This window comes from Malaclemys terrapin, chromosome 7, assembly GCF_027887155.1.
Source record: "Malaclemys terrapin pileata isolate rMalTer1 chromosome 7, rMalTer1.hap1, whole genome shotgun sequence".
NCBI classification, from domain to species: Eukaryota; Metazoa; Chordata; order Testudines; family Emydidae; genus Malaclemys; species Malaclemys terrapin.
This window is the reverse complement of record NC_071511.1, coordinates 88540189-88684367: the sequence shown is the minus strand read 5'-3', so window position 1 is coordinate 88684367 and position 144179 is coordinate 88540189. Positions and strand designations below refer to the sequence as shown.

Below are 144179 nucleotides of genomic sequence, written 5' to 3'. Positions count from 1 at the left end.
GTCTGTCTTGTCTGGTGTGCTGTGCAGTGAGTGCTGCACTTCAGGATAGCTATACTGCATGGTGATGGGGGTTGAGTGCAGAGGGTAAAGGTCGTGGTCTTCAGGATTGGGTGGTGAAGATACTGGTGTTGGAGGCAGCAGGTGGCGTGAAGAACACGGAAGTTGGGGAAAGTGGGCTGGAGGTGACAGTGGGGCACAATGGAAAGAGTTTTGGGACAAGGGCTGTAGGGGGGATGGCATTTGCGTTACTGCTCCTCTTTCTGCATGGCTACGAGCTTCTGGATAGCATCTGCTTGGCGCTCCAGGATGCTTATGAGCCGATCAGTGCTTTGCCGCCGGTGCGCTGCGCTTTCCTGGCGGATCCTGCTTTCTCTCTCCCTCCAGTTCTGTGCTTTCTCATTCTCTTTAATAAATTACCGCATCACTTCTTGCAGCATATCTTCTTTGCTTTTTCGTGATCTCCTCCTGAGTCTTTGCAGTCTCTGAGCAGGCGATAAGAGGGATAGCTGAGGTCTCAAGGTTGATGCAGTTGTATAGGCAAAATGCAACATTTAACAGAGGCAGCATTGTTTATACCACACAGAGTAATGATTCCCCCGCACTTAAGGAGTAGAAAACACACAGGGTCTACACAATAGCATAATTTTCCCATCCGAAACAGAGCGCACATGTCCCACGGGAGCCTCAAAATGGTGAGTAAGGGGGACTGATTGTTTCAGGGCTGCACTGTCCTTTGGGTTTCTGTGCCTTGGGGAGAGCCAACAGCTTCAGGGGGCAGCTACACTGAACACTGTCCCAACATTTTCCACAGGAGTTTGTCCTGGATATCTCGCTGCTGAGGGTGACCTGGGAAACAAGGGAGGGTCTTCTACTGCAATGTAGCTTCCACCCTGGCCCATATGCAGCTTGCCTGTGTGCAGCAATGGTCCCCTCGCCCCTTGTGGCACAGTGGTGCGGACAAGTTAGCCTGGCTGGGACAAGGACCATGGTGGCTCTCCTGATAAACCTGCGCAAGCGCATTGTGCACATTCTGGATGAGACATTCTAGGAGATTACCGAGGCCGATTACTGCGATGTGATAAACCACATCAATGCACTATTCCACATCTAGGCATGCATGCCTAACACTCCTCTCCCAAAGAGCCCGCACCGAAAAAATTCCTTCCTGAAAAAAGAAAAAAAAAAACTGTTTACCGAGAACCTGCTCTTCTGTTTGTCCTCCACCAAGTACCAGCAGCTGTGACTGGCTACCTTCCACCTGGCTCGAGAAGAGCTCCTGGCTGCATGGCTGCAGGGATTCCAGGGTGTCTCCATCCGGCCCACCACCATCACTCCCATTTTCCTCCTCCGCCTCCTCCTCCCCCCACCACCGGCTCTGAAGTGTCCATGGTGGTGCTCGGAGTGGAGGTGGGGTTAACCCCAAGTATCGCAGCCAGCTCTTTGTAGAACCAGCAGGTCTCGGGGAGAGCACCTGAGCGGCCGTTTGCGTCGCAGGCTTTGCGGTAGGCACTCCGCAGCTCCTTCACTTTAATCCTGCACTGCAGGACGTCCCAGTCATGGCCCCTTTCCATCATGTCCTTTGATACCTTCCCGAAGGTATCTTAATTCCTACGGCGGGAGCACAGCTGGGACTGTACAGCTTCCTCCCCCCAAAACACTGAGGAGGTCCAGCAACTCGCCATTGCTCCATGCTGGGGCTCGCTTGGCACGTGGAGGCATGGTCACCTGGAAAGATTCGCTGGTAGCACTCCACACCACGCCGGGCTGAGCAAACAGGAAGGGGATTTTTAAAATTCCCGGGGAATGTAAAGGGTCTGTCACATGGTTGGTTACCTGAGGCCGGGGCAGTAGAGTTTGAACTGATGACCAGAGTGGCTAGAACAGGCATTGTGGGATACTGCCGAATAATTCTGGAGGCCATTCACAGCGCATTGGGCGGCCATACTGGCGCCGCAGTGCTGCAGCAGCAGCACAATACTTGCTATTCCTCTCGGAGAGGTGGAGTACATGCAGCGCTGCAACCACGGAGATACAGTGCTGCAAATGCTTTGCCAGTGTGGATGGGGAGTGAGTTACAGGGTTGGGGGCGGCTTTACAGCGCTGTAACTCGCAAGTGTAGCCAAGGCCTCAGTGTGTCAGCTAAATACAAGGTGGAACAGATTGTTAACATAAGTAGTTACCACATATTTCAAGGGACCATTCAAGGTGAAGTGGACCATTAACACCCCTCCAATCATAAGGTGGAAAGGAAGGGAGCTGGGGAAAGCTGCTGGGGTGGGGGGAGAGCAGAGTGGCTCGTTAGTGGGTTACAGATTGTTATAATAAGCCATATATCCAGTGTCTCTATTCAGTCCAGGCTTTTTAGTGTCTAGTAAAGATATGTATTTAAGCTCCCAGGCTCGTCTTTTAAAGGTGTTGTACAAGTTTCCTTTGAGGATGACGACTGAGAGGTCAGATACAGAGTATCACTTTGTGAAAAGTGTTCACCCAGTTGATGAGGTGTTTTTATCTTTTATCACCTTCCTGTGTGAGTTCATTTGAACACACAGTGATTGTCTAGTTTCACCCACATCATTGTTATTGCGGCATTTAGTGCACAGGATGAGGTACATCACATGTTGTGATAGGCATGTGTGGGATCCAGGGATCTTGAAAGGTGTGTTGGTGGGGGGGAGAGGGGTTGTTCATTGTAGCAGAGGAGATACATGTGCAAGTTTTGCATTTGTTGTTCTGGCAGGGTCTGGTGCCATTTTGAGTTGGTGTGCCCTGGTCTGTGGGGAGCTTGCTTCTGATGATGAACTTAGAGAGGTTGGGGGATTGTTTGAAGTCCAGAAGAAGGAGTTTAGGAAAGATTTCTTTCAAGATGGGGTCCCCATCAAGTATGGGTTGTAGTTGCTTGATGATACTTTGTTTGGGTTCCAAATAGGGGTGCGCTGTTGGAAGGGGCGTGATTTCTGTATTGAAGCACCTGCATTTTTCTGGCCCCCCCCCCCACCCCTTTCTGCCCTATGACTGGAGACGTGTTAATGGGCCACTTCACCTTGAATGATCCCTAGAAATATGATTAACTACTTCTGATAAACAATCTGTTCCACTTTGTGCTTAGCAGTGAAACTCTGAAGCCAGGTCCACACTACACACTTCAGCTATGTCTACACTACGGACCTTACAGCGACACAGCTGTACCGCTGCAGCTGCGTCACTGTACGGTTTCCTGTGTAGTTGCTCTATGGTGGTGGGAGGGAGCTCTCCCGCTGGCATAATTAAACCACCCCCAGCAAGTGGCGGTAGCTATGTTGGCAGAACACACTCTCCCACCGACATAGCACTGTCCGCACAGGCACTTTTGTCAGTGAAACTTATGGTCAATCAGACTGGGTTTTTTTCCACACCACTGACCAACAAAAGTTTTGCTGACAAAAATGCTAGTGTAGACAAAGCCTTACTTCAGTGTAACTACATTGCTCAGGAATGTGAAAAAATCCACACCCCTGATCGATGCAATTACACAGATTTTAACCCCCTATGTATACAGCACTATATCAGTGGGAGATCTTCTATTGATGACATAGCTAATGCCTCTCATGGACGTGGAGTTATTAAGCCAACAGGACAGCTCTCTCCCATCGGCTTAAAGCATCTTCACCAGAAGTGCTTACAGTGGTGCAGTTTGTATCATAGACCTGCCCAGATCTAGTTTCCCAGACCTGAAGAAGAGCTCTGTCTAAGCTCAAAAGCCTGTCTCTCTCCCCAACAGAAGTTGGTGCAATAGAAGATATTAGACCCGCAAGGTGGGTAAGGGTAATATTTTGGAATCAACATGACTACAGCAACACTGCATACAACAATGGAAGATAATAAATTTTGCTATCTGAAATTGAAGCTCCACAACACGAAGAAAAAGGAACCAAAATTTAACAGCGACGTCTACTTCCTGAGCAAATGAAAGAAACAAACCACCATCCCCAGAGGTAACACCATCTATAACCCTCTGACCACTGCATACAACTCCAAATATGCTGACCAGCTCTACAGACGGACTTCAGAAAAACTGAGGAACCACTTGCTGTACCTTACGTGCTCCCACACATTGGAAGAAAATAATCAGGAAAGTTACTTGAAAATCATGCAAGAAATCCAAAACAACTATTAAAAAAACCTGACAATGACCATCCAACACAAAAACAAAAAGTGGAATCAACTACACCACCACCTTCAGGAGAAACCCTGGCACCAGTACCCACCACATGGACACTACACAACACCCAAACATCATCAATTTATCAAGACTATCCTTAACTGTAGCTGAATGATCTGTATTTTCTAAAGGACTGAACTTCTGTCCCACCGCAGAACCTGACACCATACTAATATGTGGAAAACTAGAAGAATTCTTTCGCCAACTTCATCTCAAAGAATTCTTGCAGAACAATTAGACTCCCCTCACAATTAGCATGTCTCCACTGAAAAACATAAAAAAACCAATCATCTGACTGGACACCACAGAACGGATGAAGCCAAATTCTTGATCATTACATTGATTGCTTCAGGAACAAAATTGACTGTGAAATCCTTAATAAATATCACATCCACCACAATCTCTCCACTGTTGAAAGGACAGCTATGCAATTTCTAAATTCAGTCACCACATAATGTTCTAACCAGGAGACAAAGGCGGTGCATTGCAGTCCTCAATCATGACGACTACGCTAACGAGGCCAACGGACAACTCTTTGACACCACCTGCTATAAAGAATTGAAAGAAGACCCCACACCACAATGTAGCCTGGGATTTAAGGATATCCTCAAATCCTTACCCAAACAACTCCAAGAGAAAAATCTACAAACTCATCCCCCACAAACCCAGCCCAGAGACCTTCTACATGCTTCCAAAGATACGCAAACAAGGAAACCCAGGCAGATCTATCCTATCTGCCCATTGCACTCTTATTGAAGGAGTATTGCGACACAAAAACCATCCTTAAACCACTCACCACACAAAGGGCCAGCTTCCTGTAAGACACAACCAACTTCCTCCACAAACTCCGCAACATTAACAACCTCCTTCAGAACACCATCCTTGCCGCCACCATGGATGTCACCTCCCTATACACTAACATCTCTCATAATGATGGTATAGCTGCCTACCTGAAATATTTACAAGACAATGGACAACCATCAGATATCCACCCCAAACATCTCCAAAGCATCCATATCAGCCTCACTCATAATAGTTTTACATTCAACAGCAAATGCTTTGTCCAAACCATGGGTACACTAGGATGGCTCCCAATATGCCAACCTCTTTATGGGCCACCTTGAAGAAGAATTTCTGGACAAATGCATCACGAAACCAATGATATACCAGAGTGTGACAGGGTGTACTGGACCATTTGAGGCTACCTGTTGGAGGCCTTATGGTCCTACCACACCCCAGAAAAGGAGCAATGAAGGTGGGTCCTCCAGACCTGCCTAGAAAGGCTTCAGGGAAGCCGATAATCACAGCGCAGCAGGCTCAGTTAAAAGGAGCTGCAGGGCCAGGTGGATCAGTTTCTGACTGGAACCAGAAGGATGAGGAAGTTCTGGAAGATGGAGAAGCTTTCCAGGCAATGAGGCTTGGGAGAGGCACTGTGCAAATAGGGAACAAGACATATGGAACCCAAGGACCATAATGTAAGGTAACAGGTGAAAGTGACAGGACCAAGTGTGAAGTGTCCCAGGGAATAGTAGCAGCAACCAAGTAAAAGAAAGCAATACATGCGTTGGGACCTGGAATAGTGGGTGGGCCCAGCTCCCCCCACCAGCCACTGGTGAAGTGGTGTAAGCCCCAAGGAGGGTTAAGACTCTGGATTAAAAGTCCAAGAAAGGGGCTGGGAGTTTAAACAGGACAAGGGATGGGCCAACCATTCACCAGGGTAACTGTGATACCCAAGAAGGGGACTGAAGTAAGAAGTACCCTGCCCTGGGACACCATAGAACCACTAAAGGCAAAAAGTCTCCAGCTGTCGCAGGCTTTCAGGGCTCAGGTTCCAACGCTGTTTAATTGCTCTATAGGCTTGAAGAAGAGCTCTGTGTAAGCTTGAAAGCTTGTCTCTCTCACCAACAGAAGCTTATCCAATAAAAGATACTGTCTCACCCACCTTGTCTCTCTAATATCTTGGGACTAACACTGCTATAACAACGGTACTCAATGTCAGTATTAATTACATTTCAGTTTTAGATCACTGAAGTCAAAATTAAATACAAGTTAACACAGGAAAACAATTTCTTCCAACCAAGTGTAACCCTTCTGCCCATCTAAGTTGGCAGCAACAAGGGCCGGGTTCTGTATCTAGGGGTTCCGTTTCAATAACACAATGCAAAACCGGCTCGAGCCCCACCCAGTGACCTAGGACAATTACATACCACCCCCTGGGTGCCTCTAAGAGGCAATACTTCCCCTCTCGCAAGCACGGAGTCTGAGTGTAGCAGAAAATGTTTAATAACATGAGGTAAATTACATCAGCATTAAATTGAAAAAACACCACAAACAGGATTCATAACACAAACCATGAGCAAAAAACCTACCTCAGCAAATTGGGCTGTGTCCTTTCCCTTTGGTTCTTGAATCCAGCAACCCAAAAATCACCCAAAGTCTCTTGGGTCCAGCAACCACCCAAAGTCCCAAAAGTCCAACAAACCCCAAAGTCTCTGTCCCTGGTCAGTGCAGCCCCAGAGTAAAGGGGGGGGCCACGCAGGGTGTTAAGGGGCACCTTACATGATCCGAAGCCGGCCGGCCGTCTCTCCGTGGGGTTCCGCCGCAGCCTTCACCACGAGCCAGTCCACTTCCTGCCGTCCCACAAACTGCTCCACTCTACAAGCTGCTCCGCTCCGCTCACCGACCTGTGAGCCACTCCAGCTGTCCCCGCAAACAGCTCCGCTCGCTGTTCCTTGGGCCGCTCCAACCGGCCCCACAAGGCTCCACGCCGCTCACTGCTCCTCCAGTCGTCCCCACAAATTGCTCCACCAGCTGCTTAGCAATATAGCTTCAGGCTCCCTCACTAGTTAACACAGCACTCAGTGATCTCAGCTCTTAATAACTTTAGCTCTTTTGTGATTTCAGCTCTTAGCAATTTCAGCTCACAATAGGGGAGCCCCAGTGCTAGTGCACCATTGGCCCAAAGTGAATTCAGCTCAGCAGCCTGTAACTAGACTCCTAATGGAATCAAAGTTAGCTCTGACATTCAACAGTGGAGAGAGGAGATAGTGCAATTGGTGTTTCAAACCCTCAGAGGGGGCCCATACCATCAGGTACAAATACCTGTCCCCCATCCTCTCTCAATTCACTGGGTTTTGTAACCCATGCCCCTTGTCAAGCAAGTGCTACTTAGGTAATGGTGAAGGACTCACTCAGTCCTTCTGTCATACAACAGTTCCACTGGCCTTGATTCACAGAATCAGGGTAACAAAACTTTATTCTTCCTGCCCCAATAACAGAGAAAACTGGGGATCCCACACCAGCCAAAGTAACCACTTTGAGTTGCTGTTGTTTCATGCCAGACGGGTGGGTGTGCCTATGCAAACAAGATCAGCCCCTGGAGTTCTTTTCCACACTCGCCATAATTCACCACCAGATGTCAGGGTAGAGCTCATCTTGACTCTGCTTACACAAGCTTTGTATAACATATTAGGCCCAGAACACATTAAAAAAACCACCGCTAGCACACTTCTCTTTTTTTGTCTCAGCCATGGATTCTAAACTGCATCCACAGTCACAGACTAGTAGTTCTGGGCTGTTTATTGTCCCAGATTGAAATTTAGAGGTTTTGGTTTCTGTTCAATCATAAATGATGTCTTGTTATTGAAACAGCACAGCCCATTAACACTAGAAATGAAACCTTTAGATCCATTGTGGTCAATGGCAAAACTCCTATTGGACATCCGTGAAGCCAGAATTTTACCCAAGGACTTTGCAGTAGATCCAGAATTGGAAGGAAGACAGCACAAATAATGGGATACTGGTGTGATGTGCTCTTGCTACTCTGGTATGACGCTTACATTTTCATAAATCAAAAAACAAATGAAATCTTTGCCCACAAAAAATGCAATGGAAATTATTTTTCCAAGAATGGAAAGCAAAGTAGTTTTTCATCTCCTTCTCCCTTGTTTGTCTTGTTATGGACCCTCTCTTGCTTTCTGTCTAGAGGTCAAACAATTAGTGGCTTATAAACAGCAGCAGATTGCCAAATCATAGCCTTCCACTTCTAAGGGTATGTCTACACTATGGGATTAATCCGAATTTACAGAATTCGAATTTTGGAAACAGATTGTATAAAATCGAATGTATGCGGACACACTAAGCACATTAATTCGGCAGTGTGCGTCCATGTACCAGGGTTAGTGTTGATTTCCGAAGCGTTGCACTGTGGGTAGCTTCCCATAGTTCCCACAGTCTCGTCGGCCCATTGGAATTCTGGGTTGAGATCCCAATGCCTGATGGGGCCAAAAACATTGTCGCAGATAGTTCTGGGTACATCCTCCCACTCTCTCCAGGAAAGCAACGTCAGACAACCGTTTCACGCCTTTTTCCTGGGTGAACAGTGCAGACGCCATACCATGGCAAGCATGGAGCACGTTCAGCTCAAGACAGCAGTCATGAACATGGTTAACACCTTGCGCGTTATCGTGCAGTTTATGCTGAACCAGAACCTGCAAAACGAGGCAGCGAGGAGCAGGCTACGGCAGCGTGGCGGCGAGAGCGATGAGGACATGGACATGGAATTCTATCAAAATGCGGGCCCCAGCGCTTTGGATATCAATTTGTTAATGGGGCAGGTTATAGCCGTGGAACGCCGATTCTGGGCCCGGGAAAAAAGCACAGACTGGTGGGACCGCATAGTGTTGCGGGTGTGGGACGATTCCCAGTGGCTGCAAAACTTTCGCATGCGTAAGGGCACTTTCATGGAACTTTGTGACTTGCTTTCCCCTGCCTTGAAGCGCCAGAATACCAAGATGAGAGCAGCCCTCACAGTTGAAAAGCGAGTGGCGATAGCCCTGTGGAAACTTGCAACGCCAGACAGCTACCGGTCAGTCGGAAATCCATTTGGAGTGGGCAAATCTACTGTGGGGGCTGCTGTGATGCAAGTAGCCAAAGCAATCACTGAGCTGCTGCTACGAAAGGTGGTGACTCTGGGAAATGTGCAGGTCATAGTGGATGGCTTTGCTGCAATGGGATTCCCTAACTGTGGTGGGGCAATAGATGGAACCCATATCCCTATCTTGGCACCGGAGCACCAGGGTACCGAGTACATAAACCGCAAGAGGTACTTTTCAATGGTGCTGCAAGCACTGGTGGATCACAAGGGATATTTCACCAACATCAATGTGGGCTGGCCGGGAAGGGTTCATGACGCTCGCATCTTCAGGAACACTACTCTATTTAAACAGCTGCAGCATGGGACTTACTTCCCGGACCAGAAAATAACCGTTGGGGATGTTGAAATGCCTATAGTTATTCTTGGAGACCCAGCCTGCTCCTTAATGCCATGGCTCATGAAGCCATGCACAGGCAGCCTGGACAGTAGTCAGGAACTGTTCAACTACAGGCTGAGCAAGTGCAGAATGGTGGTAGAATGTGCATTTGGATGTTTAAAAGGTCGCTGGCGCTCGCTACTGACTCAGTCAGACCTCAGCCAAACCAATATCCCCATTGTTATTGCTGCTTGCTATGTGCTCCACAATCTCTGTGAGAGTAAGGGGGAGACCTTTATGGCAGGGTGGGAGGCTGAGGCAAATCGCCTGGCTGCTGATTATGTGCAGCCAGACACCAGGGCGATTAGAAGATCACACCAGGAAGCGCTGCACATCAGAGAAGCTTTGAAAACCAGTTTCATGACTGGCTAGGCTACGGTGTGAAAGTTCTGTTTGTTGAAAACCCGCCGACCTTGATTGACTCATTCCCTGTGAGCAAACCACCCTCCCCGCTTCAATCACAGCTTGCTTTCAAAGGAAATAAAGTCACTATCATTTAAAAATCATGTATTCTTTATTAATTGATTATAAACATAGGGAGAGAACTGACAAGGTAGCCTGGGTGGGGTTTGGGAGGAGGATAGGAGGGAAGGAAAAGCCACTAAAAAAATTCAATATAATGACAGCCTTTTGGTTGGGCTGTTCACCGGGGTGGACTGGGAGGATGCACGGAGCCTCCCCCCCCTCGCGTTCTTACATGTCTGGGTGAGGAGGCCATGGAACATGGTGATGGGGGAGGGAGGTTATACAGAGGCTGCAGCGGCACTCTGTGATCCTGCTGCCGTTCCTGAAGCTCCACCAGACGCCGGAGTATGTCCGTTTGATCATGCAGCAGCCCCAGCGTTGCAGCCTGCCATCTCTCATCTCGAGCATCCCTCATGACCTCATGTTCACTGGCATCTTTCCTGTACTTAGATACCGTGTCCTTCCACTCATTCAAATGAGCTCTTTCATTGCGGGTGGATTCCATGAACATCTCATCTCGCATCCTCTTTTTCCACCACCTTATCTGAGATAGCCTTCGGGACGGAGGAGGGAGGCTTGAAAAATTTGCAGCTGCGGGAGGGAGGGAAAAAAGGAAAGAAGTTTTTAAAAAGATACATTTTACAGAACAATGCTTATTCTCTTTCATAGTGAACACCACTATTCACATTACATAGCACATGTGATTTCAGTGCAAGGTCGCATTTTGCATCTTAATATTGAGTGCCTGTGGCTTTGGTGTTAGAGATCACAGACACAGTTCCGGGCAACAGACTTCAGCTTGCATGCGGCCATGGTAAGCCATTGTCTTTTGGCTTCTGTGCCCTCCTTTCCCACATACCAAGCAAAGCCCGTTGAGTGCTGCGGTTTTCCTCTTAACCTTCAGCAGCAGAAAACAAACTAACCCCCCCCCATCCAATTCTCTGGGATGGTCGCTTTATCCCTCCCCCCACCGCGTGGCTGGTATCAGGGAAGATCCTTGCTAGCCAAACGCGAAAAGCTCAGCGCCAATTCGCTCCCCTCCCCCCACGCTTGGCTAACTGCAGGGAAGGATTTCTTTTCAGCCACAGGCAAACTGCTCAGTAGGAAGGGCCACCTCTGTCCCCTTAATTAAATTCCTGTATTTCAACTAGGTTACCATGAGCGATATCACTCTCCCGAGGATTACACAGCGAGATAAAGAACAGATGTTGCTTGAATGCCAGCAAACACCGGGACCATACGCTGCCAGGCTTTGTCTTGCAATGATACCAGATTACTTGCTACTAGCATGGCGTGGTCAAGTGTCCTACCATGGAGGACGGAAAAGGCTGCACTGCCCAGAAACATTCTGCAAAGGCTTTAGGAGTACCTCCAGGAGAACTTCATGGAGATGTTCCTGGAGGATTTCCGCTCCATCCCCAGACACATTAATAGACTTTTCCAGTAGCTGTACTGGCCACGAATGCATCCCAAGTCCTCCGGGCAAAGTAATCATTAAAAAATGCTTGTTTTTAAACCATGTTTTATATTTTAAAAGGTAAACTCACCTGAGGTCCCTTCCATGGGGTCATAGTCTTGGGTGCTGCCTTGGGAGGGTTGGGAGGGTACTTCAGTCAGGCTGAGAAAAAGATCCTGGCTGTTGGGGAGAACGGAGTGCTGTGTGCTCTCCGCAAGCTCATTCTCCTCCTCATCTTCCCCATCTGCAGAATCCTCAGGCATGGCTGAGATTATCCCCGCCTCGGAATCCACGGTCAGAGGTGGGGTAGCGGTGGCGGCCCCCCCTAGAACTGCATGCAGCTCGGCGTAGAAGCGTCATGTCCGCGGCTCTGACCCAGAGCTACTGTTTGCCTCCTTTGTTCTTTGATAGGCTTGTCTGAGCTCCTTGACTTTCACGTGGCACAGATCTGAGTCCCTATTTTGGCCTCTCTCCATCATGCCCTTGGAGATTTTTTCAAATGTTTTGGCATTTTGTCTTTTCGAACGAAGTTCTGCTAGCACTGAATCCTCTCCCCATATAGCAATCAGATCCAGTACCTCCCGTATGGTCCATGCTGGTGCTTTTTCGATTATCGGCCTGCATGGTTACCTGTGCTGATGAGCTCTCTGTGGTCACCTGTGCTCTCCGTGCTGGGCAAACAGGAAATGAAATTCAAAAGTTCATGGGGCTTTTCCTGTCTACCTGGCCAGTGCATCCGAATTCAGATTGCTGTCCAGAGCGGTCACAATGGTGCACTGTGGGATAGCTCCCAGAGGTCAATACCGTCAAATTGCGGCCACACTAACCCTAATTCGAAATGGCAATATCGATTTCGGCGCTACTCCCCTTGTCGGGGAGGAGTACAGAAATTGATTTTAAGAGCCATTTATTTCGAAATAAATGGCTTCGTTGTGTGGACGGGTGCAGGGTTAATTTGATTTAACGCTGCTAAATTCGAATTAAACTCATAGTGTAGACCAGGCCTACGTTTCTAGCTCTAATCCTGTCATTAAAGTGTTTCTAACAATTTCCTATTCCCTAATAGACTCTGATGCAGCCCTACAAAGCTGTTCCTATACTGTACCTCAGTAAACATTCATCAAACCCTTCCAGCTCATGAGAGACCCTTAATGAATCATCCCATGAGTAGGGAACAACTGGAATGTACTTAAGAGCAGGAACATATTGGAAAGACTAGATAGAATAATACTACAGATTTACCAGACATAGCACCAGAATACCAGGGCAGTACAGATCAAACAGATATAGAATAAAAAACAATGGCAGGGTAAGCCAAGTAAAGCAAGAGGCTGTTAATACTTGGATCTTATTTTGAAAAACAAAGATGCATTGGCCCATAAAGGGACAACAGGGTGGAAAATTATTTTAAAGTAAAGTATACAGTCCTGCATGTAGTGAAAGAAGAGATGAGGTGCATTCTGCTCTCTCAGACACTGGGAGCAACACGTATTTTGCAGTCTACATTTTTTTTTTAGCTTGAGGTAAAACAACAAAACAAATAGAAAATCTCCATGAGAGAGAAGAACATAGTGGCTCACTAACATTCTGGATGCAAAATGAACCACGAAATAGCAGCTGCCTCAACTGCCCTGCAGGAGACTGCTCTATATTTAAATCTTCAAGACACAGAAGGCAGAATGATGTCTTCTTTGAATTACATAGCCACAGTGGTGTAAACTTGTCATTTGTCTTAGGTAAAGTTTGCAGTTAATTAACTTGATCATTTACAATATTCAAGACACTTCCTACAGGGAAGTACAAGGGAATAGTGCAGATACTGAAGTAATGATAGCTGTGTTTCAGAGGTTAAATTGGAAAGATTTTTCCCAACACCGTCACTATACATACACTGTACAAAATATCATCATGTTGCTCGTATCTGGCCTAAAACATCAGAGGATCCCCACTCCCAAAGAATGGTTCCACTGGAAATATATCTGAAAACTGCAGGACGTGTACAAGAAAGTATCATGAGGAGATGCACCAGATTCATAGGAATATAGGGGTGGAAGGGATCACCCATGGGCGGGGAATATAATAGGCTAGGGGAGGCTCTGCCTCCCCTGGTGCTGCCATGGCCGTTGGATTCCCGGTTGCAGGGTTTGGCAGTGAAGTTTTTGCTTTATTATGCCCCATGCAGGTTCGGGGGTGGCTGAGGAAGCACATACTGCCTCAGCCACCCCGGAACCTGCATGGGGCATATCAAAAAGCGTCTTCTACAGACGCTTTTCCCCCGGGCAGTGGGCGGGTTGGGTCCGGGGAGAGGAGGCATGGCTGTGGCCAGTCCCAGGATCCTCCAGGATGGGGAGAGGCTCAGGGCTTCGGCCAGTCTGGCTGGGGCTCCTCCACTCAGGGCTTTGGCCAGCCCGGGGGGCTCCTCTGGGTGGGGGAAGAGGGGGCTGCTCCAGGCTGCAGCTGGCCCGGGGCTCCTCCAGGCAGGTCAGGAGGGGTCTCGTGGCTCCAGCCGTGGGGAGGATGTGGCCGGAAGGAAAGGAGCTGGGGGCTAGCCTCCGCAGAGTGGGCCTCCACCCACCATGGGATCTCCAAAGGTCATTTAGTCCATCCCCATGCGCTGAGGCAGGACCAAGTCTACTTAGACCATCCCTGACAGGCATTTGTCTATCCCATTCTTAAAAACCTCCCATGACAGGAATTCCATAACCTCCCCTGGTCACCTGTTCCAATGTTTAACTGACCTTATAGTTAGAAAGTTTTTCCTAATATCAACCTAAATTTCCCTACTGCCGATTAAGCCATTTACTTCTTGTCCTGTCTGCCGCAGGCCTGGAGAACAATCATCAATAATACACTCCACATTTAACTGAGTGCTGCTTCAGGCTCAGCTGTCCCTCAACAGCAATGGGTGTTCCCTCTCACACCACTCAGAGATATCCATTTATTTTGTGTTAGGTCTGTGATCCATCTTAAGCTTTGGGGAACCTGAGGACAACAGCTGGGCAACCAAGGTAGTGTTTAGCTGAGTTCTTATTAACTAAGGCCCAAGAAAACTGAAGGAGGTTCACACATTTCCTCCCCTCTGTCTTCATCTGCAATCTGAGACAGATGAAACATTTTCCCCCAATTGATAGATTACTGGGAGGAGACTTCATGCCCAAGTCCAAGATTATTACTTAGTTTGATGAGTACTGCCATTGCTCATAGTATCAGTAGAAGTTATCTAATGGAACTGCATGCAGAAACAAAAGTGACACTAATGGAATATTCAGATGCTGAATAAAACTTAAAAAATCCAGAATGAGATTTGGTGTGGCATTCTTAACTCTGCCTCTATAACCTTGCCCAATTTTCTGTTGGCCTTCAACCAATCAAAACATAAGAATGGCCATACTGGGTCAGACCAAAGGTCCATCTAGCCCAGTATCCTGTCTTCCGACAGTGGCCAATGCCAGGTGCCCCAGAGGGAATGAACAGAATAGGTAATCATCAAGTGATCCATCCCTGTCGCCCATTCACAGCTTCTGGGAAACAGAGGCTAGGGACACCATCCCTGCCCATCCAGGCTAATAGCCATTGGTGGACCTATCTTCCATGAACTTATCTAGTTCTTTTTTGAACCCTGTTATACTCTTGGCCTTCACAACATCCTCTGGCAAAGAGTTCCACAGACTGACTATGCGTTGTGTGAAGAAATACTTCCTGTTTGTTTTAAACCTGCTGCCTATTAATTTCATTTGGTGACCCCCTAGTTCTTGTGAGAAGGAGTAAATAGCACTTCCTTATTTACTTTCTCCACACCAGTCATGATTTTACAGACCTCAATCAAATCCCCCCTTAATTGTCTCTTTTCCAAGCTGAAAAGTCCCAGTCTTATTAATCTCTCCTCATATGGAAGCCGTTCCATACCCCAATCATTTTGTTGCCCATTTTTGAACTTTTTCCAATTCCAATATATCTTTTTTGAGATGGGGCAACCACATCTGCACACAGTATTCAAGATGTGGGCGTACCATGGATTTATATAGAGGCAATGTGATATTTTCTGTCTTATTACCTATCCCTTTCTTAATGACTCCCAACATTGTTTGCTTTTTTGACTGCTGCTGCACACTGAGTGGATGTTTTCGGAGAACTATCCACAATGACTCCAAGATCTCTTTCTTGAGTGGTAACAACTAATTTAGACCCCAGCATTTTATATGTATAGTTGGGATTATATTATATTTCCAATGTGCATTATTTTGCATTTATCAACATTGAATTTCATAACAATCTCTCACACACACACTTCAGAAGGTCTGACATTCCATCCAGCAGGTGGAAGTGATGCATACATACTGTGGCTACCCCTTTTTTTTTTATTATTATTCTCTCAAAGAGTCTCTCTCTAAATATAGCATGACTACTGACACATTAACAAAAATTCACCATCTGAAACACAGTGGCTATGTAGTGCTGATATATTGTGTATCAGTTCTAAAACTGTACAGCATTTTGAAGACTACAGTATTAATGGCATATACAGCCCTTGATATAAGTGAACCTTGAATCTATCATATCAAAGACACATTCTGATGATATAATCTACTTTGACTGCTGCTTAGCAACTCAGCTATCTTGTACATTTTTACATTTTTTTTTTCTTTATTTGGTGTGTTACTATAAATCATGCAATACTCACAAAGTCCAAACAATGACAGGCATGGGAAAAGATTTCTTCAGTAAGAAATCATGGGCCAAGTGTAGCTCTGACCCACTGGCATATTGTACAGAATCAGTATGCTGTGCATGCAATATGCAGTGACCGTGATCATCTCTTGTCTCACACTTGGGAGTTCAGGATGGAGCCCAGGACTTTTGGCTCAAAAAATACAGCTGTGCAGTATTGGAGAAGAGAAGTCTGTATTTGCTGTAGTAGTATTTACAATATCTTAGGGCCATGGGAAGCTGCTGCAAAGGGAACTCTGGCCTTGAGGGACTACTCAGGAAGCAGCATACCTGTTACAAGAAGCAAGTGATATATTTGTGAATGCTGCACAGGAAATCAACCGAAGTGACTATAAAATTACTTCTACTTTGGGGGAAATAATCAAATAACCTATTTCATATCCCTTTCCATCCAACACATTACCCCTTTAAAAGCTCAATTTAGATTTCAAGCCAGAATAGTAAAGCAGTGCTACCCTACCAGAGCTTACTTAAAAACCTTAATAGACTTCCCTTAAAACAGAATCTCTATTCCTGGGGCTAGATTGGAAGGCATATTACAAACAATAACAGAACAGTAAACACATCCATTAAGTTTTCTCAATGAAGAATAGTTCATAGAAACACATGCTCAGCAGCACTGTAGACCTGATCTTTATTCATCACGATTTCCACCTTTACTGCTACTTGTCTCCTTTAAAGCTTTTATTTATTCATTCAGGGCTGAATTGGCTTCTTGCAGTCTACCCTGAATAAGAGGCAGCATATAGCTATGCTGCCACCAGAGCAGAGCAAGGGATGAATTTGAGTCGGAGTCGCATTTTGATCTTTGTTTCTCCCTTGCTGCCTGGGGGAAGCAAACTCTGCAAGCCCTTCTCCTAGAGCAGATTACTTGCTTCTCCAACTGCACCACCAGCCAGCACGCTGCGTGTGGAGCCAAGGCTCCATCCACTCCCCACCCCTGTCTGCACAGCAGGGATAGTAGCAGCTTGACAGTGTTCCTGCCTCATTCCCCTTTGCTGTGTTGATGAGTAGTGTATGCAGGGGAGTAATGGGGCAAGGGCATGTAGGCAAGCTCAGGAGTGAGCTTTTGTTTATTTTTTACAGGTTTTCCTATTATACTTGTCTTTGCAAGGTGCCTTGTGAGATAGGTCAGTATTATTAACCCCACTAGCCACGTGGGGAAATAAGCACAGAGATTTTCTAAAGTGCTCCAGTCTTTGGGTGTTGAGCTCAGTACTCTTTTGAAAAAATCTGGCCACAATTGTGAGCTCCTGAGCACTTTAAAATGTGGCCCTATGTGATATATAAAAGGTGCGTTATGCCACACGTGACAGCAAGGAACAGAACCCAGATCTCCAGAGTGCCAGGCCACTACCTTCCCCACAAATCTAGGATGAAAGAACATGAAGTAGCTCTGTAGTTAAAGTTACACTGAGGTGTTTTCTTTTGCTGCTCTTCTGTTTTTTTGTTTTGTTTTGTTATTTAAAGTGAGGGGTTTAAATCTCTTCACTAAGGATGAAAACAAATTACTCACGTGCACCAAAGGATTAAATTCTCTGTAAATGTTCACACAAATGCAGTCAATAGTTTAGGTGGCTGAAAGAGTTCAAGCCCTTGTTTTTTAATTGTAGGTCTAGTGCCTAATATTTTCCAGACCCCCATTAACTTACAAAATCTTTATATAGATTTTAAAAAGAAACCTCATGGGTGGGCAAAATGTTGAAATCAAAACCAACAAAACTATCAGCATTATTCCCCCCGGTGTTTCTTCCATCTCTACCACAAAAGCCAACAGAAAAGTGTATTTGTTGAAAGATGAAAAATAAATAATAATGTGAACCAGCGATGGATGAAATATTTCACTTCAGACGCGGTCATGAGAATGCTTATATGTGAGCTAGTTCCAAACAAAAACAATCTTTGGAAAAACCTTGATGCAGCAGAAAAATCGCACAAGACGACTTAGCAGAGACCCAAACTCTGTAACAGCATGGTCCCAGTTCCCTCAGAAATCACGAGCTCTACAGAACAAGCATCTCCTAAGCTCCATAACAAAGGAACTCCTCTCTTGTGCACCTCTTCAGAGCAAAAAAAAAAAAAAAAAAAAGGGGGGGGGGGGGGCAAAAAATGCTAATAGTTCTTTGCAGGACCACTTTCACCTGAACCCAGAGCAGCTAAAACCAAAATTCAGCCAGAATTAACTGAGTGGTGCTAATGCAATCCACTTCAATCCAAGTGTACTGAATTTCTATCAATGCCTGCAGAGTGACAGGTATTGAGAGCTCTGCCACATGACTGCTGTTTCTGCCAGACTCTTTCAAACAAAGCAGAATAGAGCTAAGATTCTCAACCCAGCATTCCATAATGTGTGCAGCCACTTCAAAAACAAAGCCAGAAATCAATCCATTTATTTCAGATGTTGCCCGATCTTTACATTATGTATAAATTATATTGATTACTTAAGAAACCCCAGTTATCACTTTGAGGGTTGACAGGTTCTTGTCCCAAGATCAGGCCCAGTATTATTATATAGTTGGGAACCCCAATGTACACAGTTGCAACACTCACACTATAGGAACTCTTTTATATTTACAAATATAGTTTATTAATACATTAAGCACAGTCACAAAAACCCCAACTTAGTAATACAGACAGAGATACTACAGAATGTACATCTGCACACCCACATACTCACACCATCTTCTGTAGAACAACCTGATATATTAGCCATCACCATCACCAGTGGCCATCATTCTGGCACCTCCCAAGGACTACATCTCTCTCTCTCTCTCTGACCGCCTCTAGGCTGGGATGCCACTTTTAGTAGGGGTTCTTCCCCCCCCCGTTTCCCTTATTTGTATTTCCTCACTTTACTAATGTTGGAGTGTCTTTCCTATAGGTTAGTATGCCAGGGATCTCAACTTATTATCATATACGTCCATTCATTACCATGGCCTTTTTGTGGCTAGGTATCACATTTGTTATTTCTGTCCTAACTGGTTATTTCGGTTCTTTCCAAGTTCCAAGTTGTGGTGTACCTATTAAGTTTAAAGGGGCATGAACTTAGGAGAGCCCCTATGCCAACCTGCTTTAATACATCCTCCACATTAAAGGCAGCAGCCATATATGGACCTTATGCTTTAGCTCATCACCATCTGGTGAAAGGTCCCAAACACATCTATGCTAACTTTGTCTTAGCTCAACATACAGGATGTGGCCTGAAGGTCCCTTGTGTTACAGCCAAGATATGTGGTTTGATTGGCTATTCTAGAGACCTTCTCTTTCCCTATGCACCACCATGACAGCTGAAATGCTCCCAACTCTGGAATTCACTTTCCCCGTTAGCCTGAGTTTATTGACTGCAGGACTTGCTGTAAGGCTCATCCTCTTGTCTGAGACATGCATGGGTAGGCTCAGGCCATTGTGATTGAAGTGGCATTCATTTGGGCTGCCTTGCCTAGTTGTTGTTCTGCAACCTGATAGTTTTCATATATGTTATGATGCATGCAGAAAAGAAAAAATTGCTGGTGGATATTTTGTGGCTATTTTAATACAGTGCCTGTGCACCTGCATTCTCCTATTGAAACGTCAAAGCTGAAGGCAGTAACTTCAATGAATGACAATACAGTGCTGAAATGTTGATTGGCTGGGACAGTGCTGTTTTCCTGGAGTGGTATTTCCTGAAGACATGTTAGTTTGCTTTGGGATGAATTTTCATGGGAATTTTAATGCCAGACAAACTTTATTTTCCTACTCTGAACAATAAATGATTTATCTGTATGAGGGTATCTACACTACAAAATTAGAGGGCTGGCCATAAACAGGAATTCTGTTGAAGAAAAGATGTTTACACTTTATACAAAGTTATAAATTTATTAATTTTCAACTATTCAGCTATTACAGCTTTACAATTAAGGGAAAAATTAACTAATATCCTTAAAAACACATTTTAAAAAACCCTTGAAAATAGGTCAATATTTCTCAGTAATGGACACCAGTAAGCATGTGCAATAACTTCCATTGGGGAATACTACTGCTTATTAACACTGAATAATTAATCCTAACACTAATTACAACAGTCCCAATGATGCAGGAGCTCTATTACTTCTCTGTGCCTTTGAAGTAACCCCATACATTTATATGATTATGGTACTTCTGATACACAGTTATAAGGCCAAGGGATGAACAGTAGTAAGCCAATCTTGGCCAGGTTTAATGCACTATCTGCAATGTTTTAGGAGGATGTGGTATAACTTTTACTGTACGCAATTGCTCAGCTGCTACCTTAGAAAACAATTCTACGAGCGAAACTTGGACAGGTAAGTTTTCTAGTGCAGGCAACAGCTTCCTAGCAGGAACATCCTCATCAGGGCTGGCTCCAGGGTTTTGGCCGCCCCAAGCAGCCAAAAACAAACAAACAAACAAAAAAGCCGCGATCGCAATTGCGATCGCGATCTGCGGTGGCAATTCGGCGGAAGGTCCTTCGCTCCGAGCGGGAGTGAGGGATCATCCGCCGAATTGCTGCTGAATAGCTGGACGTGCTGCCCCTCTCTGGAATGGCCGCCCCAAGCACCGCTTGCCAAGCTGGTGCCTGGAGCTGGCCCTGATCCTCATAACAAGAAAGAATTCTCTAGCTCTAACCACAGAGGCTCATATGAGCAGAACTCTGAATACTCTCTGTAATGGCACCATCTAGTGGTATTGTGTTAATGTTCCACTATATTTTTAAGGATGCAGTTCCTTTTAGTGTCCATGCTACAGCAAAATCACTCGAACAGCACTTTCAACCAGTTTTAACGGTGCACACAAACATTGATCCAAGGCCCTTTGAATAACACCCTCTTAGCTCTTGCATGCCATAGTTACAATCAGCAGCCTTTTTCAGATGCAGAAAGGTTCAGAAGTTCAAGCACCTTTTAAAAAGTACAAGGACAGAAAGGTTTAGATGTTCAAGCACCTTTCAAAATAAATCAGGGACAGGAAGGTTCAGAAGCTCAAGCACCTTTTATACAAATCCTAATAATGATACTTCGAGCCATCTGCTTTCTTTAACTAGAGTGATGGGGAATGAATCTGAAGAGCTCAAGTCTTTCACACAAAGTTGTTACTCTTTACAATTAAAGGTTATTAATTACTGAAATTTACCAGTTTTTATAACTTATTTTTCCTTTGAAAATTTTACTCTATTACAGTGTTTATAAAACCCAGCACCACAGACAAACCAGATGTCATATTATAATATGCAATACAAAGCCTCATTTAACCAAAACCTTAATTTATCTGAAGATCAGTTACGTCCCCAGATGTTTATTGAAGTATTCACTGTGCTCCAGGAGATAAAGGCAATGTTGTGGACCTGTCTAAAGACTGACTATTTCTCCATTTTAAATGTACCTATAACTGTAGTATCTTGGGTCCTCCGCCTGTCCCCCAATTAAGCCTTGATTATCTGAACGACTCAATGGATGCCTGAGACCTTTTGATAATTGAAATTCAAATTTACAGAAATTTTCAAGAGCTTCTATGGAGAATATGTGCATGCAGAACTCAGTATACCTTGATCGTAGCAAAAAAGAAAAATCAACCATCTCTACCTAACAGCTGAACCTGACGTAACACAAAAAGCCCAAGCTTAGTATTGATCAATCTGACCATGATTAATTTTGTTTAAAAATAATAAAGGGGTTTGAGGAGAAGAAAATGGAGGCCAACCTGCCAATGGTCAACTCCCCCACATGGCTACTTCATCCCTCCCCACTTTCATATGCTTTCTCCCTAGTCCCCAGGGACTGATGTCTAACCCATGCAGACATCTCTCTAAAAACACCTCACTGATCCCCTCCCCTGCTCCCTACAGGCTGCATCTCTCTCAGCAGCAGCCCTCCGGCTTTTCTTAAAACTGCTGAGACAGGGCTGTAAGAGTGGGTTTAGAGCAGGGGTAGGCATCCTATGGCACACATGCCGAAGGTTGCACGTGAGCTGATTTTCAGTGGCACTCACACTGCCTGGGTCCTGGCCACCGGTCCAGGGGGCTCTGCATTTTAATCTAATTTTAAATGAAGCTTCTTAAACGTTGTAAAAATCTTATTTACTTTCCATACAATAGTTTAGTTATATATTACAGACTTATAGAAAGAGGCCTTCTAAAAACGTTAAAATGTATTACTTCAAATGGAGATGTGAGCGCTCAGCACTACTGAGAATCTGGCTTACGGCAGGGAACAAGTTCAGCAGACGGGATGTTGGCAAGGCTCTGTGGATTTGAGACCTGTTAAGTTTAGGAATAGCCTGTTTTTTTGGAAAATAGCTTTATGCTCAGATGCATCTTTACTGTGCAGCCTAGAGAAGGTGGGTGCATAATTTAAAGATTTACATATTATTTCTTGATTGATAGTTATAAACTATACCTTAGTCTCTGCATCAATCCCCAGCCGCAAGATGGGGAAGCTGTTACTTACCCCGGTTTTTGTCTTCGCAGTTAGCAATGCCTTATATTAGAGGTATGTACAGAAGAAGCTGGGGCTTTCTGCATGCGAGTCCATTTGGTGCTGTGACATTTGACCTTTCCCCCAAAGCCTTTTAAGAAGCGTACTTACATAAGTAGGTGGCCATTCTCTTGTAGGATTGTTTGTGACTGGTTACATTAAAGAATGTGGTTTTGTCATTAACTGTGCCCATATACAAACACAAGGGCTGTCTGCACAAGAAAAATAATCTGCTCTTAACTGGTGTCGGCAACCGGGGCAGCAGAACAAATGCTGAACATGGTTCACCTGCAAGTGTAGACAGGGACTAACTCCATTCAATATTATCTCAATAACTGTGGTTAAACCGGGCAACGTTTGTATTAGAGGAAACTGATTAATTTCCTATGCTGTAAACAGACAGGGTGAGTTAATTGCAGGGTTTCTTTAAACAGAAAGGAAGATTTTAATTCTATTAGGTGGGAATTATCAACCCCAGCAAAAGATATAAGCTTTGTGAGGATTTCTCAAGCTCTCAAAACAACTTATGTGATCTAAGCGTGGTTTGTGATTCTTTGACTGCAGTGGAGATTGTTGACAGTCTTGCAACTATGAACGTGATATTGAAATAGATTAGAGAAGCAATAGAGAGAAGAGTCCTATCCAGACAGGCACCCTGGAGATAGTTCCCATTGTCATCCAGGTGCACCTCTAGAAAAGGAAGAGATTACGTCCCTGATATTAATCAAAAACATGTTTGATGTGTCCATTTTTTTGGATCACATGGCAGAAACTCTTAGATACAATGGTTCAGTAAGCAGTGAGAGTGATGTGCACACTCAAGAAGAAAATCTCAGCCTATTTAATTTCCCATTGTTCACAATTATGGGGTATATGTACAACCTCTTCCTATGAAAAGACCTGAGGTTAGAGTTTAAAGATATTGGGAAGGTGGTGTAAAGAAAGTTTGCACTGAAACTCCCACACTGTAATTGTTGGCAGATAAATAAAGGACATCAATTAATGGGCCATGAACCTGGTGTCTTTCCTGAGTACTAAACTCACTTATCTTTCATTAAACCTCTTCTATTTTTCACAGTACATTTCTTTAAGAAAAAATGCATGCTTCCCTAGCACTTGGCTCCCCTCTTCTGAGAAGTTCTCCTCTGACTTTTATTCTCTCTCTTTTCTTCAAGCACATTGATTTTTATAGCCTCAGAGCAACTCTTTTCATTTAGACCAAAGCTAACATAATTGAGGTCTGTAAGTGGCACTGCAAAGCACCTTAATTTCCTGCTGGCAAAAAGTTTAAAATTTAAACCGACACTGTGATTCATTTGTCTGAAAAGTTTCTCACTGGGTTATCGTGCTGACCACTCTTTCTGAAATGTACTGCAGCTACTTTCATACTATAAAGTATCAGGCAACTTCAAAAGATTTTGGGATGCTTCAAAGTTACGACGGTCAGTAAAAATTATAATATCAAGGGAATTTCCAGTAGTTCTTATTTCTCTTCCGTTCTCCTCTTGCCTTTGGGCAGGCACATTAAGCTGCTATTCAGCATTTCTTGTCACTGTTCAGGTAGAGTGTTCCCTTTCAAAACTTTAGTCTCAAACACAGGGCTGCATCCTCTAATTTTACCTACAATAGGGGTCAACAGCAACAACAAGAGGACACCCAGTAATTGGGCCAGACTCTGCATATCGGATCCCTGTGCAGAACGGCCCTTCAGGGCATGCATTTCTCCCTTCCCAAGCAGAAAAGGAGACCAACAGGTTGCATAAATGCATCTCTCCCCCCTTGGATCTCAAAAAGAGTCTGAGGATCCATACAATGGGAGAGTGCAAGGCTCTGGGGTAGGCACATTACTCACCTCTGTACCAAGCACAAAGACAAGAGCCTATGACTGTGCTCACTTTCCAGCAGAGCATTTTCTGTGCTGGGAAATTCACATAAGAGAAAGAAGGGTCTAAGGCAGACAACAGATGGGAAGTCTTTGCCAGGGAGTTGGGACAGAGCTGCAGGAGACCCAAAGCCAATGCAGATACATAGGGCTTCCATGTGTCCTGCTGGATCTCAGAGGATGTGCAGGGTCTGAGCCAGATGTCTAATTTATTTCACAGGGAGGAGAAGCAAACAGTCCTCCTCCCTCCCTTCCAGTAAAAACAGAGAGGAAACTGACAGAGAAACATTGCAGAGTGCCCTCGCCCTTTTCTGTATATTTCTACACAGCACTAGGATTGATCCCATTAATCTACAAAACTATATGGGGAGGGGGGCACAGAATTTGAAAAAAAGAAAAGAAAAGACAGGAACTGGCTCCTGGAAGCTTATTAGGCAAAGCATGGCAGGTGCTGACAAGAGTAAGAGGCAATGGGGATTAAATGGTTACAACAGCAAAGAGGTTATGAAACAGTTAATTTTAAAAAGCCCATTAAACATGAGGCTATAGGCCCTAAAAAGAAGTAGGTTTCACATCCCTCATTACTTCTTCATTGGTGTTCGACAGCTTCAAAGGTCACTTCATTTCACTTAAGTACCTACTTTTATGTCCTTCCCCAGGAAGTTTTCAAAATGTCAGAGGATGATAACTTTGCAACAATTTCAGAGGCAAATTGATCTGTTCGGCAATCGCGACTCTTACTTTATTTTGCCAAGACTGCTTTTCCTTCAGTGATTGAGAAAGAGAATGTTACAAATCTCAAGCCCTCCATGCATTCCTCATCCCTGAAGCTCTATTCCAGTGATAGTCCATACATCATCTGTGCTCTTCAAATCCCATCTGAAACAATCTTGTATATTTTATAAACTGCAAAAAAAATCACCATGCTCAGTAGAACTTGATCAATACATAGCCCTTTTTTGTGTATGCTCCAAGGCCATGTTGAGCCTTGTTCATGACGTGTATACATACCGCATACACACACAGCACGGGATCCAGCTGAAATGCAGGCAAAGCACATCGTCACCCTACCACTGTCCCCCACCACCATGAGTTCTAGCCTTTACCTTTCTACCAGTAGATAAGGTGACTAACTATAAAAACATGTGATGTTTTTGGTGCCCTATGAACACACAGTGCACATTAAGAATATTGGTACTACACCTGTTGATGTAATATCAATGTTTCACTTATCACGATAGCTACACAGGGAATTTGTGTGATTCCACCAAGATAGGGACTACATGTTGGTTCTTCATAGGATTAACACAGCCAAGATCTACATATACAAAGTCAGAGTAAGATTATCACTTTAAAATCAAGTTGGGCATCATAGTAACTGAAATAAAGAGGGAAGACTACTATTGGCTGTGTGAGTCAAGGACGTCTATAACAATCTCTCCAAGCTTGGGCTGACCAAACATATACTGACAAGGTGATCCAGGCAGCTTAAATCCAGACATACTCATGATCTTCCACATTCTATCAAAGGTGTAATTGATTGTTTTGGTCTTTACATATGGCAGCCATCCATTTCAAAAGATGATAGTATAAGCACCAATGCAACTCAGTTGCTATGTATCATGCTGTAGGATCATGGGTGTCTAAAAAGTCAAATTCTCAAGCAACAATTCTTGCCACAGATAATACAGACAGAGTGCAAGGCCAGAGGATCAAGCCGGTGCACTATTTCCACTTGGGGCCTGCTGCACTTTCCTCTCTCTCAACCACTTCTCGTTAGCCTTTTTGACTTCCTGGTGCAGCACAGCCCTCCATTGTGGCTTGTCCCTCTTGCAAATGTCCTTGAATTTGAACCTAGGTCAGCCCTGTGGCCTTAGTGCATCCACATGTTCTCCATTCAAAAGATCCTTTGCAATGCATCCCTCTGATCCAGATGACCACACCAACAGAGATATCTGTGTTTGAGAGTTGTGATTAGACTTGGCAAATGTGCTTTCTCAAATACTTCAGTGTAAGGAACTTTGGTTTCTCACTTGATATTAGAATATGGTGAAGACTGAGTGTGGAAAGTATTTAGCAGTCTCATGCCTGGTCTAGGTAGTGCAGGTCTTGCCACCATACAGCAGCATGCTCAGAATGCACATCTGGTAAATCGATTTCTTTGTGTCCACTGATAATTTCCTATTATCCCACATACACTTTGCCAGTTGTCTGAATGTGGTGGCTGCCTTTCCAATGTGAGAATTAAGCTTGCCATCTGGAAATAAGTTATCCAACTCAGTTGATTCTAGATAGCAGAACTTATGCACAACTTTTAGTGCATTGCTACCTATTAAAATGTGTACAGTAAACAAACCTTGTGCCATAAACATTGTCTTCTTTAGACTGACATTAGTCCAAATTCATCACAAGCTAGGTCAAAGTTATTACAAAGTTGCTGGAGCGCCTCTTCACTGTGTGCAACAAGCACTGCATTGTCAGAGAAAAATTCTCTTCTTATCAGCAGGTGTTTGAGTTTGCTTTTAGATGCGCAATGTTGAAACATTTTCCATCTAATGTTGTATGGAGATGTATGCTGTCAGTGCTAAATAAAAAAGAATGATGAAGCAGCAGACAGAATATACCAAAGAGTGTGGGTGCCAAAACACATCCCTTTTTCACACCATTGCAGATGTCAAAGCGGTCATATAGATCACCATTATAGTGGACTGTAGCCTTCATGCCATCGTGGAAGGATAGAATCAGATTGAGGGAGATTGTGGGAGGAACCAATTGTCTAGCAATTGGAAAAAGCCCTTCCTTCTCACCAGGCCAAAAGGTTCAGTAAGAACTTGCAGTCTTTTGAGGCTGATGTATGTGGATGTCTTGCCCTCAATACTAGTGAGAAAAATCCTTCCATCATTGTTGCAATCACTCTGATCTCCTTTATTTTTATAAAACATGATGTTGGCATCCTTTATGTTTTGTGGTACTCCTCCTTCCATCCAGCAGGCAAGCCACCTGTGGTCAATATTCTTAGTGATAGGATACATTTTGATGTTGCAACAGGACATTCAACTATGGGCGCTAATGAGTTATTGACTGCAAAACCCACCCATGTTCGCGACAGTCTTCTTTGCCTTTTCCTTGCCAGAAGTGTAACATGCTGCATAGAGACTATGCATAGCCTGTGTCAGCTAGCCTGGTCTCAGAGACCATGTCTACATTGATGTCCAGCTCAATGATGGCAGTCTTTCTAGGATCATTGGCCTCCTCTAGATTGTTTGACAAACCAGTGCATATTGTCCTCACATTCCAACAGGCAAGTTTGAAGAGGCGACCATCATAACCGAACCTTTGGTATGTACCCCTAGCCATAAAAACAATAAAGAGGCAGAGGCTTGCCTTAGGACTAAAGCCTCCCCTTTCAGCAGTACTGACTGGGCCCAAAGACTAGGAGACCAAGTCTTTTGGAAGCCAGTACTGCTGCAGAAAATGCTGGAGAGCAGAGCTGAGTTTCAATGCCACTGCTTGACATTTACTCCACAGTGGATTTGTTTCAGGATTTTCTCCCCTAGCCTTTATTCAAGAAACCAGCTGCATGGCAGCAATGCCAGATGGAGTTACCCCTTGGAATGAAAAACAATATCCACAAAGGAGTATCTAGCACTTCCTCCCCCTCCCCACCCCCCGCTCAGTGTGTGGCAAGGTTACCAATTTAGTCGCCGAGCAGCTGACCAGCAACAGGTTGTACTGGGTTACATGGTACCACTAGCAGGTTCTAAATACATGTACTAAGTAAAAAAGCTTACTTACAGATGCTCTACGTCTTATCCTATCAATTTGGGGAATGTTCAGAGATGAATGATAACTGAGAACTGGCTGAACTATTATGGCTGTATTGGACACATCACAGGACATTTGGCCAAGATAATCTTTCTTTGAAAAGAAAACTACATTTCAAATCCGATTTTTCATTGTTCTTGCCTTAGGCATATGAATAACAAAAGCTGAGCAACAGCAAATGTTGATTCTCCTTATGGCTGTCCATATAGGGCAAAATGGTGTCAAGAGGGTCAGGATATTTTTTATGCTCTCTGAATGTATTATAAAGAAATCAAACTTTTGGTGATTTGGCCAAATTTAGGAACTCTATTATTGAAACTGACTTCATTTGTTTTTACCAAATCTAGGAATTTTCAGAGATATCTTAATCAAGTCCAATGAGAGCCTTCAGACATTTAAACAATAACTTCTGTGAATCTATGGGAACTATATCAAAAAATCATGTTAAATAAACCTTAATTAGCTTTAAGCGTGTCTGTGCATTCATGGAACAGATGTTTGGGCCACTGTTTTGATGCAATTGGTCTAGTAACACAAAGGACAAACAGAAGCACTTGTGCAAACTGTACAGATTTATCCATAATGTGATATGTTTTTCCAATTAACAAAGATGAATATATCCCCATAAAAATACATCTACTGACAGAGACAGACCATAACCGTTGCTTTGATGTCCATATTGTTCTTTGTCATTGACTTATACAGAGCATAAAAATTAAACCATTTCACTGACCGCAGAAATTGTGATATGCAATCCTAGCATTTATTTTCCAGCTACAATTTAAAAAAAAATTAAAATGGTAATACAGTTAAAAGTGAAGTTTAATCAGTTTTATAACAAACAGAAGCTAGAGAGTCCACAGGTCAAGATGAAATGCCTTCCAGCTTCCTGTTCCTATTATAGGAATGTCATCATAACATATGATCTTTATGTACAAAGGTTGCTACCATACCAAAGCACAACATGGTATGAAAAAATATGACATACAGCAATGTACTTTTATGGATTATGTGGTTTCAGAATGTGTTAATGGATAAAGAAAAGCAGCAAATTTCCAGGAAATGTCTCTGGTAAACTATTCAGCTTCGTTTTGCATAACTTTTCATACATGCTGTCCCAAAATGCTTTAGATTGAAATAATACAACAAAATGTATGATTAGAAGCAATGGTGTAAAGACATGGTGATAAATTAAAATGTACAATCAAAGTCAATAACAGAAGGAAAGAGAAATTAAAAAGGTACAGACAAGAGGTTTTCAGATGAGATTTGAAGTGAGATGGAGAGTCCATGAGGTATAGATACACAGGAAGGATGTTCCTGGTGGCAGAAACTGCGAAGAAGGTTTTTCAATAAGCATTGGTGAAACTAAACAAAGGAAGAAAAGTACTTGGCAACATGATGGACAAGGGTGCAAAGAGTTACAAAGTCTATGAGGTAGGCTGGAGCAGAGCAATTTAAAGGTTTTCAACACAAGGGAAATTTTGAATTGGATCCTAAAATGAAAGAGGATCTAGTGGAGATGTTTAAGGCTAGTAGGGATGTGGAGGTGGTTTTTTTGTATGTGAAAAAAGGTAGTGACCGCAGGATTGTGGAGAATATACACTTCTCTGTTTTGAGAACTATGTAATCCAAGAAGTCAAGTTTAGCTAGAATTTCCTGGATTTAGAATAAGTCATAACTTTGAAGGATGGTTTTAGAAAAAGTGACTCTATAAAACTGGTACTTTGTCACAGCATCTATTTGATCACTTCCCATCTGTCTGCCCAATTATATCTGCTGAATTTGCTAACAAAATCAAGTTTTTACTACTATCCACATTTCAAAGCTAATACAGCTGTGGGAAAATGGACTGCACCCAATTCCTCCTTATCTATCATCAACAAAATTGTCAGCTGATTTCGATTCCAGAATCTTTATTGCTGCTGGTGGTGGTGATGCTCTGTGAAAGAACATTGCTTGAGCATCAGATGCCATGAGGAACTGGCAGTTAGAAATATTTTATTTTTGACTCAAATGGCAGATTAGATATAGAAACCACAGAAGGAAAATAAATATGTAATAAAAACACTGACTATAATTGCATACAAAACTTGATTCAAAGAAAGTGGTTGAGCTGAAAAGTATTTTGTAGGGTAAGCAGAAGCATGAATTTGGGAATGGGAGACAAGAGAAATGGAAGGAGAGAAAAGTAGCAAGGGGATTGAGAAGCAAAGAGGAAGAAGAGAGTTAGGTCCTCAACAGTAAAGTGACCCAGGCTTATCAACAGTTCAATTTACTTTAGCAGGTTGCACCATACCTGATACCTACACAGGGAAGTCCTGCTGAAATCAATGGGATGCAGCATGGATGTAAGGGGCCACACGTGGACCCCTTTGCAGGATCAGGGCTTTAGTAAGTTGCTTACGACCGGGGGTCTATATTCCTTTATGCCCTGTCCAACTGTAAGCATATTGTCAGAGTTCGATAAGTGGGGGGAAGAAAGAGGAAATACACTGCATAAAAAAGAGAAGTAAAGCTACAGAAGAGAAATGGTGAAAAAATAAACTAATGAAATAAACTAAGAATTTAAAGAGAAATGCAGAATCTTCAGGAGAAAAAAGGGGATTTTAATGAAAAATCATTTTAAAAATGTGTTGCACAAAGGGAGCCTCAGGGTGTTATGTTTAAAGCGAAAATTAAACAGTTTCAACATGAGGTAATTCAGAGGAAATCAGGCTGATTTTTTCAAGTTTGTAGAAAATACAATCTGAAAGGACATATCCATTTTGCTTTGTGATCATTTCAAAACAAAGCTCACTGCTCTCACATGCTACTTCCATTTCTGGTTGCTTACAATAGAAGAATGTATCTTACTTGGATACATTCTCACAGCTCTTTAGGAATCATGACTACACTCTTCCTTGCACAAGAGCATTGGCTGATATGATCAACTACTACTAGATGGTACCACTAGATTTTTCTGTCAAGTGGAAATTACTTTTGGGAGGATGGGGGAGAATATGGTTGTTTTTTTTGTTTGTAAGGAACTGACAAAACTGCTAATGAAATCAACTGAGACATCATTAACACTATATAGCATTAAAAGTAAGACAGGTCAACTGCAATCCCAAACTGTGCTAAATGTTACTGGAAAGTGGTAGTAATGGGAAGCAAAATCTTACTGGTAGCAATTGAGTAAAATGTTGCTAGTTTTAGTTGGCCTTGTTTCTGCATATAGTGTGATTTACCCTTCACTTCAATATATCACAATGGAAGGAGGAAACTTGTGAAATCTGTTATCTGTAGATTATTTTTATTAGAACTATTCAGAGAAAAAAAATACAAAAATAAGCTTAACACATAGCTCTCTTCCAATACAAAAAATGAGCATACGTAACTACAAAATGTACTTATAAACACATACCACCTTACAGATGTTCCATACCTGCCCCATATTTACACCTCTCTTCTGCAAGGAAGGGGAAGGTCAGGGCAAATCCACACACACAAAAATCCAGATTGCTGAAGAGTTACTGTTTAGAAAACATTTTTAAAAGGATACCTTATTTTTGCATGCATGCATCCAGGGCAGAAGAGAACGATCCAGAATACAAATTAAAAGCAGTGTCAGTTTGTGTGATTGTTACACAGTGCAAGAGATGGAACTAACTGTGGAATGCAGGATGCTTTGTAAACCATGAGAATGAGAATCCGTCAGAACCACCAGTGTGCCTCTTCCAGTATTTCTTTACATGAAATGCATAAATTTAGATTAGCTACAGAAAAATGAGGAAGTCAGTTAAATGGCAGTTAAAAGGATCAGTCAGAAGTATGAAATGCCTTCAACTTGTGTGGAGACTATTTAAAAACACCATAATAGAGGAGCAAACTAAATGTATACCCCAAATTAAAAGAAAGGAAAAAAAAAACAGTAGGAGGGCCAAAAATATTCCACTATAGCAAAGGAAAAGGAGCAGTTAGAGGTAAAAAGGAAAACTGGAAGTCAAATATTAGATGGGAAAATATAAGAGCATAAAATCAGGCAAGTCAAGTGTAAAAGTATAATAAGGCAGCCGAAAAAAGAATTTGAAGAACTACTAGCTAAGGACAAAAACTAACAGTAAAAAAAAAAAAATTTAAGTACATCAGAAGCAGGAAGCCTGCCAAATGGGGCCACTGGACAGTCGAGATGCTATAAATTCTTTGCATTGGTCTTCACTTCAGAGGATGTGGGGGAGATCCTAGCCATTCTTTTTTAGATGACAAATCTGAGGAACTGTCTCAGACCGAGGTGTCAGTAGAGAAGGTTTTGGAACAAATTGATAAATTAAACCGTAATAAGTCACCAAGACCAGATGGTAGTCACCCAAAATGTCTGAAGGAATTCAGATGTGAAATTGCAGAACTACTAACTGTGGCATGTGACCTATCACTTAAATTAGCCTCTGTACCAGATAACTGGAGGACAGCAAATATAACACCGATTTAAAAAAAAGATCCAGAGGCAATCCTGGCAATTACAGGCCTAATTTCAGTACCAAGTAAATTGGTTGAAACTATAGAACAAAAATATCAGATACATAGCTAAACATGATGTGTTGGAGAAGAGTCAGGTCAACATGGCTTTTGTAAAGAGAAATCATGCCTTTGAGAGAATCAACAAACATGTGGAGATGGGTGATTCAGTGCATATAGTGTACTTGGACTTTCAGAAAACCTTTGGAAAAAATAAGAAAAAAAGGGTACGAATAAATTATCAGTTTTCACAATGGGGAGAGGTGAATAGCCGGGTTCCCCCAAGGATATGTACAGGAGCCTATGCTGTTCAACTTATTCAAAAATGATCTGGAAAAAGTGGTAAACAGTGAGGTGGCAACATTTGCAGACCATGAAATATCATTCAAGATAGTTAAGTCCAAAGCCGCGAAGAACTACAAAAGAATCTCACTAAACTGGGTGACTGGGCAAGAAAATGGCAGATGAAATTCAATGTTAAGTGCAAAGTAATGCACCCTGGAAAACATAATTCAAACTATACATACAAAATGATGGGGTCTAAATTAGCTGTTACCACTCAAAAAAGAACTCTTCGAGTCATCGTGGATAGTTCTCTGAAAACATTCAGTCAATGTGCGGGGGCAATCAAAAAAGCTAACAGTGATAGGAACCCTTAGAAAGGAGATAGATAATACAACAATAACTATCAATGTCACTATATAAATCCATGATACATCAACACCTTGAATACTGCATGCTGTTCTGGTTGCCACATCTCAAAAAAATTATATTAGAAATGGAAAACGTACAAAGAAGGAGAACAAAATGATTAAGGGTATGGAACATCTTCCATATGAGGAGAGATTAAAAAAAACTAGGACTGTTCAGCTTAGAAAAGTGACTAGTAAGGAGGGATATGATAGAGGTCTATAAAATAATGAATGGTATGGAGAAAGTGAATTGGGAGGTGTTTACACCTTCGCATAACACAAGAACTAGGGGGTCACCCAATTAATTTAATAGGGAGCAGATTTAAAACAAACAAAAGGAAGTACTTCTTCACAAAATGCAGTTATCCTGTGGAACTTGTTGCCCTGGGATTTTGTGAAGGCCAAAAGTAACTGTGTTCAAAAAAGTATCTAGTTCCTGGAAAATAGGCCCATATTAGCCAAGATGGTCAGGGATGCAACCCTATGCTCCAGGTGTGCCTGAACATCCAGCTGCTAGAAGCATCTGGCACTGGCCTTTTAGAGACATGATACTGGGCTAGGTAGACCATTAGTCTGACCCAGTAGAGCCATTCTTCTGTGGCTTTTACCTACAGAAGATTGTTTTTCCATTCTCTGTAGAGCTGTATCTACCCTTTAATATATCTCAAAGGGTTACAACCTTTAGCAAAGACTGTAATGTAATCTCTTGCCCCAAGCCTGATGACTACGTAAACCACACCCCACTGTTTTATGCAAAGCCCACTGCATTGCCAACTTAGCCTGAGAATAATCACCCACCACATTTTGAATGAGCTATGATACAACACTTACAACTGCTGTGTACTATATTCCAAAATAATTGGCATATGCTTTCTGTAAATATATCTTAGCCTGGAAATGCCTTTAAATGGCACCAACTGTTCCAATATAATTATAACCATAACGCCTGTCAGCAGATTCATTTCATTTAGCCCTTGCATCTGCAAACTAACAATTTTCCAGGTAGATAGTAAATTCCCTTCCTTGATCACAAAATTCACAAGAAAAGCTAACAGTTGTATCGTCCCTTTCAGATAATTTGAAGAGGTTTAAGACTATACTCTTAGCCCAGCAGAAGAGTCTGTCCTATCTCAGGGCCTCTCCTTTTGTCCCTCCAGACCCACGAACATGATACAGTTCTGTGATGATCTAGAATCCTACTTTCGACATCTCCGACTCAAAGAACATTTCCAACATACCTCTGAACAGCATACTAACCCACAGAATCCCCCCTACCAGCACTACAAAAGTAAGGATTCTGCGTGGACTCCTCCGGACGGTCATAACAGACTGGATTTCTATATAGATTGCTTCCGTCAACGTGCAAAGGCTGAAATTGTGGAAAAGCAACATCACTTGCCCCATAACCTCAGCCATGCTGAACACAACGCCATCTACAGCCTCAGAAACAACCCTGACATCATAATCAAAAAGGCTGACAAAGGAGGTGCTGTTGTCATCATGAATAAATTGGAATATGACCAAGAGGCTGCTAGACAGCTCTCTAACACCACATTCTACAGGCCATTATCCTCTGATCCCACTGAAGATTACCTAAAGAAACTAAACCATCTGCTAAAAAAACTCCCTGACAAAGCACAGGAACAAATCTGTACAGACACATGCCTAGAACCCCGACCAGGGGTATTCTATTTGCTACCCAAGATCCATAAACCTGGAAATCCTGGACGCCCCATCATTTCAGGCATTGGCACCCTAACATCAGGCTTGTCTGGTTATGTGGACTCTCTCCTCAGACCCTACGCTACCAGCACTCCCAGCTATCTTCGAAACACCACTGACTTCCTGAGGAAACTACAATCCATCGGTGATCTTCCAGAAAACACCATCCTGGCCACTATAGACGTAGAAGCCCTCTACACCAATATTCCACACAAAGATGGACTACAACCTATCAGGAACAGTATCCCAGATAATGTCACAGCTAACCTGGTGGCTGAACTTTGTGACTTTGTCCTCACCCACAACTATTTCACATTTGGGGACAATATATACCTTCAAGTCAGCGACACTGCTATGGGTACCCGCATGGCCCCACAATATGCCAACATTTTTATGGCTGACTTAGAACAACGCTTCCTTAGCTCTCGTCCCCTAACGCCCCTACTCTACTTGCGCTACATTGATGACATCTTCATCATCTGGACCCATGGAAAAGAAGCCCTTGAGGAATTCCACCATGATTTCAATTATTTCCATCCCACCATCAACCTCAGCCAAGATCAATCCACACAAGCGGTCCATTTCCTGGACACTACTGTGCTAATAAGCGATGGTCACATAAATACCACCCTATACCGGAAACCTACTGACCGCTACACTTACCTACATGCCTCCAGCTTCCATCCAGGACACACCACACGATCCATTGTCTACAGCCAAGCTCTAAGATATAACCGCATTTGCTCCAATCCCTCAGATAGAGACCAGCACCTACAAGATCTCTATCAAGCATTTTTAAAACTACAATACCCACCTGCTGAAGTGAAAAAACAGATTGACAGAGCCAGACGAGTACCCAGAAGTCACCTCCTACAAGACAGGCCCAACAAAGAAAATAACAGACCACCACTAGCTGTCACCTTCAGCCCCCAACTAAAACCTCTCCAGCGCATCATCAGAGATCTACAACCTATCCTGAAAGATGATCCTTTACTCTCACAGATCTTGGGAGACAGACCTGTCCTCGCTTACAGACAACCCCCCAACCTAAAGCAAATACTCACCAGCAACCACACATCACTGAACAAAAACACTGACCCAGGAACCTATCCTTGTAACAAAGCCCGATGCCAACTCTGTCCACATATCTATTCAAGTGACATCATCATAGGACCTAATCATATCAGCCATACCATCAGGGGCTCGTTCACCTGCACATCTACCAATGTGATATATGCCATCATGTGCCAGCAATGCCCCTCTGCCATGTACATTGGCTGAACCGGACAGTCTCTACGCAAAAGAATGAATGGACACAAATCTGACATCAGGAATCATAATACTCAAAAACCAGTGGGAGAACACTTTAACCTGTCTGGTCATTCAATGACAGACCTGCGGGTGGCTATATTACAACAGAAAAACTTCAAAAACAGACTCCAACGAGAGACTGCTGTGCTGGAATTGATATGCAAACCAGATACAATCAACTCCGGTTTGAATAAGGACTGGGAATGGCTGAGCCATTACAAACATTGAATCTATCTCCCCTTGTAAGTATTCTTGCACTTCTTATCAAACTGTCTGTACTGGGCTATTTTGATTATCACTTCAAAAGTTTTTTTCTCTTACTTAATTGGCCTCTCAGAGTTGGTAAGACAACTCCCACCTGTTCATGCTCTCTGTATGTGTGTATATACATCTCCTCAATATATGTTCCACTCTATATGCATCCGAAGAAGTGGGCTGTAGTCCACGAAAGCTTATGCTCTAATAAATTTGTTAGTCTCTAAGGTGCCACAAGTACTCCTGTTCTTTTTTTAAGACCATAGAGTGCATCACTTTCCTGTCTTCATCTTTCTGATCTGCACATTCATCTTAAAACTGTTGCCTCATTTAAATTATATATATAGTTTAGATGGTAAGTTATCAGTGCTATCTCTTCTTGGGTTGCCATATAAGCGTGTTTAGAGCGTTCTGTTTCTCCTTCTTGGATTATAATGTTTTATCATTTACAGCTTTGTCTTTATTTTCATTATGCTGCTGCTCATGCAGTATCTTCCGAAAGAACAAATGCAGAAAAAACTACCTCACTTAAACTGTGATTTTCACAGCTGAGAATTCCTAGTTTCTAAAATTCTCACTATACCTTTTCTGAGCATAATTCTATCCAGTCTGCGGGTTTTGAAGAAAGTCTTTCAGAAACTCTTGAGTCAACACAGATATAAATAAAATATCTAACCCAGCAGAATGTATTAGCAGCTTTGAGTCCTACAAGCTTCATGCATGGAACAAAAACAAAAACTCAACCAAAATACAAATATAAACATTTATGGTGGCAAGGAATTCCCTGCAAAAGGAAAGCTTGTGTAAAGCACTTTCCTTGGTCGTTAGCACTGCTCTGCCTTTCACCTTAGGCTAGGTCCCAGCAGCCTGCAAGAATTACTAGAGAGACAAGGTGGGCAAGGCAATATCTTTTATTGGACCAACTTTTGTTGGGGCGGGGGGAGAAAGAGATTTTCAAGCTAAACAGATGTGATGATGCTTATCTCTCTCACCAATAGAAGTTGGTGCAACAAAAAGATATTACTTCACTCACCTTGTCTCTCTACTATCCTTGGACCCACATGGCTACACCACCACTGCATGCACGAATTACTGTAACTTTAGTATTGGAGTACTTGCTTTGCCCCAATACTTCATGTGCGTTGGAAAATAGATGGCTCTTTCCATTATCCTTAAAGTAATAGGTACTTGCTGCATTGAAAGGTGCTGTATAACTGTTGTCAATTTTCCTCACTTCTGAGATTCCAATGAAATTAAAAGATGGCCATGGCTGTAGTGAAGATTTGACTGTGAAATACCCATAAGAGGATAGTGATATGAAAACTCAGCTGTTTACCTTAGACGCATTCTGCCTAAGTGATCAAAAAGTATTCAAAATGATTTTTGAAACAGTCAGTATAGGAGAACAAGCATTTTAAAATGTTAAATATCAAAGCTGAACATACGGATGAGGGGAAAATGTGTGGCACAGAAATTTAATACAACTCAAATAATGTTTATTATTATTGTTAATGTATTTGACTGTCCTGACTGCCACTGAGACTCTTACCCACACCATAAAAACCACCTTCAATCATCATACTCACACCAAATTTGAAAACCCAAATGAACAGATGCACAGAAAAAGAAATTATAGTTTTGGACTCCATTGGGTGCAGGATGCTTTTGATTATCGCTTCCCGGCTCTTTGAGCTCTGGTCAAGTGAAAAATTCTCTAAGTTATATACTGTGATGGGGTCTCCAGAATTGCCTGCCATAGAGACAGAACATGTGTGACTTCGGATTCCTACATCCTTTGCATATAAAAGGTTGAAATTTTGCATCTACCCTTCAAAGTAAGTTTCCTAAGTATTATAAGTCTCTACAGTACTTAAAATTTAATCTTACCTGTAATTAGTTTCATGTCTTACCGTAAGGAAGCACTTCTGCCAAAGCCATTTTGTTAAAATTTTTCCGTATTACAGAAAGTCCTGTCTCCATCTACTGGATAAACTGCTGCCCTGTACTCGTGTTCCAGGATAGGCTTCCAAAGCTTCACCTATTAGAAGTAGGACTCAATATGTTATAGATGACTGTTATAAAGTAGGAAGTGTGAGAAAGAACAGGGCATCATATCTTCTGTAACTTCAAAAGGCAAACTGTTCCCAAAATGGCTGAGAAATAACTTCTCAAACTATTTCCTAAGGCAGAATAGCTTTTCCATTTGATTTACAGTGAACTTATGATGTCTGGAAGGCTCAGCCATCTGTAGTGGGTGGAAGGCTGTTTCTTTCAACAAAGATTAGCCAGTCAGGCAGATAATGGTAAACCTGGATAACCCTCTCAACTTTATTAACAACTGTTCATTAGCTTGATAAATGCCCTCCAAAAGTCTAGGAAAGGCTAAAAGCATGGCTATCTATTTTAAATGCTTACCTGCAATGGCAAATATTGGGAACTAGTGGTGGCAGGGGAGAACTGGGACACCGAGACAAGCGTTCTTGAGGTCTACTGAATACATAGCTCTTCAGAGGCAAGTCTTCTGAAACACAAGACTAGTAAGGAATTTGATACTTTGCAAATATCATTAGATTTAGGCCTGAAAGGTCAAGAACTTGTTAGACGCCTGGCTTTCTGCTCTTCCCCAGTCTGGAAGGTTCCTTTGTCTTGTCCCTCAGAAAGCTGCTTCTTAGCAGGGAAGCAGAAAAAAGCTCTTCTACAGGGAAGAGGCTCTCAAGGGATAGTAGCAGTAACTGAGGGCAACGCTAATGGATGGAAGCAGAGAAATGTAGCTCAACTGTAGTACAGCATTCTATCCAGTAGAGAAACAGACTTCTGCAGAAAAAGCCCAGTTTCAGCAGAGCTGCCTCCCTTGTGCTGACAGGCAGGCTTTACCAGGAGTGGATGCCCCACTGAGAGAGAAACACTTTCCCACCAATGGTGCTAAATCCAAGGGAGTATCTGACCTCCTGCTTGTTGATATTATCTGGTATGTAGCGGTGAACAGAATGAGATTGAACTGGGAGATAAAACAGTGCAAACAGTGGGGAAAAGAATATAGATACATGGATTTTTGTTTGTTGGCAATAGTGCATATTAATAAAGGAAGCAATTACACATACAAAATCACTTGCTGAACATTTTAATAGTTTGCGAAATATACAGCTATTAGAATTACCTAAATATCACTCATAATTAAATTACAAAAAGTTGGTATATAGCATATTCTATTGGTCTATAAAGTAATGGATATGTTATACATCCACAATACCCCCTGCAGTCCAGTAATGGCAAAAACAAAGTATGAACTACAGTCAAACATATACAAATTAAAGGAGATAGAGTGACATAATTTAGACATTTGAACCAAAGAAACTGAAACCAGACTAGGTACATTCATCAAGTACAAGAAATTTCGCATTGTAGTTTTTAAAGTCACCAGTTAATAACACAGCTTTAGGTGCACTTTCACATGCTTTCAAATACCTTCCAGTACAGATCCCAGGGTAATAAAGTGCCTTTGTTCACTCTAGTTTCACTTATATTCAGGTGCAATATACATCACACTTGGAAAGCGTTACTTCATAGCAGATTTATTAATATCTCATTGAGCAGATTAGTTTCAAGTCCCAATGTTTATACAATTTAAAAACAAGGTGTTTTAAAAGTACATTTGTTCCTGGTTACCACTCTTCTGCATAATCTCCTTATTTCTGTTGGATTTCAGATAATCAAAATGATTTCCAACAAGAATTAACTCCAAATATGTGGGGCCCATCTTTATGAAATAAAATATTTCCTGAAATTCACTTTTCCTATAACAGATTTTTATTTTTATTTTTTTTATTGTGTCAATTATGACAAACATTTGCAATTTGGAAGTTGTAATGTTCACTGGTGCTTAAATTAACAATTTATGTACAATGGCAAATGTGCAGTATTTAGCCTGTGGATATGTAATTGAATGAACTTCACAGTAAGACTTACTACAATATGTTTGTAATTCAATGGACAGCATGAGCAAGTACCATAGGAATGAGATACATGAAAGCTTAAAGTCTTTGGACATTATCTGTAATAGTTACTTGCATTGCAGGATTGAGCAGATGTCCCACCCATTGTATACAATGATCCTTTACTGCTTTCAGCTGTACTACTTTAACCACCCCAAGCCCAGCACTGAATATTGATTACATTAAAACAACAGTCTTGTTTTCATGCACCATGCTTTGAAAGGTTCTCTTTTAAACACAGACACAGCTAGTTTCATAAAACCTAAGATAACTAGTTTCCAACCAGATTACATTACTTTTTTGATGGTGACAAATGTTAATGTACAATTGCATTTTCCACATTATTTAAAGCATTTGGGCAATGTTCTCCAGTAGGTGTACCTTAGTTATATAGATATGGGACTTTTAAAAAAAAATTATCATCATTAAAATCCTCTTTTAATCATTCCATATGATGCTTTAGATGCTACATATGTGAGGTCACTAAAGGTATCAAAGCAGGAGCTGAAGGCACTCAGCAGGGAAGATTATTGCAAAAAAGTAAACAATTAAATAAGCAAATAATAGTTTTAAATAGCAGATGTGGACAGGTTTATATAGAAGGCTATTAAAGTAGTCCAAGTCTTAAAAAAGCCGATAAACCTAAAATTGTTAGCCCCTACCAGACATGTTAGTGGTTCTACCCTTTCTTCCTCTTCCTAGACTTCATATTACTTCCAGTTTAAACAGAATGTAGAATAGTTTCAATGGTGTTCAAAAGTTTTTAGGTTGCAAGTAACAAATGTTCACATACTTATGTAGTTCATTCTTTTTTGTTGTCATGGACTAAGGGCCTGATCTTGCATACTTTCTTATCCAGAACTCCCACTGAAGTCTATAGGAGTTCTCTGTACACAATAAATGCGTGATTGGCACCCTAGGCATATTGATTTATGCCAATAACTTGATTACTCTGTTAATCCAAATCAAGTAATCTTTCCTACTCAACAGTCTATAAACCCCAAACGGAAATGTAGTGTTATGTAGAAGCAAAAATACAGTCCAACTGCACACTAGGGAAAAAATTAACAGTTTGAGAATATTACAAGCTCCATGTTAAACACTGTTCATAGTGAAGATTTTATAGTTTTAACTTGTAAAACTAGCTGAATAAATTATTCAACAATTCATAATGGTATAATAATTTCCAACTTCATTTGAATCTATGCAACAAATTCCACCAATATGCAAAAATATCAAGAATGTAAATGCTTTGTTATAAAAATGTATACAATTTAAATTCCTATTAGGTAAACCTGTACACAATTCCCACAATTACATAGCTAGAAAGTCTTTAGACTATATTCACAAAAATACATTTAAAGCAACATTTTCATGAATTTTCCCTTTTGACAACTGATTTTTTTTTTGTTAGATCAAATGTCTTTCATGCTTATTGCTTAAATCAAAACACTCATTTAATCAGATTTAATCAATAGATAATAGTGATCAGGTATTACTCCAGTCAGTTATTATTTGTTTTTATTTAGCAGAAATACCCATAAGTTTCACTAATATTTAAGTGAAGACTACTGAGTAACTGTTCTCTATATTGTACAGTTCATACATGTATAATATGGGGATTGTAAAGAGGGGACACAGACCATATGAAAAATTAGGCCCAAAAGAATCAATGCTAAAACACATGCATACTGGTCAGTGTGTCTTCCTTTTGTTTACCGTTGATTTTTGTAATCGGTTTACCAATGAAAGTCAAGGTACTAGTTTCAGTGATCTAACTACATTTCCAACTAAAACTGAAAATGTTGATTTGAACTGTACAAGACACTAATATATTAACCTAAAATGTGCAAAAATAGTCTGAATGTAGTAATTTTGCAGGCTTAAACTCACTGGAGATACTATGTTGAAGCACTTCCACAACAAGCATTCAGCTATACCTAATTTCAGATTAAAAATACTAGTTCTATCTTCTGAGTTGCAGTTTTAATTAATAGAAAATATATCTGTAATTTCTGTTAAAAAAGGATATAATTATTTAGATTATTTTATTCAAAATAATCTGACAATTTAATATTCCAGGTGCATTGCCTGCCATAATCAACATAGCCATAATCAACACTAAAAGGGCATTCAAATACTTAAGACATATATATTACAGTACAGACAGGAGTGCACACACATTTCTGACTGGGAGAAGACAGATCATTTTCCAACAACCGGCTCCATGGAATCAAAAAAGTTTGATTTCCCTTGCACAAATGTAGTAATAGGCAACAGAGATGAATTACAGGTGAAAACTCAAATGCAATTATAAAGTGGATTTTCTACTGCTTTTTCTATAAAGCATTTTGAATATAATTGGGAAAATTGTCATTAACAAGCTAAACTACTCTAATTGCCATAAACAGGCTAGAATAGTGTTAACCACTTGTAGGACAGAACAAAACAGTAACACACAGAAACAAGAGCACAATTGCAACAAAATGAAACTTTCCCAGGAATATGGCTTAAATCAATACTCCTAACTTCTGGTGAGCATCAGAGAGTCTACATTTAAGCTTGTAAAGGAAATGCCACCAAAACATAAAATATCCTTTATTATTTTCCTTTAGCCTTCACTACACTTTGCATAAAATTTCCATTAAAAGGACTATGTTCCTATTTTTGAACAATTATTTTTTCCATGCTTTGAATACATCTTGCCTTGCAAATTGCTTGTTTTAACACTAAGGTATTATCAAATATTAACTTTAAAAAAAAAAATCAAACAATTTAGTTTACAACCTATTGTGTTGTACTTTTATTTTGCTTCTAATTAAATAAGTATCTCAGCATCTAAATGTTGAGACAGCCTGATATCAAAACTAGTTAGATTGAAAAGGCAATTATCTCTTTCCAAAATACAAAACTGTTTCTAAAAAAATTTGCAAAGGGATTTGTACAAATGAGTGCACAGTGCATAACACTATATTGAGAAGCAAGGCCACATTAAATCCATATTCAGAATTAATAAATATGTAATTCCAAGAGCAGAGTTCATTCTAGCCATTTTATTTTGGGGGTTTAACTTCAGCATAAAGCATCTTTCACAACATTCACAGCATCTCATACTGCTGACTATGTATGCAATTTAGGATAGCAGCATAAACAGCACCTAAAGGGGCACGCAAAATATACTTGGACGTTCCATCACAAAACTAATGCATATGAATCTTTATTTTGCCTGTACACAAAAACAGATTTGCTTTCAAATTACATAGCTTGCTTGTGTGTCAGTAATAAGGATCAAATTTAGCCCTGGTGTAAGTAAGATACAACTCCAGTGAAGTGAATGAAACCGTACCAGATTACACAAGGGTTAAATTTGGTCTTATAGTTACAAGGGCTCCTCTGCATGTCCCACTCATGGCTTCTATTAGGCACTGCCCTACAGAGGAACTCTGAACATTTAATAGAAAATAATAAATAAATAAAACCAACAGACAGAGGAAATCACAATATGTAATAAATGTTCCTTTTAAAAATGCCACGTTTTGTTTTGCTTTTTTTGCTATAATGTCATCTTTAGAAGAAAGGAATCTGATGGAAGTTCTCCAGTTCTCCATTTAATCACAATGGCAGAAAGATAACCTGAACAGGCTTAGGAATTTTACATCAAATACAAGATGGGATTTCTAGATTTTACTTTTTCCTTTTAAAACATAAAGACTTCTCACTCAAATATACAATTAAAGTCATTTTCATTTATGATTCTTTAGTCCAGCATTTCAATAGCACTTACACATTAATTACATTGTAGTCTGTCGACTATGAACTTACATTAAGGGCTACCCATGAGAAAGGGGAAGCTCCTACCAGTTTTTAGAATGCAGCAATATCATGCCATTTCTTTAAGAAGCACCACTTGATATGCTGGTTGCTAAATTAGAATTCAGCATGTAAATAGGATTTCTCTCAAAGTAGGGTTACTCCAGTTTTAACAATGTAGTAATCACGGAGGGCAATACTGAGGACATCAGCCTAGTTTTCTGCCTATCTTCCAACAACCTGTTAATTTAGATATGGCTCATTGTCAAGGCTAGGTTGACAGACATCATCTAACCTAAAGCAGTTATCGGGAGCTACCTCAATCATTAACTCTGAGATAGCACTTTTCCTTTGATTTGGGCAAAGCATGTTTCATTACATTAATTCAGATATCCACTATCACCACTTCTTGAACTTCCTAAAAATTGTATCCTTTCATACTTTACTAATCAACTACCAATTAATTTTCCTGAGTAAGAGTATAAAAAGTTAAACCCTTCTACCAAAAGTACAAAGACAAATAAAATGTAGTAGAACAATACAAACCCAGTTATACAGCATTACAAGAGCAGAAATTCTTTATGTTGTTGCTTTTCGTTATCATTGGCCCCCACTAAAATCCATAACAAAGAATTTAGTTATCCAAAATATTTTGAAGTACAGTAATTAAATTCTTCAGACCATAAATGTAGCCCTTGTCCTTTGTGTTACTAGGAAACACATGAGCAAAATCTATCATTTTGACTTCTACATCTGCATTTTCCTTCATCTCTTTGGGCATATGGCAGAAAACCTTTTCCAGTTGGGGTATAACATTTCCATTTAGATGTTCTTGGGAAATGCAAGTGCTGCTTTTCCATACATTGTCTTGCTCCAGGTTTTCGGTTTTTAGTGAGATCTGACTGTGGTGCCTCTTTGAATATGCCTTTTTGTGAAATGCATAAATTTTAGGCAAGCTTTTACCTACAGAGGCCTCTCTTTTTCCATTCTCTGTAGAATTTATTACATGAATATTATTATTATACTCCAGTAAGTCTCCATCTTGTAACAGTCCTTTAGGCACTACTCTCTTCTCTGCTAAAGTGCCATCACTCAACCTTGTGGCTGTCAGCTGACATGAACCTTCATAAACAAACAGTAATGAACTTGCATAGAAGTTAAGCTGCTCCTGGCTCTCAAACCACTGCAAGATTTTTTCAATCTTTTGAATACTGGCAGCAACAGCATCTTTTCTCAAGCAGTACCCATTATGAAAAAACCTGGACATTCCTGAAAAAAGAAAACAAACTTTCAGGATAAGTAATGTTATAGTATATGTATTGCTTTTAAAATCAACATTAAAAAGGATTTTTTTCCTTCTATTACAGTGGTAAGCTTTTGGGTCCAAATCTGTTCTCACTGATTTCAGTGGCTCAAAATCAAGATACATACAATATGTTCCTTTCTATACACACTTAAAATTCAAATAAATTAGAACTATATTGCATATCTAGCAGTATACATAGCACTCATAAGTATCAAACTGAAAGTATTGAAAATTGACAAATTTTTTCACAGAACAAGTGCAGCAAGGAAACCAGCCAAATAAGTTGTCAATCATGTCACACTTTCAATATGCATCAATCTTTTTGTGGGGAGACCAATGCTCCCAGGAAGAACGAGCAATTTGGTCTCCATGCTCAAGTAGTCCTTGGTTTCTTTACTAGGACAGTCAACAAGGTGACAAATTAGTGCAGATGTGGAGGAATTTTTGTTAAATGGACATGTTTCAATTAGGAATAGGTTTGAAATAAACATCACAAAGATCATAAAACAGCCATATGGTGGCAACCTTTGTTGTGTACTGACCTGGCCCAGCTTTGAACAGGCTGGTTTTAGAGAGAAATAATTTTATTCTGAAACATACAAAGGCCACTGCACCACCCATTCTGCTGCAGTTATTTAGGAAGTTGATACAGGTTCATTTTAAAATGCATGTTCAGAAGGTAAGGGTGGGCTTAAATTCAGGAAAACTGACGTAAGTAAACATACATTTACAGCAGCCTTATCATAAAAGAACATAATGCATGTTCTGTTATATGATCTTTCAAAGCTAATTTTTTATCATCTGATGTTGTGTATTTAACACTCTTGTGAATTTATTCTACTAAGTCATATCGGCACAGAACAATTTACTTGTATTCTACCACAAATTACCTCCTTATTCACAAGAAACAAATGTTCTGGGACATTTACTGTAATCTGCAGAGCTATTTAGGCCAAAATGCCTAAGTTTACTTGGACTGCCACTGATTAATTGAAATGCCACCCGAGCCTGTTGCAGATCCAGCAGGTTATCCAGTGCACAGGGGTCCACAAGAAAATAGAAAATATTTAGAGTCTGAAATTTCCTATTCACCCAGTACTATGTGCATGTGCACATCCATCCACATATACTTTAATTCACTTACCGTCTTTTATTGTTTCTTTTGTTAAGCTTCTTCCATAGTGCTGGTTTTGTGTCTCATAACTGTCGGAATGAATATGGTAAACCTGCAAAAAACAAAGGGAATATTGAATTCATCCAGAGCAGCTGATATTCCTGTATAGCTATGAGTCATGTAATAGACATACTAAGAGAACTTTGATAAATTTGTCCCAGTGAATCATACTACCAGGTTTTAAGAGGTCAACACTGCCCTCTTGTGCTCTACTATGCCAATTACCAATCTGATCCAATTGTACTTTTTAAGAACACTGACTTTGGTAGTGATGAAATACCCGCAACTATCATTATCAACAACTTATTGCTATGTTGTAAGCAAACACTTTATAGCGCTGTCTAATATGGATTTATTTGGCAAACCAGAAAATAACATTCTACTACAGGTTTAACTACTTGCGGTAAGTTATTCCCACAGTAATACACTCTGGTGTAAAACAAACTCAACAAGCTTATAAAAATCAAGCCTAATTTTAAAGTTTCATAATTTTCAAAGTATGAACTATTTCAACAAGTTTACTAAGATAAGAAGTAATGGTTCCCTCTGCCAAACGGTAGCAGATTTTCAAGGCCTGACAGGTGAGTTTTTCATTTGGAACTGAAATTGGTATCAATCCAATTTTTTTTTAGGCATTGTCTGCACTACAAAGCTGTATGTTTTAGCAAAAGCAGTACAAGCCTTTTAGTATGGATGCAGTTATAGCAGCATAATGGTGCTTAATATTGTATAGTTATTCCCATACAAGAAGGAGAATAAGCTGTACATACGGGTAGGGGAATATGCTGTACCACATAACTGAGCCACAGTAGAGTTTGCACCAGTGTAACTATTTCAGGTTTTTTTTTTTTTTTTTTTTTTTTTTAATTGCAACCCTGACAGTTAGTTATACCAGGACAAAACTTGCTGGTCAACCAGATCTACGTACAATTTTTTTTTTTTTTTAAACAACATTTACACAAAGCCTTGCTTTCAGAAGCAGGGATGTTTAACAACATGTCAAATAGGGACTTGTCTCTGGCAGAAACCTCATGCCTGGCACCTATGCTCTGTCCCAAGAAACAATGCTCTCGCGTTCTCTCCAAACAGTGCTAAGAGATCTAAACAAACTTGTAGCGAAAATTGCCTACTTAATACACTGGCCTTGTCTTCACTGCGTGCTAACCTCATGCTCACCCCCCGTTTTCCTCCAAGTGCTGTATACATTCACACATCCACACTGCTATCAGTGCCACATGGCAAGACAGCAACCGTGTTCTGAACTGTAAGGCAGATGAGGTAATTGTTATCATGTGTTGGTACAAGGTTAATGCAGTTAATAGGTGCAGTCATGGGCATACACAAATTGAGGTATCATAGTCCTCCAATCCCTTCCTATAATCCCACTGGGCATCCATTCCTGTGTACTACCTTGCAATCTGCCTGTGCCTGTCCACATTCATATCCCTCTGCTCAGTGTCTATGATCCAAATTGATTGCTGTTGCTCCAGGCTTCCCCAACCCATGTTTCAAACAACAGTACAATGGCCCCTGATAAGGCTGCACATCAGAATGCAGCCACCTGGCCATATGAACACACCAGAATCTTGATGCAGCTTTAAACTGAAGTGAGTAAAACCCATGACTTGAACAGTACAAAGAGGAAAATCAAACTAAGGTATATCTAAGAAGCTGTGAGAAGAACATGGGATCAAGCAGATCAGACAGCAGGGCAACAAGAAAAAGGAGCTGACTCAAGGTGAGCAACTGGAAGACCAGGAATAAGAAGAAATCAGTGATATCCCTACACCCATCTGCTTTACAAAGAACTGGACCATATTCCAAGCACCCATGTGAGCACGAAGGCCCATTTCACCACAGAATCATCTGTACAGCTGGGATGGCTGAAGGCTCAGAGCCCAGAAGCTCTGAATCACAGGACATGTTCCTTCTTGTATCCCAGGAACATCGCTAAGTGGTGGAGGTTTCCCAAACATAAAAAGCAGAAGAGGACTTAGCATCTCAGGTCAGTAAGACAGAGGCTGCTATCTTATTTCATAGAATTCTTTATAATAAAAAATAGAGTGGTTTCTTAGCCTATAATTCTAGCTTTGGCTTCAACTGAGGGAGGATGTAACACAATTATGCTCACCTCCTAATTCCCTCTCTCCCCCACCGAATTCTCAATTCCCAAATCACACTGTTCAAAATGGTGGACAAGCAGAGACAAAAATCTAACCAGCACTTACAGCTGATGAATGCAGTAGCTTATTTAATGAAAATGCTTTAATATAAAAGTTAGGAAGTTTGTGGCCACATCTCAACTAAAACATAAATTTTCATAATCTAACATCCCAAACACCTGCATGGTAAGATACCAAACCAGTACTGTAGCAGCTGGTTTATTACTGTTCTGATTTTAGTCCATTTGACTCACACACACACACACACACACACCTTGTCACTCTCTATCTGCTCCAGGGCACCAGAAAGAAACCAGATACAACACTAATGATTTATACATTGATTTGTATTCTTTAATGTATGCATAAACATTAAATCTGAATACAAGAAAACAGCCTCAATACACCATACAATTCAAATGTGCCATGCAATCTCATTATTCAGCCCGTGTGTTCTCCCCATGCAGCTTGAATATGCAATCACAAATGATATCCCTTATGGCTTTTGGTATAGCAGATCCTGTGGCACTCATATGTTGGTTATTTCTAAATACACCTCAATTCACAATTGTCAGCAGCCCTGTCCATACAAAAGTATTTTCCCTCATGCTCAAGTATACTGTTGGGCATACAACATGCTCTAATCACACATATAGCATTAAAGATGCTACAGTCCAAACAAGTCAGTCAGCAGCCCCATCATGCCTTTAGAGAGACAAGGTGGGCTGGTAGTACCTTTTATTGGACCAATTTCTGTAACTGTTTAATGATCTCCTGCATGGATTCCAGTGTGGTGTGGTAGGTGACAACCAGGGATGTGTAGTTTGAAGACTCCCTCGCCCCGTATTGAGGTAGGTTCTCTCGGGGTATTTGAGTAGTCCATTCCATGACATGACCTATTTCTCTGGTAGAATGTCCTCGTTTGGTGAACGTGACTAAGCGTGTTAAGGTGCGTATCCCGGACTTTCTTCCCTGAGCATATTCTGTGGTATCCGAGTGCCCGGCTGTAGTTAACAGACCTCTTGGCGTGTTTAGCATGGTTACCGATATATACTTATCTGTAGGGTCCCATTGCTGAAGCAGACTGTGGTGTACAGGAAGTCGATGCTAGTGTGGGTGCGTTCTAGAGAGTTCTCGCCACTAGTCAGCCAAAGACACATTCAACCACTATTCTGCACTTGCTCAGCATGTCGCTTAAGTGCCTCTTGTAGTGCTGGCACACATCAGGTTAAGGCTGCAAGCACCAGGGCAGCAATGGTTATGCCGCGCTGCCTAAAATCAAGATGACACAGCAGCTTAGCCATGTTGAAACAGGCCAGACTTACGGAACATCCTGGCATCATGCACACCCTGTCAGTGCATGCAGCGTAGGTGTCCATCAATATTCCATGTGGTCCACAAGGGCCCGCAGAACGACGAAGTAATACCCTTTCTTGTTAATATATTGGCTTGCTGGAAATGGTACATGTATCCCATCAATTGCACCTACCCAGTTTGGGAAGCCCCTCTATTCAAACCCCACCATTATTTGAATGTGGGGCCAGCACAGCATTAGTTGCCTTGCAAACCTCTGTTACTACTGAGGTAGATCTGTAGATCTCCACCAACTGTAGATCTCCTAACCCAAAAGTGATCACCAACAGATCTATATAGCACTCTGGGGTTGCCAGTTTCCCTAGGGTGGTGGCAACACACTTTTGAACCTTTACTTGGTTCTCTCATCTGATTGCTTGGTGAGGCAAGTGCCAGGGCAAGGTCCCCACAAAGCTCCATGAATGTGTCTTCATGTGAAAGTGCTGGGCCCACTGCTGGTCATCCTATGTTTCCATCACAATGCAGTCCCCTTAGTGTGTGCTTCTGTTCTTGGCTCAGAAGTGGCAATCTGCATAGAGGTCATCTACCATTAAAAACTGCATCAGCTCAGTTCACATTGTTCCATTCAGTGGCGGCTGCTGTGCTACTTCTAATAGCAAATTAGAAGTGTCTTCTCTGTTCCAAGACAGATTTTGAAACCCCTGCCAAAGTTCCCTGGCAGCAGCTTCAGAAGAGGCACAAAAACCAAACACTGCTTTCATAAAAAGCCTTGGTCCTGGTAATTAGGGAGAGTAGAACCCATACCTTCCGCATGTAACACCACACTGCACCAGTAACACAAACACCCTACTTGACTAAAGACTAGTGCATTAAACTCCATCTCCTTAATTAGTCTGAATGCAATGACCCCTAATGGCAAAGCATTAAAATATTTTGAAGGAGTTTTGTTTTAAACTTATCATGACACTTTCTTCAGCCCTTACTCCAGCAAATGCCAAATGACCTCAGCATTTTGCTTTAATGAGACCCATTATATTTTTCTTTGGGCACCCAATGTCTCTTCTTTACACAGTGTCCTTTCCTTTTATCATTTTTGGGTTTTAATAGTTATATATTCTTCAGCACATTAACTGTGCACCCATCCACAACATGGTCCATGAAACAAGAGATTACCTCCCAGTGGATCCTATACATCACCTCCAAAACATACATATACCATTGACATTCTGAGAGTCATTCCATCTCTAACTCACAAATTATTCATCCCAGGAGGTTGTGTACTTGCTAATAATTTTGTTTGTTTTACTATTTTAATGACAAGACTCCAAAATGGACAGCTGAAAAATTAAGGAGAGCTGCTGCTGTTTCACAACAATGGTAAGATGTGTTCTTTGGAAGAAAAAGCACCAAGTTATTGTCACATTCTGGGGTGCAATTCAGAACAGTGATGGGTTGTGTCACCACCTGCCCTGTAACACTGGTGCCTCACAATGCTTTGTTATTGTAGCTCCCAATCTGGGCCACTCACAACCATCCTACCCTGAATATCTGTGTAGAACTGCAGCCCTAGTCTAGCAGCCTGCCACCTCCACACCGGATTCCTCCGCCCTTGGTTATAAGCAGCAAGATGATGCCAACACACTCCAGTCCTGAACTTCCCCAGGCCTGTGTGCTCTGATATGTCCAGCCCTCTCCTGCAATGTACAGAGGAAGAAGAAGATCCATTTGCTTCTTTAAGGAGACAACATACACCAGTTTGCCACACTAACTGGAGTTTACATTCACTCTTGTACAAATACAGTACTGTTGGTTTAGATTAACAGTAAAACAAGTTTATTAACAAAAGAAGATATAACTTTACGTTAGTTCAAGTAGAAGAGAGAAAGTTAGAAATGATTACCAGCAAATAATAGTGAAAACACGTATTTAAAAGTCTAAAATTTAATCTATCAAGTTTTGATTCAACACTTTGTTCAAGCTGGCCTCTCTCACCCACAGTCTTCCAGCAAGATGGTGACTGGCACTCTCTTCAGTCAGGATCTCTTCCAGAGGCGCTGGTGCTTTTGTCTTCTTCGGGGAAAGAGATAACTTTGGGTTTTCTGATCCTTTCTTTTACAGTCCAGCAAACTTTTGAAATAGATTATTCTGAAGGTTACCCCTCAAAGCAACTTTTATTCAAGCAGTGAGGAAGGCAACATGGAGTCTGGTGGTGAAGAAGTTGCCATGGTCTTTTTTCCCCCCTGCGGTTGTGTTTGCTGGAATGTGAATTGTTCTGTTCCCTGCCATCTCCTCCCCTGGCTGTCTTGATGATCCTGTTTACCACTTATATGTAAATTGGGGGTAAACACACATTCCTTTGTTTAGAATAGATGAGTTTAACAACTTTTGCCTAGTTAGGGCTGTCTGGTTTTGAACATGTGCTAATGACATCATACAAGGGGGGGGTACATAATTTTACATGTGTTGCTACATATATTTCACCATGATATTATTGACCAGCAAGTTAGTCGTTTTCGAGTGATACCTCACAATGCATATGTTGTACAAATATTATTACAACAGTACGTAGGGTGTGAATACAGGGGTGCTTTGGGTAACAGTTATGTAGATGGTCTATGTATATGTACTGCAAAATCATTACAAAAAAATCTCTCTCACTGGAGTTGGGTGCAAACTTTGCATTCCACTATGCCTATGACAACCTGTTTTGAGGCAACCATTTCCAGGGGTTCTAACGGACAAGGGTGTCACCACACAGTTACTGTCCAACACTAGTCAGAAAGAGTTACCTGGTAACTATTTAGAGTATTGATTTACACAGTATTCCTACAGTTCAAAAGAAAAGAAGAGAACCATCAGGTCCGGTGAATGGATATTTTAGCATCTTAATGTACCAGAGTGTTATGGTTACGAATATATTTCTCAATATTCCTGTGCATTAATATAAATACTGTGAGGCTACCCAAGTTACAAATGGATTTAGCTGCAATTCCTCCAGTATATTATTTTATATATATAAAAACTACATTTAAAGACTGTCTAATCGAAATAAATATATATAAATTGTAGTTAGGAATTTTGTTTCCAATATCTAAGGACAGTTAACCATAAAAATAGTACTCAATTCTATTCAAAAACATCTTTTCTGGATTCAATAGAAATGACCTATTGGAGTGTTCTAAACAAGTCTGACATCTCAAATACAACAATTCCTTTTCTGATAATCAGTGGAGTTGAAACCCAGGATCTGATAGGAATACTCCATTATACCCCTTACCTAACCTTACTCAATCATTACCTTATGCCAAACAACAGTAATACACCTCTACCCCGATATAACGCTGTTCTCAGGAGCCAAAAAATCTTATCGCATTATAGGTGAAACTGCGTTATATTGAACTTGCTTTGATCCACTGGAGCGTGCAGCCCCGCCCCCCCGGAGCGCTGCTTTACCGTGTTATATCCGAACTCGTGTTATATCGGGGTAGAGGTGTAGTTGCATAGTTACAGCTGCATTCCTCTCTGTAACCAACTCCTTCTCCATACCCAGCACAATTAATTAAAACAACCTGACTTCTTGTTCAACCATGTTTTCTTCCGACTCAGATGCTGTTATCAAAAAGACTCCCTTCCCCAAATGAATTTGCCTCTGGACCAAACTGTTTCAACCCAGGTGTTGCAACCAACAGCACTAGCTCATTTTTGTCAAATACATTAGCCAAGAATATGACAAGCCAAACCTGTAACCTTCTTCATAATGCAAAAAGTGATTAGACAGGAAAGATCTCTATTTACCTTCCCCTTTACAACTATAGTTCACTGACTGCAAGGAGTATGCCCACTTGATCTCCATTCAACATCCCAGGGGAAGGTAAAATCTCAAGGTCCTGCCAAAATCACCTAAAATAAAAAATTTTCCTTCAAAAGTTAGCTGCCATTTTTGCCCTATGCATGCGACCAAGAATCGCTGCATGTATCTGATCCCACTAGACCCCAAACAAAGACCATGTATCTGGTTCTTTGTGGGCAGATCTGTGCACCAATGAAGAGCCCCAAGTTAATGGGTTTCCACATGGGCAGACCCAGATGCAGAATTGGGGCCCAGCACACCAGTCTCTTTTTCAACGGATGTTAATAATGTGAATTCTACAAGAGAAGAAGGCAAAGCAATTCAAATAATAATTAACTTTCAAAGAAAACCCTCCTCATATGAACTCAACCAGGACTTTGTTCTTGTTTCCAGGCGTGTCAATGTGTTATCTTATTTCTGTTTAGTTCAAACAGATCCTCGTGTGAGAGAGATCTCTTTTTAAGTACAGTTTTAGTTAACATTACATATTTGATTTAATGTAAACCTCAAATTCAAAAGAAAAGGTGGATCCAATATTCTCCTTTTAAAATGTTTAATACATTAATAAAATGACTGGGTTGAAAATTTGCAACTCCAAATATTAAGTTGTAAGACTGATTTACAGAAATCAAGGCAAATATTACATTACTTATACTAATCCAGTACTGATTTTCAGGACAAGACAGTGAAATATACAAACTGTTGAAAATCATAATCTATGGTTGACCCCCCTCCCCCCGATCCTCTACAGACCTTCATCTAAATATTTATCAAATAAAGTACTATTCTGGTTTCATAAATAAATATCTAGATTAAATATTTTTCAGACTTCTTGAACATCTGTCAAAAATCAGTTTTATAAATTTGCAAATTAAGCTTCATTACTGATTCTGAAAACATTTAAAAGATGATCACTTATTATTGAGAAGTGCTTTTGTTTATATGTAAAAATAAATGAGACCGAATGAATAAATATATTTTATACAATTATATAATTATACATACAGCGTTCTGTTTACATAAAGGTATCTCTGCTCTTACAGCAAGAATCTTAAATATCAATAGCCTGCCTGCTCAAAGATTGGAAGAGCCAGGCAGAAAGGAGCGTGTGACATGATGAAACACAGCAAGCAAAAAAATATTGAGACATTTTGATGCAAATCAATATAGTTCCATTATACCAGCAGAGGACCTGGCCCACTAAGCTTTGACAAGCACTTTTTTTTGGGGGGGGGGGGGGGGGGAAGAGGGAGGGGATTAAGGATTTGAAAAACCTCTAGGAACTCTTTTATTCTCTCATTCTAATACGCTTAATCTCTAGTAATGGCTGGTATTGTATTGTTATTGACAAGGACTGTAAATTCACTTAGAAATGTTGACATATGTACTCTCTTTTGCACTGACACGATGAAGGTACAAAATCTCACTGCTGCTGAGTGAGAAAGTCACAAAGATACAAAGTGTACAGTTTGTTCTCTGGTTTATAAACAACAGATCTGGTTTATGTGCACACTGGTTTAGGAGAACAGCTCTGAGTAAGCATACAATTAATTAAGTGAAGACATACAGTTTGAATATACGGTTTTAACTCATTCCTTAAGTAACAAAGAACACTTCAGTACCAAGTTATAGATTCAGAACTGATTTAAATTAGTTCAGTGAGAAAGCAGAATATAACTGAGAATTCCTATGAAAAACGATTCAAATTATAAACGATCTCAAAATGTTTTCTGAAATACAAAAAGATCTGCAGTCCAAAGCATTATTCCACAGAGTAGTTAAGCTTTCAAGAGCAGTTAAGACATTTGTGCTGCACCATAACCTTTCAATAAATGGGGGAGCAGTGGTGGGCAGTCTCTTTGCCTCATGTATCATTATTTATATTATGGTAGCACATAGGAATCCCAATCAATGATCAAAGCCCTGTTGGGCAGACAATAATGACAACAGTCCTTGATCTAGAGAAACTAGAAGTACATACTTTTAGCAGCCAGGATAATTAACCTTTGGAACTTTTAACAGGCAATGTAGTGGATTACCCAACACTCGGAACCTTTAATCAAGAAGAGATGTCTTTCTAAAGAGATATCTTTTAGTTCAACCACAACTTATTGGACTGACTTTTTGGAATTACTGTATCAAATTCTGTGGCCTACATTCTGCCAGAGATCAGACTAGGCAAATGATCATAGTGGTCCTTCAGACATTAAAATCTTTGACTTACAGTCTTGCTGTCAGATAGGAAATGACAGGTGAGCAACACAGATAAACAAGGGGAAGATGGGAGGACAAGGTAACTAACTAAACAGTTTTGCAGAAAGTCAAAATCTTGGCTTGTCGCTTGCCAAAATCAATTATCTTGGATTTGAAACTTCCAGTAAGTTTCTCTGAGTTTTAGTCTCAGAAATTTAGACTCATGAGTATGTAGGATAATGTGACCTGTTACGGTTTTCACCACATTTACAATATCAAAAGAGTATGAAAAGTGAGTGCAAGATTTTTCAACAACTCCATTACTAGTCTCCCTTCATTGCTTCCCAGATCTTGCTACAGTGTATTAGATGCAATGAGATCTACAATCACCTCTGGAGAGAGTTTTCAACAATAAAAGAAATGGTTTCAGTTGAAGTCAGTCAAGATAATTAACACGGATATCTGGGTCATGGAAACTTTCCATATGCTGGAAAGAAAAGCCATGAAAATAGCTCTAATGATATGTGCCTGCTTTATACTGTGTGCTAACTGTATTAACTTCTATTAACAAAGGAGAGATTACACTTGTGAAGATTAATTTACTGCCCTATGCTTTAAAGACAATTTCATTAGCACTAAGGACTACATGGGAGGGGGAGGTCAGTAGTTTGAGCATTGGCCTGCTAAACCCAGGGTTATGAGTTCAATCCTTGAGGAGGCCACTTAGGGATCTGGGGCAAAATCAGTACTTGGTCCTGCTAGTGAAGGCAGGAGGCTGGACTCAATGACCTTTCAAGGTCCCTTCCAATTCTAGGAGATAGGATATCTCCATTAAAAAAAAAAATGTTTTGAGTGCAATATTATGGATGAAAATTTTATCCCACTGTAGTCAAGAAATTCAAAGTTATGGATCCTAAAATCAAACACTTCCCCTGTCACAGGGTGACATTGGTTCTTTAAGAGGGAGCAAAGCCAGTGTACCTGGTACAGGTCTGCTAACACCAGCTGTGCTTTAGAAGAAGGAACCTGGGCTTAGAGTGAGGGAGATCCAGGGACTCAGAGCTAGGAAGCAGGACTGCCAGAGTCCCCTGGGAGGGGAGTCAGTGACAGCCTGAGAAGTAAAGGGGAAAATCCCTTGAGAGTTATAGACCAGGGTGAGCTGAAGAACTGTTTTTGTTTGTTTTGCTTAAGTTTGGGGCAAATAAAAGAGAGACTGTTGGTGTGTTAATATGTCTTTGCAAGCTGTATGTGGCCTGCTTTGTTACACCCCCACTCTCCCTGCATTTATGCAGTATTTCGTACTGTTGTATATGCTGTTAAAATCTATTTCTTATACCGCAGATATGGGTGTCAAATTTTGTTTCCCACACCATATTTTACATTTCTCAACTTATGTGTTAAATTCTCTTTGCATTAAAGTTGGTTGTTTTGTAATCAATTTCCTTTTTTAAAAACAAAAAAAAAAACTTAATCCCACGCTGAAGTACACAATATTATCAATATTCAATATGAGACTATGAATCTATCTGGAGCACAATCTTTAGGTTCGCTGAAGTGAATGCACATTCCAAATCTATTCTTCACATACCTCAGACATGTGTGCACATTTAGTGGAATGCCTATTCATTGAAATAAAATGCACCTGTGTTTAGTATATTGAAAACACCACCAGAAATATTCCGATAGAACAATAGGTTTACTTTACAAAGTACTTGCTTCTTTTCACAAGCGTGTTTTAGGACACACCATAATAAAAAAGAGAAATTGTCTCCTGGTCTCTCTCGACCCATCCTCCAATTCATAACAACTCTGTATCAACTAGAGCAATGTCTTAGATGGAAAGAGTAATAATAGGTAAATATTTTATGTATTTTTAGCTGCCCTTATGCTATTGTAAGTGGTTAGTGCTTTTTGAACAATGGTTAATCACAATTTCTACTTTTATTTTTTATTTTATTTGTTCACCCATCTGTTCTCTCTGCTGGAAACACAGAGACCTAGTAACATGAGGGCAGTTTGATCTCTCACAGGGTACCAGTAAGTGAACTGCAGACTACACTTTGAAAACCTCTGCTATATAACATGCTCTAAGGCAGGGGTTCCCAAACTTTTTTCCCTGAGGCCCAGCTGTTCAGCTGCAATAGGCACTGCGGCCCACTATTAACACTTCTTGAGGAAAATGATTTTAATTACCTACATATAAACTGTAAATAAACAATGTACATGTTTCCTTTTCATTTTAATGTAAACAATTGTAATGATAGAAATCCCTAGCAATATGCACTCAAAGAAAAGCTTCAAGATCTCTGAAACCAAACAATTTTAGTAAAACTACAGTTGGAAAAAAAAAATGTTGAGAGCAAAATGTCATGTTCACACAGGGAAAAAACACTGTATAAATGTATAAAACTGAATAAGCAACACAACGTTAACGAAATTGTTAAAAAATACATTGTGTTATTTTTTTATTTTAAAATAAAATAGTTGTCCAACTTTGAACACTATATTGTGTTTCAATTTTTTTTAGTGTAAAATCTGAATTTCTGTGCTGTGGAAGTAAAGACCCAACTCTACTCATCAGAAAAGAATCAAATATTGTAACTAAAAATATAAAGTAAGTTAACACAACACAGTCAGGCAATGGGTACTCATCCGATCTGCTAAAGGAGAATCCAAACTTCAAGTATTTGTCATCATATTTTCTTACCACTTTATTTATTCATTCGCTTGGCTCATTTTGTGTAGCTATAGTTGGTCCAGGACTTTCGTTATCTTCTCAAACAGCGCACCCTTCTCATTTTCAAAAATTAATAAATCCATGTCAGACTGAAATATTGTTTTGCCATTTTTTACAATTGTAAATGATGGACTGCGTACATGTTCCTAGGTTACCTTGCAGTGAAATGCACCCTTGTACTTGCAATAATTAAACATACTGCAGCTTATTTAAAAAATAAAAGTTTTTTTTTCTATACTTCGTCCAACACATACAGCTCAAATCATTACATTTATATAGCTTTTACTTAGATTACACGAGTCACATGAAGTATTAAGAGCTTGACTGGACAATGCAGTTGCACCGGTGGACTACCTGGAACTGTGTCCTGGCCCACCTTTGGACCGCGGTCCACAGTTTGGGAACTCTTGCTCTAAAGAAGTGCCCTCTCCAGCTCTGCAGACCACTCTGTAAGAGAAAGTTCCACTATGGATTCCCTACTTCCCATCCTCTACCTCATGGCTCTCAGAATGTTTCACTCTGCAAAACAAATTCTGTATGGCATGGAAGGTTGAATGGTTCACAATCATGCAAATTCAATTTCTCTAGATCTTTCTACATACTACCCTTTCAAGCACATGAAAGCTAAGAAATATTTAACACTGTTGGCAACTGATGAAACTAAATACATGATCCTTGAAAGCAATTCTCTGCAGTCTACTGAATTAGTCAACAATTTTTATTATTATAGATCATCTCTAATAATAAACTGTATCAAGAGGAGAGACTGAAGAACAAGGAAATGCCTACTTTCTTTATTATAATGCCCTTAGTTTATCATCTTCTCCATCAGAGGGCAACATCCCTTGCACATGACAGCTGGCATATTGTATAACAGATGACTGCATACGGACGTATTCATTTAAAATCAGATTACCAAAAATAAAACAGGAACACAGGAAAAAAAGTTAACCAACAGAAGAGATTTGGGTATAGGGGAAAGTCTTGTCAATCCATTATTAGCTGAGCATTATACAAAAAAGGTGTACTTCAAGAAGCAAACTCTCTGTACATACAAAACAACAGAAATACTATTTCACCCTGCAGCTTTTGTACAAGATGTACAAGATGTACAAAATCCAGATAGCACAATGGATACCGCAATGGCACTAGATAGGACAGCATGGTGTCCAGCTGAGAAGATAATTGTAGCTACGAAGCTGAATGAATTTTCCATGTGAACAAGACCACCACAATTAATGACAGAGAATGTAAACACTAGTTGACACAATCACAAAATAATGTAAAAATAAGTGTTGCGTTTACATTGTCAGTGAACTATAAAAACACATAAAATATAGTGTTTTATAGGTCAGAGAAGAGAGGTTATATAAAGACAACAATAAATTAAAATCAGCCACATTCCAGTAGAGCTATAATCTCCATCCTTCCTTCTGGGACTGGAATCCAATTGTTTCTGATTAGTCATTTTATTCTCCTCCCACATTCTCTTATACAATCTTAAATAAGTACTACGTGTCCATGTTATAATTCCTAAACAAAAAAAACCCAAACAGTCCCTTAAAAAGGAGTTAAGGTTGAGAGCACATACCAGTAGTTTAGGGTAAAAAACATTAGAGATGTGGGAATTATTTTCAAAACAATCGTTACACACCAAGGAATTTCAGCATTAAGGTTAAACTTTAATGAAGCACAAACACGTTAAAGGTATGAAAAGATTCAGTTAAGATACTTAAGCAACCTGAAAACCTTCAAAAGCCGTTCAATTTTTGATGCTTGCCGATGAAGGGCTTTGGACCCTTTGGCTTTTGATGCTGCTTAAGCAGACAGCTCTGGGCAGATGATGCAGGGCTGCTTTGAGGCCAGTTCTCAACATGAAACCCACCTTACAAAGCACAGCCACTCCTTGCTCTCCCTTAACAGAGGGACCTAAAGAGAGATACACAGGCTCAAGAGAACAAAGCTGCCTCTATCTCCATTGCCTTCTGCAGTGAGCCCTGCACAAGCTCCCCATACCAAAGGTCTCAGGCTTAAGGCAGGTCCTCAAGGTCCCTCACTCTCTTTAGACTTCTTGGTGGAACCCTGATGCCTGCAGCCAAGAAGCAGTGTGGGCCTCCATCTCAGACAAAGCAGCTCTTGTTACCATTGCTCTTGTATCAAGAGTCACCTTTACCTGCTGCTAGGTCAGGTCTACATCTTCATGGACTAACTACGTAAGCTTCTGGTGTTTTGTGTGGATAAGAAAATCAGCCCTCTTCAAATTAACCCCAGCACATTTGTGCCTCAGAATTCTGAGGCACAAAACTAGGAATGCAGATGGTCTTTGTTCTAACCATGGCTGCAGTCACCATGAAGCTCTCCTGGGAGGACACTTCGTGCACAAATTAAATGCATTCACTTCTGAACTTGTGACTAAATTCAACTTAACTTTTTCATTTTTTTGGCTTAACAGCTACATTTGCTGCCCCCATTCAATTAAATACCCATATATATAAAACCCCATTATCTATTTACATACTGTGACTTTATTAAGACTCCAGAACAAACATTTATCTTAATTTTCATTTTTACATTCTATACCAGCACAGTATTAGCTGAGACAGCAGAAATCTCAGATCAAATATTATTTTTCCCCAACAGATCCCAGAAAAACTATTCCAAAGATCTCTCTCTTAAAATAGTAACAGGACATCACAATGAGAAAAAAAAATGAAGGAAATGAGTAACACTCTTCATCTACTATAAATACAGACAGAAAATGCTTACCAAATTGAAGTGTGTAGTAAATCGATAACAAAATAAAGTCTTTCTGAAAAGGATAATCTGGCTGACAGGTTTCTACGAAACGTGTCAATCAATGTACAAAATTACTGTTTACAGAAGATTAGAGATGATCTAAGTAGTCCATGGGATAGTTCTTCTAATGAAAAGGAGCTCTCTATTGCCCTCAAGGCTATAAAGCTTAGTTTTTAATGCACTCAAACATCATGATCTGGTTTATAGATTTGAGAGCAAAATCTTTATGTGCTTAATGATCCAGCATAAGCAGCTTAACACTTCAGTATAAAGGGAAGTTATGCAAGATTGTTACAAGTACATTTTCCAGGGTTAGTAATAATACAAGTAAAAAGTAAGACAGACAAGGACAAGAAAAAAAGATGCAATAGTTCAGTTCAGATGTTCTAAAGGTCTGTAATCTTCTCTGCCTGCCCCTGTCAGGTCTCAAATGTGCATTACCTTGAATGTCTATTTAGATACAAGCGTACAAATGCTTGAGAAGTTGATGTTTGAAAAGTCTGCTTCTGATGGAGAACACACTCAGTGTGGTGCTCAAGAAACTAGCCAATTTTTTTGTATTTGCATTTTACCTGCTCTCCTTTAGATATGTTGTTTCCCTCAGCCCATTAAAGCATAAGCATATGCACACACCAGAAACTACCTAAATCAAAATTTCAGATTAGGAGACTGTACAGCTCATGAATAGGTTATCCAAGAACAAGTCTCAAAGTGCTTTTTGGTCCCCAACATAATTAATGAAGGAGCTGCAACATGGTCTATATTCCTCCCCACCCCCCACCCCAGAGAGTAATTCTTTGATTTTACACCAAGTGTCAGTTCACTGAAACATAAAATCCTGTCCGACTCTCAAGTGAAATCGAGATCAACACCAAAAGATGATAATGCAGGAAAGAAGCATCTAGCTATTCAAAATGACCCCATATTGGCAAAAACAAGCAAAAATATTCGTAAGCAAAATCCTTGTCAATTATTTTACTTTATGAATCTCTGCCACTGCTCAATAATTAGTGCAAAAGTGGTTGGAAAGTGCTTTAGCAATATAAAGAAATATTACTTCTACAAACAGGAAAGAAAGACATCATGGAAGAGACGGGGAAAATAAATTTTGTATTTGAAACAATCATGAAGATTATGCTGGACAGGCTGAGTGCAAGAAAAGGTCAATCACGATGTTGTTGAGCACTGCCTTTACTGGAGAAACGCACAACATGTGTCTCTTCACATTATGTGGTCAATATCTTCATGAACTAAAGTCCAATGATGCCAAAAAAACTTAACTTTGTGCACTGTTAGTGGTAAACTGAAGTCAGAAAGTAGCGTAACTATAAAACAAAACTTAAAAAAAACCCAAAAACAGAATAGACTGTAAATGTATGTGTGCATCTGTCTCCACACACCACAAATTTCTTTGAAACTTCAAACATCAAATTTCTTTTCATCTCAGAAAAATATAACATCTATTTCTATTTAATATCTTAGTCCCTGATCCTTGCAAATACTTAGGCATGTGTTTAACTGTACATGAGTAAACCCCATCCAACATTAATTGGACTACTCACATAAGCAGAGTTAAGCAAATGTAGGTATCTGCAGGATTGGAGCCCTTGTGTCTTGAAAGGAAAGCCAAAAGCTGCCTTAATATGTATTGCTGACAAGATGTCCCATAGAATCATTCTATTTGTAAATATTTTTAATATACCAAAATAATACAAACCAACACATTAAAATGTGGGATTATTACTATACAAAATAACTAATATATTCTTTATAATTTAAAAAAATAAAATTGCTTTGATAATCCCCAAAGCTTAGATGATGACAAGTGAAAATAAATTCTTTGGGACAAAACTAAATTCAGTTTTAAAAGACCCAATTTTTAACTTGACACATTTCTGTATCATACTTATTTATATGTTCAATTTATGGTTAGGATCTTGGAAAGGACGTTGCACAGTTAAAAAAACATTTAAACATGAGCTGTTATTTTAAATATATTTTATGTGACATATCAATATTTGTGAATTTACTCAGATAACATTTTAGTGACATAGGAGGGACAGAAGTATGTTATTTACTAGAAAACTATTAGTTAAATCTTGTTAACTCTTGACAATAGACCAGGGCATAAACTGAATTTGAATACAACAAAAGATTAGGTCTTACCCTCATGCCTAGCACCAAGAACCCAATTTCTTCCATTAGTGGGTACTTGCTGACCTGTTGTTGAATCTTCTCAGCTGAAGCATATGGATCATAACTTTTCTGGCCTATTTTCACATCCATTATACACGGCTTATTAAACTTACGGGTCACATCTTCCAGTTTTAGGTATAGATCTGTTAAAAAGACAACTCAGTTAACAATAGGATAACACAAAGCACTTTATTATACAAGTTATGCCTGAATCAGTGTGGGGGGGAAAAAAAAAAAAAAAAAAAAAGCACGCGTTAGATGTTAAGTTTAAGGGTATGTCTACACTACGAGAGTAGTTCGATTGTACTTAAATCGAATATGTGGAATCCATATTACAAAGTCGAACGTGTGTATCCACACTAAGGACAGTAATTCGACTTAGTGAGTCCACACTAACGGGGCAAGTGTCGACACTGGAAGCGGTGCACTGTGGGCAGCTATCCCACAGTTCCCACAGTCCCCGCTGCCCATTGGAATTCTGGGTCGAGCCCCCAGTGCCTGCTGGGGAAAAAAATGTGTCGAGGGTGGTTCTGGATAACTGTTGTCATCCAACCGTCACTCCCGCCCTCCCTCCCTGAAAGCGCCGGCGGGCAATCAGTTTGCGCACTTTTCTGGTGAGTGACAGTACAGACGCCACAGCAGTTATGGCCGTTGTCAACACCTCGCACCTTATCATCCACCTTTTCCAGAGGCAGATGCTGAGAAATCGGGCGAGGCGGCTACGGCAGTGCGGTGAGGACATGAAGTCTGAGAGTGGCACAGACCTCTCACAAAGCACGGGACCCCGCGCCGTGAACATCATGGTGGCAATGGGTCATGTTGATGCTGTGGAACAGCGATTCTGGGCCCGGGAAACAAGCACTGACTGGTGGGACCACATAGTGCTGCAGGTCTGGGATGAATCACAGTGGCTGCGAAACTTTCGTATGCGGAAGGGAACGTTCCTGGAACTTTGTGAGTTGCTGTCCCCTGCCCTGAAGCGCAATGACACCCAGATGCGAGCAGCCCTGACTGTCCAGAAGCGAGTGGCCATAGCCCTCTGGAAGCTTGCAACACCAGACAGCTACCGGTCAGTCGCGAACCAATTTGGAGTGGGCAGATCTACCGTGGGGGTTGCTGTGATGCAAGTAGCCAATGCAATCGTTGAGCTACTGCTCTCAAAGGTAGTGACCCTTGGAAACGTCCAGGTCATCATAGATGGCTTCGCGGCGATGGGATTCCCAAACTGAGGTGGGGCTATAGATGGAACTCACATTCCTATCCTGGGACCGGACCACCAGGCCAGCCAGTACATTAACAGAAAGGGCTACTTTTCAATGGTGCTGTAAGCACTGGTGGACCGTAGGGGACGTTTTACAAACATCAACGTAGGATGACCGGGCAAGGTTCATGACGCTCGTGTTTTCAGGAACTCTGGTCTGTTTAGACGGCTGCAGGAAGGTATTTACTTCGCGGACAAGAAAATAACTCTTGGGGATGTGGAGATGCCTATAGTGATCCTCGGGGACCCAGCCTACCCGCTAATGCCCTGGCTCATGAAGCCCTATACAGGCCCCTGGACACTGAAAAAGAACTCTTCAACTACCGGCTGAGCAAGTGCAGAATGGTGGTGGAGTGTGCTTTTGGACGTCTCAAGGGGAGATGGAGAAGCTTACTGACTCGCTCTGATCTCAGCGAAACCAATATCCCCATTGTTATTGCAGGTTGCGGTGTGCTCCACAATCTCTGTGAGAGCAAGGGGGAGACCTTTATGTCGGGGTGGGAGGTTGAGGCGAATAGCCTGGCAGCTGATTACACCCAGCCAGACAGCCGTGCTATTAGAAGAGCCCAGCGGGACACGCTGTGCATCCGGGAGGCTTTGAAAGCTAGGTTCCTCAGTGAGCAGGGCAACCTGCGACTATTAAGTTTGTTTAAAGAGAAGCTGAACCTGCCCCCGTTTCTTTACCCACTTACTGTTGACTATCCTCTCCAGCTACATACCCCGTTCACCACGTCCCCCCCTTCCAACACACGTTTAAAAATAAAATAAATGGAACTTTGTTAATGAACACCGTTTTCTTTATTATGGATTTCGCGGTAAAGTGTTGAAACTGGGACGCAAACTGTGGTGGGGAGCGGGCGTAGTGATGGAAAGAACGCTTCTAAACTCGAGGAATGACAGGCTCCTGCTCCTAGAGAGGTCCACAGTGGTGGACTGGTTGTTTCAACGGAGCCTGCCACCCCTCCTTTTCGGGACTCTGTGTGGGGGGGCTATGTGACTTTGTGGCGGGGGAGGATGGTTACAGATCCCCTGCTGCGTGGCTCTGTGATCCAGGATAAGGACTGCAGCATAAGATCTCTATCCGCCCTCTCCCGCCACAAAGTCACATGGCTCCCCCCACACAACATGAAAACCACCTCCCAGACTGACCAGGGTGCCTAGTGACTGCAATGTGTGCGTGACCTTCTGCTGAACCTGCCCCCGTGTCTGTACCCTGGTAAAGGTGACTGTCCTCTCCAATTACCAACCCCCTATCCCCCTTCAAACACACTCTCCCCTAAAAGAACATGATGGAAACAGTAATTAACAGAAACGTATCTTTTATTAGCAACTACACAGTTAGGGGATGAAACTGGGACTGGGGCTTGGGTGAGGCAGGAAGGAAAGGACTTATCAAATTTTTGGGAATGAGAGCCTTCTGGTACTTGAGCAGTCTGCAGAGGTGGAGTGACAGTTTTCACGGCCCCTGCCGCCCCTCCTTCTTGGGACTTTGGGTGAGGGGGGTATGGGAGTTTGTGGCGGGGGAGGGCGGTTAGAGATAGACTGCAGCGGGGCTCTGTCCTCCTGCCTCCAGTCCTACAGAACATCCATAAGGCGCCGGACCATGTCCGTTTGCTCCCTCATTAGTCCAAGCAGTGTTTGAGTCGCCTGCTGGTCTTCCTGCCGCCACCTCTCCTCCCTTTCGCTGTGTGCTCGCTGGTATTGTGACATGTTCTCCCTCCACTGGGTCTGCTGGGCCGCATCGGCTCGGGAGCAGCCCATAAATTCTGAGAACATGTCGTCCCGTGTCCTTTTCTTTCTCCGCCTAATCTGCACCAGCCTCTGCGAGGGGGTTGCCAGGGTAGGTCGGGAGACAGTCGCAGCTGTGGGATAGGAAAAAGGGAGTGAATTCCGCACAAAGATAATTTTTTGTGAACAATGAACATAGTCTCTCTCTGTGAACAAGACCATGCACAGCACCTATCACATGCGCACTCAGGACAAGGTCGAGTTTTCAGCCTTCGCATTCAGTGCCTGGGGTCTTGCAGTGGAGATCAGACAAGCGGGGCAGGACAGCGGAATTCGGGTAGAAGGCTGACATGGTAAGCCGTAGACTTTTGGCTGCTTAAAACTTAAAGTATAGCAGTGCCCTCCTTTCACGTTCAAAGCAATGCTCCTATCGTTGGGCAGTTCCTACTGCCGGCAATCCGGCAAGCAAGAACTCTGCCCCTGTCCCACCCCCTCGCGGCTGTCCCCGGGAAAGATCCCTGTATGCTGCCCCTCTCCCGCCTCCACTGTGTGGCGGTAAACCGCCGGTGACAGTTCTCTAAAGGAACAGGCAAGCAGTCCCAATAGTAACAGTCCCCTAATTCTAAGCAGGTCACCATGAGCGACATCACTCTGCTGAGAATTTCTGAGACGGAGAAAGAACCCATGCTGCATGAAAGCCAGTAAAAACCAGGGCCGTATGCTGCCATCCTCTGCAAGGCAATGACCCCAGAGTAATTGATGATAGCCTGGCGAGGAAAAGTTTCCTACCATGTAGGACACATAAGGCCGCTCTCCCCAGGAACCTCATGCAAAGGCTTTCCAATTACCTCCAGGAGAGCTTCGTGGAGATGTCCCATGAGGATTTCAGCTCTATCCCCAGACATATAGACCTTCTTTTCCAGTAGCTGCACTGGCAAGGACTAAAAAGTAGAGCGCCTAGGGCAAACTAATCATGAAAAACCCATTGTTAATATTCCTGTTCTGTTCAAAATAAATGTTTACATGTTTAAAACACTTACCGACTGATCCTTCCCCTGATTCAGGGTCTGGGTTAACGCCTGGGGACAGCTGGTAGGGGATCTCTGTGAGGGTGATGAAGAGATCCTGGCTGTCGAGGAAATCAGCATTATAAGCGCTGTCGACTGCCTCCTCCTCCTCACCTTCCTCATCTTCCCCGTCCGCTAACATCTCCAAGGAAGCGGCCGTCGACAATATCCCATCCTCAGAGTCCACCGTCAGTGGTGGGGTAGTGGTGGCGGCCGCACCTAGAATGGAATGAAGTGCCTCGTAGAAACGGCATGTCTGGGGCTGGGATCCGGAGCATCCGTTTGACTCTTTGGTCTTCTGGTACGCTTGTCTCAGCTCCTTGATTTTCACGCGGCACTGCATTGCATCCCGGCTGTATCCTCTCTCGGTCACGGCTTTTGAGATCTTCTCGTAGATCTTTGCATTCCGTCTTTTCGATCGCAGCTCCAAAAGCACGGACTCATCGCCCCACACAGCAATCAGATCCAAGACTTCCCGATCAGTCCCTGCTGGGGCCCTCTTTCTATTCTGAGATTGCATGGTCACCTCTGCTGGAGAGCTCTGCATCACTGCCAGTGCTGCTGAGCTCGCCATGATGTCCAAACAGGAAATGAGATTCAAACTTCCCAGACAGGAAAAGGAATTCAAATTTTCCCGGGGCTTTTCCTGTGTGGCTGGTCAGACCATCCAAGCTCGGATTGCTGTCCAGAGCGTCAGAGTGGTGCACTGTGGGATAGCTCCCGGAGCTATTAGCGTTGATTTCCATCCACACCTACCCTAATTCGACATGGCCATGCCGAATTTAGCCCTACTCCCCTCATTGGGGAGGAGAACAGAAATCGAATTTAAGAGACCCCTATGTCGAACTAAATAGCTTCATTGTGTGGACGGGTGCAGGGTTAATTCGATTTAACGCTGCTAAATTCGACATAACCTCCTAGTGTAGACCAGGCCTAAGTGTTAGAATAGGGAGGACAAATCTATACCAGTGAATAAAAAAAGCCACACACGCACTAGCACAGTACACCTACAAATTCTGTTGCAATTAAGTCTCAAAAGGTAGCCACCAATCTTCCTGCCTCAGGAAAACACACTAATTACAACAGCCTATCCGGTACTGAATCAAGATTCCAATTTATTGCTGAAAAGGAATTCAGGAGTTTGATTCACATGAGTCTTTAATAAATTTAAAATAAGTACCAATGATCAAATTACCGGTAAGTATTATTTTTAAACATGAGACAAGTGGAATTAAAAATCAATGGGAATTGTGGTTTTAGGGGAAAAAGGCACATCTCATATCCTTACCATAGCAAGGTAAAAATTCTCCACCCACTTCTCTCATCCAGTTTGACTATCCTAGTTCAAGACAGAAGTTTCTATCTGTACTCAGCAACAAAGCATTTTGGCCCAGTGTGTGCAATAAAATCTTTAACAGAAACATAACAGAAACTTCCAAACTATTTACAATCGCATAAGTCTTTTGGATAGAAACACATTCAAGATGTTATATCAAGTCTGTATGTCTATCCAAGAAGAAATGCTCTCTGTTGGCATTTTCAGACACGCTTATGTGCGATCATGTCTCCACTTTTCACAGGTACCAGGTTCTATATTGTAGGTTAGAAAGCCTTTAGGGTCAGTTTGAGTATGGAGCAGTGTATTTGCTGTGTCACCCCAGGAGGAGTGCGGAAAAGGAAATGCAACTCAAACGATTACAATTCCTTCCCTGAAGCAGAAAGAGCCTGCAAGAGATAAGGGTCCATTTTAATCAGCTTATTTCCCACCCCTTGGCTCCCAAACAACTATGCTCCCCATTCCACACACTTGCTTAGCCTTAATACATGGCAGTACTCCATGCAAGATGGGGAGATGACCAGGCTATACAGAAAATGGGTGGAGGAAAAGAGTGCAGAAATGTTAGCACTAGTCACAAATCTAACTTTCAGACAACATGACACCCATTGTACAGGTTTTCAGCACATCTACTGCTGAAACTAAAACACTTTAGGGCCACAATTAGCACCCTGTGGATAAATGCAGGCATATTCTTTTCTCCCAGCAGTCATCAGATTTGTATTCTCTCTCATATGCTGGACACCAATCCCCGGTTTAGCCAATTTTGAACTTGTAAGCCATACGTGATCATGAGAAAAAAAATTTCCCCACCTTTACAGACCATCATTTCATTCATTTTACACGACCCCTTTGCAAGCAGCCATGCCAAAATGCACAAGCGTGTCAAGAATACAAGGGTTTGTTTAAAGATTTCCTTTTTAAAAAGAAGAATTTTGTACATCCTAATACTTCTTCTGCATCAAGTTCAAATTTCTCACCATCTCCTTCAAGATCCTGCACAACTTTGTGCAATCTACATTTCTGCTCTCATTTAGCCTCTTGCCATTTTACTCTCATTACTCCATTTTTCTTCATCTTTCTTCTGTTTTCCACACAAATCCAAATCACCTTCTTCTCTTCCTTCAAATCTCATCTTGAAACACACTTCTACAGCAAAGTCTTTCAATAATAATATCTTCTAGACATCTCCACTACTTTGAGCGTATGCTTTCATCTGTGCATCACAGCAGATATCTCTACGGTAGCAACTGTCTGAACTGAAGCAGGGACTACGTGTTCTGTGTAGGGAAAGGTTTGAGCCCACTATCTGCACTCAATGAATAAAAGAAGAAACGTCCGGTTACAGTTCCAGGATGAACTTTATCTTTGGCCTCTCTCTCTCTCACTTCCTTCAAGTAACAGACCTATACTTGCACTTCTCTCAGGGTGGAATCCTGAAATTCACTCCACTTTTGTCTGGATCAGCAAGTTACAGCATCCTCCCATGTACCAATCTTATTACCTCCACAGGTACAAATGAGAAGCGTGCTTTAGGCTCTCTCCAGGAGCTGTGACCAGCTGGGAAGCGCAGTGACAGGAAACAGCTTGTTCAAAACCAAGTTCAAAAACACCTCTACCTTGATATAACGCTGTCCTCGGGAGCCAAAAAAAAAAATCTTACCGCATTTTAGGTGAAACCGCGTTATATTGAACTTGCTTTGATCCACTGGAGTGCACAGCCGCGCCCCCCCGGAGCACTGCTTTACCACGTTATATCCGAATTCGTGTTATATCGGGTCGCGTTATATCGAGGTAGCGGTGTATGATTTATTTATCCATAGGAACATCACAAGCAGAGGTAAGAAGATTAAAGTAAGAGTAGCCCAAATGCATATTATCTTCTCTAAATTAAGTCTTTCCTTGCCAGCTTAAGTAGGTCCTACTTGATGCAGATACACACAGCAACTGGGGCTGAGCAAGACAGGCTGCACCCCTGCAACTTCTGCTTCTATGACAGTCATAGGCTCTCTTTTACCCATTTCTAAGTTCCTTTATTAAGAAGTTCCCATACAAAGGGCTCTTGAGGTTTTGAGCAGGGCTCCTGAATAAGGATAAACTAATTTATGCATTTCTCCAGAGAAGGTAGGAACTAATCTTTCAACCATCTCCATATGAGTAGCAGGCAACTGAATCAGAGTCCTTGCCAGGGTCCTGGATACCTGGGGAGAGCTCCAGCTGGAACTAACCCTCCATGTTCCAGAGAGCTAACCAAAAACAATCAGCAAGTCCACAAACACACGCACACTTCTGTATCTATCTCACATTCACAAAATTAACAGATAATTCCAATATTCTTCACACATCCATTTCTACCAACTGTGGCCTTCTGTAAACCATTCCCAAATCTCACACTTAACACTTCTCCCTCCTAACAGTTTTGCTTTTTTCAAATATAACCTATTTGACGATTACATTACTTTGTGTTTGGGGGTTTAATTGGGCCTAGAGAAATATGAAAATATATAAAACCCCCAAAGCATAAAGTAAGCTATAGAAAAGCTACAGAACACTTCCACGGTTGAAATCAGTTAAAAGTAAAGAGGAGAAGTAGTAAAAGTTCAGCAGCTGGAATGTAGTTAACAATTCCTCTTGATGAATGAGCCAGAATATAACCAGCTTGCTCTCCTCTAGCAGGGCTGATTTTGTAGTGCTAATAGAAGTAATAAAAGCTGTCAGTAAATCAGGTTGATGAAAGTCTCTGCACAAAGATCAGATCTCTTGAGTGAGAGTGCACTTTTGATACATTTTCCTGAGCACAACTGCACTTCAAAAGTGTTCATTATTATCCTGACAATATTTTAAGTCCCCTTTATAGTCTGAGGGTTAAATAAGTTTCCAAAGTACATGTATATCAATTTGAGATAGTGTTCTACTCACAGTTATACCATGATATGAAACATAGAATCCTAAATAAGACCTATTCCCCAGCACTTAAGTACTGTTCATGTAATTGAAAGATCTGGAGGACAGAGACTTCTGATCAGGAAGTTAAGAATTGGGTATTATTACTGGTTCCCATTTTCCTGACTATGGCTCTATTTTCATTGTGTCTATAACAGGAGTGGGCAAACTTTTTGGCCCGAGGGCGACATCTGGGTGGGGAAATTGCATGCAGGGCCATGAATGTAGGGCTAGGGCAGGGGGTTGAGTTGCGGGAGGAAGTGCAGGGTGTTGGAGGGGGTGTGGTGTACAGGAAGGGGCTCGGGCAAGGGGTTGGGGCGCAGGTGGTGTGCAGAATGTACAAAGGGGCTCAGGGCAAGGGCTTGGGGTGCAGGAGGGGTTCAGGGTGCAGGCGCCGGCCTGGCGCCACTTACCTGGAGCAGCTCCAGGGTGGCAGCGGCACGCAGCAGGGCTAGGACAGATGCCCTGGCCCCACGCCGCTCCCAGAAGCGGCCGGCACCATCTCCCAGCGGCCCCAGAGGGAGGGGGGCAGAGGGCTCTGCCCTCACCTGCAGGTACCCCCCCACACACCCCGAAGCTTCCAATGGCTACGGTTCCCCATTCCCGGCCAATGGGAGCTGCGAGGGGTAGTACCTGAAGGCAAGGGCAGAACACAGAGCCTTCTGCCCCAACCCCGCACCCCTACCCGGGGCCGCAGGGACGTGATGCCGGCCGCTTCCGGAAGCGGCACGGGGCCCGCAGCACCCCGGGGGTGGCAATCCCACAGGCCAGATCCAAATCCCTAACAGGCCGGATCCGGTCTGCAGGCCATAATTTGCCCACCCCTGCATCAGTATGAACTTGCTTAAGCATTCAGTCTCTGCTGGAAGAAGTAGTGGAATAATTATTTGAGGCATCTGATTTGTTTTCATAACTTACAAAGACATTTTGAAATAAATGAATGAACCAGGGGGAACCTAAGTTGCTATCAGCAACAAAGGAGGAAAAATTTGAAAATAATTCATATTGATCTGCCCTGTTCTTAGTCCAGATGAAGAAAATCAGATCCCAAAAGTAAGATACACTGAATAGTAATGAAGTACTGAAAAGTAAACAGGAGAAATAGCCAGGCAGCAATGATCAGATCCCTAAAAGTTTCAGCAGACAATTTAAAATGGATATTTTGGCTTATGCATGCCTTCAGAATCATGTTTTTGTATATTACTAATAATCTTCAATTACCCTTACTCCATGAAACCTAAGTTCAAATCAATTTGTCTTTCTCCAATTTTACAGCAATTTATTGGGGGTAGGGATTGGGAGAAGACAACTTGTCCATATCCTATAACTCTATAGTATGTAAAGTAAACAAGGTTTTCAAAATGTTTAAGAAGCTTCATTTAAAATGAAATTAAAATGCTGATCTTACACTGCCGGCCCGCTCAGCCCGCTGCCGGCCTGGGGTTCCATTCACCTAGGCCGGCAACAGGCTGAGCGGGGCCTGCAGCTGGGACCCTGGCTGGCAAGGGGCCGGCAGCCAGAACCCCAGACCGGACGCGGGCTGAGCAGCTCAGCCCACTGCCGGTCTGGGGTTCCGTCCGCCGGCTCCTAACAGCCAGGGTCCTGGCCCCGCTCAGCCCGCTGCCGGTCTGGGGTCCCAGCCCTGCCCACATAGAGTGGGTACCTACCTTCTCCCTGGTTTTAGTCCATTCTCTTCTTTTCTCTCTGCACTGAGCTGAGGGTGGGAGTGCACTGAGCACAGGGCTGAGGGTGAAGGAGCAGGCTGGGGGTTGGGGTGTAGGGTCTGGCCAAGAACTAGAATGAGGGAGGGGGCTAAGCGTTGGGGCAGGAGGTTTGGGTGTGGAACGCTTACTTGGGCAGCTCCCATTTGGTGTGAGAGGTGCAGGTAGGAATGTGGAGGGGGGGTTGGTGCTCAGGGTGGGGGTGGGGATGTGGGGGGTGCAACAGTCAGGGCATTGGGTGTGGGGGGGCTAGATATGTGGGGGGGTGGAGTCAGGGCAGAGGGCTGGGGGCGTGTGAGGGGGTGCAGGAGTCAGGGCATGGAGTGTGGGGGAGCTGGGTATGTGTGGGGGTGCCGGAGCCAGGGCTGGGATCGTGCGGAGGTGCAGAGCTCAGGGCAGTGGGCTGGGGGTGTGGGCTGGAGTCGTGGGGATGCTCCCAGCCCCCTGCCCTGAGTGGCTCACGGCAGGGGGCTGGAGGGAATATGCCCTGATTCCACACTCCTTTCCCCAAGGCCCCATTCCCGCTTCTTCTCCGGAGCAGCGAGCGCACTGAGGCTGTGGTTCCAGCTCCGCTTCGCCCCCTCCCTCTGCAGGCCATCAGCCTGTTCGGACACAGAGAGGTAGAGGAAGAGGGACAGGAACCCAGCATGCTAGGAGAAGAAGCGGGGGAGGAGGAAGCTTGGCTGCCGGTGGAGGCTGCCCTGCAGCAGCAGCCAGCAGGACCAAGCTTCTGCCCCCTGCCCCCACAGGAGAGAGCGGTGGGCAGGGGACGGAGAAGAGCAGGCGGGGCCGGGCAGAATTTTTAATGGCATGCTGCAGCCTGACGGGGTCCCGGCTGCCGGCCCCACCCAGCCCACTGCCGGCCTGGGTTTGGCAGCGGCCTGAGCAGGGCCGGCGGCCGGGACCCCGGCAGGCAGCAGCGTGCCATTAAAAATCGGCACGCATGCCATAGGTTGCCGACCCCCGGTCTAGATCAATCTTCTCTCCAACCCCCACTCCTTTCCCAATAGAACATTCCCAGAGGTAGTGATGATTTTGGCATGCTCTCTGTACAGTTTATAAATTCTGGTTGATATTATCAAGTTCTTATGAAAATTTCTGCATTATTGAATATCTCTCTGTGTGTATGGATTCTACCTGGGGCTGACAGGGCTCTCTCACATTTCAGCCAGAGCAGGAACAATACTCCGTTGTTACACCTTTACAATCAGCTATTCAGGTGGAAACACCTGAGGACAATGGGCTAACTCAAGCCTAGGAGAACCTACATTCTCCAGTCCCTCAACAAAGGGGCTGGTGTTTGAAGAGTGGAAATTTATTGGCAGCAGGAAAAGAGAACCAGGTGTTGATAACAAGACATATAAACTTGAGGGACTCACAGGAACATTTCAGCAGGAGTGAAGAAAAGAGACGGACATGCTGAAGAAGGGGAGCAGGGGGCTCCATGACTGAGGAGACAAGCCATGTGCTGCAGCAGAAGGACCCTGGATAGCCCCAGAGGGGCTGACTCCATACCAAATAATGAAGAATAAAAAAGCATAGGTACTATAACAAAGCTCTTTGAGATACTGCCAAATACAAAACGCAAGAAGGCATTAATATGAACCAACGAGGTACCAGGCCTAAAGGAATTATAGTAGAATTTCTTTACACAGAATAATTCAGACTTGTTAATGGAAAACAAGTTATCCACAGGGAGCATAAGCAACACGTAATAGAGTTATACAAAAAGAGTTCAACTGCTAATTAAAAGGTGGCCAAAGATTTAGATGGGCTTTATAGTGTCCTGTACCAGAGGTAAGGTGACCAGATAGCAAATGTAAAAAATCGGGACAGGAGGATGGGAGGTAATAGGTGCCTATATAAGAAAAAGCCCCCAAAATCTGGACTGTCCCTATAAAATCAGGATATCTGGTCACCCTAGCCAGAGGTTCTATCTTCCCATATGGATAATAGATAAGAAAGTGGGGACACTAGTTCATTTCTTAAATATAAAGCAGAAATTTGTATCTTTGTTTCCAGTTACCCACCAGAAAGATCAGAGAAAAAAGTGTAACATATTTACAGCATAATACAAATAAAGTTTTAAGGTGTCAGATCTTGTTCTCACTCAGACTCAGGAATATCTGTAGGACAAAATATTTTTCCTACATTAAAACTTCTTCTTAAACAGGGTACCTATTTAAATGACTCTTATACTGTAGGTGATGTTATAGGGAATAGGATTATGCTACAAAAAAGTTACAAAGTTTGGTATTGCCAAACTAATTTCCCAGAAAATTTCCCATCCAGTTTGGACAGCTAGCATAAAATTAAAACAATACCATTAGGTGCAGTAGGTGGTGACCAGCTGCCAAAATATTTTGGCAAGTATTTCCGCAGCTCTAGAAGAACACTGTCACAACAGTCAGCAGCATAAACCTGAAACAAAAGAGGGGAAATATAACTTTAAATTATGCATTTTATATTTTCAAGAGCCAACTGCTACCTGTATTCTAGAATGTTTACAACTACTTTACATGTAAAAACCTACAAGTATATATGAGAAATTCAAGATATTTGTAATCTTCCAGCATGCAGAACATACATTGATTTTTACTATCCAGGGAACACTGTATTAGCTAACTTGAACAAACAAACAAAAAAAAAATAGTTAATCTTTTCTTATCAAAATTTAAGCTGTAATTGTTGGTATTAAAAAGCCAGTATAGTACAGACTGAGTTCATTCTTCTATCCTAAATCCTGGATTTTGAAGGATTACTATAGATTTTAGCCATTTTAAATTGTATCAAGCTTAGAATACAGATTCAGTTTGGATTCTTTTTTCCTCACTTCCCCACCCCCAAAAACCTCAGTACATCCTTTGAATAATTACACAGCCATAACACGCTATTCAGATACATCAGATTTCCTCCGCTTTTGTTTTTTTTCTTGAATTTGGCAAGAAACGGTTGGAAAAAATTGTTTGGGAATAGTAGCCGCTCTTTATTACATTTCTGCAGTATTAATTTCTCATTCACATAAACTGGAATTTAGAGACGGTCCTATAACTACAACCACTTTTAAATGGTGTTGTTGCTAGCAGGGTTCTAAAAAACATTTCCCTGGCTAGCGTGGAATGGAATTTTTTGTCAGAGAACGTAGCTGCAGGCAGCACAGCAGATAACTTAGAGCACACTTTTACTAGCATGGGTTTTAGACCCCCCCCAAAAAATGCATGTCCACACTGATAAAGGATACAGACCACTGTTAAACATCAAGTCTAAACACTTGTAGACAGCAAGGCCCCAAAGCCATTGCAGATGTGGGTCAATTCCTATCCACATTGTAGCAACTGTGCTGGAAGACCCCCCAGGCACAGTGTAGTAGTTACTTAGAAATACTAACACATTCGCATTCTGCAACAGACCATACTGCAATGTTTTAATTGCATTTCCAAACTGTTTACAAAGCTTCTTAAATCCAAAACTTAAATACAACTCCCCAACAAACAGGGCCCCATTTATGTTGTAAAACTAACCCATATAGCCACGGCAGGAGATTTCCTTCTTATAATTGAATCTCCTCCTCAAAACTGAAGATGTTACATGGTAAACTGAACTAAATGATACCACAATGGCTTTAGGACAAAGGTGAACAAAAAAGTCTAGTTACAATTCCACAAACATCAAGACAAACCTCAATTGTGACTATTTATGTCAATTCAAGTACATTGGAGCATCAAGCAGCAGCAGAATGTTAAAGCTGGTCTAAGCATTTTTGTCTTAGGCTTCGTCTGTGGAAAAAGTGTCTGTCCCCTCTGGGAACTGTGGGAAGACATGATCTAGGCCCAGGAAATCCACTGCCTGCCAGGACACAAGCTGTTGTGCTTTTACCTGCTTGTGCTCTAAGATATGCAACCTGCTCATTGCAACAGCTAGGACCAACAACTACTATTTTTTATGAAGGCAATGTTTCTTTGGCGTGCCTCTGCGAAAGCTGCCACTAAAAGACTTAAAGAGTCGGTTTCCCCAGAGAAGGCAGCGGTGGTGCTTACTGTTAAAAGCACACTAAGAAGAGATCAGTACCACGCAGATATGGAGGCCTGGACCCAGCTGATGTTCTCTTTCACAGCAAACACACCATCACCCCACTCCCAGGACCAGAGTGGTGGGACTATATATTGTGATGGAAATATACAATCAGCAGTAGACCCAGAACTTTTGTATGAGGAAAGCAAGATCCCTGGAGATGGGGGGCGGGGGGGAGAGAAGAGAATTCGCCTGGGGCCTGAAGGACCAAAACACTCAGACAAGAGAAGCAATAATGGTCCAGAAGCACGTTGCTATTGAACTATGGAACCCAGCAACTCCATACCGATCTATTGTAATAATTTTGGGATTGGCAAATCCCTATTTGACACAGTGGTCACAGAAATCTGAAAGCAATTATTGCTCTACAGCAACGTAGGGAGGTTATTCAGAAATAACTGTGGAGTTTGAACAGATGGCATTCCCAAACTGTGCAAGTGCTATTGATGGCACGCCTATACTTATCATATGCCCGCCAACTTAAGCAGGTACATTAACAGGAAGGGCCACTACATCGTCATTATGCAGGACTACTGTGTCAGAGTCATGGACACCTACATAGGATACACATGGTAGACTACACAAGATGAGGGTGTTCTGGAGGTCTGGTCTGTTTCAGTGTAGGTAAGCTAATACTGGATTCTGACCTAGTGACAGTGTTCAGTAGGATGTCCATGTCCATTCTCATTTCAGCCAACCCTGCCTACCGTCTGATGCCCTAGGTGATGAAGACTTATGATTTCCACTGCCCTGGCAAGAGGGAGTACAGAGGGGTCTAATTTGTAAAAGCACCCTAATGTGTTGCACTTTAACTGCCCAGAGTAGACCTCGAACTAGGTATTTTTTAATGTTAACATATGCGCTTTGCCACACCATGCAAACAAGTCTTTAAATGGGGTTCTACTCTGAAAAACAAAACTCCTACATAACAGCATTGGGAGGTTTCATGTTTGTTGCCTTAGTGACTTCCAAAACAAATCTGTTCAGTTTACATGTAACGAGACTGCTTTCCTCATTGTCAACCTGGATCTGGGTTCTCTTAGCTCACATTGATGGTAAATATTCTACAAATCAAACTGAGTCGACAATTCTGTTGACATGAACCAGAAAAAAAAGAGTTCAGTTACCTGATGTAACATGATTCTGGGACGTATTAATAGGTGTGTTGTGAGCAAGACACGAGAAGTCATTCTTCCGCTTTACTCTGCTCTGGTTAGATCTCAGCTGGAGTATTGTGTCCAGTTCTGGGCACCGCATTTCAAGAAAGATGTGGAGAAATTGGAAAGGGTCCAGAGAAGAGCAACAAGAATGATTAAAGGTCTTGAGAACATGACCTATGAAGGAAGTCTGAAAGAATTGGGTTTGTTTAGTTTGGAAAAGAGACGACTGAGAAGGGACATGATAGCAGTTTTCAGGTATCTAAACGGGTGTCACAAGGAGGAGGGAGAAAACTTGTTCACCTTAGCCTCTAAGGATAGAGCAAGAAGCAATGGGCTTAAACTGCAGCAAGGGAGGTCTAGGTTAGACATTAGGAAAAAGTTCCTAACTGTCAGGGTGGTTAAACACAGAAATAAATTGCCTAGGGAGGTTGTGGAATCTCCATCTCTGGAGATATTTAAGAGTAGGTTAGATAAATGTCTATCAGGGATGGTCTAGACTGTATTTGGTCCTGCCATGCGGGCAGGGGACTGGACTCGATGACCTCTTGAGGTCCTTTCCAGTCCTAGAATCTAGGACTCTATAAACCTGTTCTGCTTTGGTTTTATGGTACTAATAGAGATTTATTTTAGCCAATAAAATAAGCAGATATGATTCTGAACAGACACAGGAACAGCATGTTGATTAAAAGATGCCATTTCTACAATTTTTAAGATCAGAATCATATAATTTGACTTACTTTTATGATAGTAATATTAGTGTCCATAGACTTGGGAAGGTACCAAAAATACACTTCTGTAGATTCAGAACACTAATGCACTAGGATATCCCAACTTCAAGATCAAATAAAAAACAGGGCTTAATCACTCTAAGAATAAAGAAGATTTCTTAAATAGTCTACTATCCTGTGAAGAAGTGCAGATGTATAACAGCTGTGTTTTAAAATGGAAAAAATATCTTACTGTCATGCTAAAGGAGGAGTTACTGCTTCAACACCAATGTAATGGAATTAAGAGCATTATATTAATCAGCCTCCTACAAAGTTGTCTTGATCCCAAAAGCAAGAGAGTTTTCTTAAACCTAGACTAATTTCACTTAAGATATTCAGATCACTTGTTTTTCTTTAAATACAGATCTCAGTATCAGTTTTCATGATTAAACTTTTTTTTGGCGGGTAGAGGAGAGAACTGTGTCAACTAAGAACATGTATTTGGTTCATAATGGAGGAAGATCTGGGAAAGCCACCCAATTAAGCAGTAACTGCAAAAAATTGTTCAGGAAGCATTGCTCATTCTCATGCATAAAAGAGAGCAATGCCTGTTCATAATAAAGAGCCCAGTAGTAATAATCAGCAGCTAATTGACATCTTCTCCTTTGATTACAGTGTGTTTACTGGAGTGCATGCAATCAGACACAAAGTCCAGAATGCTGACTATGAACTGAATAGGGGATCTTGCATATTAATGTGAAATTGCATTGTCTACTTTGTTTTAAGACAGCCAAGGACATGCAACTAAATTTCACAAGTACAGGAGTCAACAAATTCAGTTAAGATATCTACAACAATGGTAACTTGAACAGGAGTACTTGTGGCACCTTAGAGACTAACAAATTTATTTGAGCATAAGCTTTCGTGGGTACAGCCCACTTCATCGGATGCATAGAATGGAACATATAGTAAGGAGATATACTCTGCTGGCTCTTGCAACGCTTCCTCAGCTCTCGTCCCCTAACGCCCCTACTCTACTTGCGCTACATTGATGACATTTTCATCATCTGGACCCATGGAAAAGAAGCCCTTGAGGAATTCCATCATGATTTCAACAATTTTTACCCCACCATCAACCTCTGCCTGGACCAGTCCACACAAGAGATCCACTTCCTGGACACTACAGTACTAATAAACGATGGCCACATAAACACCACCCTATACCGGAAACCTACTGACCGCTATACTTACCTTCATGTCTCCAGCTTTCATCCAGACCACACCCACTTGATCCATTGTCTACAGCCAAGCTCCACGATACAATCGCATTTGCTCCAACTCCTCAGACAGAAACAAACACCTACAAGATCTCTATCAAGCATTCTTACAACTACAATACCCACCTGCTGAAGTAAAGAAACAGATTGACAGATCTAGAAGAGTACCCAGAAGTTACCTACTACAGGACAGGCCCAACAAAGAAAGTAACAGAACGCCACTAGCCATCACCTTCAGCCCCCAACTAAAACCTCTCCAGTGTATCATCAAGGATCTACAACCTATCCTGAAGGGTGATCCATCACTCTCACAGATCTTGGGAGACAGTCCAGTCCTTGCTTACAGACAGCCCCCAAACCTGAAGCAAATACTCACCTGCAACCACACAACAAAAAACACTAACCCAGGAACCTATCCTTGCAACAGAGCCCGTTGCCAACTCTGTCCACATATCTATTCAGGGGATCCCATCATAGGACCTAATCACATCAGTCACACTATCAGGGGCTCGTTCACCTGCACATCTACCAGTGTGATATATGCCATCATGTGCCAGCAATGCCCCTCTGCCATGTACATTGCCAAACCGGACAGTCTCTACGTAAAAGAATAAATGGACACAAATCAGACTTCAAAAACCAGTTGGAGAACACTTCAGTCTCCCTGGCCACTCTATTACAGACCTAAAAGTCACAATATTACAACAACAACAAACTTCAAAAACAGACTCCAACGAGAGACTGCTGAATTGGAATTAATTTGCAGATTGGACACTGTTAAATTAGGCTTGAATAAAGACTGGGAGTGGATAGGCCATTACACAAAGTAAAACTATTTCCCCATGCTTATTCCCCCCCCCACACACACACAATTCCTCACATCTTCTTGTCAATTGCTGGAAATGGGCCATTTTCATTACCACTACAAACAGTTCTTTCTCTCTCCTGCTGATAATAGCTTACCTTAACTGATCATTCTCTTTATAGTGTGTATGGTTACATCCATTGTTTCATGTTCTCTCTCTCTCTCTGTCTGTGTGTGCGCGCACGCACACGCACACACACTCACTCACTCCTACTGTATTTTCCACTGCATGCATCCGACGAAGTGGGCTGTAGCCCATGAAAGCTTATGCTCAAATAAATTTGTTAGTCTCTATGCCACAAGCACTTTGTTAGTGCCACAAGTACTCCTGTTCTTTTTGCGGATACAGACTAACAAGGCTGCTACTCTGAAACCATTTCAGACAGTTTGACAAGAAGGTGTGAGGATACTTAACATGGGGAAATAGATTTAATGTGTGTAATGGCTCAGCCATTCCCAGTCTCTATTGAAGCCTAAATTGATGGTATCTAGTTTGCATATTAATTCAAGTTCAGCAGTTTCTCCTTGGAGTCTGTTTCTGAAGCTTTTCTGTTGCAAAACTGCCACCTTTAAGTCTGTTCCTGAGTGACCAGAGAGGTTGAAGTGTTCTCCTACTGGTTTTTGAATGCTATGATTCCGGATGTCAGATTTGTGTCCATTTATTCTTTTGTGTAGAGACTGTCCAGTTTGGCCAACGTACATGGCAGAGGGGCATTGCTGGCACATGATGGCATATATCACACTGGTAGATGTGCAGGTGAACGAGCCCCTGATGGCGTGGCTGATGTGATTAGGTCCTATGATGATGTCACTTGAATAGATATGTGGACAGAGTTGGCATCGGGCTTTGTTGCAAGGATAGGGTCCTGGGTTAATATTTTTGTTGTGTGGTTGCTGGTGAGTATTTGCTTCAGGTTGGGGGGCTGTCTGTAAGCGAGGACAGGTCTGTCACCCCTTAGGCTCATAAAATAGCATTACTGTTAATGCAACATTAAGCAATACATGCTGTGTGCACAATAACTACAAAAGTTGGAAACATGGACCATCAATAAGTCTTACCTGGAACCCAAAGATTACTGCTTATTCCAAACACGTAATCCTAAGCAAGTACATCACTCATTCACGGTGACAGTCTGCACCTTATGTTCACTCCTTTTACAAGACTATGATAAATGTTGTACAAAGCATGCCTTGTGAGGTATCATTTGAAAACTCATAACTGGCTGATTGTTACTACCTTGGTAAAATGTGTGTGGCAACATACCACATAAAGATTCTACTGTACAATATTAGAGAGACATGTTCCAAGTTTGCAAAAACAGCCACAAACCAGTTCCTCAGAAACAAAAAGGCAAGCAGACCCCTCAGCCAGGTGAGACTTTATATGAGCTTGTATTGTCCTAGAGGGGGCTGGATAGTACAAGATACACATTTCTGGGGGAAATTCTGGGACTGGGAATATGCTGATGTTCCTCTGCAGTGTAATTTAAGAGCGCCTGGCAATAGCATTCATACAATACAGCAGGAAGTAATTTACATGCTGGAGGTTGTGTATGAGCAGACCAGGAGTGGTGCTCTCACAGTAAAGCAGTGTAAAAAAGGCACCCCAGGTTGGAGAATTGAGGGGACAGCTGTTCAGTCCAGATTGTACCCTGGGTAATGTCACATTAATAAAATCCAATTTTTAAAGCAATCATTTTTAATTTTTTCAAGTTATCACCATTCTGTGTAACACGTGTATGCAAATTCCAAAAATATGCCCATTAGTAGCACAAAGTCAAACACATTTTTTGTAAAATCTTCATATAATCAATCAAAAATTGCACAACAAACTTATGCCAGTTCATATTGGCGTAGGTATGGATGCCACATACCATGAGCTATATTTTTCAGATAGCACAAATGGAAGCTATCGAATCTAATGGTAGTCCAGGTTTAAAACTATAAATTGGATGTTTGGTGTCTGCCCCAAAATACCTTTTTGGAGAGAAATGGTAGGGAGGGAGTTTGAGCCCAAACAACTCATCTGTTTTTGACTAAGAGAGGGTGTGGGTGAGGCAGGGAACACTAGTTCCTATTAAAAATTGTAAGAATTTTTATAAACAGCTTAATGCATCTAAGTGACTTGGAGCAGAGAAAACACTGAATTTTAGAAGGAAAACTAGTTTTTACTATAACAGAGCCTTTAAATGGTTTTGGTGAAACTAGTCATTTGACAGAATCTCAAATGTTTTGAAATTGCATTATGAACATGTGCAGTGCAATTGATATGGTTTTTAAAGTACTTTTTAGCAATACTGAGAACAAAGATAAATGTGCAGGGAATGAAACAAGGAGAAAGAATAAGACCAGGCTCACCAAGACCACTCCCCTCAAACTTCTCTGCTGCCAGCTATTGTAGCTTGTCCTATAAATTAAGTGGTTGAAATCTGTCCTACAGTGCTGAAGGTTCAGGGTTTAGACACTTCCAATAATGCATGATGGGATGTTGTTATAGTTGTAAATAATAATTTTTTTAAAAAGAACATTAGGTTGTAAAGTCATGCATTTAAAAGCTAGGAAATGCCAGATTTATGACTGCATATGCAGCTTTAATTCTGCCTCTTTGTGGAAATGCATTATGATAAAGCCTTCAGTTATATGAACATGCTTTATATTTCCCACAGCACCACGGCCTCATGCAGTGCATGAGATATAAGCACAAACGAGTGGGGTGGGGGAGAATTAAGGTTGTAACAGCAACTGTAAATCTAAAATTTCCTAACTTTTAACTGTTCGATTTCACAACTTCTTAAGTAGTATCATGTGACTGTCACAGGATAATGTGGAAATATATTCATGTCACAAGTCAAAAGTCAGACGAGGTTTCCCAGTAGCCAACTATTCTAATATTTCTCAACACACCTCAGTAAACAAATGTCAGAATAGTCATTCAACTACTGAGGAAGTTAACAATTACAAAACTTTGAGTTCATGAATATTTATAAAGAATTATGAAACAATTATTTTAAATATCAAAAATATAGTTGTATGTAAATTTCCAGACTCTAGCAAAAAAGATACTTATGTCTGAGACTAAAGGGAAATTGCACTTAATTTCTCAGGATATTCCCCACTCCCACAATTGTGTAAAATCTTTTTGCTGGGCAAAACTGGGCCTTGTAAATATTATAAAATTACTCTTCTGACAAAGACAGCTATACTATAAGTTGCAATAAAGCAATAGTTTTTCTACTAAATTCAACAGCTGCTATTTGACATTTCCATAGTTTACTTTGTAAAACATCTTATGGAAGTGGATTTCAGAAAGTCTCTAATACTTCCAAACTCATTTTTCTTAAAGATGTATTGCTTTGGTGGTGCCTATTAAACTAGATAGAAGTTTCAGTTTGATATCAGACAGGAAGAACATGATTTTATATAAAGACATTTCAGTCAATTTTCTAACCAACAAAATACCAAGGCTTTGTCTACTGTCAAGTTTCTGCGCAGTAAAGCAGTTTTCTGTGTTGTAACTCCCAAGGTGTACACACTACCAAACCGATTAGTGCGCAAAAACTGCACAGTTGCAGCGCTGTAAAAAACCCCACCCCAACGAGAGGCATACAGCTTTCTGCGCTGGGGGAACAGCACCGTACAGCCAGTGTAGATACCTTGGTCAATTACAGCGCTGTGATTGGCCCCTGGAAGGTGTCCCACCATACTGTTCTCACCCCTCTGGTCATTGATTTGAACGCTACTGCCCTGCCCTCAGGTGACCAACCGTCATCCCCAGTCCGTAAATTCCTTTGGAATTTTGAAAGTCCTCTTCCTGTTTGCTTGGTGATGTGTGAAGTGGTCTCAATGCATCTTTCCAGGTGACCATGCTCCATACACCAGGCGATCCCCCACTTGGAGCAATGCCGAGCTGCTGGATCTCATCAGCATTTGGGGAGAGGAAGCTGTCCAGTCTCAACTGCGCTCCAGCCGTAGGAACTATTATACCTATGGAAAGATTTCACGATGCATGACAGAAAGGGGCCATGAGCGGGACACACTGCAGTGCAGGGTCAAAGTGAAGGAACTGCAGAACGCCTACCACAAGGCGCGGGAGGCAAACTGCCGCTTCGGTGCTGTGCCCATGAGCTGCCGGTTCTACAAAGAGCTCGATGCGATACTCAGTGGCGACCCCACTCCCACTGCGAAGGCCACTGTGGATACTTCAGTGTCTCACGTGTCAGTCGAGAGTGGACCGAGCCAGGAGGAGGAAATCTTGGGCAACGATGTGGAGGAGGGGGACCCAGAGGCAGAGAACAACTCAGAGTTCAGAGATGCATGCAGCCAGGAGTTCTTCTCTACCCTGGAAGAGGTTAGCCAGTCACAGCTGTCAGATCTTGGCAAAGCATGAACAGGAGAGGATACCCCTGGTAAGTGGCTTTGGGAATCACTGAAGCGAGTTGTTGGGGGCAGGAGGGTTGTAGAACGCAGGCTTGTGTCTGTGTGATGCACGTACCACCACATGCCTAGTCTGAGCCATGGAACAGGGTGTTCATTGACTCCCTCACTTCACAGGAATCTGCCTCAGATCTCCAGGAAACTCTCATGGAGATACTGGGCAATCCGCTGCTGCAGGTTCTTTGGCAGAGCTGCTTTGTTTATTGCCCTATTAAGGGTAACTTTCCCACACCACTCTGCTGTCCCTGGAGGAGGCAGGGGAAAAGGGGGGACCATTGCTACACACAGGCAAGCCATATAAGGGCCAGGGCGGAAGCCACAGTCTTGGAGAAGACCCTTCCTTGATTCCCTACCAATCCTCAGCAGCAAGATATCTTCCATAATGAACACAGCCTGTGGAAAATGTGGGGACAGGAATGATTATAAGGCCCCGCTACAGTGCTGGCTCTCCCCAAGAGCCACATGCCCAGTATACAGTATGGTCCTGGAACACTGATTTCCCCTGCCCCTGAAGTTACTCACCATTTTCGGGGTCTTGTGGCTCATGTGTGCTTAGTAACAGGTATGTGAATTGTGGCTGTGTTAAATCAGTGGTCTGTGTGTTGCAAACAATACTGCGTCTGTAAAATGTTGCATTTTGGCTTCACTGATATGACTTTGGAAGCCCAGCCTCCCTTTTTGTTATCGCTGGCTGAACGGCTGCGCAGAATTAGAAAGCAGCCATGAAGAACTAAAGAGAACTTTCTGTATGAGGTCATGATGCACGCCGCGGCCGAGAAACATGAATTTGAAGGAGTGGCGGGACAGCGAGAAGAGGGACCGAAAGGAGAACACAGTGCACCAGAACTAAGCCAGGGAGCGGCTCTTAAATGTAATGGAGCACCAAGGGGACACGCCCCAGGTGCTACTAGCACTGCAAACTGAGCAGCTCCGTACCCACCCACCCCTGCAGCTGCTGTCGCAAAACTCTTTCCCATGCACCCTCCCAGTCAATGCACTCTTATCAATCTCCTGGCTCCAGTCTGTACCCACTGCATTCCACTCCTGCCCCATCACAGTCAAGCCCTGTGGACTACCAGTACCCACTGCACTCAACACCCATCTCTCTGCAGTTTAGCCCTGCTGAAGTATAGTACCCACTGCACTGTACTCCAAAAGGAGAATGTTGGATACGATACCTGGATATACACGAATCTTTAACTGTCCCGGGACCCTACCTCCTTCTGGGATCCTCCTTCCCCAGTTTCTCTCAGTGCTGATATGTTTTTTTGTCTCTCCCGCTCACAGTGGTTGTTTTTTAATAAAACAATTGTTTTGGTTTGAAAGCAATCTTTATTCCATTAATTGAAAGCAAACAGAGGCCTGCAAAGCAAAAGGCAAGTTTTCTTACTCCTTCCTAGTGCATCGTCTGCACCAATCACAATCATCTCCTAGCATTACAAGCACTGCACTCCTGAGCATAGCAACAAATATTAGTGGCTTTCAGCTTCAAATTGCTGCCTCAAAGCATCCCTGATCCTTATGGCCCCGCACTGCGCCCCTCTAATAGCCCTGGTCTCTGGCTGTTCAAACTCAGCGTTCCAGCCGCTGAACCTCAGCGTTCCAGCCCTGAGTGAAGCTTTCACTTTATTTCAGCTTTAGGAATATTGTCATCAGCCAGGTCCAGCCTCCCATATAGGCAGCGCCAGCGGGCATTTAAACAGTCTTTCGGAGCAGGATGCAATTAATGGCCCTGCACACTTCCATCAACATGAGTCTAACGATCGACTTTCCCACTCCGAACTGGTTAGCGACCAATCGGTAGCAGTCTGGAGTAGCCAGCTTCCACAGTGCAATTGCCACGCTCTTCTCCAACCGGGCAGCTCTCATTCTCGTGTCCTCACACCACAGAGCTTGGGCGAACTCATCACACAGTCCCACAAATGTGGCTTTCCTCATCCGAAAGTTCTGCAGCCACTGCTCATCATCCCAGACGTGCATGACTATGTGATCCCACCACTCAGTGGGTGTTTCCCGAGCCCAAAAGCGATGTTCCACTGTGATCAGCCCTCTGTGAATGCCACAAGCAATCTCGTGTTGGAGCTACTACACATGGCAAGATCAATGTCGGACTCTTCTTGTCTTTGTAGTTTAAGGAATAACCCCACTGCCACTCATGACGTGTTGGTCAGAGCGAGCAGCATACTAGCCCACAGTTCAGGATCCATTCCTGCAGATCAAAGAGGCAAGAGTGCGCAGTACACAAACCATTGAAAGATGGCGCCAAATGCGGACGGAAGCACAGGGATTGCATCACCGGACATTGGGACAGGACCCACGACCCCCCGCAACCTCCTCCGCCTTCCCACAATTCTTGGCGGCAGAAGAGGAAGAGATGCACTGTGGGATAGCTGCCCAGAATGCACCGCTCTGAATACCGCTGCAAGTGCCATAAGTGTGAAAACACTATCGTGCAGGCAGCTGACAGTGTGAACACACAACAGCAGTTTCTCTTCAGCGCTCTCCGAGTGGCACTGTAACTCTGCTAGTGTATACATAAACAAATCTGAAATGTAACTTGGGGTAAGTTTTGCATAATGAAAATTAAGCAACACTTCAAAGGACTTGCAGCCTCAGGGAACGAGTAAATAGCAGTTAGCAATAGCCTGAGGTTCCAAGGGGCATGCCAAACACTGATCCATGTAGGGTTGTTTAATATGCCTTACACTAAAACTCTTCAGCACATCCAAACATTAACACAAAGTTACCAGGAACCCAAGAATGGCAATACTGAGAAAAGGATCTTCTCTGGGAGCTAGAAGTGAAAGTGACAGTCAGGCAAGATATACACCAACTAGTTGTAAAACACTACCCATCAAATTGATCTGGTTATAGTTTACCTTACTATTCTCCACCTCTTGCTTCCCATGCAATGGGGGTTATAAGATTGCAGAGGAAAAGCCTCACAACACTCATATCCCTTTATAGGCATTATGAATGGTCTTTATCTTATAAGTAGAAACACAATCAGATCAGAGTCCAGTCCAATCTTTGGCTGGTTTGAGTTTCTTGACTGGTGCAAGATTAAAAAGGAGACAATGAGTTAACACAAAATAAAAATACTATCTCAACACTGGTACAAACCATCCTACTCAGCACAAACTAAGTAGCTTGTTTCAGAGTCCTGCTTTCCAGTATCATTGGAATTAGAGACAGTATCTTCTCACAGCAAATACTTTGTAACCAAAATAAACTTCTTCAGGCCCTTATCCCTTCCCTGGCCCACAACAGCCTATGCAGTCATCATCTCAGCATCTTCAATTCTGATTCTGTACGAAAGCTCTCTCTCTATTTAACTTCTAATCTTAAGATCTAAGGAAGCAGCCGTCATTTTCCTTCCTTCGAGAACATCTAGTACAGCTTAAACCCTACCCCCCCTGCCCAACTCCCACAAGCCGTCTTTTTAAACAAACAAACAAAAACAACAAACAGACTACATTTTCTTGAAGAAATCCATTATATTACACACATCATACCTCAGACTACTATTGGTACTACTTAGCAGATTAATAAATTTTGCAACAATCACATATTTTTACTTAAAAAAAACATATAAAAAAAATAATCTGACCAACAGCTTAAAAAGTGGGTCTCTTGTCAGGGTCCTTCAAGCATGTCTGTATTCTGGCCAGACACTCTCAAACTGTCTGCCTGGGAACACATCATCTCCAGAGTGTGCGTATTCCAAACAGGAGCAAGAATTTGTTCTTTGTTAGTCATAACCTGTACCCTTCCCCCTTTAAAAAAAAACAACAACAACAACAAACCAACCCACAATTGGTTTGCATGTCCAGTTCTAAACTAACTTTTGGGTAGTGCTATATCACTTGCCAATCCAGTTTGGCATTGTTTATTCTTTTTTCCTTCCCCCAACCAGCATGTTGGAACAATGAGTCCCCTTCCCTTCATCGCCCTTCATTCAAACTTATTGTCTTTTAAAGATCCCTCAATACCACCACTTTCAGGCTGATCTTCTGGTCTCCAGATTCAACACTGCAAATAATTTTCAGAGAGTCCAGTCCATGTTATGGACAAATTGCATTAAAAAGAGACAGCCCACTTTAACAAGAGTTCAGCCATAAGTGTGCTCTTAAAAAAAAAAAAAAAAAAAATTACTATTGTTACAAGTGACAACTAAGATCACTATAAGAGAAAGATTAAACAAAATAATTCACACAGCCAGGGCCGGCTCCAGGCACCAGCTTGGCAAGCAGGTGCTTGGGGCGGCCACTCCGGAGAGGGGCGGCAGGTCCAGCTATTCGGGGGCAATTCAGCGGATGGTCCCTCACTCCCGCTCGGAGCGAAGGACCTTCCGCCAAATTGCCACCACAGATCGCGACTTTTTTTGGGGGGGGGAGGGTGGGGGGTGGGGGGCCTGCTTGAAGCAGCCAAAATCCTGGAGCCAGCCCTGCACACAGCAGAGGGGAGAGAAAAGTGATTTGAGCAAAGACACACGAAAATGTGATTATAAGACCATAAACATTAGCATGGGGCAAGTATATTGTCAGACATACCACAGATTTTTACTTAGGACTCATCTTAAAAAAAAAAATAATAATCATCATCATCATCATCTGACACAGCTTACGAAGTGAATCTCTTGTCCAGGTCCTTCAAGGATGTCTGCATTCTGGCCAAACACTCAAACTATCTGTAAGTTAGTATATTACATATTAGCATGGAGCAAGGTATTAGAGGCAAGTATAATACCTGAAGCTACTTTTAACTCATCTGTTAAATTATTAGTATCTACTACTTAGATTGCAGTAGTACCCAAAACATGCTAGGCACTTTCCAAACAGAAGGAAAAAACTCTACATACAGTCCCTGTCCCAAAGAGCATACAATCTAAGGGAGATAAAAGGACACATCTTCTCCTGAGCCATTCTTTCCCTTCCCCTCTGCCTCCCCCCCCCAATTTAAAAAACACAGTAAATCTTCCTCCCCGCCACTCATCTTTTCCTCACACCAGTTCCCAGTTTCATTTGTGACATACTAACTGGGAGTATAACCTGGCTTACATGAAACACATTAGAAGTCCTTTACATTGTCCACAGCAATTTAAACAAAAACCAGTAAAAGTAAGTTATCCCCTGGGTGGGCAGAATCCCTTTAGGAGAACTTTCTACTGTAAAGAGTATAGAGAATAGATAACCTTTGAATAATTAATTTCTCCTGCGCTAAAAATATATATCCACTTCTGTTCATCCCAAAATAGAATCCACCTAGGAAGTCAAGACAAGAAGAAAATGGTTCATCTCATATGAGACACCTTGTTTAGGGACCCACAGATCAGCCAAACTGAAAGTTCTACTCCCCAATAATAGAAATTAAAATGACTAAATGAGATTATCATCAATAAACTAGGCAAAAACCTCTCATTATTTGCACACTGCTAAAACCTTTTTCTCACCAAAAAAACCACTGATAAGAAAAAGATTGACTAAATCTGTTATACACAAATACCAGATACTGGATACCAATGGAAACAGCTGAGAAACAGAGAAAGCATACGTTCAATTGGCACATGTTCAAGAGAAGTCATAGGGTAGCCCTCTCCAATGAGCCCTGAAATCATATATATAAAAAAAACTGAGATTGCCATACAAGACCCCTCAAGCTGACCAAACCCACAAGGAAGCTGCAGAATCCTCAGCGTGATGGGCACCCAGACCAGCTATGTGGAAAGAACTCTCCCCACATCCCAGGGTTATTAGGATAAGAAATGGTGAGACTTCATTTCAAGGATATTAAAGAATAAAAGGAGAAATACAAACAACTAAAGGTTATCTTGCTAAGTCTGCAGTCTCTAGTGAGGCCTCAAGTAACCAGATTTTAACTAATGCTATATGTATGCCCTCCTTTATAAGTCCAAGCAAACTGGCCTAAGAGAAATTTGAACCATAGCTTTAAGCAATTGCTTTTGAAATCCTAAACTTGTTCCTTTTGGACCAATCAATTACAAAAGCAGGGACCACACTCTTAAAAATACCTTAAAGACAAGTACATCCTTACTCCTTGGAGAAATACTGGAAAAGTGACATGTGTGCTAGGTCAGAGGTTTTCAAACTGGGGGTCGGGACTCCTCAGGGGGTCGTGAGTTTATTACCTGGGGTGTCATGAGCTGTCCGCCTCCACCCCAAACACCGCTTGGCTTCAGCATTTATAATGGTGTTAAATATATTTTAAAAAGTGTTTTTAATTTATTAGAGTGGGGGGGGAGGTCACACTCAGAGGCTTGCTGTGTGAAAGGGGTCACCAGTACAAAAGTTTGAGAACCACTGTGCTAGATACTAAAGAATAATAATAAGTCTTGGTGATTTGCATTGTTCCTTAGTGTAAATGCTGAGCCTTAACCTTAGTCTTTGACAACTGCTTGCAAGACTGTATTGGTGTGCGCAGTACTACCTAAAACACATGGCTACACTTGATGTATGTTCAACCAACAGTTCACCACAGAGATTGTATACTGTATATCTGGGTGAATTAAAGAATTGTTCATTGGTTAAGAGTAACCAAAAGTCCTGATTTGAGAAATACTATTTAAATTAAAAATTGACCTAAAAAGAACCTCGCATTAAATCAGTAAATTAACACTCTCTGGACTCAATAAAAAGGGTTTATCCTATTAGAGTCTGTAGCATGGTGGTGACCCAGTCCTGCTCTGAAGGGCAGGAAACAGCTCTGGGAGAGGGTTGCAGCAGGGAAAAGCCAGCTGATTGGGGGCAGCAGCCACCACAGGTGAGGCCACACCCCAATCAGGCCACAGCTGGCTCTATAAGAGGGCTGAGGGCAAGAGGCTAAAAGACAGTCTCTCCGACTCTAGGGAGAGAAGGACCAGGCTGCCTGGGAGCTGAGGAGGGTACCTAGGGTGGAGCAGTGCTGGGGAAAGGCAGAGGGAACTGGGGAGCTCCAGCCTAGCAAAGCCCCAGGCCAAGTTAAGGGCCCACAAAAGGGTACTGGGGTGGCTCAGGAATAGTCAGAGGCAGCTGGTCCAACCCCCCTTCCTGATGATGAGTGGTTTATAGACTGCCGTCTGCCCCAAGGAGCGGTGGCTAGATGATGACTGACAGTAGCCACTAAGGCAAGGTGGGGACAGGGGGTTGGAGGTTCCCCTGGGAGGGGAGACCCAGAGTGAGTGGATTACTGCTGGAGGCAGCACCCTGACATAGAAGGGCACCAGGGTCCAGGAGGAACATGGGGGCAAATGGCAGGTGAGGCATCAGCCAGCAGAGAGCACTCCAGAGGCTGAAAAAGCTAATTCCTGAGACGACCAGCAGGAGGTGCTGCACCCATGAGTCTTCGCCCCACCACAGAGTCCATTCTAATATTAGCCAGAACACTTAATTAGCAAAATGTAATTTGTCAGATTTCACCTTTTAAAGCCAACTGGTACCTCAATAAATACATAAAAATTGACCCCTTTCCACACTTACACTGCTCAGAGTAAACTTTCACAGCAGTTCATTTTTATATATATACATACATGGCCAAATTCAAAGGCTTGAGTGGATGGGTGGGGGCAATGGAGAAGACACTATAACAAAATTTAAAACTATACTTCAAGGCGTCAACTCACACAGAGAAGGTACTACAATAATATTACTTTAAGATTAGAGTTTCTCTCAAATATTTACGTGTGTTTATTTTGAAATTAATTTTAAAGTTGTCTTGCCTATTTATTTTTGTGCACCATACAATTTAGATAATTTTACTGATATATATGTTAGTAGCAATTGTTTAAACATTCTAATATATATAGAACTGGTTACACCAGAGTCATTTTAGCGTTAGATATAGCTATGTCAAAGCATTTTAGGTGGACCACAATGTGTGTTTTGCATTAGGACTAGTATATCCTAAGAGGGTTTTGCTAGTTTAACTTTACCGGCATAAGCTATACGAATATAAACACTTTTGACGATATAACTGCAGCTACAATAGGGCTTTTACCAACATAGCCATGCTGGGGGCATCTTCTGCAGGCAAGGAAGAAAACTGTGCTATCCTGTTGGAAAGCATTGGAAGGAATAAAGAAAGAAAAATAGTACCAAGACTTTGGTCAAAGTCTGATGCAAGACAGAAAAAAAAAAAATTGAGGTAACTGGATTTAGTTACACTCAAGCTGATCAAGTTAGTAAACTATTTGTTTTGCCATGTCATCTAACAGACCTATGTTTGTAAACAAAGATTTTACATCTAATTATTAGCAAATTGCTTCCAAAATTCAGCTACTTATTGAAGTGACATGAGTTAAAAAGCAAGTCATACTAAATATGTAATCATCAAAAAATTTGTCAGTAAGAAGCTCAGTACAGAGTAGAGCTCCCGCATTAAACAAAAGAGTTCATTATACTACAGGAAGCATAGAAAAAACCTAGAAATATTTTAATGTTTTACATATTTAATAAACAAACCATTGAAGCCTCATGTTTCAATAGTGAAATCAGATTCGGGGAAGGGGTGGTGTTAAGTCAACCCACACTTTTCTCAATAATCTATTAACAGTCTACCGAGAGCATATGATAAATAAAGCAACAACAGGAAATGAAGTACTGCTTTAACTGAACTATGGCATATGAGTGTTTAGTACTAACACCTTATTCTAACTATGGATCATGTATTCTTATGTTTACATTGTAAAATGATGCAGAAAAATTAAGTACAGTGCAACTGTCTTACTATAACTATACTCATATTATAATCCAAGTTAATACAGCACAGAAAATGGTCCATCAAAATCTGTATTTTAGCCTGAGCTCCAGTGTACTGTTGCCAAAATAAAACTCCAGACTTGCAAGATTAAACAAAGCCTACTGTACTGAGGGGATAAATTAGCAGTGATCTGGGTTGTAATTTGAGCATGTTTGTACAACTATATCATGGATATATGGGCATTGCACACTGTTGGGCCCACATTAATAATGTAAATAGTTTGATTAAAAACAGCTTGTATTTATCTATTTTCCCCTTTAGAGAACTATTTTACCTGCTACTTTTTCCTCACTTATGCCATTTTAAGTTATCTAACAAACTAACTAAAAAATCAGTTTCTTCTGTTATGTTTTGGTGTAGAGGGTTTTCTGATTGTATTTTCAATGAACTGCTGTTCGGTCTATTGGTTCTAACTAGATAGTTCAGGCAATTCTATACAGTTAGTGGAGAAAGTTAAATAGTTTACAATGGCATATGCCATGTCATCAGCAAAATGTATGGTACCAATAGCATGAATGGACTGTTTTAAAATTCATTTACCATGTTTTCAAACAAATATTTTGTACTGTTTATGGAGAATAAAGGACCATGGGCCAAATTTTCAAGAAGTGGCATCCATGCAAGGGTACTTCTGCACATACTTTTCAAGCACTAAAACCACTGCACACACACAGTAGCATGCAGGTGTTGGGACGCATGTTTGAGCATGCAAAAAGAAAAAAAGGGGGGGGCAACTTGAGGCTCCGTTGAAACTGGCAAAATATGGTCTCTCTCTAAACACAGCATTGAACATGAAGACTAGACAATTGAAATTCTGCAAAGGGCTACCTCTAACAAGCCAGACAAGAAAAGAAGGTCATGAGTGTTAAGAATCAAATAGCCCAAATTCAATTATAGCTTTCTTACTTAACCAATCACATTCATATCCCTTACGAGCAGCTCTGGTTATACACAGATCAAGAAGATGACCTGGACACATGACTGAACTCTGAAAACAACAGGCCGAAATGACACACTCTTTAGAGTATGGATGAGATTTTGTTTTCAAGTATTTTAGACAATACTTTTTAATGTCAGTTTATAGCCTATTTAGAAAAGCTTTAAGTAGTAGCTTTACATACTGCCTCAGTAGATGATAGATACAAAATACACTCCTTTTCCCACCTGTAGGTGCAAATGCTGCCTTCAGGTTTATCTGTGCAAAACCTCATAAAGCAATGAGGTTGAAGAACTGGTTGCAAGACACCCTCTACTGAAAATATGCAAATGAAGTTGGCTTTCCCCAACCTCTAACTTTGCATTGTGCCCTGAAAGATCATCAGTTTACTCAGTCTTTTGCCTGGAGTGGAGTTTGATAGAGCATTTTATTTAATATGTGTTCTGTTAGAGCTTCTCTCAAAATAAACATTTTATGTTCGGTGATATGGATGTTGCCAGAGATCTGCTAGTTTTCTAGCCACTGCTTTTGGGATAGAGTAAGAGAGAAGGGACCTTATACAGATATTGACAACTTGAAATATAGTCATTTACAAAAAAATAGCTTAAGGAAATACATGCCCTTGTTTCCCCATGTTAAATTTTTAAGGTGTTGCAAGAACATTTCCTTTGTAAGTCTTTTTCTATCCCCTGTTACTGCGTGAAAGACCCACACAAAAAGGAAAACAATATTCACAAGAAGCAATGAAACTCTCAGCATACAAATGCAAAGTAATCAATCTGAACACAGAATAAATATTCTAATTACATTTATAATCTTAGTTACTTTTAACTATTTAATTATAGTAAATAAACAACTTCTGTTAGAAATTTGTTTTAAGTTGACATGTCTTTTTAAGGTATGTTTAATACAGGGAGATTCAATTTAATCTTCCTTTTCATCTAATTTAATTGTTTTTCCTTTTGGAGGTTTGTGTTTTATTCTTCATTAGGTTTGGGATTTGTAGGAATCTTCCACTTCAGCGGACGACTATATGAAAGAAATGATGTTCACATATGACTGTGTGGAGTGCAGAAGAAACTAATGAATGATGATGAACAGCCTCTGTTAGAGGAACTACATGGACACCTTTAAGTTCTGCAGCCAAAAAAGGTCAAACACACCTTTGTATTTTCAAGTTACTGCAGCTTATTCATTTGTGCCAGTTCTCCCATTTTGACCTCACTCTCCATCCCATTTTGGGCTACAGCACCACATTCATGATCATGAATAGATAAATCTCAATGTGTCACAAAAACATGCTGCACAGATTACACTTCAGGGTACCAAACCACATATCAGCCGAAAAGAGACACACACCCCCCGCAAAAAAAAAAACCAACAACCTTATGCAAGACACAAGATGCCCCAGATAAAATCTTAAGGGATAAGAAAATTCTTTGAATTCTATTATTTGAAATTGTTTCTTCTATATAACATTGCAGAGGGGCAAAAGTACATTAGTACAGTGATGGAGTGACAGAGGTCCTGTTCATTTCTTTTTTAGGGAAGCATAGTTATCTGAACTAAGACTGTAAAAATGATTAACTGGGTTTATTAAATACTGTAATTCAACCTGCGGCAAAAGATGCTTTGCCTCCCTGATCTACTTCATTTTCTGTAACCAGCAAAAAATAGTTTATGGAACACAGGATGCCTTATCATGCTTTGCCCTACATAGCCTGAAAAAGGGTAAGCCTTTTAGTTGTTAGTTCTATCAGAAATCTTCCAACCCAGACACCTCCTTCAAATGGCTGGCTGACTTTTAGCAATTGAGGGGGGCGGGTGAACCATCAGAATTCTTTTGAGCTGCCTCAAGTCACTGGAATCCTAATTATAATTGGAAGAAGCAAAGCAAAAAATCCTCTGAAGCAAGCTGCTGCTTTACTAGGGTGGAGGGGTAGGGGAGAGAGAGGGAAGATGATCACTTAGGACTGCAAGCAGGAGTGGCAGAAGCTCCCTAGAAGTGTGGAGGCCCCCCCCACCAGCACCTGAACTGTGCCCCCATGCCACTCCTTCCCGAGGCTCCGCCCCTGTTCCACCCCTTCCCCTGAGGCTCCGCCCCCACATCATCCCTCCCCACAAAGCCCTGCCCCCGCTCCTCTCCACTCCCTCCTTCCCCATCACTTGTTAAATAAATAAATTAATGGAGATATCCCATCTCCTAGAACTGGAAGGGACCTTGAAAGGTCATTGAGTCCAGCCCCCTGCCTTCACTAGCAGGACCAAGTACTGATTTTGCCCCAGATCCCTAAGTGGCCCCCTCAAGGATTGAACTCACAACCCTGGGTTTAGCAGGCCAATGCTCAAACCACTGAGCTCTCCTTCCCTTTCTCCTAGTGGTACCACTTTCTGGATAGTTCTGCACCCCTATGCAGTAAGATATGGGCCACTTCTGTATGCAGCCTCCAGAGTATGTGTCTGAAAATGGGGACAAGAGCCTGAGAGAAAATAATTTATTTGAAAGAGGAAGAGGTTCTCTGCAGTTTTTACAGCAGATACTAGCCACATATTAACAGCACATGACAAAGTTAACACTACTATTTTAAAATTGGTATACACATTCTTTAAAGCTATCAATTTAAGCAATGTCTAGTAAGCCATTAACTAAAATTACTGATAATCTGTTAGTAAATTGCCTTTTATAGCGGACAGTTTCAGTATTTGTCTTGCAGTCTCCTGTTACAGTTTATTTTTACCCCTCCCTAGTAACAGAGATAATCACTATTTGTAGATTACTCTCTACAAGAACGTGTGTCAAAGTAAAATACTATTTACCCAATGAAATAATCTCAAATTATAAATAAATAATCAAGCAAGCCAAGTTTTACTTTGTTAACTAGAGGATTGTTGGACTGAAAAGGTCTCTCTTGCTGGCCAAATTTAGGTCTTCCAGGAAAAAAAAATCAAAAGAAAAAAATTCAACCTAGTTATCCATATTTAGGCAGAAGTTGAATAAAGAGGTCTTACATTTTCACCGATTCCTGAAAATTACTTGGCACTTTGGATTTATCATCTGCTTCTGAAGAGATTCAACTGTGGTTTCCCCTTCTTGGCCATTATTGCTATTAAATTTGTTGTTTGGTGCAGGTTCCACTTTAATTGATCCAATATTGTCCCACTAAGCAAGTCTGCCTTGCTGTTTACTGTAAGACTCCTATTTTGTGATTACTCTGTATCAGTGGCACTTGGCTCTTTGCTCAAAGGAGATTAGCCATTACCACCCAAGGGGCAGGGAGCTTCTGCTGTCCTACTGAAACAGACAACAGTTGCAGCGATTTCCTTACACACACACACACACACACCCTGAATTTCCCCAACACCCCCCCTCCCAGTTTTGTGAACTAATTACATGCAGTGTTGCCAATTTAGTGATTGTTTGTATTAATGTCTCAATTTCATTTTAAATTTCCACACTTTAAAAGAATATACAGTATATGATAATATGTGGATCTGAAAAAGTATAATAGATTTGAAAAATATGAACATAGACTAGCTTCCTTATACAGCTGTTGCTTTTTATGACAATATCAGTGCATTCATTTCAGTGATGTTGGCCAACCTAATAATTTCAAATTATGATTTATAAGCGAAGTCTAAATGAGCTCTCCCTGACAGCTAGTGATGAGCTAGGGGCTGTGGGGAAAAAGCTTCAGGACCAGATTGTATTTACATTCACACCTAATCTACCTAGATATCCAGCAAATAGAGCTGTGTTGCCCAAGTGATAGATTTTGGCTGGAGTTGGGTTACAAATCACTTGAATGTGGGGGGTAATGAAATGTTGTTATTCTTATTGTATGAGTAAAGGGTGGAAGAACTGTACTTAGCCTGTGATGACTAAGGGCATCGAGAGAGGGTGGGGACAGGTGTTTTGCTTGATAGTACTTGTGACTCAGGCAGACTACTTGACCTGCCCCTCTCCACTGTTTAAAGACAGAGCTGATTAGGCTCCATAGACAGTCTTTTGTTTTGTTAAGTAACCACTACAGCTGAAAGAAGAACAGGAGTACTTGTGGCACCTTAGAGACTAACAAATTTATTAGAGCATAAGCTTTCGTGGACTACAGCCCACTTCTTCGGATCACTACAGCTGAAACACTGATAATCAGGTCTAAGTGCTTAGACCTGCTGTGGGACAGTGTTTCTGTGGAAGAGATGGCCCAGCCTGCGCTAGCAGTGAGGTTCCCCCTCTGACAGCTCAGCTGAAATCACTGAGAGCTGGGTGTAACCTCAAGAGACCAACTCGTAAAGGTCACAGTGGCAGGTGGCAGCAGAAGGTGGCGGCACAGGGCCATTGGCAACAGAGCAACGGAGTGAACTGTGTGACAACAAACAACAGTGGCCAGAACAAACAGTGAGCAGCTGGAGGAACGAGCAAGATGCCTTCTTGCCCCCCACCTAGGAGGTGAACTCATGTGAAAGAGCCTCTGAACTCTGAGTCTCCACTGACCAATGACAACATTGGGGAGTGGGGTGCGGTGGAGGGAAAAGTGAGGGACACGTTAAATAAACATTTGTTTGTTGGACTACATTTTAATGACTTTGCTCCTGAATGCTAGATTTGTGACTGGGAATGGAAGCTTATATAAATACATTTCCTAGTAGGCCAAGATTTTTAAAATGCATTATTTGCCAAGGTTAATTCACATTGTTGCTATCTTGAGGTCATTATGTTGGGGAGTTTCTGTACTAAACATTTTTATTATTATAATTAATTTTTACATTAGAATGGCCATACTGGGTCAGACCAATGGTCTATATAGCCCAGTATCCTGTCTTCCAATAGTGGTCAAGGCCAGGTGCTTCAGAGGGAATGAACAGAACAGGTAATCAAGTGATCCATCCCATTGCCCATTCCCAGCTTCTGGCAAACAGGCTAGGGACACTCAGAGCATGGTGTTGCATCCCTCCCCATCCTGGCTAATAGCCACTAATGGACCTATTCTCCAGGAATTTAATCTAGTTCTTTTTTCAATCCTGTTATAGTTTTGGTCTTCACAGCATCCCCTGGCAAAGAGTACTTTATGTTGTGTGAAGAAGTACTTCCTTTTTTTTTTTTTTTTTTTAAACCTGTTGCCTATTAATTTCATTAGGTGACTGCTAGTTCTCGTGTTTTGTGAAGGATTAAATAACATTTCCTGATTCAATTTCTTTACACCACTCAAGATTTTTTAGACCTCTATCATATCCCCTCTTAGTCTCTTTTCTAAGCTGAAAATTCCCAGTTGGACTTAACTATCTTGAATAGTTTTGTATCATCTGCAAATTTTGCCACCTCACTGTTTACCCATTTTTCCAGATCATTTATGAATATGTTGAACAGTAATGGTCCCAGTACCGACCCCTCAGGGATACCACTATTTATCTCTCTCCCTTCTGAAAACTGATAATTTATTCCTACCCTTTGTTTCCCCATCTTTTAACCAGTTACTGATCGATGAGAGAACTTTCCCTCTTATCCCAGGATGGCTTACTTTTCATAAGTCAATTTAAATTAAATATTTTTAAAAAAAAAATTGTTTTAGAAATCTAGAACTGTTATATGTTTTGGTGTAATTTGCATTATCCTTATGTTAAATTTGCATTATCCTAACAAAACATTTAATTTATTCATCTCTCTTTTATACGTTGCAGGTCAAAGTGAAAGACAAAACACAATGCAACAATTTTTCCACTCAAAGGCCTCAAAAACCAAGGTGAAGAACATTAAGAACATGTCATTTGAAAGTTCAAGTGGTGTATCTACATCCAACCATCCCAAAGCACGAATACAGCTACCTACTGAAGAAACAAACAGTGTCTCCAAAACCTAAAGGCAGTTCCCAATGTTTGTCAAAGTGTTCCCATTTACTGAAGTTACAAAAGATGGCTACTGGTGCACCTCTTGCAAAAAAGCTTACGAAGAAGGAAAGCTTTCCAATGCTATAATTGGTAAAAGTGGAGGAACTTGGTTTGTCAGACCGATCAACAAAGCCAATGTTGACAAACTATGTGAAAAGGCTGCAAAACATCATGCCTCTGGAGTGCATCAACATGCAGAAAACCTTATAAGTCCACTTTCAAAGCCAATTTTAGAAGTACTTAATGAGGCTGTTAAGAATGCTGGAGACACAACACAGTTCATGCGAACATACATGGCTGTGGCATCATACTTTCTATTTAAGCAAGAGATACCACACTCTACAAACTGAAGGCCAATGTTAAGTGCATTTTCACTTGTTCATCCTGCAGTTGAACACTGTTTCCGAACAAGACTGGCAAATGCTCACTATCTTTCTGCAGGAAACTCAACTGACTGGCTAGAAGCATGTGATGCAACAGTGAAAGACTCAAAAGTTGAAAAAGTGAAGAACTCTCTCACCAGATTCAAAAAATTTGCATACATGTCTGATGAACGTACCAATGCAAATGGGCATCAAGTATTAAGTCATTATGTACGTTATCTTGATGTCAGTGGCAGGCCAGTAGATACATTTCTAGATGTTCAAGTTACAGAAGACACATTGGCTGCATCTGTGACAACCCATATCTTAGAAGGGTTAAATGCTTGTCAATTGGACCCAGATGGCTGCTTGTGCGTTTGATGGAGCTGCAAACTTTTCTGGAAGACATGGTGAAGTAAAAGCTTTTCTTGGAGAAAAGTGTAATTCTAATCTCTCCTATACACACACTGTAGAGGCCATCTCCAGACATTTAAAAAAGCTATAAATTTAATGTCTTCATTATATTTTTTTTTTTCCAGCAAGAGTCCAAAAAGACTGAATATCTTGGAAAATATAGAAGATACACTGGGACTGAAGTTCAAATTAGTCCAACCTGGGAAAATCCACTGGCTCTCTCACAAGCGATCCTTGGCTGTTGTCTTAAAATTACTCCAGCGATTATTACTGGCTTTGGAAAGCATCTACCAAGATGGGATGGATCTAAGTAGTGAGGCTGGTGGATTACTTTTGCTACTACATTCAGAGAAGACTATTGCCATTCTCTCTCTTGTAAGTCTACAGTTGAAATCACTTGGGTCATTAAACAATGCCATCCAGGCATCTGCTACAACAGTAGTAGACCTTTGTCCAGCAATAGAAGCTACATTTGAATCAGAGAACTATCCATTGAAAAAGTACTGGAAGAAGCAAAGACTTCAGTCCAGAAGTCGACTAAAAGATTCAATATAAATGTCTTCATAAGCGAAGAGGACAAGAAGTGTTTGTTAAGACAACTGAAAAAGTACACAGACTGGATTCTTAAAAATCTACAACAGCAACTTCTAGATTCTACTCAACCTTTACGTAGCTTTTGCAGATCCCTGTCCTATAAAACACCGACAGGTGAGTGGAGTGAGGCACTACCAGCAATGGGGCTGCCATGTGCTCAGGATAGAATAGATAATTTGAACACAGAGTGGAATATCATAGGATGAATGAATGAAGATTTGACTTCAACTTCTTTTTTTTATCATCACTAGTGGCTCAACTCGATCTTTGTGCTATGTTTCCTAGGATGAAAGTAGTAGGAATTCAACTCTTGCTACTCCAAGTCACAACAGCTGCAGTTGAGCGTTCTTTTTCATCATTGAATAGAATGTTGTGTTCTGAAAGAAGTCACCTTCTGCCTGATAATGTGAATGAACTATTGAGCATATCAATTGAAGGAATGGACACATGAGAAGCCATCAAAGATGAATGCATTGCATTCAAGAAGTTCATTAACAGAGTTGTGCAAAATTATAATAAGAAACCAAGAAGGATGTAGATGTAGTGCTTCATAGAAGGCTTGAGTAGCCAACTTTAATTTGTGATGATTTTAAAACATGAGTTAAATCTAATAAAATGGTCATGAAACATTTTTCAGTTTTTACTATGGTGCCATACAGCCCACCTGTCGGTCTCACTCCTCATCAGCCACGACCCCGCCCCCTGTAAATTCGAACACCCTCCCCCCCCCATTTCAAATCCTGGGGAAAACACTGAACAGCTGCTATATTATCGGTCATTTTCAGACAACTGCCAACAGAAATGAAATCCTTCGATTTCAGGAAAGCCAGACGATTTGATTTGGAGAAACAGGGAACAGAACACACCAGGTGGTATATTAATGGACAAATTAAGATGAAGGTGGCATTCAAGTCACTGTATCTGGACATGCCTCCCCTACTTCCTCCCTCTCCATTGTCTGTTCTTGCTCTCTCTTATAGTGACTCTGCCAACACAAACAAAAGAATGTATTCTATCTAGAACACCATCCACTCTCTACTTTTAGCTTGATAGTTGGAGACTAGTAATACATGCTTTTCCTTTTCAATTAGTGCTTCTTCCAGGGTTTCTCCCAAATACCTTGCTCCCCCAAATCTTGGTCAATACCAGGATTTGTTAAGCAGGTGAATCCTCTTCCTGGGGTTCTTAATTAAAACCCCACTAGTAGCCATGGAATGCCCTGAAAGAGCAACTCCATCCATGGTGGCATCACAAAGAAGTGATGCTACTCAGGATCTCTTTTTGTCCTTAGTTTTGTCCTCAAGCTTCTTTCATGTGGGTTTATGGAACTAGACAGACAAACAAATCCTGCATGATGGAAATTAATACTTTAAAGTTTTTCCTCAGATATCAGAATGTTTCCATCCCCTGGATTTTCAAGGAAGAATTGAGAGTTTGGGTGGTGATGGCACATCTCATATCAGGGTCTAGGAACTTGCCCAGCAGAGATTATCCTTTGGTATTTTATCATTCTTTAAGACACCTGGATTCAGCCTCCTATTCTTGCTGGGGAATTACTACTTAGCCTGGATTATGTCCTTCATAGCCATTGTGAAACTTGAGGGAAATATTTACATTTAGGTTTAGATGGCTCCTGCTGAGCGTCTTGTAACTCAAGAGTTGTTGTGATTTTGTTTAATATAGTCTCATAATGTCAATTATCAAGTTACACTAATATGTAAATATTGTTTTCACTTCCAGTGTGTTGTTTATTGCAGTCAATTTTGTATCAACACACACAATCCCAAAACAGAAAATATTCTGGAGACCTCACTAGTTTAGAAAAATCTTTAAACTTTAAAGTCCAAAACATAGAAAGAGTTAAATGCCGCAAGCCAGCTGATTGCCCCGGGCAGGAGGGAAGGGGGAGGAGCGAGGACTTGGCGCACCTCCCTCCTGCCAGCAGCAATCAGCTGGCTTGCAGCATTTAGATGGGGGGGGGCAGGAGGAGGAGGAGCCAGGATGCAGCATGGGAAGTAAAGGGGGAGGAGGTGGGGTAGGGAGAAGAGGCGGATCAAGGGTGAGGGTTTAGGGGAAGGGGTGGGGTGGGAAGGCTGAGGGTTGAGCCTCCCGCCCCTGGTGCTTGCAGAGTAGGGGAAGTTGCCCTGGAACCTAACCCCCCCTCCCCCCCCCCATTTACATTAATTCGTATGGGGAAATTGAATTAGCTTAACATCGTTTCACTTAAAGTCGCATTTTTCAGGAACATAACTACAACATTAAGTGAGAAGTTACTGTACAACTGTGTGTGTACTTGGGGGAATGCCCACCAGACAGTACGCAATCAGCCTGAATGGGCCATTTAAGAAGGACAATAGAATTTGAAGATACTAATCGCCCACCTTCCTGAGAAGATTCCTGGGTTGTTGCTTTGACACTGCAGGGTCATGTGAGGATGTCAGCTGGTACGGAGTACCACCTTGGACACTTCTGGTATTTTCCCACTGGAAACAAAGGATTCCCGCCTTACGTAAATCCTACTTAAGGTTAGGAAGTGAGTCAATCAAGGCTCTTCTCTATTGCCTCCCTGCCCAAGAAGGAAGACTGCTGAAAGCACCTAAAGAAACAAAGGAACTAAGCTGGGGAAAAGCAAGGACTGAGTCCAGGCTGAGACAGGGGTCTAGCCTGTGAAGAGAAATAACAAACTCTAAGCTGCAGAAACTCTGTAACCTGCCTAAAACAACATTTAGGGTGAGAAATTACTATTTGTAACGGGTTTCTTTAGTAAATTAAGCTTAGGTTGCGTGTTTTGTTTTCTTTGCTCAGTAATCTGCTTTGTTCTGTTTGCTATCCCTTATAATCACTTAAAATTTACCTTTTGTAGTCAATAAACTTATTTTTTATTTCAAAATGCAGTTTTATTTCAAAACCCACATCTTGGGGACAAAAAGCTGTGCATATATCCCTCCACATTCAATTTTTATGAGCTTATGCTGTACAGATCTCTCTATACAGCGCAAGACAATATAATGTGGGGTTTACGCTCCAGAGGGTGTGTGCTCAGGAGAGCTGGGCATTCCCCTAGCTCAGCCCTTCCACAGAGAGCTAATCGCAGACTTTGTGTGATTCCGCAGCTGGGTGTGTTGCTACCTCGGTGTGTGCTGGACTGGGGCTCGAGAGCCCGATATAGCAGCACGGGGAGGGGGGGGGAGAGGGGGGCGCGAAATTCAGGTGGTGGGCTCAGTGGGACCCCAGCACATCAGGTGGTACCCCAGAAAGGGGTGCACTACAGGGTTTCTTGAACCCTCTCCTGAAATTTATGGTATTGGCCACTTTGAAAAACAGGATACTGGACTAGATGGACTACTGGTTTGATCCCATATGAAGATTTCCAAGTTCTCTTGTCCAATTTGCTCCAACCTATGCATGTTAGTAGGATTGGAGCAACTAACTGAGGTAGAGAGAAGAAGATGAAAAGGAAGTCCTCCAGGGAAAGCCCTAGACATAGCAAAACTTTGGTCAGGAGACTTAAACCTCAGCCTATGTTTGTTACACTTATCTGAGGTACCAATAAAGCAAACCCAAGAAGGCAATAAATTTGGACTGTATATAAATTTCCATAGTCCATTCAGAACAGACTGGGAATTTCACCGAGTTAGAAGGGAAGTTTTGTTTGTTTGTTTGTTTGTTAATACAGTGGAGAATGGAATTATTCTCTCAACAATGAACCAAAACTGGAGGGATGGGCCATATACACTACATTTCTAAACATAGGATTTTGAGACATTATATAGAAACTGAGGTGGAATAAGAAGCTGAAGTACACATAGTGGTTTTGCAATAGAGAAAATAGGTGTGTGTGGTGGTAAGTTTTTTTGTTTGTTTTTCAAGTGTTATATGTGGAATGGTTGCCCATGGAACAGGTACATGATCCCAAAGCCCTATCTGGACAGTGCATCTGGGACTCAAAGAGCAGAAACTCTACTAACAGCAAGACCCAGGCATCACACAAATGTCCTGACAATTCTGCCAATGCAACGTCACTCAAACCTGCAACACTGGGAAAGCAGGATTTGAATCTAAGTCTCTACATTGTACATGGATGGTGCATTACTTACGACTTAAACCTGGACACTGCACTGTAACTTTTTCAGGCAGTGATGGGTAGGGAACGTTAAGTGAATCAGACAACATTCCCCCTTCAAGAAGACAGGCCACTTCCTTACTGAAGAACTCTTACCTTGTTGTAGAACTCTTGTTCTCTGGGACCCCGAGGCGGTGGCTGCAATTGCTTCAAGACCGTGCCATCTGGATGCTGCAGTATACCTAGAAAAACAAACAGTTCATTTATAGTTTAATTCTAAAGAAGGCAACCATCCGGTCTTTTAAAGCTAGTAAATATTAAATAAGAGGTAGCCCAACTGCTCAGTGTAAACTACTCCTACTGTTCTTTACAAAGAACAGCGGAAACTAGCAAACACGGCCCCAAACACCAAGCCCTTAGCAGGGATTAGGGAAAAGGAGAGGAGAAGAGTTCTTGTAGAAAGTATGTTAAGTTACAACATTATTTTTATAGGAAAAAAATTGAAATCTTAACTCTACACAAGTAGGGATGGAAGATCTTTCTGCCTCTTTCCTTCCACAACTCCCAGTGCAAGTGATTTTATAGTACTGTACTGGAAGGAAAGAGGCAGAAAGGTCTGGTCAGAAGAAAAAGGTCCAGTGAGAAGAAGCTTGAGAAAAAGGGTCTGGAAGACTAGGGAAAAGTTGAGGTTGTACTGCACTGACTGCACTAAATTGCACTAGTGCTGATATGCTGAGGGTAGTAATGTCTTATTTCTTTTCATTTCCTTTCTTATGAAGTTTTGTTAGGTATATTGTGTGTGTAGAAACTTTAAGTAATACACTATGTAGTGTTCAGGCATTAATCGTAAAAAATGACTCTTTATAAAGTGACTTTTTTTTTTTTTTTTTTTAAACAGTATGCCAGGAGTACTGGTCCTTTTATAGACAAAATATTTCTGAAACCAAATAGTTTTATTGTTCCTGTCACTTTTACAGGAATCTACTGATCCCATAGTTCTGCACAGGAAAATCTAAAGACAATGATTATTGTGCGACCATGTGGAATGCGACCAGATTGGGCCCTTTATGGCAGTACAAGAAGTATTTGCTCACTGTAATGAGAGTTTCAAGAACATGTTTGTTCCACTATCTATAAAGTTTTCACTAAAGGCATTCTAGCTTGTACAATATATTTTGCCATACCCTGATACTTGTAAGCATATCAGCTAAACAGCTTAAAAAAAAACCACAATTATAAACTAAAGCAGAAATTACATTCAATTATGGGACATTTTGATAACCATATAGGACTAATAAGAATGCATTGTTATATATTTGCTAATCAAAATAGTTTTCAAATTTATAAATGGATTTTTGTTTTATGACAAATAAGACATCAACATTTTGTACTAATTATTGTTATGCAACTGGCAGCCATGCTAAAAGCTACAAATCCTGCAATAGGAATAATGTTGAAAACAGACAGACAATCTGATGAAGCCCTTTCAAGTTCTATTTTAACCCTCTCACCTTTACTAATCAGAAGAAATTGAACTTCATTTTTCCCATTATCTGAATAGGGTCTTAACAAGTTAACAGTTCTTAAATTTCTGACCCTATGATTTCTGAGCTAAATCCCAAACACCTACTTTGTCACGAACACAAGAAAACAAGAGCACACTTTAGATCAAAGAGATTTGTTACAGCAATACATACTGATGCATCATGCTGGAATGACGTATTCACAAATATAATTGTTTATCCCAACTCCCTCTAAAACTTTATAAATCAAATATTTTCCTCTCAAAAGCCTTAAATTTTTCCATAATTTCTACCTATTTTTAGCAATTTAGGGGGTTTTTTGGTTCTATTTTGCCAAGGAGCATTACAGGACTGTGGCTAGACAAGTTAGTTAAAATACTGGTTAAAAAAAAAAAAAAAAAAAAAAAAACACCTACATCAGCAGTGTATGTCTCTCTCTTGAATTCTGTGTTCCAAACAAATTCCAAAACCTGCTAAAGGATAACAGTACCCTACCCACAGGACAAGAAGTCGAGGACCTGGTGAATCATTACCATTTTATACGGGCCTCAGCCATTGGCATGTTACTCCAAAAACAATGGCTCCTTCCTTCCCATTGCCCATACAGATCTCCTTGGTTTTCTGACACCCTCTGTTGGATGGAGAGAGATGAGCAGAAACTTAAGTGCAGAGGGCAGAAAACAAAGGCTGATTCAGACAGAGTGAAACACAGCCTCAGCATAGGCTTTAAGGAAGTTTTATTACAGGTCAAGAGAACCTTCCTATCAGCCTCCATTGAGGTTGCCAAATCCCACCCCAAGAAGCTATCCAGAGTGGTAAATCATTTTATTCAATGGGCTGGTCTATACTAACGCTCTAAGTCATGCTAGTAACTGAAGTTGACATAACTTAAGTTGGCTTACAGCGGTGTCTAGACCACACTGTGTTGACAGGAGACACTCTCCCATCAACATAGCTTCCACCTCTCAGGAAGGTGGAGTACAGACGTCGATGGGAGAGCACTCTGCCACTGACTTAGCGTATCTTCACCAGACCTGCTAAATCGACATTGCTGCATTGATCGCAACGGTGCCGATTTAGCTGGTAGTGTAGACGTGGCCTGAGTGTCTACAACTGCATCAAAGAGCTATCATCCTATTTTACTGAAAAGATCATGCACATTCAGGATGCCTTCTCAAACATGGATCCACTATGCCTGCATCCCCCAACCAACAGCCCACTTGCATTCCCCGAGTTCAATGTATTCACTCATCAAGTGGTTCCAGACACCTTAAAGACGACCCAACCCAAGACATAAATCCAACCCGGCCTTTCTTGTCTTATGAAAGAAAAAGAGAAATAAATAACAAGCGCTACACCTGACCAAAATAGCCAGTGCCCCATTCAAAAAAGGAAACTTCCCTTTTTCTTTCAAACACGTAATTGTCCAACCAACAATAAAGAAACCCACCCTAGATACTTCAGTCCTAGCCAACTATCACACACTGTCAAACCTGTCATTCCTGAGCAAGCTAACCAAAGGCCAACTACAAGCTAATCTAACTGAAGCCAACATTCTAGACCCAGCACAACTGGGTTGTAAGCCAGGACACAAAACTACAGGCTTCTCCCATCGGTGTAGTTAATCCACCTCCTCAAGAGGAAGAAGCAGCTCTCCCATTGACATAGTATTGTCTACACGGCGGAATTAGGTCAGTAAAACTATGTTGCTCTGGGATGGTTAATTTTCATACCACTGAGGAATATTTATATACCAGTATAGGTTTGCAGTGTAGACTTGGGCTAAAACTGCTTTAGTGACACTGACTGATGTTCTCCTGCTGTCAATGGATAGAATACAGACATCCATTCTTATCCTCCTGACCTCTGTGCGGCATTTGACCCCGTTGATCATGAGATACTGTGGTCTCATCGGAGAGAGGAGGCAGGAGTCCAGTGTTAATGCAGTATACTGGTTTGAGAGACAAGGTGGATGAGGTTATATTGTTTAATGGTTTGAGTAACGCCTGGAGGGATATACCCAAACAATAGTGATGGGAAATTCCATCTCCACCACTAGACCCCTCACTTATGCAGTTCCACAAGGATCCTTTTCAACATCTACATACAACCACAAACTAGGTGAGCTGGTCAGATAACGTGGACTCACATGCTAGTGATATGCAGATGACACACAGCTCTACCTATCCTTCACCACATATGACCATGCCGCCACCACCACCAGGCCCTGGTGCCTGGATGAGATCAACTAGCTAAAGCTGAACCCAAGCAAAACAGAAGCGATTCTGGTGGGGAGGGGAAAGTATTTCGAGGAGTTCACAGCCTGGGTGCAGTCTCCAGTGATTCAAGGTTCACATCCAAAAATTGCTCAATTCCATCTAGGAGTACCCTTAGATTCATTACTGATGTCCCGCTCTCACATCGCAACAGCCACGAGTAATACTTTCTACCATTTCAGGTTGGCTAGGAGTCTCCATCCCATCGTGGCAGACGAAGACCTGGCCTCACTTATTCACGCCTTAGTCATCACTCAGCTGGACTACAGCAATGCAATATAGCTGGGTATAAAACCTTCAGCACTTAGCAAACGCCAACTAGTACAAAACAATGCAGTGTCTCCCCTCAGCAACACAGGCTACATACCTGTCCTATGCGCTCTACACTACCTTCTCATAGAATTATGGATCAAGTTTAAGGTCTCGGTCCTTATCTTCAAAGCGCTCCATATCCTGGGCCCAGGATACCTAAAAGGCTGTTTAAAGCTCCAGGAAAGAGACTGGCCAACAATTTTGCACCTCTTCTTCTTTCATATGGCTTAAAAACATAAATATCGAAGTTTAGGTTGGCAATCCAATTGATTGCCTCAGGTGATGTGGAGTAGATGTCAGAGATAGTTCCAGGATAAGATCATGTAGGACACTGGTTCAAGCGTGCCATAATCTGACGTCTGTTTCCACAGTCACAAGTAGGATCATGGCTCAGTCTCCATGTACAGAGGAAGTAGACATCTGCCACATGATATACATATGCAGTTCAAAGTGGACCATATTTTCCATGGGAGTGAAAAGCCACTGGTTTCCCCAGTTGTATCCTAGATGAGATGATTGTTTGGGAGATTGGTGTCCTTCCACCTTGCTCCTCATTAATCTTTGACAGCAAAAGATTTGGCTTGGAGTGCAAGAGCTTGAAGACTCAGCATTTTGCTGTCAAAGATTAATGAGGAGCAAGGTGGAAGGACACCAGTCTCCCGAACAAACATCTCATCTAGGATCAAACTGGGGAATCCAGTGACTTGAATTGGGATTGAACTGGAAATCTCAGTATGTTATTTAAGTCTTCATATATTGGAAGATCCTTGTTCCTTCAAACATGATGGGACTCCAGAAGGATTCCCATGTTGTGACAAATTTGGGTTGGGTTGATGTGTACCAGTACAGGAAGCCATGGTTATGGAATTGATTATACTGTGTCCATTGTGATCCACATGGTGATGTTGAGTGTTGACAAGTGATTTGAGAGTGCCATCAATCTGGACAGATGAGCAGTATTCTGCAGTAGAGCAGACAAGGGCTAGTGAAGAGGCCCATAGAGTTTTTGCATCCACTTCCCCAATCATTCCTGAGTTTCTAAATGAGATTTACATGCACCTTTACTTTGTCGTGGGTATTTTTCAGGTACTGGTGGTATGTGATAATTCAGTCAAATGTCACTCCAAGATAATTCAGGGTGGGATCATGTCTTATCTGCTGACCACAGAAGTCCACATGCAATTTCATCCTAGCCTCTTGACTGTTTAGATGAAACGCTGACACGACACTCTTAATGGGTTTTGGTTTTAGCTGCCAATATAAGAAATATTCTTCAATGCTTTTAAGGTCCTTGGTTAGGACTTGTTCTACAGTAGGTAAATCCTGTGCCTGTGTAGTCAGAGCAAAGACAGATTTCCATTACAATGTTTGGGGAAGGTCACTGGTGTACATATTAAATGAGATCGGTGCTAGGACTGAACCCTGTGATAAGCAATTGTTGAGAGTGCATACCCTGCTGACCTAGTCACCAAGGAAAATGAAAAACCTGCGATTGGTCAGAACTTCTCAGAAGAAGTTTATCATTGTATAGCATGGGATAATTTTGCTGGCTTTCAGAAGACTTTTCACTCATATGGTGTCACAGACAACAGATCAGTCTAAGAAAGCTGCCCAAATCTGAGTTTTCACTGGACTCTCACCTCAGTGTGTGTTGTTCAAGACTCATACTTGGTCGGTTCAGCGGTGGCCTGGTCAGAAACCTACTTGTTCATTAAATAACATTGCTTCTACGAGCAGCATTCGCTCCTTTAGCACAATGGAACTCTTGAACAACAAGAGTAAATCTCATCAGCGCAAGAGACAACCTTCTCGAGGGGTGGACCAAGACTGTGGCATCCCCCAGGAACTAAGAACTACTACAAACCTCACCACTTTCCATTCTAAGTATATTTAACAAAATAGCTAGCAAAACATAACATCCACTCACTTCTCCCTCTGAGGAGAGGATGAGAGAAAACACACCACACACAGATACAATGGTGAACAGCATGGTGTAAAAACCTATATAGAATAGAATAGCATATAAACAAGAACAAAGCTACTCTCCTTTTTATAGGGTTACTGATAATATGTTATTTTTCAAAGCTAGTCAACTCCAGCTAAGAGTTAAGCCAGACAAAAATAATTCTATTTTCATTTAGTGGAGAGTACGTTCAGGTTTCAGCAAGTTATGAACACACAAATGGAGGATAGGGGTTATGCTTGAAAAAGTTTCCATGCTATTTAACTTAACTATAACAAGAGCCAACAAATGCCCATAACAAAAACTAATAGGCAACGTAGGTTTTAAAAGGCTTAGTCACTTTTTCCTGCATATGCGTTATTTTGCTAAGATCAGCCTTATGGCTTAGCTGATAGCAATGTTGCAAAGTAACAGTGTAAGAAATTAACTGAATCTCTCAGCTCAGTCATCTTATATTAACTAAAATTAATTGTTTTGGCACATAGTCAAGAGATACGGGTTGGGCAAAAGATGGGGAAAAAAGGGAGAGATTCAAAGTGACTACTGCTCACCAAGAGCTTGCACTGCTTGCATTAAACTGTCCTCATCACAAGGACAGGGCAGGACAACATTGTGCCTTTAAGGAGATTTCTATCCCTCCACTACTAAATTTTTGTTAATAGAGAACAGAAACTGAAGAGTGTCATTCTGATCAAAAAGAAAAATTCCACTTTGGGCTGACAAGCTTCTTTCTAGGATTTATTCATTCCTAACTTTTCAGATAAATTCTTCTATACAAAACAGAAGAAAATATAGAGTGGCAGTTATCAGACATACCAATATGCTGTTGGTTTAAAAAAAGAGAGTCAGAACTTATTCTAGGTACAAACGTTTAGCCTTTCAAAGTTTATGAGACATGGTAAACAAACAAACAAACAAAGCTGGGTGGCCCCTGACATCTCAGGGGATGGTAGAATTCTTATGGCTACTAAAATTGGTGATTTGAAGAGCAGCCAGCCAGCCTGTGGTGAGAAGCATCTAAGTTTGTAAGGGCACTGAAAGTGTTAAGATCAGCTTAGAATGTGTTCTGCTTTTATTTCATGTGACCAAATCTGACTTGTTATGCTTTGACTTATAACCACTTAAAATTTATCTTTGTAGTTAATAAATATGTTTGTTTATTCTACCTGAAGCAATGCGTTTTGTTTGAAGCATGTCCGAGACTCCCCTTGGGATAACAAGCCCGGTACATGTCAATTTAACAAAGAAATTGATAAACTCATATAAGCTTGCAGTGTCCAGAGGACATAACTGGACACTGCAAGACGGAGGTTCCTAGGGTTGTGTCTGGGACCGGAGATATTGGCTAGCGTCATTTGGTTGCACAATCCGAAGAGCAGCTTACATGCCAGAGGCTGTGCGTGAATAGCACAGGAACGGGGGTTCTCACAGCAGATGAGGGTAAAGTTGGCTCCCCAAGTCAAGGATTGAAATGACCTAGCAGATCACAGGCCCAGATAACACCAGAGGGGAACATCACAATGGGTTTGGTATAGTTTAGTTTCATGCACAATAAAGATCTACATCTCAATGCATTTATAAACAATTAGTAAAGCAGGTTGGCAGTCAAAAAGCTGACTTCCACCAATAGAAAACACAATGGAACTTTCTCTCTGTGTGTGCACCTTTACGCATGCTCAGATGACCAAAACAAGAAAGTTACTTTATTTGGTTATTGCACAAATATTCTCACTTTACATCCAATACATACCCTTGATGGGATTATAAATAAACCAATTTTTCACATAAATAGTCTGAACATTTATTTTAGAAGACACCCCCTTTTGCTTATTTCTTAAGTTGAAAAACAAAGACATGATCCTTTGAGATTCTTTCAAAGTACTTTACAAATATAAGCCAAGAACATGGCCCACTATCACTTCTGGAAATAGGGGGACAAATTCTTTTCCCACTTTGAAACTTGTTAACAGATTAGTCCCATCAATCTGCCATGAATAAGGAAGACAAACAGATGTCTACAAACATTCTTCAAACTATAATCTCCCTGGACTCCAACAAGGAAGCTTGAGGACTACATTTTCATCCTGACTGGTAGATCACTAATATGTTCCCTCTGATATCAAGTAATCATTCATCCCCTTACACTCAAACAAATGCCAGATGTTTTTATTGCCAGATGTTACGGAAAACAATCATCATATGTGCTGGATCATGGAACATACTTTTTCTTACCATCTAAAACATTTTTAGTAGGGACAATTTTAGATGTATTGACCTTGTGAGTCTAATGCTCACTGCACCCATGGAAAAGAAAGACTCATGCTGAGAAGCTGCAAAATATATAAATTAAATGTTATATTTACAGTCATAATGCCATTACAGTTTGTTCATAACTTTGTGCTCACTACCAGATAAGACTTGCCAACCACTCCCATCTATCATACAGAAAGTGTTCAATAAAAAAAGATCACGCCCCTAATTTTCCCTTTAAACATACACACACAAGTCAGAAAACAGTTATAAAATATTCTCTGTGTTCTTTACAAGTATGGACATTATTAATACTTGACACTAATAAACGCTAGGTTCCTCAATACTTTTATGGACTTGGGCTAAGTGTTTCCTCTGAAAGAGGAGGGACAGGTATTCAGAGGACAAGAAGAAATTATGAATATTTTAAACTGGAGTAGAACCATACCACATAATGTTGCAGTTACTTATGCAATGTTATTTAGAAAGACCGTGGTCAAGATATTAGACATGGACTTTCTGTATTGGTGTGTCTAATGGGTAAGATTTGTGGTCCAGATGTTGTTTACTTATCAAACATAAATTTGTGGGCTGCTTGTATATGTAGATATGAGGGGGAAAAAAATTTAATAGTTATCAAATTTTTCTCTAGTAGCTACTGTTTTGTATGCTTGCATATTTTGGGGGAGGGACCCTGCAAAAACACACCAGCAAACTAAACCTTTCTATGATGGATAAGGTATTTAACTGTATTACAGAGAGGCTCAATGCAGAGAAACAGATTTTATTTAAATGAAACCTACTTTTAAGTGGACAGTCAAAACATCTTCAGTTGAACTAGCAATTTCCCTGAATAGATTAATATCTAGTTTATGAGACAGTTAACTGAAACTTTTTTTTTTTTTTTGGTTCAACTAATATCTTTTTCTAACCAGCAACCTAAAACTTCAGTGCTGTAGTACTACACATACTTTTGGTGAATACTTTCCTCCCACAGTATCTCAGAAACCAGAAGGAGGACGACAATTAAAAAGAGGATATCAGAACATTAGGGATCCATTAAAATGCACACCCAGTCAAAAAAATGGGCATTTCCTCTTAGTTAATAGCTAAAAGAATTAATATCTGGAAGGCTCTGCAGTCACTTGTATTTCCATTTATATAATCATGTACAACTGACATTTCCCACAGACCCTTTTGTACCTCCTGAGCTGGGTCTGTTAATATTACCTCAGTTGTATTGCCTAGGGCAGAACTTTTCCCAACATATCACCAAAAGGGTGACTTGCTTCAAGACACTTGTTTAAAGTAGGGTGATGAATGTGATTAAAACCTTGGTTGTTGAGATTTGACTGTTTCCTCTTTTACTCAGAGTATGGGTGCTTCTCCTCCTCCCCCCACAGATTTTTCCAAACGACAAAGATACTTTTTGCATGGTAACAAAACCTCTCTTTAGTCGTTCATAATGCATACCATCATTATATTCAGCTACACCTCGCTAAGAGTTATAAGGAAAACATCAGACTCAGTCGTCCCAGTGAAACCTGCACTGGGAAACAATCTCCAACACTCAAGCTCTAGAGAATCCCAATGCAATCGCTCCTGTAATTTTGTACAGCCTCTAGTTAAAAACAATCTCTACTGAGAAACTGACATTTGTTGGCCCCTTAGGTGCTAATGCAGGTTTCACCCCCTTTCACACAACTTCTTCCTTAGTAGGAATCCCTATATATGGCTAGGAAACAGATCCATACCCCACATAGGGTTCACACAGCCCAACAGGTAAAAGGGGAACACAGAGACCCCATACAGAGGAGGCTCAGATCACAGCAAAGAACAGCACATCCACTCCCAAAGGAAATTAAAAGGATTAAACGTAATGGGGCGAGGGAGGGACGGGCACCGGACCCAGGTTCAAATCACACCAGGGGATGGCGCAGGAGAGGAACCCAGACCCCACCTTCCAAGGAGAAGAAGGAAGCCAGCCAGGGCCCGGTGTGTTCCCCTCACCCCAGGGTCAGCTCCCCGACTAGGCAGGGGTGGGCTCCACGCCCTGCTCGCTGCCCTCGGCCGCACTCACCCCCTTTATCCTTGCCGTACATGTGCCCGGCCACTTGGTGGGAGAGCGGGACGCAGCCGTTCAGCAGCCCCTGCCTGCCCCCGCCTACCGCGACTGAGGGGCTGGACGGTTCGAGCGCGGAGCCCCGCAGCGGCTCGGCCTCCTCCCCGTCCCCAGCGCGGCGCTGCCCGCTGTCCGGACGCCCCGCAGGCGGAGGCGGCGCTCGGCGCGGGGGCTCGGTTGCCATGTCCCGGGCTCCGGGTCTGCGCCCTGCGGGCTTCACCAGCTGCCGGCTGCCGAGGGAGGAGTGGGGCGGGCCCGCGACCCCATCGCCCCGCGCACCGTTCGGGAGCCCGGCTCCCTCCCTCCGCGCTCGGAGAGCGACTGGCGGCGGCAGCACCGCGATACTTCCCTGCTCCGGCCCGGCTCCTCCTCCTCCAGCGCCTCCGCGCGGGGCTGGCCCGGCCCCCTGCGTGCAAGCTCCGGGGCAGGGAGCGGCGGCTGGCGCCTGTAATTGCTTCGCGTTGCCTGTCCCGAGGCTGTAGGGGACCCACGCGTTGAACCCTACGGACAAAACGCAGCCTATTGCAGCCCTTCTCCAAGAGGGGCATTTTCTGCTGGTTCCTTCTCCTGGGAGGGGCCAGCTCCCTGGCGGCTCATAGGCTGAACGGACCCGGGTCCTGCTCGCTCCGAGCCAGGTGTTACCCAGCACCCATCTTCTGCAAAAGCTGTGCGAGCTTTCCGGATTGCAGAGAAAACCTCCCCCGGTGCCAAGGCGAGGGCTGCAGGGGTGGCATCCTGGAAACACACCTGAGCTGAGCTTTATGACCACGGGGATTGTGCTCCCAAAGCATAAGAACATAAGAATGGCCCTACTGGGTCAGACCGAAGGTCCATCTAGCCCAGTATCCTGTCTTCCGACAGTAGCCAATTCCTGGTGCCCCAGAGGGAATGAACAGAACAGGTAATCATCAAGTGATCCATCCCGTTGCTCATTCCCAGCTTTTTGCAAACAGAGGCTAGGGACACCATTCCTGACCGTCCTGGCTAATAACCATTGATGGACCCATCCTCCATGAATTTATCTAATTCTTTTTTGGACCCTATTATGGTCTTGGCCTTCACAACATTCTCTGGCAAGGAGTTCCACAGGTTGACTGTGCATTGTGTGAAGAAAAACTTCCTTTTATTTGTTTTAAACCTGCTGCTTATTAATTTCATTTGGTGACCCCCTGGTTGTTGTTTATTACTTCTCATAACACAAGACTTCCTTATCTACTTTCTCTACACTGGTCATGATTTTATAGACCTCAATCATATCTCCCCTTATTCTTCTCTTTTCCAAGCTGAAAAGTCCCAGTCTTATTAATCTCTCCTCATATGGAAGCCGTTCCATACCCCTAATCATTTTTGTTGCCCTTTTCTGAACTTTTTCCAATTCCAATATATCTTTTTTTGAGATGGAGCGACCACATCTCCACACAGTATTCAAGATGTGGGCATACCATGGATTTATATAGAGGCAACATGATATTTTCTGTCCTATTATCTATCCCTTTCTTAATTATTCCCAGCATTCTGTTTGCTTTTTTGACTGCTGCTGCATTTTGAGTGGATGTTTTCAGAGAACTATCAACAATGACTCCAAGATCTCTTTCTTGAGTGGTAACAGCTAATTTAGACCCCATCATTTTATATGTATAGCTGGGATTACGCTTTCTAATTCAACATTAAATTTCATCTGCCTTTGTGTTGCCCAGTCACCCAGTTTTGAGAGATCCTTTTGTAGCTCTTCATGGTCTGCCTGGGTCTTAACTATCTTTAGTAATTTTGTAGCATCTGCAAACTTTGCCACCTCACTGTTTACCCCTTTTTCCTGATCATTTATGAATATATTGAATAGGACTGGTCCCAGAACAGACCCCTGGGGGACACCACTATTTACCTCTCTCCATTCTGAAAACTGACCATTTATATCTACCCTTTGTTTCCTATCTTTTAACCAGTTACCAATCCATGAGAGCACCCCCTTATCCCGTGGCAGCTTACTTTGCATAAGAGCCTTTGGTGAGGGACCTTGTCAAAGGCTTTCTGAAAATCTAAGTACACTATATCAACTGGATCCCCTTGGTCCACATCCTTGTTGACACCCTCAAGCACCCACAGAGCGTTGGCAGGATTAAAGCTTAGCGCTGTCACAAGAGCTTTCAAGCTTCCTCCAAACTAGGCAGTTTTAGATGGGTGAGGGAGAAGACAGCACCGGTGCTACCATTGGCTTCCAGGGGAGCCCAATGGTAAACAAAGCTCTTGTGAACAGGGGGAAGATCTATTTCTAATATGAATTTAAGTAAACCTGCTCCTCTACAGATTGAATTGAGTGTTGTAAAACCAGACTCAGGTTGCCACCTAAATTCAATGGTAGCACACTGATGGGGTTTTTCTTCTCTCTAAAATTCCTTATGGTAGACAAAGTCTGCTATCTATTGTTTCTACATATAGACTGACTACGGCCATGTCTTCAAGGGAAAGACTACCACTACATCACTGTGATGCCTCAGTGTGTAGACCCTCGCTTTCTTCTCTCCTCCCCCAGGGGAATTATCAGCTCTTCCTGAAATGCTGTAATTACTGCAGTTTCTTTTCCCCATTTCTCTCCTTTTGTAAGATTTCTTCACTCCTGCAATTGCAACCACCAGATCTGCACTTTGGCACAGCAGCTTACCTCGTTGTAATTAGATAAATAATCAAGTCAGCTGTATTATGTCTCACATGACAATTGGCACCTCCCGGAGAAAAATATGCCACGTAACATCATGCTGAGGCATTGGTTCAGTAAGAGATAGAAAAGGCAGGAAGCCCAGGGGAATCTGAACCGTGCAAGAGACAGGGAGTTACTGCAAGGGATATAATATCTAGAGCATAGTGACAGTACCTTAGTCCAGTGAAAAGTAATGGTATATAGCAGCTCAGTTTGAACCTTGATTAAGATTTTTTTTCTTAAAAAGTTAGTTAGTTAGTATAGAGAGTATAGCAGTAAAAGTTCAGCGGGACCAATCCTAGACTGAAAAGACTGCTCATCTCCCCTGAAAAGGTTCATCCCTTCCCACTGTGCATCCAATCAATCTCCTGTGCTCAACTTCAAGATTTTGGGCAGCAGGATAGTTGTGAAAGTTAGCTGCTCCCTTCCTCCAAGCACAATAAAGCCATCTAGATTTCTTCCAGAGTGATGCCGATAAGGAATTTTAAGACTAGGAACTAAGGCTGTCAATTAATCGCAGTTAACGCAGGCTATTAACTCAAAACTAATTAACTTGATTAAAAAAATTAATTGCACTGTTAAAAAATAATAGAATACCAATTGAAATGTATTATAAATATTTTTGGATATTTTTCTATATTTTCAAATATATTGATTTCAATTACAACAATACAGAAGTGTACAGTTCTCACTTTAGATTATTATTTTGATTACAAATATTTGCACTGTAAAAAAGAAACAAAATAAATAGTATTTTTCAATTCACCTCATGCAAGTACTGTAGTGCAATCTCTGTATCATGGAATTGCAACTTTCAAATGTAGATTTTTTGTTGTTGTTACATAACTGCATTCAAAAACAGAACAATGTAAAACTGTAGAGCAGTGGTCCCCAATGCGGTGCCCACGGGTGCCATGCCGCCCACCGGGGTATTTATGTGCGCCCGCTTAGTGCCCAGCAGGGGAGAGAAGCCACGGCCCTGCACCTGACTGGGACAGAGAACTCCGGGGCTGCAGGTGCCAGTGTTCTTAGTCCCAGGCAGGCGCAGGGCCGCGCCTTAAGCAGGAGAGAAACCGTGGCCCCGCGCCTGCTGGGGACAGAGAACTCTGGGGCTGCAGGCGCCCGTGTTCTCTGTCCCTGGCAGGCACGGGGCCCGCCTAGTGCCCAGCAGGGGAGAGAAGCCGGGCACTGGTGTTCTCTGTCCTCGCGGCTTCTTTCCGGCTTCTCTCTGGATTCATATATTATGTAATATTAAATATGATGTTTTTCGTATTATTTAATGTACAAATACAAAATAAGCCTTGAAAAATTGTTGGCGCCCGCCACACTCTTCTGAAAACATGAATGTGCTACTGGCCACAAAAAGGTTGGGGACCACTGCTGTAGAGCCTATAGGTCCACTCAGTCCTACTACTTGTTCAGCCAATCACTAAGACAAACAGGTTTATTTACATTTACAGGAGATAATGCTGCCCACTTCTCACTTTCAGGTGACATTGTAAATAAGAACAGGTGTTTACAGGGCACTTTTGTAGCCAGCATTGCAAGATATTTACATGCCAGATAGGCTAAACCAGAGGTTCTCAAACTGTGGTCCGTGGACACTAGTGGTCCACTAGCTCCATTCAGGTGGTCTGCGGATAATTCCCTCTAAGGTGTCCACCTGGGTGGCCGCACACAAGAGAATGAAGGGCCACCCACCTAATTAGTGGAGCCATGCAGGCGTGGCTGCACTAATTAGGTGCCTGGACCCTGGAGAAGACGCTCATGTAAGGTGAGGTGGTGGCCTTGGGAGGAAGTAGGGGGTAGGTGGGAGGGGGCAGTGGGGTGAGAAGAGAGGGAGGGAGGAATTTGGAATGTGCAGGGCTGCAGTGGCCAGAGAAAGAGGCAACTTTCCCCAGCTCCAGGGCTGCGGCTGCCGGGGAGAGACCCCCCCTCCTTCCCAGCCTCAGCTTGGGGGATGCTGCAGCGGGGGAGAGGGGGCACATCCATCACATTAGAAAGGTAAGACTACTGATATGAAAATTTGAGTTGTGTGCTTTTATTTGTAGAGCAAAAAAAGTTAATTATTATTGTTTTTTATATAGCGCTTTTATTCAAAACACTTTACAGTAGTTAGCTAACGGTACAAACAACATTTGGAAAGATCATTAAGAGGTCTGCCGAGACCCTTAGCAATTTTCAAGTAGTCCACAAAGAAAAAAGTTTGAGAACCATTGGGCTAAACATTCATATGCCCCTTCATACTTCAGCCACCATTCCAGAGGACATGCTTCCATGCTGATGATGCTTGTTTAAAAAAATAATGCATTAATTAAATCTGTGACTGAACTCCTGGGGGGAGAATTGTTTCCTGCTCTGTAGTTTTACCCGCATTCTGCCATATATTTCATGTTATGGTAGTCTCGGATGATGACCCACCACATGTTGTTCAATTTAAGAACACTTTCACTGCAGATTTGACAAAATGCAAAGAAGGTACCATCAATGTGAGATTTCTAAAGATAGCTACAGCACTGGACAAGAAGGTTTAAGTGCTTTCTAAAAGCTGAGAGGGATGAGGTGTGGAGCATGCTTTCAGAAGTCTTAAAAGAGCAACACTCAGATGCAGAAACTACAGAACCTGACCCAACAAAAAAGAAAATCAACCCTCTGTTGGTGGCATCTGACTCAGATGATGAAAATGAATGTGCGCCAGTCTGCACTGCTTTGGATCGTTACCGATCAGGACCCATCATCAGCATGTCCTCTGGAATGGTGGTCAAAGAATGAAGGGGCATACAAATGTTAGCTTATCTGGCACGTAAATACATTGCAATGCTACAACAGTGCCATGTGAATGCTTGTTCTCACTTTCAGGTGACATAAATAAGCACCAAGTCTAAGATGACATGATAATTTAGGATAGGAAGCAAAGAAGCACATCCCTAAGTAGAAGAGCAGAAGGGATTTTAGGTAGGGATATTAGCGGAGTTGGATTTTAGACAAGACACTGATGTTACAAATACAGTCTTATGAAAAGTGCCACAAGGGGTTAAGAGTCATCTGTTTTATATCTCATAAAAATATGGCACCTCCACCAGCATCGTGCCCCCACCATGCTGATTCATTGGTTCAGCACCGACTCAAATGAAAGAACGCATGCTACTGACTGCAGTGCCACTTCCTGCAGCACCTAAATGTTTCTTCAAGGTAACTCCATGTAAGTAGTGATTTAGTCCAATCCTGCCTACTTTGTGGCATCTGAGTAGATCACAACAGCAGGTGGTACTGACTGTAAACTATAGACCTTTTCCTGGTAACTGATACATATAATTGAAATCAATGGTATTCTGCAGAGGCATGAGGCTCCACAGTTGTGAAAGGACCTATATAAAGCTAACATGATGGACACTATACATAATTTACACTGGTATGAATATTATAGATATTTTGTATTTTTATACTATGTATCTGTCCATCTCACCCTCTCAAAATGATTTTTAAACATCTTTTGTTAAGATGAGGCATTAATTCCATGCTTCCTTAAGGTTTTCAGTGAAGGAAAATCGGGGGGTTTTGTGTGGGAAAGCATTGGACCATTGTGTTGCTACATAAGTAATAACATCCCATATTCTCCCTATCTGTTGTGCTTTCACATCAACATAGAGTCTCAAAGAGGACCTTCCTTCTGACTAAGAAACGCTGGATATGATTTCCCCCTGAACCTTCCAACACTCCTCCAAATGCTGTTTGACAGAGCTGTGTCAAGGATAACAGGTTTCCTTTCCCACTCCCTACACACTCTTTCTGACTGAGAACTCTGGCACAGATCCTCAAAGGTATTTAGTCACTTAATCCCATTGAAATCAATGGGAGTTAGTTGCCTAAATACCTTTGAGGATCTGATCCTTTATCTCCAGTATATCTGAGTTTTGCTGGCCGGATTCATAAAGGGACATTCTCTACAGCCAATCCTGGATCTCCCCAGTGACAATGCAATGTGATGCCATTAGACTTTTTGGTCCTACTTATTAAGGAAATGTTATTTTCTATCCCCATTTTTCCCTAGTAATTTAATAGCCACTATCAGTATTTTGAAATTTGTATTAAAAACCCATGAACATCAGAGCAATAGAAAACATCTTTAGAACATTATTCTGCTCTTCAAATTCTTTTGACACTTTTGGTGTTTGAGTAAGGCCCCAGGCAATCCTACAAACATACACGTTTAACTTTACTATTGTGAGTTGTCCACTTTAACTCAAGGGAGTAGAATTAAGCATATGTGTAAGTGTTTGCAGGATCAAAGCCTAAAAGGCAAATGTCGGAAATAGCACTGATATATTAGTCCAATTTAAGGAATTAAGCCATAATTTGTCTAGTGTAGAATCCAAATGCCTCAAAATTAAACCCTTCTACAAATATATGTTCAAATTCTTTAATCTTTTATTTCTTTTTTTAAATTGTCTCAAACTTCAAAACATGGCAATAAAAGTTTTGTAACATTGATACCCTAATGAAAGATATTTTCACTATTCTATATTTCTTTTTCAAATATGTACATTATAATGACTTTAAGCTACTCCTCATCTTGACTTCCATGTTGAAATATTACAGCTAGCTACAAAGTACTCCAAGTTGTTCTTTGAATTTCTAAATGAAGTTCTTAACCCATGTATCTCTGAAGTACAGCCTCATATCTCTATCACTGCCTTGCAATGAGTGCTAAAGGCATTTGCTGTGGCAGGTGTAATAGTTTTGTGTTTACATTTGTATGACTATATTTTCAAAGTCATATCCTGCTGCTTTAGCATTACCTAAGGTAATAATCACCATTCACTTAAAATGATCAAGGCCTACTATATTAAGAAGTTGTTAAAGAGGCTTTCTAGCTGTCTGTTTGCAAAGGTCAGTTTCATTGGGTCAATTCAGAGTAAAACTAAATAGCAAGTTCAGCTGTCTGAAAAGGCTGATACCTGGTATAAACAAAGCTGAAAGTACTCAGGATTTTATATAGGTGCTTTTGCATATAAAGTGATAGAATGTTAATCCTTAAAATACCATTTAACTTTCAGGGAACTAACTTTACACAGTCTGTTGGAGTCAAGATTAAGACTCACAGGGCATGATCCTGCTCCCTTTGAAAACAATAGGAGTTTTAACAGTGATTGCAGTGAAAGTCTGATTGGGCCCAAAGACTGGAGCTTTTTGCAAGCTTTGCAGGAGCAAACAGGCAGTGTGTTTTAGTGAGTTTTATCCATGTAAGGTAATATTTGCCAGATACAGAAAACTATTTGAAAAAAGTCATGTAGTAAGTGAACTTATTATTCATATTCAGCTTCTTTTGCCAGCTTACTAAACTGCAAAAACATTCCAGCTACTGTACTGATTCTTGCAATATGCTGAGTTTTTAAAACTTTGCACATTTATGGTATCACTTCTGCAGCTTTCATGAAACTTCTGTTTTCCTTTTCTGTGATTGCTGAAGAGGAGGGATTATTATGTTTATAATTCATTGGAGTTGCAGAAGGAAAGCTGTAGGTTGCATGACAAAAAATGAAAAATACCAGACCAAGAACAGTCCAATGTCACATCAGAAAGAGGGTATAGTGAATTATTCAAGGTATTAAAAAGGGCTAATCTCAGAAATAACCCTCAGTGTTTTTCATATTTTTCCCTTCTATATCAAAGTGCAAATTTCCTTGATGCATCAACCTTTTCAATAGTCTGTCATATACAATGTATGAGAAAGACAGGTCAGATGCTGCTTTCAGCTACAGTGATGTAAATCTGGATTAATTTCACCAACTTTAATGGGAGTAATAGAAATTTACAAAGGCACAGCTGAGATAAGACTCTGGACTGCTAAATATAATTTTAAGTTGCCCAAGACTCAAAAGTTGAAGAAAGAGTTGCATACCATCCACAGTTAATATTTTATACAAATTATGCTACATGCTATAGAGACAGAATGAAACAGAACGTATACAGAACAGAAATAATTTCTTGCCCTTTAGCTTAATCCTTCCTGCAACCCCCTAAAAATGGTATGTGTAAAATCTTCTGTAGTCTTCCCCGCCCCCCATCATTTCTCTTTCTTTTCCTCTTCCTTCTCTTCCTTATGCTCAGTGCTGTGTCTAGCCTCTTGCCCCCATCAAAAAGTGTTACTCAGGCATCACAGTGGTCATGCAATAGTGCTGTATTTACCACACTAGTACTTCCTCATGAGGGGAAAATGAGGTTACTCACCTATAACAGAAGGTTCTTCAAGATGTGTGGTCCCTACCTGTATTCCACTGAGGGTTATGCACATGCACCATATGGCCAGAGCTAGACCTTTTGAAAGTAGTAGTGTTCAGCAGTCTGCACATACGCCCTGTGCCACAGCATGGTCTTACCCAGGGCACGGCGAGCAATAGGTATCTCCAGTTCCTTCTCACCGCCGCATGATCCGAGTCGAGGCTTCTACTCTCCTATCATCCTTGTGACGCATTTTTCAAAAAAATGCATTATTATTGTTCATAGTTTAGATTTTAGTTCTGCGTTTACTTTTTTTGTTTTCTGTTTGCTATGTTCTTTTGTACCAGATTTAGGAGTTGGGGTGCTGCTTCAGTGGTGTTTCTGGCTAAATTTTACATATAGATCCCACCCCACCTCCAGTACTCAGACCTGGGTATTGGATTATGCTGAAGACACTGGGATTCAAAACCTGTGCTTCCTGCCCTCGCTCGTTTTCCATCAGCAACGAGCACCAGTGCTGTTTGTACTGCTTGGAGGAAGCCCATATTGCGTCTAAATGCAGTATCTGCCTCTCCTTTCCTGCCCATAATGGGGAGAACCAGACTCTCCGCCTCAGGAAACATCATATGGAGGCTGCCATGGGATCAACATTAGATCCTGGCTGGGGAACTCCCCCCCACTTCCCCTCAGTACATCAGCCTGAAAAGACAAAGACTGCCCCCACCCCCCAGCTGTGAAACCCCCATCAGACTCTGCCAGTACCAGTGCTAAGGACCCCATGCCAGGAATAGTCTACTATAGCACAGATGTTCTCTCCTATTTTAAAAAATCCATTAATTTTAAGCACATTAAATTCATATAAACTGACTTATCTTGAAGTGTACAGTTTTTTTTCCCCCAGGTATTTACCTGAGAACAGGGCCCTACAGAGGGGAGGGAGCCTTGCTTCCTTCCTCCCCCCTTTTTCCCAATGGTTAAAGTCTCAATTTTCCCCTCTATTCAAATAGTAAAAGATGCCATTTTTATCAATAGCTCTGTGAGACTGTGCCCAGTTAGGTTATTTCTAAACATGTTCATTTTAAAACATTTTCTTATCTAGTAAATTATAATTAGTTACAGAACCATCAATGATTGCAGTTTTTCTTTCAACTCTAGAATTTCATAGCTCTTGTGAATTCAATCGGCACTAATGCTTAAATCATATACTGAAAACCTTACCTCTAGGGCTAGTATGGAACCCTAGAACCATGAGAATTCACTGCTCTAAAAAGTGACTTATCACTCTCCTCTACCATATACATGCATTTCTTAAAGGAAGCTAACATTTTGAACCCTGTATAGGTTGTAAAACTAAAAAAAAATAAAAAAATAAAAAAAAAACACTATCTGGAAGGATTCCATCACCTGAAAATGTATTCATGACTTTGAATAGGTCATCTCATTCCCCCAAAATTGATGCATATAGTTTTATTTAAACATTGTAGCAATGGCAGGCTTCTCTGGAGCTCTAAACTCCTCTACTAGCTGCCTGAAATTAAACTAAAAGTAATGTAGGATCAAATCCTACAATCCTTATTCTGTCCTTTTGACAGAATTCCTTTAGAATTTGCCCAAGTATGGACCTCAGACACAGGTGACAACCTTTTGTAGATCATGATATATAAATTGTACTCCATAACTCCTTTTTCTGGTTTCCTCTTATTTCACTCTGGTACTGAAGTATTCTTCATTTAATTTCCATTTATACAAACTTTTACATGTTCTGTATCTTTGTTCCAAGCTTTATCATACATTAACTGCATATTTTGAGCAATAGAGGTCAAAACTGCAGTGACTGACTATTCACCTACTCAAGAAGTTTGCAAGGGCAGATTATGATAAGCACAGTATCTCAAGGGGAGATACTGGGATCCAGGATCCCACTCCACATTTCTTGTCTAAAACTGACTTTAGGTTTGATAACCACAAGAAGTATAGCTATCTTGTATACTAAGTTTTGAATCAATGAACTTTTAAATAATGTAGTTGTAAACCCTTGAAAAATTAAGTTTCATTGTCCTGTTTCATCTACAGTGGTTTTAAGATTCTGAACTACAGTAGCAGCAGGTAGCTTAATTTAGAAAACTAAGCTGTCTATTTCAATTGATGAGTAATAGACACAGTGTTAGCAAGAGGATTGTAGTGAAGTCACATTTCCCTAAGATCTTGATCCTGTAAACACTTAAATATGTGACAATTATTCTGGTGAATGGGTCCTCATGCATATACATTGTTACAGGATTGGTACTTTAATTTGTGTTGATTTCTTTCCAAAAAGAGGAAGATGTAGAAAGTTATCAAATATGGAAGTTAAACCAAATTTAACCTCAAAAGAAGTGTTTCTCCATGCCACAAATCTGAAAGTTATACATGACAGACCTGACTTTTGACGAGGTATGAAAACTACTCTTTTACAATATAATTTCTCAAAACTTTACAGTAGCACTGTTTACATTCTTTATGGCCACTAAACATGTTAGTTTTTAGAGCCACAGTTCACTTTTCATCCTCAGTTGTGTGAGCAGAATGTCAAAAAACAGACTCAAAAGCAAATACAGTACACAGGAGGGAAGCATTCAGACAGTTTCCTTATTTAAAAAAAAAAAAAAAAAAAAAAGTTACCCTAGTTTATATATAGTGTTTTTCACTTCTGTTTGTCAGGATAGCCAGCAAATAAGTTCACTTAGTATTTCTTTTCATTACCAAGTTCAAAAGAACCACAGAGGTAACATCTGGTGGCAAGCACATTAAGAAGTTAGCTGTATTTGCATCAAACTACAGAAATATTCATTTAGTCATTTTATGGCAAAGTTAATAAACATGGCATTTCTTCCAACTGCTCTATTTTCATACAAATGCACAGGATGTAAAGCAGCATAGAATTTGGCTTAGCCAATCTTCCCAAAAAGCTTTACTAAATTAACTCCCCTTACCCTAAAACAAAAGGAAATATTTTACTGATAGACTCCTGGAAGTCATTTTACAACTAGGGGACTCATCTTGAAATTTTTGAACTTGAATTATTGAAACAGTCTTTAAAACATCGAATGGTATTTTATTCATTCAGGTTTTAATTCTGTTATTTCTTTCCACACTACCTGACATGAACACAAGTTTTTAGCTACAGTAATCTTTTGGTACAGTGTATCTACAAAGTAATTTTCCTTTAGAAAAAAGTACTAAGTGCAACACCTGTATTTTCTACTAGGCAGATAATCACTATATCAGTCCTACTGTGTATTTGAGAAATAAAGAAACTTAATTCTGCAGTGATATACTTTCATTAAAGCTAACAGCTCCTGTTTTGGATGAAATCACTGTTTTGTGGAATTTTTTTACCCTTATCTGATGCTGATACACACATAGTAAAAGTATCTTACACCTTTACTTGGCAAAACAGGAAAAGAAGGTGGAAACAACATTATTTGATCATAGCTTCACCTAGTAGTCTCAGATAGAAATTAGTTAATTTGCTTAAACTCTACCTCTGCTGAAATCTTAAAACACCTCTCACTGTGGGTCAAGTTCTTTCCTTTCAATTTCTGTGGAGTGCAGAATTTGGCCCACTGGCTATTGCAGTTTCTCTCTGACACCCTGTCCCCAAAGTTGCTACTTTGTGTCTCAGAGAAGATAAGCAATCTCATCACCCCCACCCTCAAAGATCCACTTCAGTGACAAGATAGAGGGTACATACAGGACCTTGGTTAAATTCTGTCCTACTGAACAATGCTGGGCAGATTTCCCTAGCTCCGATAGTCACCCCCTTTCTGGGCACTAGTAAGTCAGGGTTGCATAGCATGTCAAGTTACTGAGTACACATCACTCTTCACTGAGTTATGAGAGCTGGGTCTAATATGAAGTTGTCTCCCACGCCCTCCTCCAATCCAAATCCTGGGCTTTTCTTTTCAAAAATGCTTTGTGTGTATTTGTGTAAGTGGGGATGAATATGCAGTAAACTGAATTTATGGTTCATCTGTCCCATGTGTAATGGGAAGCAAATTTTCAATGACAGAAGAGGTGTGCCAAACCACCACCAGTGGCTGAAGTTTTGGGGAAAAAAAAGCTTATATGAACATGCCCTAATAGGGAAAATTTAGTAAGGCATTCTCTGGCATATAAAGTTGTGCTTTAAAAAAAGAACCCGGTCTCATGTACACACACCCCTTCCTAATCCGTATCTCACCCCCCAAAAAAAAGACACTTCTACAACTCTAAACACCACACACAAAGGTTTAAATTCAACTCTGGTGTAGCTCCATTGATTTTAGTAGAGTAATGGACTGTTTGCAGTAAATATGACCCTACCTACTTAATTTTTGATATATTCTTATAGTAAGCCTTTTGTTTATTCTTAGTGTTTTAACTTGGATTTTTACTGAAGTTGTAATGTACAACTGTCTTAAACAGCATATTATTCTTAATCACTGTATGCACTACACTTTGTGGATACAGTAAGTTACATTTCATACACTTGGTACCATGATTTCTTTTCTGCCATTAATGCCTTTTCAACAGAATCTCATTTGATCTGAATGTTAGTCACCTTTTCTATAGTTTCAGATTAAATATTATTCACTGAGGAATTTGTTGTTCTACTTAAAGATAGTTTTCTAGTAGAAACAAGTATTTGAAAATAATTTAATATATTATCTTCATACAGTTCTGAGTACAATTGTCACTTTAATTCCATACTTAATGAAAATGGACATACAGTTCATGAGACAGAAATAGCCTTAAGACATGAGTATTTAACATACATATGTAGTGTTTAAAACAAGACAAGCACCATGAAATATACATGCTGGAGCCTGCTTTGTACCACACCCAAAAATCTTCAGTGACATGACTAAGACAGAATTTATCTTTACTCCAATTACAAATAAGCAGATAATGTGACAAATCATGGCCTCAAACCATCCAGTTTATGCTTCCTTTCTCTTGATGATCAGAGGCCCAACATTGTCCCCAGTTTCATCATTGTGCTTTGTGTGAGAACCGTCGCACACTGGAAACTGAAAAAGAAGAGAAGTACAGTATTAAAGAATGGGTGCATCTAACACTAGGTGAGAAGGAAATATAATCCCTAAATTATGAAAATGACTTCACATGGTAAAGATACATTTACAATGTAAGTGGTACCTTACCTCAAATGTGTTATCGCAAGAACTTAAATTAATATTTGCTAGACATGTTTACGTGTTCATCAGATCAGGATTAAACAAAGACTGTGAATGGCTATCCAACTACAGAAGCAGTTTCTCCCCCCTTGGTGTTCACACCTCAACTGCTAGCAGAGCACCTCACCCTCCCTGACTGAACTAACCTTGTTATCTCTAGACTGATTTATACCTGCCTCTAGAGATTTCCATTGCTTGCATCTGATGAAGTGGGCATTCACCCACAAAAGCTTATGCTCCAATATTCTGTTAGTCTTAAAGGTGCCACAGGACCCTCTATTGCTTTTTACAGGAGCACTGTAACTAGGGAAACCACCCCAACTCACAATGCACTTTAGAGTTCCAATCTCAGACCCTAGTCAGAAAGCAGCAGCCTAGGCTGGCCTCAAAACTTCCTTTTCAGCTCCCCCACATCACTCCCCATTCCATAGGGAGGGCTCTGGAGTGCAGTGAAGATTACCAAAGGTTTGCACAAGTGTCTCAGTTTCTGGATCCTCTCTTAAGGAAGGAAAGTAGGTCCTTGCCTACACTAGAACAGGTTTGTCAGTATAGCTACCAGCAAACCCTCCTAGTGGAGACACAGCTTATACTGATAAAAGTTCTTTTGCCTGTATAGCTAGTCAGTTCCCCAAATGACCTGGGCCATACCATTCCCCTACTCCCACCCCATAAAAGTCCTTTTGTTGGTATAGCTGCATCCACACTAGGATTTTTGCCACCGTAGAGTGTTTGGTTGTTTAAGAGATCATTGACATTGCTAGGGTGGCCAGATAGCAAGTGTGAAAAATCGGGACGGGGTGGGGGTAATTGGCACCTATAAGAAAGAGCCCCAAATATCAGGACTGTCCCAATAAAATCAGGACATCTGGTCACCCTAGACATTACTATACTGGCAACGGTTTCTAGTTTAGATCTGGTAAAAACCTTTAGATCCCGGCTTCTTTATAGAAGCCATTTTTAAATTCTTTCTTGCTATATCAGGGAAATAAGACACTCTCCACCTAAAGCAAAACCCACAGCAGAACTCCGTTAGTTAGGTGTAGCAACGTAGCTGTTGGGAGGTGGTTAAACAGCCATCTCCTGTGCCCAAGCAAATATCCAAAGTCAACGGGAGTTAAGCCAGACCGTCTTTAACTGCTCCAGGATGGTTTGTGGACACTGTTAAACAGTTGATAAGGAGATAGTTGCAGAATGACAATAACCAATGCTACAAATGGAAGCTCCAAGTAAACAAACGTTTTACAGAATACCAATATTCCTGCATCATAAATTATCTTTACCACCAAATCAGTCACTTTGACTGACTTGACTAATACTCAGCAGAACTTCAAGGCAACCAGAGTGTTTGATTAAATGCTCATTAATTCACCCAAAGCTACTGGTGAAATGAAAAACCAAATTTCATCTAATACAATGGTATGTCTTATGTAAGAATAATTCCTACCTCACCCCTCACTCAACCAGAAAGTTTAAAAACCTAGATTTAACAGCAACACACAGGGGAGAACTCTAAATCTGCATGTTATCATTCCTCTTTTTGAAATCATAACCAAGGAAGTATCTTCAAGTTACACAAGACACTTTTGGCAGAATAATGTTCTTAGAAGTTAGAGGCTTCCCCCCCACACACACACACTCTCAGCCTGTGTTGTGGCCATTATTTGAGAGGGCTGGCATTTTTCAGAATCAGGAAAATAAGCTTGCTTTGTGATTGGTTATTCTTAGAATTTCAGCTCTGACAATATGGCTATCCCTTTAATGCAGACATTCAGTAAGCTTCCGCTTAGACAAATGTTACCAACACTGATTTAGACTGGACTTCCCTGTTGAAACAACTTTAAAGTATGTTGGAATGGGATTAGGATATAAGAAGCACGGGTGTTTGAGGGCATCCTGATTAACTTGTTTCTTGATGCTCAAGTTGTTTTTAGCTTTAAGTGTTATCAATGTAAAGGCTCTGACTTGGGGGGGGGGGGGGGAGGGGGGGAGTTTCCCCCACTCTGACTGCTATCAGTAGGCGTCCCAGTTTGAACAAGGTACTGGCAACCATTGACATTTTAGCTAACATATCCTCTACACCTGCATTAGTTAAGATGGTGGTGAAGACACCAGCAGCCAGCCAGCACCAGTGCTCAGAAAGTTATACCACTGATCAAACTGCACCAGTGACAGGGTATTTTAAGGGGGGGGGGGGGGGGAAGAAGAGACTAATGTAAACATCCCCTTAGTAAACCACAAGGATATTTAAGCACTTAAACATTATACTATAAATATCATGGCAACATGACATACTAGCTTAAATATATCTGTCACCGACATGTACAGCATAGGAATATTTTCAACCATAAAGCTTGATTACAGTATATCCAGTTTGTTTAACATCCCTTAAGTTTTCCTTCACAGTTCTTTGATAGTGAAGAGCAGATGCACTGAGACACCCAAGAGAGGAAGAACAAACAAAAAAAAAAAAAAACCAAACACCACACCCAAAAAATCCCCTCTTCATTCTCTATCACCACTGATACTATGAAATAGTGTAGACAGTAAACCCCTATACCACACAGCACCTGTCCTATACCTTGTGAATTAAGCAGACCATATTAGAGTTTTTAGGATCCAATGGATTGGGGGGGGCGGCGGGGGGAGTATTGTTCAGTGCTGAGATGCTCCTTCCCACTGAAATTGCTGCATTAACTATGAAGCTTGGGCTGGCTGATGTGACGCCAAACTCCTAACTACATATTGTGAGCTCATAGCCTGCCACTCAAGCCAAACTCTAACATTAGATGAGAAATCCTTGCACAATTGATACTTTGCACCTTTCAGTCTCAGAAAAGTACAAATAGCCTCAAATTAAAGAGCCAATGGGAACCCTTGCATGTCATCCAAACCGAGTGTAGAAATTTCATATAAAGTATGTGAAGAGATATACTAACCCACAATATTTTGGGGTCAAGAAAATCAATTATGAAGGATACATATATTCCAATATACTCCACTGGTTATCTAATTTATCATCCACAAGAACAATATAAATAAATCTACCCCCAATTACTAGTTAAGAAGATTTAGTATTTTGTTATATTGATTTATAACAGAGGGTAATTTTTTAATTAAATCTCTAATAGCATATTTGAGAGACCAAATATATTTAAGGGGAAAACTGTGGAAGGCTGAAGTTGATTTAAGAAAATGTCTTTGGAGTCCTTTAAGGCCAGCAAGAACTTTCCTTGTAATCCTAGTGGGGGATTCCCCCAGCCCACCAGATTCTCCCAGGGTCACAAGTTCTCCCTGTGTTAAGTCGCTTGAGAGTTCAGGTTTCCCCTTCTCCTAGAGACCATTTCCACCCATCTTATTCCCTCCAAGTCTCCCTCTGCATAGCTGAGGGATACTATTCTATAACTTTCCCCCTTTCCTTCATGCTTCGCTGTGGAAAGTTACAGTCCCAGAATGATGGGACCAGTTCCAGGAACTTCTCCCAATTCATTTTTAAAAACTAACTCCCTTTCAACCGGATGTATCCTTTGGCCTTGATCAAAGGAAAAGAATGGGGGAGGGGGAACTAAATTGGAAATAAAACGAAAAAATACAGACTTAAAATTCCAACAACTTTAATACAACCTTTGATAAACATGACGTTTGCATTCAGATGTTATTTCTTAACATTAGATATTCAGTGTAATTTGACATTGTAAAAATTAGCCTGAATGAGGTATGTATCTATCCATATGAGGAAAAAACAGCATGAAGTTTTCAAGCTGCACCAGAAACCCCTGCGTTATATAAAGCTGCTTTGAATTCCCCCTCCCCTCCCCACCACAAACTTTGATATGCAGCTTGACTGTACCACAGATTCACTTCCATCCTGGTAAAAAGATAAAGAACATTGAAGAACGAGTAAGAATGAGTAAGCTAACCAGGACACAGACTTCACATTCTCTAGCAAAATAACCGACACTTTAGATTGCAAAGAATTATTGAGTTGACTAACCGTAATGGACTTCGGACTGTAGTACCATAATGCAAAGATAAGCTTTGCTGACAGATTTGTAGGTGGCGATGTAAATAATGGCTTTTTTAGAACTGGGTAAAGACTTACGAGGTGTCAGTAACAGAACTAGAAATAGACACCGATGGGTCTCACTCCATCCCCCTGCCTGTGTTTTATGACCTTTCCTTTGTGTTATCTTGTGCTGGGGGGGCTGGGGAACAATTATGGACGAAATTGCCAGGCAGGAACAGTGCAACTTAAAATCCCCTATCCCCAGAACTGTTTATCTTGACTATCTCCTAAAGCAGAACTGGTAGATGGAGACCAGATGGTTTCAGAAGACTGCTAACGTAACAGGCCTTTTACTTGTAGGTCATTGCTTTTAATCTGGCTCAAATTGGCTGCGATTGGAAGTTGTTGCTATTTAAGGGTTGTTCAGTGACCTCAGTTTTATCATTTTAATACCACGCCCAGCAGAGGAACGTCCACATCACAAAATCCACCATCACAGTTGTCATCTTTGCTAACTGCCCTCAGCAGAAAAGACAAGAATTGAACAAGCAGGGAGACAACTATCCAGTGACACTAGAAGTTCAGTCTATAGAACAGACTGTCCCTCTTGCTTTGTCCAAGTTTGGCACAAGTTAAGATTTGCAAAAGGCTATCTTTACAAAACCTGAAGTCCATAGAAATGTTTGTGAACATAACATTGTCCCATAGTGTTTGCAAGCATCAAAGCATTATGCTACTACAGCTTCATTTTCACTTGCTCATGACTCAAACTGAAGCAGCAGATTAGTCTAAGCCAAAATACATGCAAAAAGATACTCCTCAGGGAATTCTGCACCAAACATTAAAAATTCTACAACTGAAAAATATAAGATCCTGCACACAATATTTTAAAATTCTGCATATTTTACTGTCAGTACACCACAATATAATCACACCAGTTTCAATTATTTTTGGTCATTTATTTCGAAATAAATGTCAGCAAGTACGTCTGTAACAATGCAGACAACAAAAAAAGATTCAGGATATGTCTTTTGACACATCGATTCCTTAGTAGGTATATTAATACCAAACTGAATAATTCATTTAAACAATACAGAACTGTATTTCCTACACCCCTCAGAAGCAGTGCAAAGGCTAGGGGGAGTCAGTGGTAATGGAGGAGTGAGGGAGAGGGAAGTAAATATCTGGGAAGGAGCCTAGGTGTGAACTTGCTGGATATGGGTGGGAAAAGTATGGAACAGGATGTGTGGTTTTTGTTGTTTTTTTTTGGGGGGGGGGGGGGGGGGAGGAGGGGTAAGGGATTGTTCAGGAGCTTCCCCCATGCAGATCTGGGCTGACTTCTAGCCTCTACCACTCAGTCCAGCACATCTGCCCATCCCCATGTGGCCCTGCACCTCCCTCCCGCTGTGGCTCCAATCCCATTCAGCCCCTATCCCAGTCTGACCTGCCCCACTGGCCCATATGAGCCCCCATCTGACCCCCCAGCACCCCACACTGACTGTCTCCCCATAGCCCCTGTCTCCTGACCTGGCCAGTGCTGTGAAGAAGGCAGGCTCTTTATCTTCCCTAGCTGGCTGGAAGCTGCTGTGTTCTGTCGCCAAAGCGCCCTCTGGTGGGCAAAAGGCAGAACTGCAGAAGTTATTTTCTGCTGGGAGCTGCTACTGTTCTTGCACCACAGCGCCCTCTCATGGGCAAAGGGGGAACTGCAGCAACATTTCAGCAGAAGCTTTTTCTGCGCAAAAAATTAAATATACATGGCTCATTAATTATACACATGCAGTAGTGCAGAACTCTCCCAGGAGTAGGAAAAAGGGTCTTCACATTTCTGCTGTTTAGTATGTCCATTGTGTTCTGTTTAAACACCAGACAGTGTTCCTAAGAATTTAGGTACAAGCTGTTTTTAATCCGACACTATTTTTTTTTTGTTTAAATCACAATGGTGGGGCAGCCCTAGAATCCTGCTGTTTCTTCATGATTGAGTCACACACACACACACACACACACACACACACACACACACCCCCCACAGAAGACTTTAGTGGTGCTGGTGACAACCTGGCACTTTTTTTGCTGTACATTCTCTTAAATGCTAAGAGAAAAAACAGCTAGGTAAAAGTGAATTAATTCCTGTCTAAACAGTGTTATGTTGGTTTTACTCTAAGAACATCATCAACATTACATTAAAAAGATGTGTCACATCTCAGGTAAAATTTAAGACTTGCGAGAAATGCACATTAGAACTGTTCAACATTAAAGAGTAAGAATGAGCTCATTTTACAACTCAGAAGATTTGATTCAATGCATGGATACACTGAAGTTCATGAAGTCTATACAGACAGAAGAGAGAGCTATTTGACAGAAAACTGGGGCAACTAGCTGTTGAATACCCCTCATGCTTCCGTCCCAGATTGGCAGTGACAAAGTGATTATTCAATAATGGTCTGATGGTCTATGTGATTTGATTTTGGTGGTTTTACCGGTTTCCTTGTTATGCCACTCATTATGGATTTTAAACTGTAGGAGAACCAGTAGCAGAGCGAGCCAAATCAGAAACTTCCTTAGTCTTTATATTCCACAGCATGCTACATTAATAATGAAATTGTGTCTCTATGCATTATAATCCCTCCCGCTCCCCACCCCCACTTCTTTCTCTAACACAAGGATGAATGAACTCCTTGAGAATAACATGCAATTAAAGAGCTATATGCATAGCTTGACCTCAAGAACAAAAACCTGAGTTCCCACTTATTCCAATGTTATCTACAGGAGATACTGACAATAATTTAGGCCTACAGACAGATCTCACTGATTCACGGACAGTGGTATTGTCAACTAGTAAGCGTTGGGTTCCTGTGCTAGTAGAGTGATTACTAAATCCTGCCAGCTATGAGGATCTCTAGAATTACTTGGCCATTTTGCAGAATCAATGGCTTGAACACCCTCCTTTATTATTAAAACCATTTATGCAGTATACAAGAAGACCTGAAGCTTTACAACTACATGTTTTACATTTTAGTTTTGTAGATTACATAATTGCTACATTTCACTTCTACAGTAGATTCTTCTAAATTAATAATAGCTTGTTTTCTTCAACAGATCAAGTATCAAATACTACAACTGAGAAGAGCTTAAGAGGATTCTTGCACATTAACAGATATTTAAAATTTTTCCCCCCTCACCTTCTTAGATCTCCAGCAACGACAATACACAGCTTTTTCTCCCAGATCTTCCATATCAAATGCATGGACTACCTTTGGGTTATCTTTCTGTATATGGAGATTTACCATTGCCTTGCAGCATTTGTCTTTAGAGAGGAATCTTGTGTACGCTAGATATCCAACAGCAGCTGCTCCTGCAGCTAACGAAATTGCAGCAACCCATTCAACTAGAGCAAGAGATAAAAAAGAAAGATTGAATGAAATATTCCATTTAAGGTTTTGCCAATTTAGCTCCCAGAGTCATATTTGTGCTTAAAGGACAGTTTTGAAAATAAAACTGCTTTCTTCCCACACCCATCCAATTAATTTGTCCCTTTCTATTAAAGAGGAGAAACCTATGGGGAAATTGAACTAATGTGGCTTTCCATTTATTTTTTGCTCAGGCATCTGCATCACTGATGATGTCAACACAGCTCTACAAACAAAATCTGCCAAAATTTGTTCATAACTGGTTTACAGTATTCCTTTAAATACATTTAATTAAAGATAGTGAATGCTAGGCACTAGGCACAAGAGGAACTGATTTTACATTATAAATACAAAATTGTAATACTTTTAATTATTTACTTTTTTAAAGGGAACTGAAATAAAGCTAAAACATTACTAGTCTGAACCTGCATTTCTCACAGGCCATTAAAAAAAACAAGTTCTACCTGTCTTATCTGTACTAAAGTCTTGAGTTTCTCAAAGACACTGTTTATATAAACAAATGTTTCTCCCCATTTCTCACTTTTCTGTTATCTTATGCTCATCTCTGCATCTCTACATCTTTGCACTCTTCTTTGTCTCACTTGATATCATTGTCCTTCTCTGCAATTAATCCACCTTTAAAAAAAAAAAAAAAAAAAAAAGGTCCTGTTTTCAGGTTTTTGCCTTGCGTCTTCCACTTGAAAGTACCCTGAATTTCTGCCCAACTGTCACAGAATTCTCCTGCCTGGTTGCCGTAACACCCAGCTCTAGAAATGGCAGGAGTCACTCCCTCCAGACAAAGTTAGCAGCAGGACAATTTGAGGGATCAGTCCCACTCAGATGTTCTCCTACTGTATACATAAACACTGTCTGACTCAATTGCTCATCCATAAATCAGACGGGCATCTGATATCAACAAGGTTCTTTCCACAGATTTAAAAGACACTCATGTGACTATGGTATAGCCACCAAAGCCATCTCAGACTAGGAATTTCAGCCTTGGTTAGCCTGTATTGTTTATGGTTTAGAAGATATGTCAATCACATGATACAGTAGGAGACCCTCATTCTAATCCTAGAGAATAAAACATGCTAACAGTTAACATATTCCTAACATCCCTACCTCTATTATGGGACTTTTCCTTACTCTCTTCCTAGTGCTCCTGCCACAAGACCAGTTCCTCTTGCACCATTTGCTTTGGACAGCTTGCTCTCTCCCTTTTCCCACCCACTCCTGTGAAGGCTACATGGACCTAGTCCTTTGCTTCTGCAGTATCTGGTCCCTGTTTAAAGGAGCAGCAGCTTAGAAACAGCTCCGCACTTCCTGTTTTCTCTCTCCCCCCTCCAGGGGAGGAGGAGAGCTTTTACAAGGACAACTTTTCTTCTTAAAAAAAGCTCTCCTACAGGCATAATTAAGTCACCCCTAATGAGTAGCGGTAGCTATGTTGGCAGGAGAGCATCTCCCACCAGCACATGGCTGTCCACACTGGTGCTTTTGTCAGTCGGGGGTGTTTATAAAAAACAAAAACAAAAACCACCACCCACAACTCCCCGACCAACAAAAGTTTTCCCCAAGAAAGTGCTAATGTAATCAAACCCATATTTGCCCTCAAGAGCCAAATTGGACATTCCTGAAGTAGATTACGACCTCATGTTAATCATTAAATGTACTTTTCCCACACTCACCTGGCATCCCACACAATGTTCATAGATTGGTTTGACTATGCACAATTAAGTGTGATTGCTTATGATACTCGTTACGACAAACAAAATCAAGAATAGATTCTGCAATTTGTCATTGTTATCTTCATCACAGATGAATTTTTTAGCTACATCCTCTGAACAAGAGTTGTATCCAACAAGTTTCTAACTAATTAAAGCCCCTTAAAAGACCAGGCAAACATAAGTTACCAACATTGAGATTAGAAGCCTTAGTAACATTTAGCATTATTCATCTTTCCAAATGAAAATAATTTAGTCTCATATACTCCCCCCACCCATCCAAAGCCATTCTCCACACCAAAAAAAAAAAAAAAATTAGTTTTAAATGCTGCCAACCAAAAATGCTTAAACTCCCATGAACTTCACCATTTTATTCTTAGAATCATTATAGCAGTTTTCATCACCACTACTACCTACTAGTTTGTTTTCATGGGTATTTGGGGGGGGGGGGAAGAGTGGGGGAGAAGAATCAAATTGAGTAGACAGATTTATTCATTTTAAGAGTTTGCACCAACCTACTTAACAGATCCTATGCTAGATGTATGAAGGTTGAACAAGAACAAATCTTACTCGTGAAAGCTACTTTAAGAAACAAGTCAGACCATTGAAAGAAAAGTTTTTAATTTAACTGTATTATATGGAAGAAAGACTCAACCAGGATTACAAAGACCAGAAGAACACAAGAGCACTGCATCACATTTAATTTTAAATGCCTATAGACACGTATGTAATTATTTTAAATGATTTTAAAACTGTTCTAAATCACAGACTAGACTACGCAGTAGTTTTCAAGGATTTCCAAAAACTTTTCACGTTAATCCCAAATTTTAGACTTATGTAACTGGCTTATATCTCACAGTGAAGTACCTTCACTTGGCTGCTCATCAACACTACCCAGTCACATGATCCCCTACGGCCAAGGTTATACAAGAATTATATTTTACTACAGCTTTACTACTGAGTTATTCAGTTTTGGGAAGGTTCTTGTTATTTTGCAGTATGAATCAACAACCCACAATAGTAAGCACTGGTTACTGACTACAGCTATAAGAAAGTTCCCTCACCTTTTTGCTGAGTTACTCTAGAATATGACACTAGCTAGGTAATAACATTGTGAGGTTAATGGCCACTAATAGAAATGCTGCTCTTAAATCCTACAAGCTAGAGAAATGCCACCAACATTTTTAATTTAAAATTAAATTTAAAACTAGGCAGTCTGGGATTTTCAAGAGAAGATCAATCAGCCACTAGTTTCTTAGTTTTCAGCAGAGAAGCCACACATCCACTACAGGGCACATGGTCTGAGGAAGAAAAAATAACGTACTCAAAGGATTCTTTAGTAAGAGAACTCCCACCAAAGGGCTGCTCAGAAGCAAAAACTGGTGTGTAAAAGAGAGGGAGTTTGCTATGCTTGTACAGCACCTACGACCATGAATGACCAATCCTGGGGCTTCTAGATACTATTAAAAACACATAATACCAAACCTCAGTGGATTTAACCATTTTGCTGGATTAATGATGTCCTAGTAGTAGTTATCAGAAGCTTGGGGGATAAACTCTTGCACGAAGGGGTCAGACGCACAAGAGAGCCTGTGAAGGTCACTGCATTTCCCAGGGAAGCCCCATCTTCTGCAAAGCAATCAAGACCCTTTTGCAAACGGGTCCCTTTCCTGTGGATCAGTCAGCGCTTCCTCTGCATCGTGATAACCACGACATAACCACCCAGCTATTGCACGGCTATTACAATGACCTGCAAGATAGAGGGATAAGGGTCAAGAGATTCTAGCTAGGCCCCTCCTGAAAAATAGGGGTGAACTGGTGGAATACCAGCCTTCCGCATTTCAGACACACTCCTTGCCGGAGCAGGAAGGGCTCCAAGGTGAGAATAATGGGGTGGTGGGGGGGGGGAGGGGAGGTCGAGCAGAGCAATTGGAAGTGAACTGTGAAGGCTTCAAGCAGACAGGAGACAACCCCCAGCGGAGCGCACCATCCCGCTGCTCCCCTGCCCGCAGGCGCCCGCTCGCCTACCCCGCACGGAAGAGTTCGATCCGAGCCCCATTGCTCCCGAACCCAGCGCTCCTCGCCACCAGCCTCCCGAACGCCTAGAGGGCACAAAGGCTGCTCAGACACAATTGCGCGTGCGTACAGGAGCTCACACGATAGCAGCGGCGGGCCTTGCTCTTAAAGGGGCAGTGCTGCTGGGGCGCGGAGGAAGGGGCGCGACTTGCGCATGTCACCTCCGCTAGGTAACGGGATCCTGCTGCTTCCCGCCTGCGCATGGAAACTGAAACGGGCTCCCGTGCCCCGCGCCTGCAAACATCAGGATTTTAGGCAGAGCTCTGCACCCCTGCCCTACAAGCATGGGGGACTTGAGGCCTCGGTGGACTCTTGTGCAGCCTCCCCACCCAAGTGCTCTGTTAGCATGAGCCAGGACTCTGGAAAGCATGAGACTAAAGTAACACGTTGGTTCATTGTATGAGGCTTTTGCTGTTTAGGGGTCCCGTTTTCAGACTTTTCTCCACCACCTAGAAACTAAAAATTATATCTGAGAT

General features: G+C 41.6%; 2 protein-coding genes across 3 annotated transcripts; both read right to left on the bottom strand.

Moving 5' to 3' along the window:
- Positions 1 to 39915: 39915 nt before the first annotated feature.
- IPMK (inositol polyphosphate multikinase) lies at positions 39916 to 118911 on the bottom strand. Of its 2 annotated transcripts, none has more exons than XM_054033822.1 (6): positions 118410 to 118911; positions 108074 to 108159; positions 76721 to 76817; positions 64311 to 64483; positions 47063 to 47144; positions 39916 to 45881 (listed from the first exon to the last, which is right to left on the bottom strand). In XM_054033822.1, exons 1-6 carry the CDS (start codon positions 118909 to 118911, stop codon positions 45247 to 45249), a joined length of 1575 nt encoding a protein of 524 aa, XP_053889797.1. In that variant the 3' UTR covers positions 39916 to 45246. The 2 variants fall into 2 exon arrangements, with proteins under 2 accessions (XP_053889797.1, XP_053889798.1); XM_054033823.1 differs by having other exon boundaries at positions 118322 to 118646.
- Positions 118912 to 131943: 13032 nt separating this feature from the next.
- Positions 131944 to 143771, bottom strand: CISD1 (CDGSH iron sulfur domain 1). The gene is made up of 3 exons (XM_054035998.1): positions 143656 to 143771; positions 139679 to 139884; positions 131944 to 132331 (listed from the first exon to the last, which is right to left on the bottom strand). Exons 1-3 carry the CDS (start codon positions 143684 to 143686, stop codon positions 132242 to 132244), a joined length of 327 nt encoding a protein of 108 aa, XP_053891973.1. The 5' UTR covers positions 143687 to 143771; the 3' UTR covers positions 131944 to 132241.
- Between the last annotated feature and the right edge of the window lie 408 nt (positions 143772 to 144179).

What these genes read in the sequence shown, in the direction of transcription:
- CISD1 (XM_054035998.1), bottom strand. Translation starts at nt 143,686, where the DNA reads ATGGGGCTCGGATCGAACTCTTCCGTGCGGG. An exon ending in ATCGAACTCTTCCGTGCGGG is followed by an intron (nt 139,885 to 143,655) that starts GTAGGCGAGCGG and finishes CTCTTGCTCTAG; the next exon opens with TTGAATGGGTTGCTGCAATT. An exon ending in GTTGCTGGAGATCTAAGAAG is followed by an intron (nt 132,332 to 139,678) that starts GTGAGGGGGGAA and finishes CTTCTTTTTCAG; the next exon opens with TTTCCAGTGTGCGACGGTTC.
- IPMK (XM_054033822.1), bottom strand. Translation starts at nt 118,911, where the DNA reads ATGCCCCTCTTGGAGAAGGGCTGCAATAGGCTGCGTTTTGTCCGTAGG. An exon ending in CGTCCAGCCCCTCAGTCGCG is followed by an intron (nt 108,160 to 118,409) that starts GTAGGCGGGGGC and finishes TTGTTTTTCTAG; the next exon opens with GTATACTGCAGCATCCAGAT. An exon ending in AAAAGAAACAATAAAAGACG is followed by an intron (nt 45,882 to 47,062) that starts GTAAGTGAATTA and finishes TTCTTTTTTCAG; the next exon opens with GAATGTCCAGGTTTTTTCAT.